The 141095-nt window shown below is 42.6% G+C and overlaps 8 protein-coding genes, 2 long non-coding RNA genes and 2 other non-coding genes across 21 annotated transcripts; 6 read left to right on the top strand and 6 right to left on the bottom strand.

Annotated features, from left to right (window-relative positions):
- Positions 1-43624: 43624 nt before the first annotated feature.
- Positions 43625-79023, bottom strand: LOC125014885 (BTG3 associated nuclear protein). 3 transcript variants are annotated; one of them, XM_047596414.1, is made up of 13 exons: positions 78851-79023; positions 75789-75867; positions 75341-75574; positions 75037-75236; positions 74839-74928; positions 74504-74676; positions 73135-73374; positions 69874-70029; positions 67117-67238; positions 65390-65461; positions 63318-63362; positions 50299-50439; positions 43625-44699 (listed from the first exon to the last, which is right to left on the bottom strand). In XM_047596414.1, the coding sequence occupies exons 3-13, from the start codon at positions 75446-75448 to the stop codon at positions 44583-44585; spliced, it is 1464 nt and encodes a 487-aa protein (XP_047452370.1). In that variant the 5' UTR covers positions 75449-75574; positions 75789-75867; positions 78851-79023; the 3' UTR covers positions 43625-44582. The 3 variants fall into 3 exon arrangements, with proteins under 3 accessions (XP_047452370.1, XP_047452368.1, XP_047452369.1); XM_047596412.1 differs by having other exon boundaries at positions 75341-75450; positions 78851-79020; XM_047596413.1 differs by having other exon boundaries at positions 69880-70029; positions 75341-75450; positions 78851-79015.
- Positions 79024-80554: 1531 nt separating this feature from the next.
- Positions 80555-80627, top strand: trnar-acg. The gene has a single exon. It is a non-coding gene; the product is annotated as a tRNA-Arg (tRNA).
- An 879-nt stretch (positions 80628-81506) lies between these two features.
- On the top strand, positions 81507-86949 carry fbxo31 (F-box protein 31). 2 transcript variants are annotated; one of them, XM_047595727.1, is made up of 10 exons: positions 81507-82032; positions 83544-83615; positions 83988-84074; positions 84457-84533; positions 84690-84857; positions 85002-85076; positions 85183-85292; positions 85396-85549; positions 85764-86173; positions 86379-86949. In XM_047595727.1, exons 1-10 carry the CDS (start codon positions 81606-81608, stop codon positions 86599-86601), a joined length of 1803 nt encoding a protein of 600 aa, XP_047451683.1. In that variant the 5' UTR covers positions 81507-81605; the 3' UTR covers positions 86602-86949. The 2 variants fall into 2 exon arrangements, with proteins under 2 accessions (XP_047451683.1, XP_047451684.1); XM_047595728.1 differs by lacking the exon at positions 83988-84074 and having other exon boundaries at positions 81508-82032.
- A 1280-nt stretch (positions 86950-88229) lies between these two features.
- LOC125014557 (cocaine esterase-like) lies at positions 88230-93397 on the bottom strand. Of its 2 annotated transcripts, none has more exons than XM_047595725.1 (13): positions 93346-93397; positions 91700-91892; positions 91473-91614; positions 91223-91356; positions 90956-91109; positions 90755-90859; positions 90537-90635; positions 90300-90443; positions 90142-90219; positions 89908-90055; positions 89664-89813; positions 89504-89576; positions 88230-89414 (listed from the first exon to the last, which is right to left on the bottom strand). In XM_047595725.1, the coding sequence occupies exons 1-13, from the start codon at positions 93380-93382 to the stop codon at positions 89228-89230; spliced, it is 1644 nt and encodes a 547-aa protein (XP_047451681.1). In that variant the 5' UTR covers positions 93383-93397; the 3' UTR covers positions 88230-89227. The 2 variants fall into 2 exon arrangements, with proteins under 2 accessions (XP_047451681.1, XP_047451680.1); XM_047595724.1 differs by lacking the exon at positions 93346-93397 and adding an exon at positions 92791-93325.
- A 659-nt stretch (positions 93398-94056) lies between these two features.
- On the bottom strand, positions 94057-98294 carry LOC125014561 (cocaine esterase-like). Its single transcript, XM_047595732.1, has 13 exons — positions 97867-98294; positions 96778-96970; positions 96551-96692; positions 96301-96434; positions 96034-96187; positions 95833-95937; positions 95616-95714; positions 95380-95523; positions 95222-95299; positions 94985-95132; positions 94740-94889; positions 94580-94652; positions 94057-94490 (listed from the first exon to the last, which is right to left on the bottom strand). The coding sequence occupies exons 1-13, from the start codon at positions 97946-97948 to the stop codon at positions 94304-94306; spliced, it is 1689 nt and encodes a 562-aa protein (XP_047451688.1). The 5' UTR covers positions 97949-98294; the 3' UTR covers positions 94057-94303.
- Positions 98295-98960: 666 nt separating this feature from the next.
- Positions 98961-103575, bottom strand: LOC125014559 (fatty acyl-CoA hydrolase precursor, medium chain-like). Of its 2 annotated transcripts, none has more exons than XM_047595730.1 (13): positions 103493-103575; positions 101847-102039; positions 101617-101758; positions 101367-101500; positions 101100-101253; positions 100899-101003; positions 100685-100783; positions 100448-100591; positions 100290-100367; positions 100053-100200; positions 99799-99948; positions 99639-99711; positions 98961-99549 (listed from the first exon to the last, which is right to left on the bottom strand). In XM_047595730.1, the coding sequence occupies exons 1-13, from the start codon at positions 103527-103529 to the stop codon at positions 99363-99365; spliced, it is 1644 nt and encodes a 547-aa protein (XP_047451686.1). In that variant the 5' UTR covers positions 103530-103575; the 3' UTR covers positions 98961-99362. The 2 variants fall into 2 exon arrangements, with proteins under 2 accessions (XP_047451686.1, XP_047451685.1); XM_047595729.1 differs by lacking the exon at positions 103493-103575 and adding an exon at positions 102937-103471.
- A 299-nt stretch (positions 103576-103874) lies between these two features.
- Positions 103875-107844, bottom strand: LOC125014560 (fatty acyl-CoA hydrolase precursor, medium chain-like). Its single transcript, XM_047595731.1, has 13 exons — positions 107686-107844; positions 106592-106784; positions 106303-106444; positions 106053-106186; positions 105786-105939; positions 105595-105699; positions 105393-105491; positions 105157-105300; positions 104999-105076; positions 104762-104909; positions 104517-104666; positions 104357-104429; positions 103875-104267 (listed from the first exon to the last, which is right to left on the bottom strand). Exons 1-13 carry the CDS (start codon positions 107765-107767, stop codon positions 104081-104083), a joined length of 1689 nt encoding a protein of 562 aa, XP_047451687.1. The 5' UTR covers positions 107768-107844; the 3' UTR covers positions 103875-104080.
- Positions 107845-108312: 468 nt separating this feature from the next.
- fanci (FA complementation group I) lies at positions 108313-119581 on the top strand. Of its 2 annotated transcripts, XM_047595722.1 has the most exons (37): positions 108313-108620; positions 108726-108798; positions 109242-109372; positions 109819-109972; positions 110483-110540; positions 110658-110699; positions 111129-111252; positions 111344-111429; positions 111524-111656; positions 111750-111827; positions 111920-112056; positions 112182-112362; positions 112439-112526; positions 112605-112735; positions 112820-112890; positions 113015-113129; positions 113226-113348; positions 113468-113536; positions 113617-113718; positions 113796-113993; positions 114763-114884; positions 115024-115185; positions 115427-115606; positions 116033-116199; positions 116279-116343; positions 116465-116581; positions 116656-116707; positions 116804-116931; positions 117084-117149; positions 117248-117344; positions 117451-117635; positions 117717-117776; positions 117856-117915; positions 118004-118078; positions 118669-118764; positions 118922-119023; positions 119113-119581. In XM_047595722.1, the coding sequence occupies exons 1-37, from the start codon at positions 108549-108551 to the stop codon at positions 119173-119175; spliced, it is 3963 nt and encodes a 1320-aa protein (XP_047451678.1). In that variant the 5' UTR covers positions 108313-108548; the 3' UTR covers positions 119176-119581. The 2 variants fall into 2 exon arrangements, with proteins under 2 accessions (XP_047451678.1, XP_047451677.1); XM_047595721.1 differs by having other exon boundaries at positions 108317-108620; positions 118922-119581.
- Positions 119154-126225, bottom strand: polg (polymerase (DNA directed), gamma). Its single transcript, XM_047595723.1, has 23 exons — positions 126157-126225; positions 125034-125619; positions 124704-124899; positions 124449-124616; positions 124189-124335; positions 123995-124074; positions 123697-123879; positions 123463-123602; positions 123227-123350; positions 122917-123141; positions 122690-122807; positions 122527-122598; positions 122066-122182; positions 121811-121971; positions 121666-121719; positions 121451-121568; positions 121232-121367; positions 120912-121158; positions 120713-120835; positions 120449-120617; positions 120160-120368; positions 119902-120062; positions 119154-119361 (listed from the first exon to the last, which is right to left on the bottom strand). Exons 2-23 carry the CDS (start codon positions 125597-125599, stop codon positions 119297-119299), a joined length of 3579 nt encoding a protein of 1192 aa, XP_047451679.1. The 5' UTR covers positions 125600-125619; positions 126157-126225; the 3' UTR covers positions 119154-119296.
- Positions 126226-126325: 100 nt separating this feature from the next.
- On the top strand, positions 126326-128879 carry LOC125014563. 3 transcript variants are annotated; one of them, XR_007113525.1, is made up of 5 exons: positions 126326-126698; positions 126809-126918; positions 127871-128001; positions 128094-128393; positions 128462-128879. It is a non-coding gene; the product is annotated as an uncharacterized LOC125014563 (long non-coding RNA). The 3 variants fall into 3 exon arrangements; XR_007113526.1 differs by having other exon boundaries at positions 126809-128001; positions 128109-128393; XR_007113524.1 differs by having other exon boundaries at positions 126809-128001.
- On the top strand, positions 126414-126486 carry trnar-ucg. Its single transcript has one exon. It is a non-coding gene; the product is annotated as a tRNA-Arg (tRNA).
- A 1098-nt stretch (positions 128880-129977) lies between the features above and the next one.
- LOC125014562 lies at positions 129978-140128 on the top strand. 2 transcript variants are annotated; one of them, XR_007113523.1, is made up of 4 exons: positions 129978-130254; positions 131654-131871; positions 133663-133979; positions 139666-140128. It is a non-coding gene; the product is annotated as an uncharacterized LOC125014562 (long non-coding RNA). The 2 variants fall into 2 exon arrangements; XR_007113522.1 differs by lacking the exon at positions 131654-131871 and having other exon boundaries at positions 130004-130254.
- Positions 140129-141095: the final 967 nt, after the last annotated feature.

The following is a 141095-nucleotide window of genomic DNA, read 5'->3' as shown; positions in this document are numbered from 1 at the left end:
CTCCTGGTTTCGGAGTTTTATCACAACCACCATACATCCACACGCTGCCAGTTTACTTTCTGCTTAGCTTCAAAACCCACAAACCTGACACTAATCTCGCACTTCACGCTAACGTAAACCGAAGGCGGCTCCGCGTGAGCGAGGGGGGCGCGCTGATAAGTATCGCGATAATAAGCGCAGCAGTTGCATGCGCACAAACAAAAATAAATGCTAATGTGTACACCAGACAAGGGCTGACGCAGTTGGTGATTTACAATCCATGGCCGCAGAGAAATAAACCATATGTGTGAACAAGCCCTTCGATTTAGTTGCTTTTCGCAAGCTGGCTGCCACAGTCAACAGAACATATCTCATTTTACTGACTCCCTGGGAAAGTTTTAATTATTTCTTAGAGGAACCAAAATAACAGCCCATTCTTTATTTGTATGGAACTGGGAGAAAACATTTTTTAAATTTCTGTGCGTCTTGAAGGTTAAAAGGTTTACCCATCATACGTGACTATTTCACGCTCTTGGTTCTGTAAAGTGTCTAGTAACAATTTGGATGGTTAATGACGTGAAAATGTGCGAAGAGGAAGGAATGCACGAGTTACTGACATTTAGTCTCTAATGTGTGACTAAGGCAAGGAGTCTATCAAACTATCATCAATTTGCACACAGAATATTGCTATAAACCTAAAATAAAGGAACATTTCACAGACTGAGATGTGTACTATATACAGTGCATAATTAGAAGCCTTAAATAACTGTGGTACGTTCACCATTCATTCTTTTTTTTAACGATTCTTTGCAGGGTTCTATGTTGATATGAACAGGCCCATCACAGTCCCTCTTCTATGTTTTGATATTCAGCTCCTCAACTGAAAATGATCTATACCATTCGCTCTCTTTGTTAACGATAATCTTTACCAGAAGGCAGTGATAGGGCTCGAGAAAAAAAACACACAAGAGTGAATTTTCTGTGATGCAATTTTTCATAGAAATGGAAACAATAAACATCAAAGCATTTTTGTTTTGGTTATTGGTGTACACACAGTTTTGGCACAGGAATCTCTCTTGGAGTGCTGACAAGAGACGGAAACTCACAAGTGTTGAGAAGGTGTCCGTTTTTTTTTTTTTTGTTTGTTTTGTTTTGTTTTTCTTTTTTGTCTTCTAAATTTGATTGCTTTCATAACCTTTTGCAAACTATCGCTAAATCACAGCCATGCTTTTGTCAGTAACGACTCCCAGGCTTTTCGTAGCTGAATCACTTCGCCGTTGACGGTCAGTTGTGTTGATTCACATGTGCTGTGTTGAACGGACGGATGTTTCAAGTCCGTTCTTTGACTTGAAACTTCTCTGGCATTTCTGCACGACTATTTTAAGACTCTCTGCAGATGGTCTCTGCACCGAGCACAGATGCAAGACAACGCAGATTGAATTTCTGAAAATATGTAATAATTTCATGTAGTAAACATCCATCAATTATCTGTAATGGCTTATCCCGTGGAGGGCTGCAGGGGGCTGGAGCCGAAAGGGCAGTGTAGCCTACACACCGGACAGGTCACCAGTCCATCACGCCACAGAGGTAATGCAGACAAACAAACAACCATTAACACTTAAATAGACAGCCAGAGAAAATACGCACACAGAAAGGCCCTGGGCCGGTTCTAACCTACAACCTTCTTGCTGTTGTGAGGTGCAGCACGGTGTTGCCAAGCAGGAACCAGCCACAGGAAAACTCTACGCTGCAGTTATGCATTTTCATTTAAAGTTAAGGTTTCTTTTAACAGCATATAAGTAACACACCAATAAATGTTGTTTGCCATCAGTACTAGAGGTGGGAATTCCAGCTCTTTTTGGAGAGCCGTTTTTTTTTTTTTTTGGTTCGGCTTACTAAAAAGATCCGACTCGTTCGGCTCACAACTGGCTCCTTGGTTTTTGTCTTTGTGGCTTAAATCAACTAATTACCAAATTATGTGTATAGTGTAAAAGGGATTAATAATCACATTATATCAATTGTTTATTATTTAAATGGCCTCAAAGAACAGCTACAAAAAAATATATTCTGTATTTGTGTCATTTGTGACTACTCGGTATGAAATTTTAACTGTACAAGCATCAAGCACATTAAAATGTGTCCAGAGTTTACTCCATTTTCTTTCACTAATTTTCTTTACCCTCTCTAATGCAGGTAGTTTCATGTTTTACTGTGCTCTGTGTAGTATGAGTAACTCCTGCCCTCCCCCCGCTCAGTGTGGACACACAGATGTCACCGTACATCTTAACCAATCACGTCTGGCTATAACAGTAAAAAAACTAAGACAAAAATGGAAAATAAAAAATAAAATAAAATAAAATAAATAATTGGCTCCTGTTGTTCACTACAAAGAGCCAGTCTGTTAGAGCTGGTTCCCATCCGAAACATCACTAATCAGCACACTGTTACGAAACCTCAACAAAGGACCACGTACCCCTCTTTTCTTAGTGACATATATGATGATCGGAAAGAATTGGATAATCTACGATTCCCTTACAAGAATCAAGTGACAAACTTTGTTGTGATCCATCAATTCTTTGTCGAGCGATACTCTGTCGACGTTCACTTTAATCCACCTGACAGTAAACACTGGAATAGTAAAATGTTTCTGAAAGTGCATCCAATAAACTAATTGAAATATTTAGTTCAGTCACACACATACACACACACACAAAAAAAAGTCAGATTTTATGGATGTCATCTGGAATTTCACGGTGCCGCAGGTGTTCCCAAATGTCAACAGTAAACCTTAATATGAGAAGTCTGCTGTGGCTTTAAAAACTATTTTTCCTATTATGACATTGCCGCACACGTAACAGGTTATCAATGCGTTATCCAACTCCAGACCACACACGAAGAGAATTATTATTAACTAGCATGAGTGGGATTTAATGGCTTGAAAGGAAAGAAGCAAATTGTTTTGGCATTGCATCTTAATTTAAATCCAAAGTGTGGCTGGTGTGTGCCATGAGCCCAGACTCTATTGTGATGGCTGGTCTTAGTCACAGGTTTATATAAAGACAGTGTGGTGATTAAAGAGAGGGCATTCGGAGGGGCAATGAAAAGCAGACTGCCGCTCACCGAGAGAGCGCTCTGATTAAATCCACATTTTTATTTTGGCGCATCCAAGCTGTCTTTTCCTCTGTTGCTATCCCTCTGTCTCTTTCACTTACACACAAACATTCAGTCTTTACACTCAGACAGAGCCCAGAGAGAGTGTCATCCCAGCAACAGGATTAGGAACTAATGTTAGAAATGTAACAACAAAAACACTGGTGGTGTCATCAGGGTAAACTTTATGAGCCAAGGTTTTACATAAGGGATTACAATGTGCACTCAGCCCGAAACAAACAAGCCATTCATCGGGTGGGTTTCAGCATTGTCCCTTATAAATCACTGTCACAAGTACATGTGAGGAGTGTCGACCTGAACCGGAGCCACGATAGAAAATTAAAATATGCTTCAAATGATTGGACTGAGATGTAACTGGATAATTCCAGTTCTTTGACTTGCTGAGGCCGTGACTAAATAAGCATGACTTATTGTGATCCCTGTTTCTAATTAGGTCAGCATCCAGCCTTTTTTTTTTTTTTTTTTTATTATTATTCATCTGAGAATCAGACCCTGGAGTCCCACCTGCATCATGAACAGCCGTGCCAAGATCAAGTAGAGACACAGACTGCTTGTGACATACTGTTTCGCTGCACCGCTTAAATTCAAGTCTTTCTTTAAAGCGTACAAATAATTATTTGATTGTGTAACTGGGAACACATTGAAAAAGGAGCTCTAAATTAATAGGCTTCTGATCAACAGGCCCCGAAACCCGCATTTAAATCAGGGCTTTTGGAAGACAAACAATATTCATAACTGTCCTGCCAAATAATCCATGTTATTTACGATTGGGAGACTTATACTCATCCTAAGGGTAAGAGTAGCTTTCACAAATTTGATTCAGTCTGTGCTGCATGGTTATCAAACTTGGTGATTTATCCCACGGGACAGGTGAGGTATTCCAGTCATTTGACACAGCCCATTAAACAATCCCTCTGCAGGCTACAATGCCAACTGAAAAACTGTGTGAATATCATCATCTTCCTTGAAATGACGGTCATGACTATTAATCTTAGCCATAGATGGAAAAAAAAAGAAAAAAAAAACTAGTCCATGCGAGGATAAAAGTAACATATTGTTTTAATGCGTATGTTTTTAAGTGTACAGCATTTTTCCCACACTGTGCACCCGGCACAATTTATCCGAGCGGCCTTCACTGAACTTCTTCAGTGCAGATGAAGTCAAAAGAAATATTGGGCGCTCCAGTTACACAGCACACTTTAGTGTTGTTCACACAAACAAAGCCAGTAATGCGATGTGCTGTTTATGTGTACGGTGAATCTGCAGGAAGCATCGACGTCTTAAATCAAGATCGTGCTGTAATCCAAACCGACGTCCCACTTGAAACCAGTAGCCTTGACGGCCTGAGGCCAAATCACACTTATTCAGGAACAAAAACACTGCAGCAGTCAGCACAGAAACACAAACACCACCAACAGCCACACCACAACCTATCCTATCATATATCCATCCACCGGCAGAGCTCGAGAGGCCAGGAACCTACACTTAACCACAGGTCCCAGAGGACTTAGGGGTAGATTGATTGAAAATCCAGACAACACCACTGTTTACCTGCCTAAAACTGGAGCTAACACATGTAAAATGAATACTACTAGTAGCGAGGAAGAGTTGTTGACACAGAAGTCCGTCATCTTAAAATCCAAACTATTAATGATGCGTACAAATAAATCATTTGGCTGTGAACCCACAAAATGAGTCCTACTGAATGAGTCCCAACCAGCTACACCATTGATTTATAGACAGCTGAGCAGTGGTATCATATTCTTGTTGAACCACGGCCCTCTCTGGCAGAGCGGATCACTATTCCACCCTAAAGCAGCAAACACCCGCTCACTCTAACCCCTTCTGGCCCCCTTCTGGCTACTGGACATAATGACTTACCCCCTCCAAGTCAGAACTGTTTGTCAGGCACTGAAACATAAAAAAACAACCATAAAAGTGGAGGTTCCTTTTTAGTTACCACCGCTGCTGCCAAGAAATTAAATTTATGAGAAGGTTTGTCTACAATAACACATTAAAGTCCTGTGAGATGGGAATGCCTGTTTTCATTCCGCCTACAGGAGCAGGATTCAGTGGAAAGTGGAGGAGAGGAGCCACTCTGGTCAGAGTCAAAGTGCGCTGCAAATGTACTCAAGTGGTTATTTGCTGTAGGAAGAGTGTGCGTTGGACAGGAGGCATGTGCTGTATCTCTGAGGGAGCTAAAGGCATTCGGTATCGTGGTCAGGTTGGACCAAGAGCCAGCGTTAAGAGTGTGCCTCGTGTCTGAAACAATGCTTCTGAGTCACAGCACATTGTTTGAGGTCAGGCCCTGTGGTCGAGCAGAAGCCTAGCGCACACTGTGAACTGCTGCAGTCTCAATTTAAAGCTTCAGAAATCCAATGGCTCTGAAGTCCATTAAGGTTAATCCTTTGTTTTTGGATGTTTCGGATGTATTGGCTTCAGTTTTGTTTTATCAACTTCCACCGCTGCTTTGAAAACTGACGGGAAAAAAATCTGCAAACACACCTCCTCCAAGATGTATATTCACTGAGGATCATGTGAGTCTGTTGATCCAGTGTCCATCTGTGTTACTATGTACATGTATACACATTTCTTTCCCCAAACGTGAGCGGTGACGGATCACTATACACATCTTGGTGAAAGCTGCATAAGTCTGGCGTTTGAAAGATGCCAAAGTTTATGCTACGCGTCGCTCTGCTGTTTACTTTTGTGAGTATTCAAACTGCATCATCCACGCTGATGAATGACGCAGTCGTTAGCAAGGTCGACAAGTGTCTGGGAAGTAGACATAGTCGGCATGTGAATGAGCCCTGTGATGGACAGGCTACATGTCTTGTATACACCTCACCTCTCACCATTTCGAACCAATTGTATAGTTTTTTTATTATTATTTGGGCTTATAAGATCCAACTTAATATGATCTTAATACTGAATAACACTGAATGCATACTGAATATCAACATTTCTTGCAAGCCTCGAGGAAGCATGTGCTGAGCCCAGTACAAATGAAAAATGTGCTTTGCATTTGTTACATTACATTGTGACGTGTTCCCGAATTCTACAGCCAGGATCAAAATTTAAATCTGACTTAATCCAAACCAGTGGTGATATTATCAAGACCCTACATCTACTTCTACTACTGTTTAATTCAATGACTTTGGTTGTAAATGTTAGCTTCTTACATTTTCTCTTCCCCATTTACCAGGCGACGGAGAAACACCAGGCCACAGCGCATCTGCTACCAGGTCATGGAGAGATAATGTGTTTAGCAAAACACCCCTGAATGATGAAAAAATAACATTGGAATCTATTTGTGCAGTAATTTGCACTTAATTTGGCCCTGCTTATCTGTGCTGCACCTTCCCAAACCGGGGAGGGCTCACTAACAAGGGTTTCTGAGCTGCTGCTTTCAGAGAAAGTAGCAGACATGTTAAATATAATCAATGAACACAGTTTGTCACTTCAGGGGAGAACAGAGAACGGTCTTTAAGAGGACAGGAGCAAATTTGTCACCAATTGCTCTTTTCCCTAGATGTCGTAGCGTGTCTGCTTTTCATTTATTTGGAGGTTAAATTGTTGAGTAAACACGAACTCAAATACTTGGTTTTCAAATACATAAAACTGTGCCTGCTAACACATACGCACAGAGACGCCACAGGACAATCGCCAAACTGCCGGGCTTAAAACTGGAAATGTGTTCAGCATAGCTGGCCAGGTCCATTAACTAACAAAGCATATCACCAGGCGGCTGACATCACTGCATTGTGAGCACGAGCGCCGCTAAGCCAAGGAACACTAGGAAAAGCCTCTGCAGAGGTACAGGCTGGAATTGTTGTCGAGCCATTCTGGTCATATTTGACTCTGACAGGATTGGTTACTTGCCACCTATTGTAGAATTTATATTTCTTCCATACTGTCTAGTAAATCCAGGAGTAACTGCAACACAAACTATCCATTTTCAGTGGTAATTTCAGTGACAGTTAGGAGCCAAATACGGGTCTCTCCCTGCCATTGGGAATGGGGGCTTAGTGAAAGAGGCTAGCCAAACAACATTTTCCAGCTATGCTAATTGGCATACTTTCACATGGGCTGGAATGCTATGATAACATCCACCTCTATTCCCAGGGGGAGCCTTGATCCTGCAGGCGTTCACTAGGTCAGGGGACCTTGATGCGGATAAAAGCAAGGTAGAGGTGATCCATTATGAATATACGGAGCGGGGGATGGTCTCTCACTCTTGGACACACATGTGGTATTTTGGTATGCTGGGGGATGCTGGTGCTGTGATGTTTTGATGCATTGGTTATAAAGAGAGAGAAGGGCTTTGGCTACCATTTCTGTCACTTAGGGGCCTCTGCTGTCAAATAGCTTTTCACGCCACATGCACAGCGGGGGGCTATGAGGTCGGGGGACCGGTGGGGAAGTAGGGTGGGTTTTGGGACAAAGTGGAGCCCTGTCTCTGCAGGGATGGTCACAGAGGCACGGGATTGATGGGGTGGTGATGAGAGACGAAGATGTCAAGGAACAGACACCCATTGAGAGTGGGACCAGTAAGAGAGGCCTACTGGGGAACCTAGGGCCCCATCATCACCTCCGCCCTCTGGTCTGGGCGAGAGAGGAGAAACTGGGGGAACGGAAGAAGAAAGAAAAAGGAGCAACTGTCCAGTAGGGTTCACACACATCAAAACACTGTGGGTTTATTATTCCAGAGCGTGACCTGAGCCAGCTGCCCCAGCGACTACACAACCTACAGTATGGGTGCACGCACGATGCTGTGAATCAATTACCCCCCTTGCCACCTAAGTGAAAAAAAAAACAGCCTCACAGACTGCATGTGTGTGTCAGGGCAGTGGTCAGTTGAAAAAGAAATAACAAGCCTGGACTGATAAGAATCAGCCCTGCTAAGGTCATGCCAGGTAGTCAGAGAGGGAATGTTTTCTCTCTTAATTCTAACACCTTAACTCACCACTAATCAGAAATTCAGTACCAGTGTTTTGTTTATGCGGCCATTTTTCTGCCTTCGCTGACAGTGAGCATAGAGATATGAACGATAATAAGACAGGTGATGAATTTAAAGTGATTTAAAAGCAAGAACACACTTTAGAGTTGGCCTCCGGGTCACCCAAGTTTTGGTATTTTATTTTTTTTTCTTCTTTCTTTTTTTCTTTTCTTCTTTCTTGGCCGCAGTACCAGTCTGGTGAATCAGATCAATGTGTTTCACATGACTAAAGAAATCAGTCATTAATCATTATGTTTGTTCTCCCCATTCTCTGCTGATTCCGCTTCTTGTAGTTCATGTTCATTCCTGCTAAGGGGAGAGGTGTTTTTTTTTTTTTTTTTTTTTTATTTCTTGCAGTGTCCATTTGCTTTTTCCACAGACAGACAGACAGAGAAATGGATGAATTGACTATTGTTTGGGGTGCATGTGACCAACACGTCAGGGGACAGGGTAACCAGAGACAGACCCTCTAAACATCCCCACCAGAGAGCTGAGCCAGAGAAATTCTAGTCACGTTCAAATAAATTCTTTCCTGTCCAAATTGACACCCTTCCGTTGCCATGGTGTGGCTTTGGTTTAGTTTACAGTAATTTGGAGTCTGGGTGGCACAGGAATGTGGTGAGGGACAGAGGCGTGTGGTGAATTTAAGATTACTAACATACTCAAATTAAGGGGTGGGATTCCAACACTTATCAGTTCTTGAAATGAGTTTACCTGCATGTGGAAGGAATTCTTTTAAAATGGTTAAATATAAATCATCAACAAAGCCATTGAAATGTAAATCTATCACAGTTCTTACTCTGTAATAAAGGCTCAATTATCCATCACAGTCACAAGATAATTATTGACTCATGTTCCGTATTTCTGTCGACAGTCTGTGTCGGTTAAGAGGCATAACCATGGATGGCTTTACCCTGCTTTTTTTTTATATGGTACAATTGGACTAAAAGGGCATAAAATAACCTATTTTAAGGTAGGGTTAAGCAAAGGTGCAAACCTCATGTGCAACGTGCTACTTTGTGCCCAAAATCAAGCAGATTCCAACTGAAGCTGCCTTGAAGTTCAGCCAAACCCAATCCCAGTCAATGCATCTGCTCTTAATAAAGAACTATAATCAACTCACCAAACCGAAAACATCCAGCGGTGTATCCATAGCTTGCATCAGGTATAGTATAGACTGGCCCGCAGCAGGAGTGAAATTTCACATGCTTGAGAACAGTGATGCGGGCAGACTCGGTTTTAGTCAATTTTCAAACAATGATAGACCTGCACGCGGTGCCGTCTTCACTTTCAACCAGGAAGATCTAATAAACTTTTCCCATGTACACAGGGAAGACAGACACATGGTGTTCATAAGCGACATAATGCTCTCCCTGATAAACGGTAATGGAATCCCCACAGCACCAAAAAAATTAAAAACACACACAGGAATATGTGCACACAGCCACAGCCGTGCAAAACCTCTCTTGCACTTTCCCCCTCTGTTTTTTTGACTCCTCCACACTCTTCTCCTTTCATATACTCATAATCTAAATTGTCAGCACTCTTTCGGAATTCCTGTCTTAATGTAAAAACCTGCATCGGAATGGGAGAGGAGGGAGGTCTGGAATAGAGGTTTTAACTCGGCATACGTCTTTTTATTTTGTGTGTAAAAACAGGACAAGGAAGGACTACCAGTAGTGAGCGCTGTGTACCAAGGCAGGAAGTCGGTGCGCGAGGGTGTGAATAAGCACAACATCAGCTTTAACAGCAACCAAGCCTTCCACCAACAACCCCATAATAATTCATTCCCTTACCTTGACCATGCACAACGGGAACTTTGCAGTAGACATCAAAGCAAACCCATTGTCTGAGCCCAGTCAAAAGCAGTTTAGACACGCAAAGCCCAGAAGATGCGGACCAGGCAACTGATTCCAGTATAGTGATTTACCGTTATACAATTCAAAGACATAAATAAATCCTGTTATACAGTATTATACAGTGGTTATGCTTTCCATTTACATATTACTGTGAAGATTAAAGCAGTCTGACTTGCGGTTCTTAAACTCAGTGTAGCGGAGGAACATGCGGAGGCCAGCTAGGCTCTAGACTGCCACTAAGCCCAAACTGTTTCCAGTGTCTGCAAGCAGACTCCCAATGGAACAGCGTTAACTCCAGACTCTATCCACACCATCTTCCATCTCCAACTGTGGAGCACTGATGATGTCTGCAACACGGACCGCTGGGGTTCCCACTCATTTTAATGAGACACCAGGCCGAATGTCAGCATTTATAAAGGAGGCCTATTATCATTATTACCATTGCGTATTTCAATATGAAGCTGCCCTAGCCATGACCGCTTCCAACCTGATTATTACAATAAATCTCTCCAGAAATGGGACGCAGAGCAGTTCGCTTCTTTATGGCCAGTGGTCGTCTTTCCAATGCCGATCACCGCACAGAACAAAAGATCAAATGTGGAGCGGGCGTAAGGCCGGGACAGTTAATCTCTGCATTTGAAAGCAAGAAAAACATATCAAGTCTATAAAAATCTAAAGTAATGAACTGCAGAGTTCACGTTGAGACGGTGGAACAATGTGGCTTTGCGGTGTGTGACAGCAATGCCAGGTTAGGTCCACAACCGTTAACGTTGACACTGGAGCGTGAAGTAACACTGGCTAGGTCTGACGTATCCTAGCAACAGAATATACACATTGCTGACAAGCAGCTGGAAGACGGAGAGTTGCAGGAACAAGGCTGTTGTGTATGTGACAACAGCCTTGGAGAGACGGAGGGATGAGATCCAAACGCTTGTGGAAACTTGTTGTTTTACTTAATTATTCTTCAGCGTCCTTTATACATAACCTCACAGCTTCATGTAAGCTTTGCTGAGGTCCAGGTGGAGAACACCCAATCCAGAAATTCAAAGTAGCATTAAATCCGCTGTCAAAGCACAAATGTGCACAGGGTGTGGAAAAATATAGCTTATGCTGGATAGCATGTCACAGAGTCCTGAAAAAAATACTGCATCTCACATCTCATTTTGTCTCGGATAGATACTTTTAGGTCAACATGTGTCGTCTTCACTCAGTTTACCATCGTGGGTCTAACTGTCACCCATTGACAAGAACCGAAAAGAATTCCTTTGACGTAAGGCAGATTGGGGAAAGCACCTGCTAGTGTACGGGTAAGTATAGACGGGCGGAGGGCAGCTCATATTTGCCAAAAACACCGGCCAGAAAAGCAGCAAACATTATTAAAACAATATGATGGAACACACAAAAAAAAAAACTTGACCCAGGGTTGGAGAAGATTTATAAATCCTCTGTTCTCGAATACTGCACTGGAGAACTTCACCGAAATGTCACAAGACTCAGAGTGTGCACGATGAGTTTTGAACACATTTGCATTTTTACACACGGTTTGAGTTAATGGCAATGTGTGTATCATTTTGTATCTTGAGCCACTGCCTGAGCCTTTTGTGCTGGTGGGTGGGAGCCAAGGCCTGGCTCTACTGCTCCATGTAGGATCTGGCCCTGTTTACCTAGTCCTGATGGAGTCCAGATGGGCTTCCTATGACTCTCCCCTACTTTACAGGCTCGCTGAGTCTGGACCAGTCATTCCAGCAGCCGAGCAGAGCTGAGCAGATCATCTGTGGATGGGCAAGGAAGAGCACAGACGTTTTTTAATTGGGAGGCAGGAGATGGTTGATGTTCTGTCAGGGCAGCTGGATGTCGATTTAACTGTCGTACTAAGGATGGAAACATGGTGTGCGCAGGATCTCAAAGAAAGCACTGGACTTCCCTACTCTGTGGGTTGAGGTCACCCTGGTGGTATTCATGCAACGGACCGAGTGTTGAATCATACAAAACATTTAAACATAATCCTATTCTACATCTTTTAACAGACCCTAAAGTGGCATTTTCTTTTAGGATCCCACATAATATTTTGTGGGCCAGATTTCACACTCTTCATGGTTAGCCTCAAAAGGAAACCAGCCTTCCCCTCCACCATGAAGGAGGCAGGGGGCTTCAGGGAAAAATAAGCCCTGGGCATAGATGTCTCCACCCCTCCCCCCTTTTTTTCTCAATGGAAAAGCACTCCTAAGCCCTCGGGGTAATAGATTCCATGTGCACAGCCCTGATATTCCAAACAAAACTGTAATAACAACAGGGGAAAAGACCAGTGTTATTGCATTGCATGTCATGATCCTCAAAGAATGACACTTTAGCGTGTATGTGAGATGCACTTCCGACGACTGCTGAGGCCCTAGAGTCGGGTCTGTTTAGATATGTCCCCCGAAAGCCCATCATCCGTCTCCCTCGCTGACACTCACGCATACATTCATACATGGGCACACTCGTCACAGACACATGAGCACAGCACCGAAAACTGAAGGCACGTCATTCGGACGGCAAAAACATCCACTTCCGTGATGCAGATGTTCGCATAGCTGCAGACGTTCTAAATCAATTCCGTTGTAAAACAAGTGCCACGGGTACTTGAGACACCGGACAGTAATAGCAGCATGTGGAGGCGCAGCTGAAGCACACTTAAACAGGCACGTGGAGCTGTATATAGCGTGGAGTTTAAGCGCATTTTAGTTCAGCTAACCTTCACCGACTTATGTGTTGTTAGCATGATGTTAGCAGGCTACTGTTTTAGTGTGGAAATGCATAAATTTAGACTGGTAGATAATGAATTTTCCATAAAGAATGTGCCAAAAAGAACAGTGGTATGAAGTTAGTACTCACATTTCAAGTCTATATACATTACAAAAGACTGCCTGTGATTAGAAGCTGGAATGGTTACAACGTCTCAGTAACAGATACAAGTGTTTCACTAGTGACAGCTATGATAGAATTTGGATAAACATCCAAATCAAACAAAAACACACCCCGACTTTGATGATACAAGTCTTGGTTTTGCCACAGGCTGTTACTGTAGCTGATGTCAACGTTACCAACTATTTGCACCTGAGATAAAACACACATTCATGAATATTTTCTTACAGCAATTGTGTACACAGAGCAGCAGATGAGCCAGTGGGCCTATGCACACACACGCGCACACCCCAAGAGTTCACCACAAGGACACGCTCATAAATTTTCAAATCAAGCTATCACTGCCTTTAAAGCTGAGATCGCTTATCAGGTTCAATACAGTCCACAGGGAGAAAAGTGCAACGAAACACACGTGCACGTGTGTTCTTTTAACAATCACAGATCGCTTTTACTGCTTCCTCAGTGACTGCGCTCCAAGGACACCTCTCACTTCATTATGATTCATCCGCACTTGAAATAAGAGCCCGAATTTCACCAAACCACGAAACCCAGGACAATGCTGACAGTAATCCAGATTACGGTGGATTGAGCCGGGCCAGTGAACTGAGCCGCCTCCAAATACACACCTAGGCTTGTCAGAAAGGTTCTTGACTGAAGAGCTGCACGGTTCCATGGCGTGCAGGCTTTTGTGACACGGCTATTGCACACAAATGATTTCTGAAGGCGAACGTCAAACCTCTGGGTTTACTGTCGGCCTCTGATCTTTTCCAGCAGAGCTGAGAATGAAAACAGCCCCGGTCCGGATGTGTATCCCCCTCGCTGTCGTCAAATATTGCATGTTAGTGCATGCAACCGTTCAAACCTGCTCAATGAGAACGTCGTTCATTTGTGACGGAAATTTCCGAGTGACATTTTCGCACAGCGCTGTTTGACTTTTTGACCCCACTGAAGATCCTACATGTGGCAGCGCTGTCTGCACATCCATACTTCAGTCCAAGTGTTGACACTGCTTTAAGAGCAAGGACTAGATTACGGGCGTGATGGTTTATTAATCTGATTGTTCCCATTATAATGAAAGACACTTGGTTGTTGTTGCTTTATTTTCCTGAACGGATGATGTCAGAGTGTAAGATTGGACCCCATTGTACTGCCAAACCCACATCTGTGACAGAATAGCGACTCAATGTAGTTGTCTCCCATCACTCCCTTTCCCTCAAAACACTCAGCACCGGCTGCCTCCCTCAAAGTCGAAGCGACTGACAGCCTCAGCCCAAGTCATGCCCCAGACGAAAGGAAAGAACAAAATGAATAACTGAAAGCGAAACGCCAGTTCATTTTAACTGCATACATGGACATTTATATGCATCAGCCTTTGAGCCAGCTGGATATTGGATGTAAGGGAAGCTGGGTTAAATGGTAATTTTTCCATTCCTTCATTATTTAACACCAATGTGTGGAGACTTTTACCCCACGCTCGCTAGAACGGGCTGCAGCAGAGATCCGCGTGGCTGCCCCGAGTGTTTATACGACTGATGAGGAAATGGATATCCACTTTTAATACTAAATGGTTACACAAGAAAACACATTAATGTCCCCATTGAATACTCTTTCATCTGTGCTGGTTTCTTTCTCTCCTCTTCCCATTTTCCTAACTCACACGAAAAAAAAAAAAAAAAAAAACATTCATCTGGCCTGTACGCGCTCCAAATATTTGCTTCCAAATTGAGTCCAACTTCTGACATATGACAAGCATACCTCACTCACTCACACACACACCCAAACTCAGCATCATGCCGCGGATATATTCCCACTGGCAGATATTCGTCCCTGTAGGCCACTTGTGCATCTTTTATGTAACTCTCTTGTCATTTCGCTCCAGGAATATTTGTTAAAAATGCAGCGGGACGTTGGACCAACTGTGCCTGTGGAATGAGGCGACTCTTGCCCAGGTGCAGCGAGTTTCTCCTCTGCCTTCAAGGACAACTACATCACCATCGTTGTCCTAGATAACAATGGAATGATCGGATCTTCCTGAGCCACCAACCTGACGCCAAATTCCATCGGTAGGAGAATAGAGAAGGTATTGTTTACCACTCCAAAACAAACGCAGTAGACAATCTGCTCTCTGCAGTCAAATATGTCCAGTATTTCGTCTGCAGATGGAATAAATCACCTGTGGTTCTCTCATTAATTTCGAGTGGAACCAAGAATTCTTGAGTTGGATTCTCTCTCCCAGGCACAGCCCATGTCTTTCTTTCTTTTCGTCCTTTAAACTCTACCCCACTTCCTCATCCCGCCCCCCACCCACCCCCACCCCCGCCTTTTTTTTTTTTTCTCAAATAACTATGAGTGGTTTAACACACCCCGGTCAAGGTCAACCAACACCCAGCCTCACAACTGCTGCAAATGTCAGAGCTTGAAGAAAAGGAATCGGGGTCAGAGATGCGCTGACAGTTTGACCCCGGCCATCACGGACAAAAATGAAAACATATACGTGGCCTTGTATGCAAATAGACACGGCGAGTTGTCGGTGTTGATCCAGCACTGACACGCAAACACAGAGGCACCGATCAGTGCGGGCCGACTGTCCATCTCTGAAAATAAACACTCCGCTGCACAACAGGTAGTGAGAGCGAAAGCGCGAATGTAAAAAAAAAAATTTAAAAAATGGTTGTTTTTGTACCTAACTCAACTCAAATGGGGACCATGAGCGGAAAAGCTGAGTGAATGAGGAGTGGCACTCTTCCAGGCTTTCTGATGTGTGAATCAGTGCAGCTTGAATCTGAAAATGGAGTCCAGCAAGTTCAAACATAAATGAAGACGGATTAGGCTTATTACAAACATACCAGCGTGTCTTCGGGGTAATAATGCAAACTCAGACAAGTATGATACACTGCTGTGTGTCTCTCATCAACTGTAATGGCATTTCGTTCATGGATATGAAATCGCCGAATGTAGTGGACTGGTAGCAGAAATTCCACAGTCTGTTTTTAAAAGCGAACACATGCCTCGAGTGATTCATATGAGGTGATGTCATGGGAGAAAGGTCAAAGCAGGTCAGCGGTTTATAGAGTGTTGCTGGATAGCGGAGAGGAAAATACATAGGAAATATCAATGTTTGATTGTATCAATGCAGAGCTCAGTCGGAGAATAAAAATATTTTTATTCATCTTGAGCTTGGTGAATAAAGAATAGGCTTTGTCTGCCTCCTTAGTCACAGATTTTAAGAGATGGAACAGTCGGCCCCAAAAGCGCTGCAAGAATCATCCCTGGTTTGAACTCGCAGCCCAATGTACTGCCAGGACAATCCTGCCAACGCAAGCTTTAATCATGCCAATACAAGCCAACATATTCCCCTTGAGACGCAAAGTTGGGCAAGTGTGACAAGAGTTTGGGGGAGGGGGGGGAGGACTGTGGCTCGGGAAAAACAATGGGACCGAAATGTTTTGGGATCGTACACAATGCGGAGACACGACTGTGGTGGTTTGGTGGGATTCTGGTGGAGGAATAACTCCTGGGAGAAAGAAGGGAAGAGAATATGAGTGAGTGAGGACGAAGTGCAGGGCCTCGTAAATCTGCAGCTACATCCAGAAAACACGAGAGAGAAAGCCCAGTTGTCTCCTCCGTCAACGCAGCTGACACAGGCGCTCGCTTGACCTACAGCAGATGATACAAGCACACGCTCACCTGCCAGTTCACAAGGTGCACTGGCGAAAATAAATGCATTCGGATGTAACAGACCTGCACTAAATCCTCCTTCTTTACGGTTATAATGTTCAGTTTATGTTGAGAAAGGTGGTGATTCAACTGTATCATCATTACAGAGGATGTAGTTTGTGGCGCTGTTACACTGCATTGAATCAAACAAAAAGCTGTTTCCGTTATTTATTTAGACTAAAACGGGGATGTCAAAATAATACAAACGTATGTCGGTACAACGCAGTCGCATTCAATACCGCCACGAACCACAGCCTCGCAAACGAAAACACAGTTGAATCAACAGCTCTATGACTTATTTTAAACAGATGCTGAATACCATAACCCGTCACGAAGATAAGATTTAGTGAAGGATTGTTACATTAGAATGCATTCATTTCCACTAGTGTACCCCATGAACCGGGAAGCGAGTGGATATGACACACGGAGGCCCATGAGCCACTGCAATTTCTTGGAAACCGTACCATCACACTAATGTGATAACAGTGAGATAATGCGTACGTGTATGCGTAAGATAATCCCAGTTTGTTTTTGTTTCATCATCCATTATGAGGCTTCGCCACGGTGTATACATAGGGTGCATTAAATCTGTTCTGCTGTATGCATGTGTGTGCCGCCGCGTTACCATGGCTTGCATTAAGGGAGGCGTTAAACACAAACTGGATGAGAAGTCTCGGGACGTTGGCAGCGTGCAGGCTTAAACACCACTTCAGAATTACGCAAAAAACATCCCCCACAATCGAGACCCATTCATCTACCAGAGTTGTTTACCATTACTTCAGAATTATACTGCAGCTTGTGTATATAATAGTGTATAACCAGTGGATGCAGAACAGAGTTTACGGGTGTTAAATCGACAAGAAACGCGTACCTACCCCCACCCCCCGGTTGATGAAAGACATGATGATTGATAAAGATTATGCCTCCATGAAATTAATTATAGAAGATTTGAGAAGTCATAACTGTTAGTCGTCTCAAGATGTGTAACAATGTGAAATTCCAACTTAAATCCTAACTTCCCTTTCGGCTGTCATGCAGCGTAAGTGCATTTGGCCTGAGGGAGCTGCAAGCTGTTACTAATTGATCTCCTTTTCACGGCGATGTATTTCCCAATCCGAGACATTTCTCACTCTCATCTTTTTTTTTTAATATATATATATATAATCAGAAGAACATCCTATCTGTCTGTAACTTGGGGGTATGGAGGAAATAACAAAGGACAACTTGCCGCTGACGGGATAATAACCGGGCATAATAACCAGGTCCTTACAGGTAATGACTGGATCCTCTTGAGTTTTTAAGGCCTCGCTGTCACACTGAGTTGAGCTGAAGAGCAGCTTGAGGAAGTGAGGGGTGTGATTCAAGGAGTTTTCTGTCAGTGCTTATGCAGGAGTGAAACCAAAACACCCCACGAAGATGCCTTCAGTGAGCACACAGCCAGATAGGATTCAGTGTGGCCTCTGGTCACTTGCTGAAATTGATCCAAGGCTATGTGACAGGGAGGGAAGCACCATGCGTGCTGAATGTTACCCCCTTGTGGACAAAAGAGATATTGCTCCATCTTCTACAACAGAAGAAGGTATTTGTGTGTCTGTTCTACAGGATATTCTAGAGAGAAAAAAAAAGAAGAAAGGGATTAAAGCTAAAGCATGTAACATTTTAAATAAACTCCTGGCATGCATTAAAAAGTGCTGTTAGTTTAACTAAGGTGTGTGACTCCTCTTATCTTTTCTTCTGCCCTCTTATGACTACTACTGCTGTCATGCTAATCTTCATTAACATGAGACAAATATGTGGTTCGACTATCTATGCCAAGAAACCATGGAAAGCTGTAGGAGCAGTACAGGGCCTACTGAAGGCGAAACAATGATTACCCTGCCAGCACTGAGCTAAGGAAAAATCAAACTAATATTACCTAAATGTGCAAACTTTAAGACTCCAAATACAGTGGAGCCGCCCCCATGCTCTCTCTGTCATGCACACTGTTTTCCTCATTCAACTCTCACTTCCTCTTCCCATCAGTCTAACCGAGAGTGAGGCTGGCACACAAAGCACCAGGGAAAAGGATACAGGAAAGGAGATTTTTCTGAAACTGATCCTGAACTCTGATAGGTATTTCCACACTGGGCTGGGAGAAATTTGGCTTCTTAGAAGCATGACTGGAGAGAGGCGCACCGAGAGTTTACATCCTAAGGCTATATATGGCCAGCACTGTATATAGGTGCAAAACAGTTTGGGGTGCCTTTGGCAATGTGTTTAAGCTCCGATACAGATCTGAAAGCCTTTTCATATACAGCGGCTCACTATGGCACGGCCTTGGCCATTAATCAAAGAATTCTCCCGGAATGTGTTTGATTTACTTTTAAATCTCTCCCCTTACGCATATGTATTTACGCACCAAATGGCTAAGTAAATATAAGTTGTTGTACTCATTCATTTTCCAACAGATGACACAGGGAGCAGTTTGAGTACTTAACAGATGTCATGGTGAACACAGATCACACAAAATAGATACCATATTGCAAAGAAGAACCATCTTGTGTTGCAGCATCTTGCTTTAATCAGACACAGACAGATTCCATTCAGTGGCAATTAAAAGCCACTCTCTCTTAGGACGGATACGTAAGTGGTGCCATTCATCACACAGTTAGGGCAAATCGCGCTGTCGTCCTCTCTCTGTCTCATCTTCGTAAAAATCATTTGGTGACTCATTCATTTAAAAGATTCTCTGCGATCAATAATAGGAGGGGGGAAAAGGGCACCGCAGTCTGGATACGTTGCATGACAGGCAAGCAACACAGAGAATCCTATGATAAGTATTATCAGCCACAACATTAAGACCACTGACAGGAGGGGTATATCACACTGACCATCTTGTGACAATCCACTGTTCTCCTGGGAAACTTTTGGACCTGGCATTTGTGTGGATGTTAGACATGTACCACCCACCTAGATGAGAACAGTTCCATAACCCCGCCTCATAGCAATAACACTCCTTCATTAAGTATCTGCGGGATACACTAAAAACAAGCGTAATCCACAGAGGCCTCTCCCCTCCACCCATAGGACCTAAAGACCCCCACCAACAGCGCTCTCAGAATGCCCGTGTCCATTCACTCATGAGTCACAACTGTTTTGGAGGCACAGGAAAGACCTACACAATATTAGGCAGGTGGTCATAATGTTGTGGCTGATTGGTTTACAACGCAATGCAGAGTAGAAACCGTTAAAAAAAACAAAAAAAAGCAAATGATGAGAAAATGAGCAGAATTGTTGAGAGGAAGCAGATGGTGGAAACAATGCCTGTGTAATAATGACAGTATGGATACCTGCGCCAGTGCCGTGAAAGGGTTTTTATGAGGTCCCGGGGGGGTTGTGGGAGGCGGTCCGGGCGGTCCCTGCCAGAGCTCACAGCAAATTCAAAAGCAAAACACACAAATAACAGGAATAATTACCATCACCATCCTCGTTTCGCTACAAAGTCATACAGCGACAGCGCCGCTACGCAAGCACAGCGAGGGAGACATGGGATCTGAGGATCTTGGAGTGAATTAAAACCAACACTCTCTCTTCCCGGGGAAGGTCCCAAGGCCTTTGTTATCTGCCTTGAAACCAGTATGATTCATCAGCTGCATTATGGATGTTATTGTTGGCTGTGGGGAAGGTACTTCTTATTACCCAGAAGTACAGCAGAGATAAACGCCTCACACTGTACATCACTCTATCAGCATTCCCTTGACATTCATGAGCAGTGTTTGTGTGGACCATTTCATAACAGTGTGTGCAGGTTAAGCCTTCTTATTCCCTTTACTGGAGGTGCTTTATGTCAGCCATAAAGCGGAGAAGCCACAGCTTCAGCTCGTACACACCAATCCCCCGCCAAACACACACAAAGAATGCCACTCGCTGTCAATCATTTTAACTGACCCGACCTATCATATCCCACAAAACCCCAATCATCAGTGATTGCCAGTCGGCAGGTCTTTAATGCCTGGTGTTTACTCCGTCTAGACAGACAGGGGGGCTGGCAGCCGTGGGCATCAGAGAAGTATACTGCACCCTGTTTAACCGCAGATGAGTTCTCCACTGTCATTTAACAGCATAAATCAGCCGCTCACATATAAACAGCCTGTAAGCGTCGGGGTGTTGAGGAACCAATTTGAAGTGTAATCTGAAAACAATGTTTCATACCATAAAAAGCTCAGCGGAGGAATTCCCTTTTGATTAAACTCATTAGCGCACTTGATTCTGGAGGCTAAACTGTGCGGCACGATAAATCACGGAGCCGAAGCTACCATCTAGCTCGGTTCCCATACAGTGTCAGTGTTGCACATCTTAGGTTGTTTGTCTTTTATTTTTTTTTTTTTTTCCAAGTTCCTGAATGAAGAGAGACGAGGCAGAACTGAATGGAACACTGACACACGGAGCAAACACTGCACCAAGGTGAGCAAATCTAAATATTCATCCAATTATCTGGGCTAATGAGAGTAGCGCCGGCTGTGGTTGAAGCGTTCCTCTCTCTCCGACAAAAAAAAATAAAACAAAACAAACACATCCCCCTCTTTAACTGGCCAAGGACCGACAGAGACACACTGTACTAGGCCTTTCCTCAGTGTTTCCAGCTGAAACCTCACTCAAACCTCAATTTAGCATGGCTTCTAGTGAAGCCTGGAAAAAATGATACCACCGCACATATTATCATGTTAATTACCACAGTGTATTTTTCACTCACCAGGAGGAGAAAGTCTCAGAAAATAAAAGAATCACAAAAATGAAAATGCCGCCTAACCAGAGGAATTTGTTTACGCAGAATTCGAAGGTCAAAAAAGTGGAGGAACAGCCAGAAGCTGTTTTTTTTGTTGTTTTTCTAGACAACACACACACAAACACGAAAAAATAAAAATGCTAACTGCAACATCAAACTTGTGCATCTGATAAAAGATGGATTAGGAAAATGAGTTATGTCACGATACACGATACTTCTCATGCACCACATACAGGATGTACATTTGAGATTCTGCAGGAATAAAGTCCTACACAGCTGTGACAAATCACCCAAACAGTGAGAGTGCTGTTGTTGTGATGTGGACTGATATCTCTTGTGCAGCCCCCCTGCCACAGCGCTGGAAGGAAGTGGACCTGTTATTGTTATGGCCTCAAAGCCTTTTGGGTGGTCTAAACACACACACACATAGACACACACAGAACCAGAGCGTGATAAGAGATGAAATGAATGCACACACACAAACATAACTATGGAAAAACACCTGCCATATGCGTCCCTGTGACGGTGCATGCATCTCTGCATGCTGAAAGGGCACGCAGTGAGTTCAGCCGCTCTGGAATGCCTCATCCGTCCAGTGATGACTCATGTTGCTACTTTACACAAACACATGCGCACGAAGGCGCGGGTCACGGGTTAATACGGTTTTGAAAAAAAAGTGACAGTGAATGAGACCCGATGCTGGCGGAGAGTTCGCCGTGGCTGGAGTAAAACGCAGCCCTGTCCAAACAACATGTTCAGCCTTGCCCTAGTCGAGCAGGATGGAGCTAATCTCCGCACAAAAGGCGTAATGCCAAACGCATTAGCACAACAAGGCTGGGAAAACACCAAGGTGCCTCTCCTAGCAGGTCGTCACCCGTTGGTTACTACACATCTAACGCCACCATTAGAAGCTTAAAGCAAGTTGAAGTCTGTGTGTGTCTGTGTGTGTGTGTCTGGCAGCATTCTAGTGATGCACTCAAAGCTATTTGGATTTAGAGGTCACATTGCTCCATTTAAAACACAACCCATCAGCACCCAGCAGAGTGAAACATTACTGTATCCTGTTACCAGGAGTGAAACTCTAAACCACAGCTCTCACACACGCAGACAGGAAAACAACCAGCCACCCATGGGCTGAAAGGGACATGCTCACATTCGCTTTAACAAACCTTTACAGCAGGCCCGCTCTCACATTGTCATACCTACCCCCCCTACACACACACATACGCAGGCGTAACACACACAAACACTCGTACACGCAGACAAATAGAGGCAATCAGTGGGTGGGTGACAGCCCTCAGACAGGAAGTGCTCCCAGCATTTGCGGCGCAGCTCATAAATCACTGCGCACATTGGGGTAATGATCCATTGAGAAAGTGAGGCGACGCTCACCTCTAAAGTACAGTGGCCCTTTCAGACGGCTCGCCGCAGCAGTCAAAGCCTCGGCCTCCCGTCTGACAGCGCCGTCATTAGCGTGATTATCTCTGCGCATAGCTTCGACAGAAACCTCAACAGACAAACGGAAGAATGTTAAGACGCTGATTTGAAGCGCGCTTTCGGCTCACGAGTGTCGCAAGATACATCTTAAAGAGTCCAAATCAAATCTTAATTGTAATGCATACCATTCCTATAGTGTGGTTTATTAAGACGCCTGGTGACTGAGTGATCTCCTTTGGCCTCTCTGGTTTTCAGAGGGGGTGGATATACATGTGTGGATATATATGTGTTGGTGATCTAAAAGTACGGTTTAATTATCCAAATAATGAGCACTTACAGCGTCTATAGGATGTTTTTCTTTGTCTTAAAACTTGACAGCATTCTGCCCTCCACATAGGTTGAGACGTCACATAAATGGTTATATTTATTTAAGGCATTTCTGCAGAAAGACACTGACACAGAGGGATTTCTTGAATGACAAGTGGGGGGAAAAACTTCCTAAGGACATGGCTTAGCACATTTCTTTTATTCTACAGAAATCTTGACAACTAGTGAGAGTAATGTTTTTTTAAGAAGCTTGATAACCCACTGGGCACTGTAATAATATATTCTGGATACTGTCTGAGGGAGACCTCGAGGCCTAGAGGAAGTAGATGCTGAAAATCATCTGAAACCAGGTGCTCCAGTTCCTTGGATTTCCTCCAAGTTAATTTCATCAATTATGTATTTACTTGCAGTCTGCAGCCTATCTGTTTTTCACAGGAGAAGAGGGGCACATCATACCTGGTAGCAATTTAGAGATTCAGATTGCTTAGGCTGATTGATTGGGCTTAATCATAAAATCTGATACAAAGTTCAACAAGGGATCAGTTACCTTCGACAAAACACCAACGATTCTTTCCAAATACTCGTCAAACAGAGCATTAAAGCAACACAATTTAATCAGTGCCTTTAAAACACATGTAGTGGCTAAGGCATTTAATAGATTCCTAGGAAATGACTGAGGAATCTTTACTGTGAAGCCCACATTATTTCATAACTCTAAACCACCACCTCCTAGTGGCTGGGCCTGGCGTCACAGGCCAGCACTTGTCAGAGCACTCAGGAGAGCAACATGTGTAGCTACCTTACGACTAAATATGAGAAGAGCATTCTGGGAAATGATTTACGACCGACAGTGGCAGAGTTTGCACACCTGACGCACAATTATGAGCATTCAAGTGTGTTAATAGCAAGAGCAAAGTCAAATTTCCTACGAACCCATTTCCATATTTTCTCCTTGACACCTACAGTTGAAGTCATTCACCCCCCATTCATTTATTTATTTTATTTTTTTCCAAAACACTAGTTAATGACTTAGCCAAGTCAGGAACTGTAGTGTCAAACAAGACAGTCACTGGAGGCTCAAACAGAAAAGGATGCAGGCCAAGAAAAACTCTACAGAAGAGACACAAAAAGAAGCGAAACTGGGTCTGAGTCATCGCTTTGTCTTTCAACATGACAACGACCCAAAACATACGTCGCTCCTGGTGAAGAGCTAGTTACTGACTGACCTGCACAAAGCCCTGAATTGAATCCAACTGATAATGTGAGGGGTGCACTGAAGACTAGGGTCCGTGCAAGAAAACCATTAAATCTGGTGGAGCTTGAAAGATTTGCCAAAGAAAAACGGGCTGGGACTCCTCAGGAGATGCGCCAGAGACTTGTTACAAACTTAAACAAACAAATGCTGTTATCCAAAGCAAAAAGGATATACAACTGACTATTAGCATCAGGGAGGCTAATGATTTTGAGTTGAGTGTTTGGTGAAGTAAAATAAAACTAGGAAGTGTGGAAAAGATGTGTTAAAAATTCATTGATCTGTTGATTGATTGATTGATTGACTGATTAAACTTTCTAAGGAGGGGACTAATAATTTTGACCTCAACTGTATATTATTTTTTTATTATACTATATCCACTTATTATATTAACCGCTTGTCCTGTGGCAGGTCACTATTACGCTGTTATTATACTATTTGTAACAGTTTAAGGTTAAAGGTTGGTTTCACAGAAGGTTTTTAACATTTTGTTGGTCAAATGGAGCCAGAGATGGACAAGTGGTTGGTACAGCACCAGCAGCAATGATGTTCCAAGACTGGTGGAGAGGTTGGGCTTTTGATTTACCAAGTTGTGAACTTTGGGTAGTGACTAAAAGTCAACAAGGACGGCGCCACTGCTCCTTTGCGCTGAAAAGGACCAGTTAATGTGGTCCAGGGATGCGGTGCGGAGGCCTCCTGGTCACCTACCCTTGGACATTTACCAGGAGGGGCCAGCTAAAGGGGACCCCATGTAGACCCACAGTTTACTACAAGGACAACAACTCTCATCTGGCCTCAGAAAGACTCAGGAGCCATCACGGGGGACTAGAAGCTATTTCTAGGGAGAGGAAAATGGTGGTGTACCTTGCTTAGCCTGTTGTCACCATGGTCTGACTTCATATAACTGAACGAAAATGGAGAGAATCACTGACACTATAACCAAACTGCAGATGACAGTATAAGTCGCTATGTGCTCATGTGTGTCGCTATTCCAAATGATCAGTGTTATGTATTGTTTCACCAGTGTTCGGAAGGATTGTACTACTTTGACGGCTTTAGACATCTTGTTACAATTTGGACTGTATGTAGGCAGCTTCCAAGCAAGTCCAAAGAGATTCAGGATACAGAGATAGCTGACTATTTTTCTTCAGGGGGATTTAAGATAGTGTCAAACTTTTAACAGTAATTAATAATAATGTCGATCATCGACATCAACATCATCACTGTCAGTAGCACCCAGAATTAGACAGCGTGTGACACAAACTAATTCACCACAGCATGTCAACTTCTTCTGTTCCCCTTCCTCTGCTCTCAAACATCTCCAATTTCAGCAGAATTAGGACATTTTGCAAGTTGTGGTGACGCAACGATCGCTTGGAAGAGAATGGAACATCTGGATAAAAAGTGAAGAAGCGGATCATGTTGCATAAGTGGGTTAAGAAGTTCCCGTGGATGTTTTAATATGGTTTGACATGATCTTGTTTTTTACCTCTGGCTGTTGGTCACTACAGGAATCCACTTGAATCATTGTGAATCCAAGTCGATTACAGCAGCCAGCTTCGACTCTCTCCAAGGAGTAAACGTCAAACCTTCAAGTCACCTTTCCCAGGATACGGTGGGTGGTGGATTGGGGGCGAGCATTTCATATACCAAAACAGGATTTCTTTAAAATAATATGTCTGATAGCTAATGGATTTTTCCTGCTCTCATCAAACAACTGAGAGGTAATGACCTTGTTTCTTGTGCCTGGCTACTTTTACCTAATAAAATGGATGAATTTCTCTAATTCAGCATTACATGAGACTTTATAACAAACTTTCAAAAAGGTGTGAAAGTAGGAATTAGTATTAAGACATTTGGTATTTACTAACATCGTCAACAGGTCTAAACATCTTTTGCCATGAGACATTGAAACACTCAAAATAGTTCGAGATCTGTTGAATTTGAATGATATTTGTGAACAAGATCTAAATTCTATCTAATATTTAAAATTTCATGTTTCACACTTTGTCACATTTTGCAAAGTCATTACGTTAGAACCCACAACACACATTTTCTATCATTTATGTGAGTTACATAGGCTCACACACTTTACAGGACCATGGATACAAGCAGTAGGTATACATCGATCAGGCAAAACATTATGTCTACCTGCCTCCCTTGTGCCTCCAAAACAGACTCCAAACAAGAGAATTGACATGGACCTTCTGAGGGTGTCCTGTGGTGTCCGGCGAGAGGATATTGTTAGTGGGAGGCTTTGGGTGCGATTGGTTAAGGGGAGGGGGCATTGTTGATCAGGTTTTGTTCCAGTGCATCCCACAGATACTTGGTGGTTATAACGTTATGCCTGATCACCTGTACATGCGAATCAAAATTCTTACATCACATATTACATCAAATACTACATGCTTAAATAACTGTGCACTTACTGTTTGTGTTGTATCTTCTTTTTCCCCCCGCAACTGTTCTCTGCTGCTTGGTCACAACCTCCTATTAGAGACAAGGGCAGACAAAAAAAAAGAAAAGAAAAAAAAAACGATTCATCACTACACATGTATAAATATCAGTAAAAGGTTTGATATGAAACAAAGATATTACTGCAAGAGCAACTTTCCAGACGCAAACCGCAGGGGGGTGTCACCTTAGAAATGATCAATAAAAAACAGCTGAGAAAATTGAAAGCGGCTCGTCCGTATCCTTAAATCCCTTTTTCCCACTGCATGACAAAGCTAACCATGAAACATTAGGATTGCTTCAGTGCAAGCGTCTCTTGGACACGCTTCAATAGTTGCATGAAGAATATCCCTGGCAAGATAAACAATGCGAAACAATACTAATCAATCAAGAAAATGACGGGGGAACAGCCCATCCCAACCATTGCAGCGGTAAGCAACAGCATGCCTAACACTTGGATCACATCTTTTTAGTTAAGACACACACACACACACAAAAAAGTTCATGTGCGCTACAAAGACGGCGACAGCTAAATGAAATAAATATGATTTCCATGTTCAACATCAATAGAAAAGCAAAAGATAGGAATGTTTATGGAGCGGCGCTTAAAGCAATGGCAGCCGTACGGTGTCAATCAAACTGACGAGCTCAACTAAAATGTGAAGGAGCCAATGAAAGCACAGTGGCTTGAACTGATGACTCCCGCTGTTTACTCTGAATCTGTGCCCACTCTCTAAATTGGGGGGAGGGGGGTGTTCTTAAAAGGACCCCGATCACACTGTTTTCATTTATTCACAGATTAACTCGAGGACAATAACTTCTACAGCACAGCAATAAACAGCCGTTTGAAAACCGATGTCAACATTTTACAGTTTGCTAAAAAACAGCAAAATATTTGGTCATATTCGACTCTGGCAAACACAACCCAGCAGGAAACACAGATTTTTGAGACTTGCACGGACAGCGTAGAAAGTTACTTGTGAGAGCATGCAAGGTCCTTTGAATTAGCTCAGGGTTGAGGAAGATAGAAAAAAAAAAAAAAAGTGCGCTCCTCTTTTAGCCCACAGCATTGAGTGATATATTAGTGGAAATGCTGACAATGAGTCATTTTAGAGAACAGCTAGACACCCAGTCTTAATTCCAGCTGAACTCCTCCCAGCTGGATAGTGACAATCGGTGATTTATATCGGGCTGAGTTCGACAGAAAGGAATATAAAATCAAACCCGGCAAACAAAGAAAACTTTCGCTTTCCGAATTCATGCTCAGCGGGAAATCTGGACCTCACTCGCCTGAGACGTCAGAGCAGCTTTAACAGAACGCGCATAATGAGCGCGGGCACTTTATTTTGGTCAGCACAATATGACGAAAGGTCGAACGGTCAAAGAGAAGCGGCTGTTACGTTTCCTAGAAGATGGAACATTTCGGCAAACAAACCAGGACACCGCACAGTCGTCATGATGCTGATTTTCTTCAGAGGGGTCCAGGACATTTCAGTTTCCCAACAGCCCCATATGGAAAACATTGTGGGCAATTACAGTACAGTAGTTGAGACACTTATACAAGCTATGCAATATGTACACAGGAAAAGCCACAGCGTGCATCTAAGTCTTATAGAGGAGGGGTGTGTACAAATGCTGGCAAACATGGGAAGGGGCCAAATGTGCCTCTTTGTGCCAAAACAACCAGGACTGATTATCCAGAGAGACACATAAGATACATAAAACAGATCACTAACAGGTGGAGAGGAGGAAACAATAAAGAAAGGCTAAATATATCAAGGTGGCTCTGGAGTTTTACAGACCTGCGTTTCTGGATGATAATGAACTTCCCTGACAGCGGAGTGTGGATGTAAGAGGCGAAGGGTTTATTAAGCATTTTGTACACAAAGCCACGTATGATCCTTAGCTGATTGGCCACAACATATTTATGCGGCGAAACAAACAGACGCTGTTTGCCCCCAACCGCTGCGGTCGCACCATCTAAATATTCAAAGAGGCAAATGGGTCCCCGCTCCGCTTAAAATGAGGGCTTTCAAGTCGGACCCTCGGGCCACGCTGATTGAATCTAAATTCATAATGACAAGACAACTGAGGAGCCACAGAACAAACTTTCCCCTCTTAGACCGCTCCGAAAAAAAAAGCATTATCTTGTTTTCGCTGCACATGGTTTGAATCAAGGTGGGCTGGCCGCGCTCGGTGCGTAGTAGTGGAAAGCTGCTATTTTCAAAGGCCCACGTGCCTCCTCTTTCAGGGACCATGTACTACATAATGTAACTCTCCCCGTCCAAACGCGAGGATGTACCACTGGAGCAGAGAGAGAAGGCTGGCGCAGACGCGGGACGCACATGAGGAGGCAATTTGTCCTTATCAAATCACTGGGAGCATCATCCTCAGGTCCCTGTGAACTGTAGAGGCAGATAAAAAAAAAAATGCAACCCTGGGATTTTATTTCTTCACGCCCAAGAAATCAAATATCAATATCTCCTTCAGTCAGTTTGGGTGACGGTGTTCACACGCTCATCTTGGCTGGCGGGGTGATTGCTCAGCTCTGTTATCTGAGAATAGAGCTGTCCTCTCCCAATACTTCAGGACTCTGCTCAAAAAATACACGATATTCCCAGGGCTAACTATGTAACCTAACAAAACAGTAACAGGCAAAACAAAAACAGCTGTGCCAACAAATGTTCTGAATTATGCGAGGAACAAATGATCATAACAAAGCAGAGCAGTGATTGTGGCTTGGATGTACAGGGCTTCTCTGCGCCTCCATGACACGTAGCATCACCCCATGTAGAATTATGTAGAGATGATAAACTAAAGCAGTTGGCTCAAGGGCCGGGGCTCAAAAACAACCGTCATTCCAACCACCACCAGGACAGCTAGCCAGAGAGACAAGCTGAATAAGTCGCCAAGTTGTTTGTCTGTCTTATGATTATCCTGCAAGCCAGTGGAAAATGCTGGTGAGACTGTTTTTGTCTGTTCGCGAAAAGGCCGCAGCTGTTTTCCCCATTTCTCCTGTGCTTTTCCTGACACAGATCATTTAGGCAGATGTACACTCCACCTGGGGTAAAACTGACAACCAAAGCTCCCCGGTGTTTATTATGGATATGAAACATATCCTGCCTGAGCTATCATGCGAAGGGCTCTTCTGAATTAACTAAAAACGTCACATCATCACGCAGACCCTCATCAGCGGGCAATTCGCTTTTCCTACACTATCATATGCAGTCATAACTGGAAACACGTTTACCTAAAATGCCTTTAGCGGCCGAGTACGAGGTAGAGGTTTACATGGACGTGTACTACCCTGGCTCATCTGTGAAGACATGATCCAAATTCCTTTCATCAGTACCAAACAAGCCCAAAACCCCTTCTTTCCCCAATCTGCCCAAAGTGCCCTTTTATCCTCACATTACAGTCTTCTCCCGCTGACCTCTTCATCAGCAGGCTTCTGTCTCCCCATCACTGCTGTATCCAGGGGAACCCTGAGAGTCTAAGCCCATTACAGGGGCTCCCAACCCCCCCCACACACACACACACGACCGCAGATGCTACAGCCCTGTGTGGGCCTGAGCGGCCCCGCGGCCTTACATGTGGAAGCAATCCCAGCTAAGAGAAATGAAATGATATATAGAACTAACACACAGATGGGTCAGTAATGACCAAGATCTCGTGTCTAATCAAAATACAATCACTCAGCACAAGCAGTGACTTCACAGGGGCCGGGTGTTTGTCTCGGAGTAGGGGGGATTGGATCGTAATACATAAGTGTAAATATGACACAACACAACTACTGTTCACACAGAAACTCAATGCTTCAATGATAAGTGATTTAAAAAAAAAAAAAACAACATCTAAATATGTGATGCTATTTTCTGTAGCCAATAAAGCGCACGTGGGCCAAAGCCAACCAACCCATCCTGGCATACTGAGCAGAATGACTCATGGCTGAAATGTTCAAATTACACATCGTAATACGGGGACACACGGGACTGGGTTATATGATGGCTGGCTCCATTTTTGACAATGAGCAGCCTAGTATCACTGTCAGTTACCGCAGTACCTCTCATTTGAAATTAACTTATTTTTTTTCCTCAACGCTGCCAATAAAATAAGTCAATAAAATGTTGAATCAAACGATGCATGCGTGTACTCCCAAAGCATGTCTCAACTAAGAATAACAAACCATGAAATCTCATCAATAAACCAGCGGGATTAGAAGCAGGTACAGTAATTAAATACATAAAATGAAAAAGCCCAGCATCAGCGAGGATGCAAATACGTTGCATCTCCGACATGTGCAATCTGAAAGTCCATCCCCCGTGTGTGTGTGCGTAATGCTGGACTCAGGTTTCCACATCACGCTGGTCATAGTTGCTCTTGTTGAGAAGTAGGAAGGGATATTTTCAGTATCCGTCGTTCCCACATTTTTTTTTCCTCCTTATATGAAAATGTGACTCACAGTTGGCATTTCTACCTCTTGGATCAGACTGAAACCCTCCCACTTAAAATCAAATTATTTACAACTATATTACACAATATCTGGTGCTTGGTAAAAATCCAAAGGTAGAAGCTGTAGAAGCTTATGTACATGATATATTAAGCGGAGAAACTTACTCCCAAGGTGCATTTTGGCAAGAACAATGAAGTCGCTGCATTAAATCATGCCATGTGAGCTGCAAAACAACAAATAACATGACACGTCCAGCTTAATAATCACATTTGAGTTCCGTGACAGCAGCTGCGGTGCCACGTTTTGTTCACCACTGCGGCGCCAAAGCAAACTGAATCCCCTTCCATTGACGTTAGTGTCCAACGCACAATGCAAAAGAGTCCTAGTTTTCTGCGTTTAGAAACATTAAGTGTATTACTTATCAAAATAAAAATCTAAATGATGATGCAGAATAGGGAAAAACATCCAACGGGTACATTGGACCTGCAGTTGAAGTTGCATTAAGGTACTTAATTTATATATATATCAATATTTCAAACGTTCCCTTTTGAAAATTCAACTAAAAGGAGCTTTCTAGTGTCAAACTGTCAAGTACAGTGACAAACCAGAGTCGAGCAAAACTTTACCATCTTTGTCCAGAAGGCATCTGCACATATCTGTTACTGTACAGGAATATACAACAGTGCACAAACATTTGGATCACTCCTGATTCTTGATATTTATATTCAGCTATCAACCGGTTCTACAGTTTGTTTAATGCAATTGTTTTATTGAATGTTGAGGAACGGTACCTTATGTTAAACATATTCCACGCATGCCTTTGTGTTTTATGGTTTAAGGAACCGCATGTTATGCACAATCAGAGTCTATAAATTGCTGTGTTATTGCTGGGCACGACAGACAGGAGAAACATGCTCTGATGAAGGCCACCAGGCCGCAATGTTAGCATGTGGTCTGACATGGTCGAATAAACTGGTGAAACTGAGATTTGTCCTCAAGACTGGTGCTACCTCCCTACGAAAGGAGAAACACTTTTAGACTGAAACAGACCTGTTGTTTTATTAGCATTCAGCAATTTTTTTTTTTCCTTCCCTATCTTGAAATTAAAAGCTTAAGTTATTTAGGCTTCGTTCCAATCTGAATTCATATGCACCACTTCAAGATGAGCACTTTGACACAACCTACAGCTATACAAATACAAAAAGATTTTATCTTTTTTTTTGCCTTTTAATCATTTGTAGCTTCAGCGGGAATGTCTTGACGTGATTTGCATTTGCAGTTACCCAGTCATCCCCACGACCAAGAAAAATAAACCATCACATCAGACAACAACAGGATGGGCCATCGGTTGCACCGTTAGTGGTATTTTATGTGTGTTTCTAGTCATGCCCAATTTCACCTTGGCAACAGCAGACCTGTCAAGCTTTGAATATTCCCACATGAGGTGGTTTAAGGGCACAGGGTTTTGCGGGGGAGTTCTGGCTGTAGTCTCACTGCAACTGAAAACAACACAAGAGCAAAATAAAAAGCAGGGATTACACAGTCTGTTGTGATGTGAGTATGTCTGATGGCTTATCTTTTAGCAGAAATCAACGACTATAACCACAATCAAGGAGAAAATTATAGTTATACGTTTAAATGTTATACAGTTAAATGTCTTTTCATGCCTTTAATACAGTAATTCACCAGCTTGTCTCCTTTTGAAACATGTTTGCTTGAAATGTTAAAAGCTGGGGGGCACGGATTTCAGATTAGTTTATTTAACAACATAGCTAAATTTGAGCTTAGCGTGTACTGTGCGTCACACGCTAACCTCAAATTTAGCTAAGTTGCTCAATTTTTAGTGAGATTTTGTCATTTAAGCCACTGCTATTTGATAAATACAACATCTCTGGCTATTTTTGAACTATTGCTTTGAAATTCATTAAGAATTTCTAGTGGGAAATTAACCGCCCGCTCTTCAATAAACACCGGCCCACGCTGAGGCCTCAGGCACATATGTAAATGTCCTATTTTTCTTTTCTGAAAAACCTAATACTTAAAAAAATAAAAGAATGTGTACACAGGCAACACAGGATACACACACACCCAGTGCTGTGCGCACTCACATGCATTCTCAGGAATCCAGTGTCATGTTTCTGTCAATATATCTTCAGGTAGCACCCCGTGCATTGTTAACTGGAATGCTCCTGAGCCAAGACAAAGAGAGGGCTCCAACTCTGTATTCTTCACCTCTTGTTCGTCTCCAGCAAACATCTTGCTATCATTTCTTCAACAGCAATACATCCATATACAACATTAATGGCAACACCGTTGTAAAAAGAGTTCGGCAATTACAACCTGAAAGAATAATTTACTGCCTTCTCATTTCACCTTAGGGATGCATCTGTCGTAACATTACTGGCAGGCAGGTAATCTCTGAGGTGTTTGTGCGTGTGTGTGGAGCGTTGCTGGGGAGTAGAGGCGAAAAAGACAGGATGACTGATTGGAGATAGACAAGGGTATGAGATACTGCAGCTGGACGTCCAGGTAAACACAGCACATACACTGGACTGATACATGAAATTCGATTGAGAGGACCTTAATGGATTTAATATGACTAGGACTTCTCCTCAGCGGGTTGAAATAAATATTGTTGAATAACTTTGAAATGATGAATCACCATGATTCACAGAACATCTGCATCGTGTTGTTGTGAAATGTGATTTAATTCTGCACATTCTAAACCAGTTGCAGTTTCATGACATCCCACAAATAAATGAAAACAAGAACGGCAGTGAAAATCGCACGCGGGGGAAATTTTTAGAAATTAGTCCAATTAAGAAAGGAGGAAGTGTTTTTAACCAATATTTCTAGAAAGAAAAAGTGAAGACATAAACAAGAAAATTGGGTTGACTTGGTCAGAAAATAACACAAAACAGAGAACCATAAATCTGTTCCAACAGTCATACTGTGGGGGCCAGCCTGGGAACAAAAAGTCTCCATAATCATTAAATTGTTGTAAGAATACTTGGTATAGAGTTAAAATATGGTTACGGTTAGGCTAAAGTTAAGGTTACGGTTAGGCAACTAGTGGTTATGGTTATGGTCAAGGTTAAGTTGCCAGGAAGTGAATACAAAGTCTGTGTAATATCCTGAGAAGAGATGGAAATTCTGCGTGTGTACTGTAACCAAAACCCTTTACCCACGGATCACGTGATCCAGAAGAACTGAACCAGATGGCTGAGAAATGCAAAAACGAACGCTTTCTCTGGACCCTCCCACGCATACGACAAAAAAAGCTAAAAAAAAAGAAGACTAAAACACAGTGAAGCCAATAAAGCCATGTACTGCTTTTGGCAATAGAGTAATGCGTTATCAAAGAAACTGCTGATGCTCAACCCTTTTATCATCTTCATACTTCACAAGTACCCCGAAAAGACACAACATTATGATCTAATATGGTGCAGGTCTCCAAAACTGACTCATCAGAGAATGGGCCTCCAGAGGGTGTCCTGTAGTGTTTGGCTGTAGAAGGTCATTAGTGGGGGCCTCTGTGGATCAGGCTTGTTCCAGTGCATCCCGCAGATGCTTGATCCGTTTGGGATCTAGTGGATTTGGAGACCAGGTCAACACCTTGTACTGTTTTTCTTTTCTTTTCTTTTCTCTTTTGTGGCGATGGTTGCTGGACTGTCATTGCTATGGGCGTGGAGGTGCTTGGTCTGGTCTAGGTGGGTGGCACATATCTAAACAACATCTATGCAAAAGCCAGGTTTCCCAGCATAACATCGTATTGTCACAAGACGGCCAAAGTTATTTACTTCTCCTGTCAGTGTCTTTAATGTTGTGGCCGATCGGCGTACACAATGTAATCAACTGCATTCTCTTCACAGATGTACAAAAACCTCCTGTGGCCATTGTGCACATCATTTTGGCTGGCCCTCATGTAACTATCTCATTTGTCGTTACAACACACAGGCTGACTGACATCGCGTTGAGGTCTGAGTTCACTCAGTGCAGGCTTTTGTTAATCCTTCAAGTTTACATCTGATTCCTCAATGGGACTTCTGAGGGCCACTGCCAGCCACACTCACTTCATCACGTTACTCAGCAGTGACAACATAGCCTTTGGGTGTTTCCTGATCTTGTCTCTCACTCTCTAATTGCACTAAACTATTGCCGAGCCAAGACGCAGCTGGGTACGACAACAATCACCTAATTTTCCTGGGGTGAGCATGGCAGAGCTGAGCCGTGTGGGCAGGGTGCATCCTCGAAATGAAAAGGTCCTTGTTCAGCAGCGATTGCAAACATAATTGCCAGAGCTGGAAGGCAATGGAGCGCCCTGCCTCCCCCCCTCCCCGTGTATCACAATCATGCACAACCCTGGGTCACTGTCTGTCTTGCAGCACTGGAGACCAAAAGACAGCCTGAGCTAAGAGGTTCACATCACATCCTCTTTCCTGTGTTTCCAGATAAAACAGTGTGCACGATTTATTCAACTGTGAGAGATTTAATGAGGATCTGCAACTAGTTTACTTGTTGTTGTTGTGTTTTCAGTTTTGCCACACAGTTTCTGGAGGTCATTACGGAAACCGACACGTGATGAACAGCAGAAGAGCATGAAGGTGGTGAGGAATTAGGCGAAGGAATCGACTCTTTAAGCTGACTGGCAGTTTGAGAGTGCCACATTTAAAAGTGGATGAACTCTTGAACCTTGACACTACCCACATGTTTTCCTGAATAGCGGTTTAAAGCTCAGTGTGGTTGTCATCTTGGCAGGCCAAACTCCCAAATAAAACACAACAGGCAAAGAGGTGGAGGTGAGGGGAACAGAGGCGGGCAGGTGATGCCAATGGCAGAAAGCTAGGGACCACAGACTCAACTGACTCTACTGACCACCAACCTAAACTAAAGTCGGAAAGCCCTGACTTCCTATGTTACTATTGCTAGGTATCTGAAATCATGCATGTTGTCTGTCAAACCTTTTTTACGGATGTCGATGCCATTGGTTAACAAGCCATTTCCTAGGCATAAGCTACTGTTGACTTCCTTGTAGACAGTAGGTCACATTTTATTAGGCCTGTCCAATATATTAAAAATCTAATCATTTTACCTGTTGTTTCTATTCCCACTCTTATTCCCATCTTGTTTCTAGTTTTCGGCTCTGTCCTGTGTCTTTTCAGTTAACCGACACTGGTCACGTTAACTTAGCAGAGAATCTAAATGGTTGATGGCTTGTTACAAAGTATGACTTTGCTAAACATCTGTCATCTGGGGACAAAACTTATTTAGATAGTCTGTCTGGTTAATTGTCTCTGTCCTTTGTCTAGTCCAGACCTCCTATGTTACTGTTGCTAGGTTAACGGATGCAGGGGAGTCTTGTTGTGCTCAGATGATCTAGAGTTTAGCCAGGTGGGTTTGAACCAAGAGTTGAACAGAGGGAGAGAGGAGTAGTTCGCACACTGAAAGAAATGACTTACAGTCTTTGCCAAGGAGTTTCTCATTTAATTTTGGGAGTAAGAGCAGACGTTTCAGCCGTCCAGCTATTCTTAATGCTCACAATGCTCTCAATTCTGCGAGCATTGAGAATAGACGGAAAAATAAAAAAATAAATAAAAATTAATTAAATTAAATTATTAAAACATTGTGGAAAAACAGACTGTCAACAAGTGTTGGCACAGTGGACAAAGTAACCATACACTGAAGAAACAACCAGCAATGTGTCTTCCAGTGTTAGCACGATTGCTAACATCACTAACGTCAGCTGTATTGCCTCCATGTTGCCTTTAGACTATTATTGTAAGTCTTCCACATTTTTCTAATGTAATGGACTCAGCATGGTTATTGTTTGCCTAACCTAGCAACAGTAACATAGGGGTCTGGACTAGACAAAGGACAGAGTCAATTAACCAAACCAAGACAGACTTTTTAAATAACTTTTGTCCTCTGCTACCATTCAAGTAACTAAATAACAACACCAAAAACACAAAAAGCAACTGCATTCCGTTTGAGTGAACTAGTTAGAAAGTCCTGGTTCAGGCTGGCTCACGTGCATGACTTACTGGGATGCCCAGTGGGTATTGTTAAGTAAATTTGTTTCACCTGTGATTGCCACGAAACAGGTCTACTGAGCAGGATTGAGCAGGATTGAGCAGGTTTGGTATTGGGGCTGCACTTTTAGGTTGTCTTATTTCTGCAAAAGTCCATGGAAAATCTGATGTGCAATGTTTTTTTTTTGTTTTGTTTTGTTTTGTTTTCTTGTGATCTCATGAGCTCTTCACTTTCCAACATAGGTACTTTATTTAAGACTCTCTTGGTGTCTTAAATGGGATTTATCTGCACATATGCTTGACATTTTAAGTGCATTCAGTGTGTGGTAATGTGCAATCAACCGTTGCTGCCTACAAAGCGGGTTATGTTTACGTAAGTAGCATAGGTGGATGGTAAGTGAACATTTTTTATCACATGCCTGAAGAAAATGTTAATATTCCCAATATTCCTTTCACCGCGCCTTGTGCCAACATTTGTGTACCCTTAGCTAACCTTTGCTTGGTAGATCCGCCAAATGTCAAACGTTGCGATTCAATTGTGCACGACTTGATGTGTCCACTTTAAAACAACACAAGTTAGCACACCAAATCATTCCTGCTGTCTGTCAAACCTTTTTTTTCTGTAGTAAGGACGCTGCCACTGTTTAACAAGCCATTTCCTAGGCATACGCCCCTGGTGACTTCCTTGTAGACAGAAGGTCACATTTTATTAGGCCTGTCCAATATATTAAAAATATAACCATTTTACCTGTTGCTTCTACTCCCACTCTTATTCCCATCTCGTTTTCCACTCTGTGCTGTGTCTTTTCAGTTAACCGACACTGACTGGTCACGTTAACTTAGCAGAGAATCTTAATGGTTGATCGCTTGTTAGAAAAGTATGTCTGCGCTAAACATCTGTCAGCTGTTAAGTAAACATCTGCCCTCACCAGTAAACATGCAGGTTTTCTGTTAGCTGGTAAGGCTTACATTACTCTTTTGCCCAGCCACCCTCCTCTTCCCTATCTTCTTGTGTAACTCTTTCTGTGGCCAATAATATCCATCTTCATCTCTTTTTCCATCCAAGATCCCTTTTGATTCCTCAACAACAATATCGTGGTTTTCTATGAAATGGTGGTTATATCTCCATGATCTGCCTGGGCTGAGACATGTCCACAGACTGAAAAAGGCTCTGCTGTCTGTGCCCACAGTACAAGGCACGAACACAAGGCCTTCAGGTCTGTGCAAGCGCACCGATAGGAGGCGGGTAGCTCAGTTTATGAAGCCTCATAAACACTCAGAAAACACTGTAAAACACATGCCTCTCTTTCCTGCACACACACAAACACGCTGTAAATTAATGTGAGCCAGTCAGCCCCACACAAACAGAGTGACACTCAGGAAAACTTGATAGGTTACTGTGTGAACATAACCAGAGATGGTGGGATGCGGTGTCAGACACTGGCGTTCAACAGCTCCAGAAACCTCTTGAGTCCCTGTTTTTTTTGGGCTAGCCTCCTGGTACGTTCGGGGAGGAGGAAAACATCGGAGATAGCAACCATTTATGGCTCCAGACAAAGCCTTGCACCGCATGCCACATCTGGCATAATCATATTTGCAACCATAACAAAGATAAGGGGAAGTAAATCAAACAGCCTCTCTCAAAGCACTTGCACTTCTGCTCAATAAAAGCATATGTTCTGAAGTTTTCTTTCATCACGTGAGAGATTTCTGGCGCTAACAAACAAGTGCTCGTTCTCCCATGGAACCAGAGACGGCCTCGTCCCGAACTAGACAACCCCTCTTAGTCCCTAATGTCTCTGAAAACAAAGGACCATTCTGGTATGTTAAAACTCACAAAGTGTGAACGAAAACACGCGGCGAGATGCAGTTCTTTTCATCGCCGAGCAGTACTGTAAAAACAACACATGCCACTAAAAAGTCAAATTACTGTTACCCTGATTGCATGCATTGCATGTATTTCTGCGCACTGACTGTAAAAACAGTAGCCTATACAATTCATCATCAAGCCACAAAAGCATTGCACGGCATGAAAGACTCCTCATGAATCCTGTTACACGGACAAAGGCGCTGTTGATCTTATTAAGTTTCCTGCAGCTTACAGTAAACACTGGGCCCTCAATAACTTGAAATGAAATTTTCCCATAATGGCATTTGGCACTAATAAAATGTATTACAGTCACTTGCTCAAAAAGACCACAGAGCTCATTGAGTAAATGCCTCTGGTTCAGACGCTTAATATCTGCAAGTTGGATTTGATGTTTCGGCACTTGGGCTCATAAAAACAGCAAAGGCCTTTAAGCCATCTGAAATTCCTCGCAACCCACTCCCGTCTCCGAACACTACAACACAAACAGACACCAAAAACTCCTAATGTCTGATTCAAATAAATCACACCGTGTCTGGTTTGTCAAATAAATCGACAACAAAAGGGGGGTTACCTGAAAGGCTGTGCACAGGTTCCCAAATGAGTTCACGGGTTGCACGTGAGCAGGTCAAACTACGGATATGTATGTTTCCTTCTTTAAGTTATAGGCTTAAATGCAAAGTGTAACAGGCTAACACGCGCTTTTGTGTTTTGGGGGTCCTTGGTATGATGCACCTGCTTCCTCCTGCACGCTCACATGTTAGGTGACAGTCACCGTGCACCACATCACTATGGAAAGCCACTAGTGGCTGCCTTTAAGTCAACACCACCGCCACACACAAGTACACACCGCGACGAAAACAAACCAAACACAAGAGGCTTATCAGAAATCTTCTCGCGAGTCTGCGAAATGAACTTACCCCCTCGGTCACGTCATCAGCACGTCTTAAGTTCACCTTCAGGGCATCGACGTAATGCGCAATTGAAAGTAGCTACGCAGGCGTACATATTTAACTGTTTAACTTACCCCCAGACGCCCAAATCAAGCGCATTCAGTGTGAAGGTCCGACCTGTCAATTTTTACAGTTTGTTTTGAAGGAACCTCGTTGACCAGGAAGCATTTTACGGCCGCTGTGTGGATGAGTTTGCACCCCTCCTCTCTCTCGCATCTGGTCCCCACTCTGAGAGAGTACCTCCCATCCAGGCTGCTTCAGCTGGACTCTGCGCACCCACTTCTCATAGGTTCACAGCTTTTCCAGTAGTCAAAAGCATTTCCTCCGGATTCAGACTGAATTATACTTATCTTATTATTATTGTCACATTTGAAGCTGCATGTGGAAACTAAATATAAACTGACTTGTTTGTTGTTGTAACTCAGATGATACTCCCAGGGGACATGTCATACTCATTCAGAACGCCACATTCACTAAACTCAGTTCATTGCAGGATGCAGATTATATTAGAAGTGACACTTACTGTACAGTGGTCAGCCACGGCATTAAAACCACTGACTTACTGACCGTCATGTGACAATGCAGTATGCTGCAAGCGGTTGCACATTTGGATCTGGTATTCATGCCAGATCCAAACAGCACACAGTGTTGACCTGACCTGGCCTCCAAATTTCACCCTAAACTCATCAGTCTGCTTCCATTCTAAGTGCAATATTATACAGTCCTGTTTGCATTCTAATTTGTATATAGTGTCCTTTTTAGTTAGTTTGTTGTACATGCCTTGTCTACTTTGGTTATTTATTGAATATTTATCTTTTGCACTGACGGGAGAGCTGTACTTAAATTTCGTTGTGCAATGTATATTGTTATATGCTACTGTGCAACAAAAATAAAGACTCTAATCTAATCTAATCTAGGAAATCTAGGAACAAGGCCCCTCCCCTCAACTCACAGGACCCAAAGTGCAGTGGGTCCTGTATTCTTCCTTGTACATGACAAATAAAACTCTAGACATTAAGTCTAATCAAGTGTAGATCTGGGGGAGGCCCAGGAAAAGGCCACTCCTGACAAACTCACAGGATTCTCAAATGGACAGTGGGTCCTGTATTCTTCCTTGTACATGACAAATAAAACATCTCTGAGACATTATGTTTAGGTCCGTTTGACACCAGCTTGCACCTCAGATGATCTGGTCCGGATCTGGAAGGAGAGACACCCCAGGAAATCGTCCATTGTCTCTGTTGAAAACAATAATGGAGTGGCATTTAGAGCTGATGCAAGAGCATTTCTTCAAAATGGACTAGCCCATTAACAACCGATGTGTTTTAAAAGTGTTCCTTTAAATATTCTTTTTTTAGCACTGCACATTCATTTTCCAGTTTAGTTTATCTGTTGTCATGTCAGAATATTTCTACATTACCGTATGTGTGTAATCAGGACCATTGTTTAGTGCGCCCCATAATGTCAACATACTTAAGTGTAACAAAAAAAAAAAAGTTTATGGAGAGAAATAAATCTCGGTCTGAATCGAAACTTCCACGTTCAAATGGTAACAGAGGCAAGTAGCTTTCCCCACCGTCTCTCGGTCTTCTTCCTCGCATTTCCAAATAAAAGAAAACATATAGTATCTATTATTTTTTACCAGAGCTGGGGGAGCGGAACTTAACGGAGCACTATATTACATTTACATGCAAAGCAAGACATCAGCGTGATCAAGACAGACCATTTTGCAACTTGTCATGTTTTATTAGGCAGCCAAAGGCGTGGATAAATTACAGACTACCGCTACAATTTTTGGACTTTCAACATCCCTGAAAAACGACATTGAGAAGCCACTGTCACTTTATTTTATACTTGTAACAACAGATATGGTGCTAAGCCCTAAATCTGGTTAGACCGCCGCAGCCTGACTTTAAGACATAGTGACACATACCCCGTGAATTCTCCTAACTTAACGTCAATACACTGCAGATAGATTGTCTGTGAATCATGGAAGAGGAAACACAATCAAAGAACAAAGTCTGCGTCCCACTGGAAAGCCAGGGAGAGGGAGACGTGTCATGGCTAACCTGGTGTAATTTGTCCAATGACCTGAAAGAGATAAACATATTTGCCGTGGGGGAGTTTTGTTTCCCCAAGATTAACAATCGCTGATTTACGATCCTAGAGACACATCTGTCTACACAGTTTTGTTCCAATAAATATGTAACTCCTTCTGCCTTGTTAAAAGTTTAATCGGGTAGGGAAGACGTGCAGTGAAGTCAGAGTTGGTGGAGGAGCAGGGGTTTTGACTTGCACGCCTTGCAGCGTGTGCCAGCAGACCTGCGGGGACTGCAGGAGAACACAGGGAAAGACACACCGCCTGGTATCTGTCCATCACTCCGCTCCTTGCTCTCCAAGCATGCATTCTGCTTCCAAAACATCCCCATCTCTGCGTCTATCATTCATTTCTGTTTTCAGCAGGTTATCTCTGAGCTAGCCTGTGAGAGGGCCGGTTGCCATGGCGACCGCTCCAGCTCCTGGATGGAGCCCAGGATTGTAAAAGCAAAGAAGAAGAAGAGGGGCTGTTCGCTTCCAAGTCCACGGTTTAATGGAGGGCTCACTGGGAAAGGGGGGGTGGGGGGGGCAACATTTGAACGCCTCTATGGCAAACACATTGACCCGCCAGACTATCCCACAAACTCAGCTTAGAGAATTATTTTTTTCGGAGGGGAGTAAATGCACTTTAACACGGCTTTCTACTGCGATAGTGGAAAACACAAGGCGAGTGGGAGGGATGGGAGGACTAAGCAGGCGAGGCAGCGAGGGGACTGGACAGAGCAGTGTAAAACGGGGTCAGAGACAGCAACAACAGACTGAAAGGAAACATGAGTAAGCAGCCAAGACCATGGATGTTGTTTTATCAAGTTCATTTTGTCGCCTGGTTCTTATCCCGACTCCAAAATACACTATTACATCACACCAAGCATGGGAAAACCAACCCAAATCAACACACAGTCTCACAGCGTTCCGCTTATCTCCTGTCTTCTTTACTGCCAGAATATTTATCATTAATGGAGCATCCCTCTAAGAAGGAGCAACCCGCAGTTTTTAGGAAAAACAGAACAATGAGTTCTAAAGAAATGCACTTTATAATGATGACAGCATATCAATTATAGTCTTTAGACAAATTTGAATGAGTTAAAGCCTCTTTTTGCTCTCATGTAAACATCGCTGACAGTACAGTAGCCTGCTACAACAGTTATCGAGGATGACATGATATATATTTACTTCAGAAATAGTGAAAAATTAGCCTGACATGAAACAAGACCTCAAACCCAAACTATCATTTCAGACTCTCTTCCATTTTCTGCTTGTGGTGGATGAAAGCAGAAGCATGTCTGGGAAGGCTTTGAAGCCGGTTCGGCTGATGGAAACAAAGACAATATACTGAGAGAGAAATATATATAAAAGCACACTTTTATGGCAACCACAAACATGTTTTATTGACATGACTGTATCTGTTACAGGAACAAAACTGGGGAAATAAACAAACTTCAGGGTTTCCTCGACAGTCTACGAGCGACATGTACCGTCTACGACTGGCACTGTTTCTTCTATTTCATGGTCTTTTAAGTTAAAGATCCCCCCACCCCGAAAAAAAATTCAGCATGTTACAATTAGAAAAATCAAACAAACAAACAAAGCTGTGCGGCTGAGGCAATATGAAAACAAGCTGAACACAGGAAAGGAAGGCCGGGCTCACAGCCGGGGGACATAGTATGGAGTGAATTATGGCAAGTGACAGGAAATCAAATTAATCACAACCAAAGAGTAGCCATCCTCAGCCAAATCTACTTTCTGCTGGAGTCCACTGTGACAAATGACGAGAAAAGGAGCACATTGCTGGTTGTTTGAGGTGGGAAGCGGGGAGTTTTGCAAACCCTCACGGGGGCTTCGGGGTTAGCCAAGCAGCTTAAGTCCAAATAACTCCACCATTTTCCAAAGTTGATGTAAATACAAATTTTGTGCTGATGAAGTGGCAGGACGATGGTCTGCATAAGCAGCAACCTCCCTGGATAGATAATAATCCAACTGTGTATTCTGCGGTGGGTCAACTCATTCTGGTGATGAAAACTCCAGAAGGACCACAGTGGATTTTTGAGTATCACGGCCTTTTTCAAGTCCTCTGTGAACATTTCCACATTTTCGACATCTGGTTGGCAAGGAGTTGAGCAGTATGCGAGGGAAAACGGAAAAACAGGAAAAACGGTTCTTTCCTCTGTTTCATCTGTGACCTTCAGTATTTGCTGAGAGACGTTCTAGCTGGTTTGCTTGTCAGACGATGCATTTGTTGACCTCTGATGTTCCGCCGATGCTCGTCGGGGCCGCGCTCTTGTGCAGATCGCAGGTCTTTTCGTCGAGCCAGACGGCCCCTCAGGTGGCCACAGAGGTGACAATCTGGACGACCTCGCCGTTGTCTCCGTGGATGGCACCCTGGATGGCCTCTTTCACCTCCATGTCGGCCTGCAGGGCTGGGGCCAGCTCAGCAGCCTGGGACGTGACAAAGGGGAGAGAGCGCAGTGAAACCTTACATGTTAAACATTTGCTTATTATGTAGCATGCGAGCTAACCAGCAGAGATGGGCGCCAAAGTTTTACATTTCTAAGTATGCCGCACAAAGATGAGAACTAGGAACATCATCACTGTTCTCTGAATAGCTGCTGCACCTGAGAAGTTAAAAAGGATACTGCTACATGAACAGTTGTGAGCAATAATGGAAGAAGGAGTGTCTCCCTTGTGCCTCCATAACAGTTCTGACTCATCAGAGAATGGATATGGGCCTTCTGTGGGTGTCCAAAATGTTCTTAGTGGGGGCTTTTGGTTCTTAGCTTAGTTGAGGGGAGGGTCCTTTTTGGATCGTTCCACAGATACGTGATCGGTTTGGGATCTAGGGAATTTGGAGGCCAGGTCAACACTTTATACTGTTTTTCATGTTTTCTGAGTTGTTCCTAAACGGTTTTTGCGTGTCTGTTGTCAAGAAGTGTCATTGCTGTGGGGTGGAGGTGCCTGGTCTGGTCGAGGTGGGTGGTACATGCCAGGTCCAAACATTTCCCAGCAGAACAATGTGTTATTGCAAGATGGTCAGTGTTTTACTTCTCCTGTCAGTGGTTTTAATGTTGCGGCTGACCGGTATGCGTCAAATGCTTCTGCCTCAAGTGTTACTGTTGTGCCTACATTCACGTAACTTGGAGGTTGTTTTTCCTGCATCAACCTTGTGTATGCTAGACAGCCAGAAATAGACTCCAACTACAGAATATCAACCTAAATCCTCCATTTAGCTCTCAATCCCATTGTTCTAGGGGTGGGTATTGGGAAGGGCTTCAAGATATACGATACGTAGTCACGATACGATACATTATTGCGATATTATGATATTGCGATATATTGCAATATTCTACATAGTTCACTGAGAAATTTAAATGCATCTTAAAATACACACGTATACACGTACATCAGATGATGATCATTCATTGGACAAACTGAGTCAAAAAACAATATTAATCCAAATGATCCACTTCCAATTTGTTGCATTTCTACAGAAAAAGTATTGGTGGAAGTTGTTCAAGATAGGCCCAAACCTTTGCTTTTAAAATCGATACCAAGACGTTCAAAATCAATATTGTGTCGGAAGAAAGAATATCATGATATATTGTCATATTGATATTTTTTCCCACCCCTACATTGCACACCATTTAATAAGAAGCAATGATCAGTTGGCAATGTTTACATATAAAAAAAAAGCTGTATAAAGGCCATACCTAGAAGTATTGTTACTGATGAGTGGTACAGACGTAGGGACAGAAGACAGATGGACGGACCAGAGGAATGACAAGAGAGATTAGAGATGAGATATATCAGAGAACAAAGAAGAAGACAGTTGGGGGAAAGTAATGAGAGAAGAAGCAGAGTGACAGGTGGAGACAGATTTGACAAGAGATGAGCCGTTCGTGTTTTTTAATGCTCTCCGACTGTCTCTGCAGCCGATGTCAGACAGACCAAGGTATTGTTCGGGTAAAACCCTCTTTAAAAGACGAGAGTTTCATGAGTCACTCCTGGATGATGACCACGAAGAGTGACTCACTGCTTCCTCAAACGCACGCCAAAGGTTCCCTGAACGCACCTGCACCATTTAATCCTCCCTTCAGCCCAGTGTGCTGTCACTAGACAACAGCGTTGACTGGAGCACAGCTGCACCGTTGCAGAACACACAATGCAAAAAAAAAAAATAATAAAATAAATAAATAAATAACATGAGGCTGACACGCTGTGAGCACTGGCGCTACAGAAGCCAAGTAAAACTCACATGAATCCATGTTTTCCATAAAGAAACAAAGGTACCGCACATGTTAAACTCTCGTAGCCAGATCAAATCAATTTGCAAATAGTGGTCAAACTGGTTCAAACGGGTTGAGTCTGTGTTTAAGCCGATCAGCAATGGTTCTGTTTCTGAACCAGTTTTTTTTCAAACCTTAAGAAACCTCCTTCACCCACGCTGTTGTTGTCCAGGCCTCGGAGCTGAGCTGCATACACCACATGTGCAAAATATGAGTGTATCACCCAACTTGTGGCAATGCCACTCGGAATGCAATATGATTTTTGCGTTGCGCCCCAATTCATCTGCATGATGGAAACTATTAAATTAAAAAAAAAAAAAAAAAGGGGGGGGGGGGCAGCAAGAGATAAATAAACACAAAAGGCCTAAGTCATTTTTCAGTAAGTTGTATAAATGCTTCCATATGTCTGGAAACAGATGAGAGCCAGTCTCTGATTTTTTTTTTTTTTTTTTTATAAAAGGAACAGCTCTAAACTTTCTCTGAACTTCGAACTCGGCATTGTTTACGCTCTTGGACATCAAAACCGAACTGTGAAAATAGCCCACCCTGTACCAGGCAGGCCAAGCCATGTGTCTGACTAAATAGTCAACGCTTTTCGGCGCCTTTTTGATTTCTCCCCATCCCATCCCCCGTAAGCGTCTTAGAGGTAAAATAATATACATTATGACACATTATTTTCAGGCCGATTTGAACAATGTGACAGAGAGTTTGATAAATAGACGCCGTATTGTTAACAAGTGGTTTCGTTCTGTCTTTGAGCATGTCTTTATGCATTTACCAAACCTTCACTTTAAAGAAGAGCACACTGATGACTGCTCAGACCCACGTCAACAGTGTTGATTTCTGTCAAACATACGGCGGAACAAATGGGCCTTTTTTGACCTGAAAATTGTTTCAAACAAACCAGTTGAGTAAATACACTGATTGCTCACTGCGCCAAGCAACATGGAGCGCAGATCTTGAAATACAATACAAGGAGTGGCAATCACTGTTCCAGTTTGAAACAAAGAAGCAGGGTCTTCTGATTGTGTATGATGCACGCCTAAATTTGTTTTAATTATTGCAAGATGGTCCCGACTACCTTCACACTTGCAATGGAACCAATTACCTAGACAACTGCGGACAACAAAAAAGACAACAAAGGATGCTCTCACTCGGAGGAAGTTTGTCAGAGTCTCGCCAGCACGTTCGCCCTCCTCGAGTCTCACGAAGAGGTGAATACAATCAGACGCAATAAGGAGATCCGCATCGAGACAGCCGCGACGTTTTACACAGCTATGAGTAATTTGAAGTTTCGCTCTGTTTACGCCATAACAATGCAACAAAGGCTGGACTCGCATCAGAACTACAGGGTAATCATTACAGCGTACACTTCAGAGAAAGAAGCACCGGAGAGAAAATGTGATATGCAACATTTCTGGGGAAAACAAAAGCAGAGGGCACAATGGAAAAGTGCTGTTGTTTTATGTTCCTCGCAGAGTTAAAGTGACCACTTCAAAGGCCAGCGCACCGTTTGCCTGAACGCCATCCTGATTCCACATGTGCCTGTGGCTCTACACGCTCATCAAGGGATTTCAGGCATATTTACTAAGTACCACTCTTCTCTGGATAACCCTCTGTTTACTCCACGACATTATGTTTAATTACTGTTTGCCCAAAGACCAACCATAATGACTAAGAGTTAAGAGTTTTGTATTTAAGCAACAGTATGACAAAAGTGGGAAAGCAGCCTCATTGTACTTGTAAGTAGTTTAGCAAAACTGATGAAATTACACTAGTATTTTTATTTCAACACCACGGTAAGTGATATAAACAGTGGCACACTTAGCACTCTGGGTGTGTGTATCACGCTCTACAACTGAATACCCGACTTTATCACAGACGGTTTGGTTTCGCAAGCACTCCTCCTCCTCCTCCTCCTCCTCCTCACTACACTACACTACACCCCCCCAGGGTTTTGTGTCTGTATTCCCAGACATGGAGAGAACTTCATTGTTTGGTTTACAGACATAAATGATGAAAATTATTGGAGGAAATCAACAGTCTTGAGCTGTGGAGCATTGAGAACAAGCTGCTGCTCAGTGGACACCAAACCAAGGAGCTGGTCGTCGACCGTCTACAACAGTACAGCTGGTTTATGAATCTGAGAATCAAAAGCAAAGACAATCTGCCATGGCCATCACATAGTTCCACACGGGTAATAAATAAATAAATAAATAAATAAATAGTCAGCAATATAATTTATTATATCAATCCTGAGTAGCAGAAATGGACTATTTCTATATTTAAACGTTACGGTTATTACAAAACAGTCTAATTTCTGATAAAAGAAAACACAAAAACAAACGTATAAATTCCTACAACTGACACATGTATAAAGCAGGGCAGAAATTACGAGTTCTCTTTTAATTCTTACGTGGCTGAAGCTGAATTCCTCAGAACGAAAAGATTTGTTCCTGGCCATCTCTTTTTAAAGAACGCGTATGTTCAACTTCTGAGACATATTTCAGATTTTTTTTAAAAAAAATAATATAAATAAATAATAAAAATGTCTTCTGAGGAGCCTGACTCAAGCACAGCGAATCTCTGTAGGGAGACAGATGCTGTGAGGTGACTAGCCGTCCCGGCATGTCCGTATTTTTGGATCAGCGTGTAATTCTGAGTCACCAGTATAGACAATAACAAAATGTGATGACAATAAATCCAAAGGTAGGACACTGTGTATGTCATTCCAGGCAAAAACTATGAGCTCCAAGCTGCATTGCAGGACGGTTAGGTAAGCTCAGTAAAATGTCATTTGCGTTCATTTTATTGTCTTTTTTTTTTTTTATGATCCACATAAAAACTAAACAGTGCATTGAGCTGACAAATAGACTTCAGTGCAATGTATATTTGGATTTTCTATTTATTATAAGGAATAGATGTGACAATCTCTTGTTTGTTTGGATATGCAAGGTGCTCCGTCTGAATGTAGCTTCACCTTCTCTGGCATTTGTGTGAATGTTACTTAGACATGTACCACCCACCTAGACCAGACCAGACCAGCCCCACCCCATAGCTATGAGCTTGATGACACCAGTCATCCCCAGCAGGGTGCAGTCTGACACAGGTACACGCATAAAAACACTTTAGAAACAACTAAGAAAAAAACATAAGAGCAGCACAAGGTGTTGACCTGGTTTCCAAACTCATGGGATCCCAAACCCTCGCCACAAACAACATTGTGTTACCAAACACCACAGGACGCCCTCAGAAGGCCCATGTCCATGATCTGATGAATCACAGCTGTTTTGGAGGCACAAGGGAAGCCTACATAATATTAAGAAGCTGGTCATAATGTTATGCCAGATCGCTGTATATGTAAAAGAAAACATAAAAGATGTAGTCAATGCAAGTGTTGCAATGCCTGATCAATGCCAAACTCTCACATCTGAGTTGGAGCGAAGCTGCAACTCGAATTTCCATAAGAAAAAAACGATGTAAATAAATACCCCATCCCACAAATTAATGCCATCACGGATCACTGATTTAACTGTTGCATTGTGTAGTTTAAATTAAAGGAAGAGAAGTGGGAAACACATCTGTTTATTGTGGACAGGCTAAAAAATAAACACATGTGAGATGGAACTGATCTGCATTACTACTGGGGGTCTGTTCCAGCTTAAACACTTGAAACGTTTCCCAGTCTGTGTACATATGTACGACTGCGTGGAAGCATTTCTTTTCTTTTTTTTCCCCAATGTGTGTTGTTTTACCTGCACGGCAGCCGTGTGATCTGCAACGGGGGCTAGCTGGACGTACTGCACTTGGATGTCGGGGGGCAGGGGGGAGCCCTCCACCGCCGTGGCTCCACCGTCGGCCGACGCGACGGCTATCAGCTGAGCTCCACGCAGGACCTGGGGCACAGAATTCAGGACAACAGATAAACACACGTGAAACTTTCTCAGCGTTCATCAGCCATGAGTTACTCTGTTCTCACAAGTGTGATAGCTCTGACACGCCCGGATAAGCTTGATGTGGCTCAGAAATCAACAGTCTGACGAACCGCTTTGATTCACAGCACACACAACTGAAAACAAGGGCCAAATAAAAACAACCATGAGAATACCTCGTTCCCAGTTAGATGTGTTTGTGTTCTTTTATTGATTACAATCATCACTGGATACAAGATAACAAAAGGACGCACCGCGAAACAATGTGGCGAGGATAGAGCCACGCGGTGGTATCCGAGTGGCGTAAATAAATACTTCATACCCGCCGTTCTCACTCCTCCGCCACCCTTTTGTTTATGCATTGAGTTGGAGAGGAACTTTATGGAGCATTCAATTCAATTAAGTTTTGTTTCCCTGGACTCCACAACACAATATGCTAGTTAGTTTTCATTTTTTATTGCTTTTGTCTCAATTTGGTCATATTTAAAGGAAACAGAGGCAAATTGGCAGAGAGCGGCTATTGAGACGTTGCAGGGGGATCCTAATCTCCCACAGCATTGAATGTCAGCAGGGCGACATTAGAGCTCCGTGGTTTTTGACGCACTAATTACAGAGCAGCAGAGCAGCTGGAGTGTTGGTGAGTGTTCCTATAGTCTGTTAAGGCTTTCCCTATAGATAGACCATAACCACAAACACTGGAAATGGCATCTGCACGTTTGCACTTGCACGAGGTTTCACACGCGCACTTGTGTTTGTATCTTTGTGGAGACCTTCCACTGACACAACGCATTCCCTAGCCACTTACCTTGAACCTAACCATCTCACCCAAGAGCCCAAACCCAACACTTAGCCCAACCATAACCCAACTGTACCCTGAAACCAAGTGTTAACAGGTTTTAAGCCTCAAAGTGATGAGGCCCAGTCCAAAGGGTCCCGCAGCATTAGTATTCCATGAAAGATTGGCACCCGCAACTTAGTGAAAAAACAAAGAGCCCCCCACCACATACACTTACGCGCAGATGGTCCGAGATTAGCAGAGCGCTGCAGTTAATTTGGCTAGCATAACTCCAATGCGACAACAGGCAATACAAACTGACGTACAATCATCCTGTCAACAGAAACACACAAAGACGTATGGAGGGAAACATTCACTCGGCTTTGTACGTGTTCGTTTCAGACAGAGGTCAGAGACCACGCTACTGCACCCCCCCTCGGTGTGGTCCTGAGCCTTCCAGCAATAAGTTTCTCAGAGGGGGCATTACTGCTTTGAAGTAAGGCATTCGCACTTCAGTTGACATCATGCTCTCATTTATGTTTTTTTTAAATAGTTTCACGGCATCGGATTGAACACAGTTCTTTTCTGTTGTCTCCCCTTTGGCGGATCTCACATCTACGTTGTTGTCATGTGGGGTCTCTGTCTCCAGCTGCACTTTGTACTAGGACCGACTGGGATATGCTTAACACACAGTAAAACATTTAAGGGCGAACATGCAAGGCTGTAGAAAAACCCAAACCTCACAAACCTCAGTTGCAGATGATGTTTGGTGCCCCCTTACCCTTCCAGCCCTTAAGTGCCAAACAAAGTCCCAGCTGCGAGTCAGGCTGTTGCTTTGAAGTTACTCTGAGATGGTGCCGGGCCCCCAAAGCTTCAGTCACCGCGCCACCCCCCCCCTTGCCAGTACCCACCAGGGAGACACTTTGCCAATTTCACCACAAAGTCTGCTGCCTCATCACCACAGTGTGCCAGAGCCAGCCAGCCTGCTGGAAGTTATTAGCCTAAGAAGTCTGTCTGACTCACCCGATCAGACAACCGAGACACTTCAAGGAACAGACATGGATTGAGGGCTGAGTGAGTTAGGGTCCTAATTTAGCAGCAGACTATTACAGCCGGATCAAATGAATCACACCGTTTGGTGACCCATAAAGCATTCTTGATCATTTAGAACATCGGCCTCGAGGATGTGTAAACAACAATTAGACAGTTAAAAGAAATAGTTTGACATGTTGAGAAATACCAAGGATATACTGTAGATGAGACTGTACGCTGTTAATATGAAGCCAGACGACGTGGAGTTAGCTCAGCATTAAGTTGGAGACAGCCGGACAAAGCCGACATTGCCAGGCTTCCACTCTCGATGCTTAGTCTGAAGTTAAGCTAACTGTCTCTTGGCTCCTGCGGTAGCATATGCATATTCAAGCATATGAAAATATCGTATTGGTCTATTAGTTCAATGGTAGTTCAATGAGAAACCAAACATACAAACAGCTGCTTGATTGTTTCCTCAAGGCTAACATTCATAGAGGTGAATCCTTGCGTACATTAGGGCCACAGGGAATAAAACAAGGCTAAGGGTTGACCCATTTGCCAAGAGATTTGCCCCGAGTGTCGGATCTCTCTCAGCCAGCGGAGTATTCGCTTCATATCATTCCCCTAATCTTCCTCCCACATTTCCTGTCTTTCAATATAGGCAACGAGCCCAAAAAAGGCTTCTGCCAGGTGCTGCCATCTATGTTTTTCAGTGTCAACGTGTATGTGATGTGTATGATGGTGCCTGCCGGACCGCTGCATTAAGCGCACGATCGCAGAGGTCGCCGGGATGCTATAGTTGACATTTGAGATCGTAAACACTTGTCTCACTCAATTAACGTCTCGACCTCCATTTGAGAGCAGTTTGCATTCTCAGCTGTGAGGAGCAGCACACAGAGGCTCACAAAAGCATTTACAGAGTTGGAACGGTGTGTGAGATCTCTGCAGCGATTACACAGGAACTTCTCGGCTCCACATCCTGTCCCACGACTTTCCTCGTCAGGACAACTCGCCTCCACTGCTCAAAGTATGAGTCAGTTGAAGACCATCAAAAAATGAAGACCCTAATGATGTGTGCACGGATGTGTACTAGGATACGCGTCAGTCTCATGGCACTTTTCCCTATTAGCAAAAACAACTAATTTCTTGCCTATAATTACCTCGATGTTGGAAGTTTTTTAAAAAACACTGTGTACTGATGATAATTACCTCTCATTCAGATAATAGGACACAATCATCATTAGGCTCGTTGGCAATGATGCAAACCAATTATAATACTTTATCAAGGAAATGTTTTATGAGGTAAACATGATTCTGCTTGCAGATTAGGCTGAATGAACAATGTTCGTAGTATAATAAAACAAGGTGAGAAATGTTTCCAAATAATTTCTTGGAGCACACGGGTCTCCAGACACCGAGGAACGGTATCGGTTTTCAACTAAACGGAGGAATGACTCACTTAAAACGTAGCCCATTATATTAAATTTAATGCAGCAGGGTCAGTTTGTGAGAAACATGGGGAAAACAACGGACCATGAGTGCATTTGTCACGTTGACCTCAAGGTTTTAGTGACTGGGGCCTTTAAATAATAAGCAGCACAACAGCGGAGAAGAGCACTAACAAACAAGAGCATCTTAAATTCTCTGCGGGCTTTTGTCAATTGCCTTCATTGAGAAAAAAAATAAATAAATCTTTCGCTGATGCAGTAATGAATCCAGGACACTAAATAGCTACAGCGATGGGAGAGCACGGACACAAAAAAAAACAACAGCAGCAGCTTAATGCTAAACGCATTAACAATTCTAAGACTGTATGAAACTAACCACTGGATAAACAAGGCTTCAAACCCAGTGTTCGTCTGTTTGCCTGAGAATTCTACTCCCCCATCTTCACATGAAACTAGTTAAACTTGAGTAATGAGGGCTTTAAGAAATAATGGGTCGTCCAGAAATAAAACAATGCCTCTGAGCTCTCATCTCTGTCCCAGCTCACAGTAACGCAAGATCAGCTTCCACGGAGCACAAACTTGGCACAAGCTGGCATCGATTCCCGGGCTTACAGGAGGTCTCAGTTAAGCTCAGCTGTGCATCGGTTTAACGCTATGAGTCACTCACTTAGTGCGCTCGAGTGTGTTTGTGTCTGAGTGTGTTTTAAAAGATTTCGCTTCCCTTGCTATAAGTGCTTTGGAAACTCACAACACCCGATACCCATTTCTAAAAAACCAAAAAATTGTTCACACTCTTTCTGCGCTTTACGAAAAGAGACCCACACAAATCTGGATTCTATCATTCCCAAAGGGGTACCGCCTCTTCTTTCAAATCCGGAAAAAAAAAAAAAAGATGCAAAAAAAAAAACAAAAAAAAAAACATAAATAATAAAAATTAAAAAAAAATCTAACCAAAACACGGAAACGAGAAAAGAAACATTTGGACTTTGGAGTGCCTGGAACTTCCTCTCACTTTAACAGTCCTCAACAACATCTGCAACTGCCAACTCTGGACAGATGTCTAAACAGAAACACTAGCTCCGGGTGGGTAGGTGGGGTTAAAGTGGAGGAGTGGTGAGACTAATGCCTCGGTTCGACTTGGCCGTAAAGATGCCCATGGACACAGCGGTGCTCTGAGTGCTTGTTTTGTGTCGACGGGGAAAATGAACACACTGGCCTAGATGTGTCTCGCTGCAGTCATTAACTCTTAGTTACACAGGCCTTTTATATTAGCTCCGAGTCTGAAGGCTATTCCGATTTCAGCTGGGCCACAGCTCATAACATGACTGAACAGAAAACATCGAGCTTGTGACACAAATAAAGTTTGTTTTTGAAAAACATGCGTGAATTCTTTCATTCATCACCAGACACATGGTCAAACCTATTAGTACACACTGAGGATAGAGCAAATACCTAACTCAACATCACTCTTTCAAATACGTGCTTGTTATGAAGGCTATAAATGACCTTGTGACCCAGAGCTTCCTATCTCCACCCACACGCCATCACACTGTTTCCACACCAGAGCTTAACACCTGCATCAAATCAAACCCTCCCCTGCATCCTTCGCTCCTTCGCAACTCCCACCAACGGACTCGGAGTCAAACTCGGGCAGATTTCGGGGACGTTTTACGACAAAACCAGCTTGACTCGAGTTCTGATCCGCTGCAGGAAATCAAAAGGGGGACTCGTGACAAAAATAACAGCTGTAATTAAGAACTGGGGCCCCTTAAAAAACAAAGAGGATGAAAAGTTCCACTGGAGGTTCTCTCTGTTCTTTCGCAGAAATCTAAACTTGGCCCGGATAATTGAGGAAGGCATTTTTACAATGTCAGTAAATTTAATGATTTAAGATGATGACTTTATCATGTTTTCAATTAGCCTGTTTAATTCAACAGCGCCAGACGAGATGATATACACAGGTTGTAAAAGTCAACTAGCAAAATATCACAATGCACAAAAAAGCCGTTCACAACAACTCATTTCATTTAGTAGTGAGTCGGAATTTGCAAACACACCGTGATGGAGGCCAAGGCATTCCTTAAATCAAAATTTTCATGACAACTGAAGAAATACATCATATTTTGTTTTCTGTTCTGACATTTCCTTTCAAATATCATAAACAATAGAAATCGGACTGGAAACTAAATCTTGGGCCTTAAACCATGTCCAGATGACCCGTGAATGACCTTTTAAATTGCACAATGAAAGTTCCCAGCAACTGCTCTCACATCTCAGATCTGCTGTGAAAGATATCTGTCATCTTCAATTAGCACGTAGCGCATTTGAGTCTTTAACTCACTGAGGCAACATATCTATGACATAAAAAAATCTGTTTTACTGCTGGATGAGTTTCTTTACTGACAAAACTGGCGCTGTAAAGAGAAAGAACCCGAGACATCTTTCCAACAGCTGTATTTTGTAAGTATTTTGTATTTGGACCGCTTTTCCCGTGTTGCGCACAACCTTAACGTAATCTATACCATCCTAACTTTTGCTTGAGAACTTACTCTTAATCAACCTGGCTGGAACCATGTTAAACCACTTTAACATATGTTTGAATATGTGCCACGGTCTTTGAACGTCGCTGCCATTAAATCGTTATCTAAAAGCTTTTTTTCCCTTAAAATTCTTAGATGTTCTTTTCCACAACAAAAAAACAGAAAAAAATGTTTACTAGAAAGTGGTATCAAATGGCACTTGGCTTGAGAATGGTTTTGCACTCAATGGCTCACATTGCCGCAGCAGCCTGAGCAGCAAATCAAGTATCCAAACGACAGTTCAACTTAGTTTTAGTTTCTTGCTTTGACATTGCCAATTGTAATTCCAAATAGCTAATAGGTTGTAAAGATAGCTTCCAAAAGTAGTTCAGATCAGGTGGCATGGTTACAGTCCAGTACAGCTGAACGGCAGTAGCTCAGCTGGTAGGTTCGATCCCATTGTATCCCCAGTCTGCCCGTTGCGTCCTTGGGCAATACACTTTACTCCCAGTGTGATCTCCACTGATGTACGATTGTGAGTGAGTGATATGGATGGCAGTGGGAGAGGCCGTCGGCGTGGATTGGCGGCCATGTTTCCGTCAGCCTGCCCCAGGAGAGTTGTGACGGCCGTGGTAGGAGTAGTTACCTCGAATAGCAGCGTAAGGGGAAGAGGGTTGCGGTCGCTGAGGTTGGTACATTTTGAGACATTCCAGAGGAGTGAAGCACGAATGGCAGCTCATGGAGGCCTCCATCCGATTGTCTGCCAGTCCGTCATGGGCATGTTTAACTGTTGTGAAACTGTGACACAACGTTTAGGTAAACTATGACGGCTGCTTGTCTGAAAAGCTTCAGACTCAACACCGCACGTCCTTGGATCTCCGGCAAGACGCTGGGGGACTGGCAAGGCAGGGCTGCACTAGGCCTGTGCTGATGGTGACTCACACAGAAATGTATCTAAAACATCTGGTTTCCTTTACTCACATGCAGCAGCCCTGACTTTGCCCACAAAGACAAAAGAAAAAACTACTGGGGGTACCCTCCTTTGCACCGCTCTGAAATGCCATTACAAACAGACTCCCACACTCTTCATTAAGGATTCCCCAATAAGTGGGCTTTCATCACGAGACCATGCCACAAGGACACGAAGCAGACCACTACTCCTTTGAAACGTGATCCGCCACTAGGCCTCTAAATCCTTGAATGCTTACGTAGATCCCACTTACACTAAACACTGGTCGTAAAACATCTTGTTTGTATCTTTTTGTCTCATTTGTATCCTCCCCGAACACTGAATCATAGAAATCTCAACAAACCCTTATGCTGTAGAAACAACATTCTTAAGCAGCGAGAGGGAAAGAGGACAACTAAGGCCACAAGTGAGCAGTTTGATTCCAGCACATATCACACCCTGATTCTGTGAGGTTAAGCCCACATATTGTTCCAGGGTCTGCTTTGTGTTTGTGACCAGACGATACTGCACTTGTACGCGCCACACCTATGCATGTACTGGTTCGGCGTCAAAAGAGCTGAGGTCTCTTGCGCACACGAGAACACCACACGTACAACAGCAGTCCAGAAAAGCTGAGAACAAACACTACTTGTAATCTACTTTCTCTATGTATCACTTCTCCCTCTTAAGGACTCTGTTTACATGTCTGGCTCCACTTCTCGTGTCCTCTCCATTTACCAATCCTCGCAAGCTCCCTGCACCATTCCCCCAAAATCATTTGTATTGTTACTGATTGTGTGTTTACAGGTCCTGGCGGCAGAGCTGAGGGGCCGAGCTGGACTCAGTTCTGTGACCCAGTTCCCACACTGACCATGAAACGGTGTCACTCGGGATGATCCGACAGATGCACCAAAACATGTGCTGACAGGATGGCTGAGGTTCAGCTGGGGGGGGGGGGGTATGGGAGACGGTTTCCAGACAAACACATCTAAAGCCCCTTATGGGCGTCGATCGGGTCCATCATGGTCAAATGATGCAGACAGATGACAGGATGAGTAACTTTGGTAAATCTTTCCTCCTGAGATGTGTCACGCTGTTGTGTTCAGATAGTCACGACATTGGTTTGAAGCTATTCAACAGGGAGAGTCCTCTGGAAACAGCAAGCTCGCTCAATCGCAGATTTGATTCTTTTCTGTAGGTTTTATCATTCAATTAATTCCTATTACTTACCTATCAGCTTACACTAGCATTAACCAGGGACAGTGTAATGCAAGGCTCGTTTTTAAGGTGGAAACAATTTGGGCATACAGTCTGTGCTTCATTCGTCTACTCTCTCTTGCACACTAATCCCTGATTCTCTTCACCGTTCTTATCAAATAAGGCCAAAAACTCGATAAATCAGGAGGAGATATACAGCCAAGACAGCACTGAAGCCTCTTAAGTTAGCGGATACCTTCCACTTGAAATAAAATCTACATCATAAAGCCTGCTGAAACAAATGGGAAAGAAAAACAAAAATAGGTCATCTGAGGCCACTGTGAGCACAATGCATTTGGCTGAGCCAGGAAACGCTCCAGCAGGGGGCACAATCCCCATATGTGGCCCCCGGTGCCATGCATTTGTGCTACAGCGTGTTTTTGTCAGATTCACAGCTCAGCTGGTGTCAGTTTCTAATCAACGGCACAAAAAAAATGTCTTCCAGACGGTTGCTCCTTTTTGCTTTCCTTTTTCCCTATTTTTTTTTTCCTCTCACTCCCCTCCTCCTCATCAGTCGCTCCTTTCATCTTCCAATCCCCCATTTGGTCTGCATCAGTGCAGGGTAAGATCACAGCGCGGAGAGAAGAGCACAAGATAAGAGGCCATGACAGACAGGGAGCGCAGTAAAAGACTAGTTATTTTATAGTTTCATGGGTCTGCCTTCTCTTCCGTCTGCATGAGAGGGTTTTTATAGACCAGCGGGAACATTGTATGCCTTTGGACCGGCTCCGCTCCGATTTTCAGCTGGCACTGCTGCGCAAAGTTCAGGGCTCAATTGGCACAAACTTACATGGGAACCGACACACAAACATCTGCAGCCGCATTACACAAATTTGACGTGTACATGAAAAGTTAGACCAACACACAGTAAACAGTCAGATGCGTGTTGCACGCTCCTCTGCTCGTTGCATGCAGACAGTCTCCAGCGGCAAAACACAGGATGACAGATGGATTAAGGGTAGACGCTGCGCAGCCTTCTCAACCTTTTAACGCAGCCTGTTTCCTCAACTGCCAAGGCACCTCGATTTCAAATACAGTAAAGCCAGAACAAGGGTTTGAGTTCCTTATCATCTAGCAATGATGATAATAGCAAAGCATCTAGAATTGAATTGAATTGAATTGAATTGAATTGAATCTAGCAATGCCCCAGTTCGACGCGTTTGTTTGTTTGCTTTGGAACGTTACAGGAAAAGAAAGGCCAAGTGTGCTCAGTGATAATTTACCTACCGTGAAGCATAATTTACTAAAACAACACATGCCAAACTGAGCAAAGGAATTAAAAGTAATTGCAAAAGTATTATTTTAATGACCGAAATAATAATTATGTAATTACTGATTTGCTCATTAGTTAAGAAGCCTGCATCAGAAATGCAACCTTTGAGGAGGTCAAGATTGCAGCAACACTTGCAGTATTGGGAAGTGCAACCTATTCCAGGTACTACGTACTGTAAATTCCCTTTGCAACATGTGTACCACAAACCCAGTGTGGATTTGGCCCCAGCAGCTGCATAAACAGAGGCAAACTAAAATGACAAGCCAATAAGAGCGGCATACCAATGTTGACAAGTATGCATAATGATCAAGTAAAAAGATCAAAATTTGGCCCCAACACAAGTAATTAAACGATCCATTATCTACACCCATCCCTGGAGGATAAAAAGGAATCAGCAGAGTGAAATGTTGAACCGCTTTCATGGATGATGAAGTTTCCCAAGTCAGATTTAGTCTAATCTTCTCAATGAAACCTGACACGTCAGTTTGACATTTTTTGAGTAACGCTGCGGTATTCAGATTGTAGCCAGATGCGAAATTCACACGACGCCTGTGCACATCGCCGAGATCTGAATTAAAAGTGGAAGACGAATGCAACAAATGCTGCAGAAAGAAATAAAAACAACAAGGTGGAGACAACCGAGGAGAATGCGGACAAATTAAGAAACCCATTAGGAGCAACGCGGTACAAAAACCATCTGTGTCAAGTCGCTAATTGTCGACCGATTGCATTGGATGTGGCAGGTGGCCTTTAAAAAAAAAAACAGGTGTAACCACGGCTACAAAACACGGCGTAAAAGGAAATGAAGAGGAGGACACTGCCCCAGAGGAAAAAAAGGGAGAAGAGATAGCTTGTTGTGTGTTGAAATGCGTAGGTTACACTAACATAGCCTCAGCACTATTCTGCCAGATTACAAAAACACTGACATCATACGTAGCCTGTTTGATGTAAGCCTCAGTGTATACAGACAAATTAGATATTTAAGGAAGAACACATCGGAATCATGTCTGACATTTATTACTTGTTTCAGGCTCTAAACTCGCAGTAAGTAATCATGATAAAGGAAAAAAGAAAATGTAATTTGCGTCCACCCAAATCCAATGGAAGTCAGTTATTTTGTTGAGTAAGAGCTATAACTACTATCATACTTGCTTTGGCCCCATTTCCTTTGAGGGTCTCTATGAACTTTATAGGTTGCGTCAGCGTCGAAGCTGACCTAAGATTTGCTCACCCTCCGGTCCATGAGAATAGGAGAGCATGCAAGTGAAGAGACACTGTCATTGTTTTGCACCACTGCATGTGTGTGAACAACTCGACCTGCAACATGAGGTTGAAAGAATAAGTCACCCTCTGTTGCTTTTGGCACTACACTCGTATCATTTTACAGACCAAATCAAAGTATGAGCTAAATAGAGAGGGAAAATAAAGAAGCTTTTTATTGGACTAGGCTCCCAGACACTGCCAAGGGAATAGAGGCCTTTGTGCAGTTTTTAGTTCCTTTATCTTGGGAGTCTTTGGAGTCCGTTTACAAAGGAACTAAGTGCTGCGCGCATTAAAAAACTAAAGTTTCGACTTTTAATGTGTGCGTTGGTGCATGTTACGGCGCATGAAGAGCCGATGGAAAACTCCAAAAAAATGTTCTGTGCTCTGTGAAGTGGCATGGATAACTGCTGGAAACGTGTGTTGTGGCGCAAAATCTAAACCAAATCGTAGCCAAAACTTGTTCCAAGACCCCAGAGAGGAACGGAGGGGAATATTGCTGTCGGCCTCGGCGAGGCGGGTCGCCCGAGGACACGAGCATGCATGTGTGTGTTTACGAGCGTGTGAGAGAGAGGGAGCACGAATTTGCGGTGACTATCTCGAGCTATTGAAAACACACAACGGAGCCAAACACTCAATAAAACAATGCAAACAATGAAATCTCATCTCTCTCATATAAAGCAGATGCATTCGCACATTGCGAATGTGTGTGCATGCAGATAGCCAATGGCATCTTGAGCCTATGAGGGAGCCGAATAATTGAGGTCTTAATCAGACTATAAAATGAAGAAGCAGCTGAAAGCACATGGTTCCAGTCAGTGGGTGGCTTGTAACTCATTCTTTACCCCAGAGTTTGACATAATATACGGAAGAGATGATTGACTTTGTTTTCAAGCGCAGTGTTGGAGGTCCACTACTTTAGTATTTTAAAAACAAATGTTATTGTAATCACATTACTATCAACTGTACTGCAATATGAATATGTTTTTGCTTGCATTACATTCTTAAGTCTCTTTATTGGCATAACAGCGAGGGAAAAAGCTCCTTTTCCGAATTCTGCCTTCAATTTAAGCCAAAAAAACTCTGAATTATGAGCAGATAGCACACGGCCGAGCCAAAAAAATGGCAAATGCAAATCAGACAGTCGGAATTTAAGGCTACAGACTCTATTTTTTACTATTTTTACTACAAGCCATGGAAGTAAGTAGCAATGTGGTCTTACTGGGCCTTCAAACAAAGAGGCTCTGTTGGTGGAGGCGTTTAGCATACAATGCACTGCTGAGACGCTGAAATGTGATCCGATACGGCTAGTGTGAGAAATAATTTTACAATACTGGATGTTACCACTTTATGGTTGCCTTGCAACGTCCGGTGTTTGCGTCGGCGGCAACACTCAACCCACTGGTCATGTGGCGCCTGATGAAGCACAGCATGATTCAGAAAAAAAAGGGGGGGAGGGGGGGTCGGTGACCCACCTACTTTCCTTAAGGGGTCATGTGGAATTTACTGCCTTTGAAAATAAATAAGAACATATAATTTTCTAGTAATTATCCTAACAGAAAATATGCGCAGCCCCTCGCTTAAGAAAAAAAAAAAAAAAAAACTCAATGACAGTTACAGAAAAACACCTGTTGGGACAAAGTAAAACAGTTTGACCACCAGACGGGCAACGTGAGAAAGAACTTCCTTCCCTCAAGTCCCGCTCGTAGACGAACATGATGAAATCATAAATGTGAAATTATGGTTGTCGTCAGGCTTCCACATGTGGCCTGCAATGGTCATACATGAGCCGGCGCTGCTTTGATCGAGGCTCGCTTGGATCTCAGAGGGAAGAACGGAGAAACAGGAAGGGCCCTCAGTCCAGAGACAGAAATGTGTGGGGCGGGGACGAACAAAGACTCAGACACTGGGAGGACACCAAAAACACATCTGCCCATGTGTTGCATGTTTCTAATTAGTACGGTGTGTGTATACAAGTGAACGGTTCCACAAAAACGTCACTCATCCACCCATGAGCCATTTGGCAACGTTGAAGAAGCGTTAGTATCTTATGTTGCCTCATCTACTGGTGACATGTACATAAGGTGATCGACCAAAGTGAAATGCATTTTTTTTAATGCATAACTCTCTACTGCTCTCTACTGCTCTGTTGTCTATTTTGAAAAGAAATAAAAACAAACTGCAGCTTCATTACTTAGAAGCAGTGGAAGAAATGGAAGAGATGTGCACTCAACTCTCAAAGCAGTAACTCACGCTAATATCATTTTTATCTAGAGAAGCACAGATTGATTTGCGTCTTTCAACTTAAGGTTAGTGTACTTGTCCTTACCTGCCCGTCCTGGCCAACGTGCACCTGGTGAATCTGCAGGTTTCCCTGAAATGTAGCAATGACATGTCAGTCGCACCATCACGGTCATTATGCACATTCATCCACAAAAACAAAGGTATTAAAAAGATACATCCAGGCCACTTTGGTTGTCACCTCTAACTTACAAAGGCCACGTGGTGATGTAATAACTGAAGAGTGCTAAAATATATGCAGTCAATATCTGAGAAGTGTCACCAGTGAAGGATCCCAACTGCTCCTGCACGCATAAACTAGAGATAACGAATGAAATGTTCTTGAATTTATTTCCAGTAAACAAAAATAGAACCCCCTTGGCACAGTCATTGCTTATCACGCCGATATCAGCGAGGCCATTCGAGAGGGGATTTGATAGAAGCCGCATTTAGCCGACCCCGGCTCTCAGCTGTTTTTTTTTCTCATGCTAATTGTATTTCATGTATACATGCAACGCTGTCTGAGCTGCCATATGGTCAGAGAGCAATGTCATCTCTCAAACAGCTCATTTCCTTTTCAAGCACGCTAAAACCGATGTCTTTCATGAAAGGGGCCCGTTCCTAATGAAAACATATTCTGTGAGTGGCAGTTGGGAGAAGTGGGATTTTGTTGCTAAGCTTTGAACTTCAAAAAACAAACAATATTGTGGAATAGGAAGGAGAGAGGGGGAAAAAAAAAAAAAAAATCTGGGCTCTGCCACAAAGAGCAGGAAAGGCTTTAGAGCCTCTCTGCCTCCAATTTACTCTGTCTCTCTCACTCTCAAACGTGCATTTCTTCTTCCGAGTTTCCTTTAGCACCAGAACTGAATAGGAAATGAGAAAACGCTCGGTTAAGGTGTCAATTGCCCCTGCGCCAGCGTCGAGCTGTCGTGCAGGTACGGCGCGCGTCGCGTGCAGCGCGTGATCTCGTGTGCATGCGTGTACACGGACCGGCGCCTTGAAATGAATCTCTCTCCCACATCCTTGAAAAATCATTAGCAACGATGCTGATGCAGAAATTCCTCTTGAGCAGTCGGTGTGGTTTGGAGTTAGATTTTGATTTGAACTGGCAGGATTTACGCGCATACCAGGATGTCTAGGGGGAACACGAGACACCTGGGCATTATGTGGAAACAAAAGTCAGAATCTCGCGTTTAAGTCGGGTGATAAATGCTCTCTGTAGAGGCTCGGTTTTGGAGAGAATTCGCTACGTCTCGAGCGCGTCGAGGTGTTACTTCGGTGGGACGCCGCTTTCATGGGCAAGCAGGAACACACAGGGCTCAGAGGCACATTAATATTAATGATTCATATCAGGCTTATTTGACAGATAGGAGGCAATAAATGAAGTGTAACAGAACAGCGTTTGCGTCTAGTGCGGCGTGTCTCGCAGTGCCAGCCCTTCCTTCCACACAGTTGATTTAGCTTGGAAAATGCGTCCACTGCCAGCGTGAAGAAGCAGAAACTGCATGTTTCACCCTACTTACCTTTCACACAGAGCAGCTCAAGCCCAACAAAAGTGAAAGTCTTGCCTCGTACAGGTGATCGTCCTGAATGTAACATCTGCTAAATGTAAATTAACTACGGTCTGGTTCAGCTTCCCCGCCGAGTGGTCCTGCTACATTTTATTTCTTGTTTCTTTTTCTACGTCCCGTCATTAACATAGAGGTTATGGAATTATTTGCCAATTATTTTAGAGAGTGGAACTTGGACTTTAGCTATGCCAGTCATGCTCAATAAAGTTTTGTTCCTTTCTGTTATGTCAGTCGCTTAGTCACTTGCCTTATTTTGTAATGGTGTCACTTCGGTGCAGGAGCATTTTTCCCCACTTAGCCGTAATAGCCGGATCCCCTCAGGGTCACCGCCTTATTAGTTTTGGGTGCATAATTAATTTAACTGCCGGACAACTATGGGTGAACGAGCTAGTAAGATTCTGCTGAAGTTAGCAGAGGCTCGGGGTGAGTCTCTTGTTTGCCAGGAGAAATTACTCAATAACAGGAGTGGTTGATTTTATTTTCTGTTGCACTCACACACACGCACTGAGACACACACACGCACAGAGAAACACACACTTCCTCCTCCTACCTCACTGTCCTGTGTGATCTGCACCTCCTCTCCTTGGGGCACTTGGGCAATATGCAACTGTCCCTGTGGGATCTAGGACAGGCAGGAGACGAATGAGAGACAATGGCGCGAATACAATAAATAAGAAATAATAAGAAATTGTGAAATCTTGACATAATTTTCATAAAATGAAGACATTGTGGTTAAAAAGTAACTTCATCCTAGAGGATATTTCCCCATCAAAGTGCCGTAGAAAGATAGCATTAATAATAATAATGTGTTTACAGAAAAAGGAACATGGGCTTAGTCCAACTCACTTGCAGTGAATCTCATTTTCTCGTCTCAACGGGAGGAATTATTACAGCAAACCAACAAGCCTCAGTATTAATTAAAGCATGAAAATACCATTTAAAGTCAGAACTGAACAATTAGACTTTAAGCTTAGCTTTAAGGTGCAATGTATAGAATGCGCTTAAAATAATTAACTACGAAAGAAATCTGCAATCTGGAAATGACACATTTTGCTTAATAGTAGACTAGAGAGCTGCTGTGTTGAATAACTTTAAGGAACACTTGATTTCTTTCAATATTAGCAGCACACGCATACGTTTTAGACTTAGCTGCGCCTCCTAATACTCGTGTGTGCGCGTGTCCAGAGGCTAGTAACCGCACTTTTAGCCCCCGACAATCATCCTCTCCCACTTTGTTCCAAAGTTTCCTTCCTGCCTGTCCTCCCTCTATCTTTTATGCTTATTCATTCCTTTCTCAGGCAAGTCACCAATCATCACTACTGCCAAACCCATGTATCGTGTAGCAACGCACCAAAAGCAGAAATACTCAGCAGCGTCTATTATGATACAGCTTTGTAGCACTGTCATTACTCGCAGGGGGTGAACCAGTGACAAAGGAAATTACTTTCAGATAACGTAATTAAACCATGTGTCACAATTATAATTGCTTTTTTTAGTTGGTAACACTGACTTTGCAATTTAGACACAGGCAGCTCCAGTAAAAGACAATATAATGGCTTCCTCATGTATAACCCCTTAAAACAAACGTCGTCTCACAGCTTTGTGTATCTGTCAGTCTGACTATAAAATAAAGAACAATAAGGAAACAATTACTCTATTCTCAAATACGAATCCTGGCCTAAAACGGAGTAATTTCAAAAGCTTGATGTCTTTATATCAGCTGATCAGTTATATATAAATATCAATATCGAATCGCCTATTCTGGGTGATTTGGAAATAAGACGTCCTGTCACTTACTCCATCAACCCAACCCTGACGCTGTAGTGGGCCTGAATGCGACCTCTGACCCATGGCCAGCTGAGCATGACTCACTCCTTCACCCACATATGTTACACTATATTTATCCAGATTGCAGTATGTGTTATTATAGTGGGTGGCGCGTAACATGTCCCGCTAGAAAACAAAGCTTGCTCTATGGGGTTTTTTAGATAACTGGAGGAAGTTGATAATAAAAACAAAACAAAACAAAACAAAAAAAGAACACACAATCAGAGAAATCTCATGTCATCCTCCACTACCGCTTATCCTCACTAGGGTTGCGGGGGTTGCCGGAGCTTATCCCAGCTGTCGTCGGGCGAGAGACGGCTCAATCGGAAAAATGTTAAGGTTTATTATGTAATTCTGATAAATGAGAAAGAACGATAAATATTTGATTTTGAGTCTGTCAAAAAAAATTAAATTAAATGTGTGGATTCTCTGAGAGATGCAGACACTCACCACCTGAACTTGTCCATCTTCACCAATACGATGGAACTGAACCTGCTGATTGGCCAGCGTGTAGTGCAAGGTCTGCTGGGTAGCAGTCTCAATGTGGGCTGTTTCTCCTGCCAGGCCATCCTCTGGATGGGAAGGGGGTGGGGGGAAAGCAGTATGGTGAGTGGGGCGCTCGGTAGTAGAGTGGAGGTTGGTCGCAAATACGGCAAACTGACTTCGGCGCACAAAATAAATAAGCATGAGGTCTTTGTGAAAAACGGACAGACACACAAACACAACCAATCGATGGGCTTTAGCAAACCGCTATAAAAACCTGGCTAATGCCACGGCCATCTGCTGCACGATGCTGTGTTTATACTTTATCAGATGCCTAAATACACAACAAGGACTCTCCAAGATAGTCCAAACACACTCACTGTCTAGCAGCCAAGCACAAACTCCGGGCTTCAGTCTAAACACCCGCAATCACAACAGCAGTCTGAGACCCCGTGGTGTACCTTCCATCACCCCAAACAGATCCACGCCAGCCCCAAAAATGCCCAGACAATAGTCAACAACTAACCTCGGTGAAAGTGAAGTTAGGCCGCATAATAAACACAGTTACATCTTCTCTTGTTAGATGCCAGAGTGTGTAGCAATAAAAAGGCTGTTTCGGAGAAACAACGCTAAGACTGATGAGGAAAAAAAACACAATTTAAATGTCAAACTCATTTCAGTTTGGGGCCAAACCAGTAAGCTAGTAGCGTAATGACCTATGAGCAACGACAACTCCATATTTTCCATTCGTTACAGCACGAAGAAGAACAAGTAAATTAGGAGAACGTCTACATTCATCAAACTACCCTTCAAAAGGAAAAGGAAAGAAATTTCTTAAGAAAAATAAGCGCTGTTTAGTCCCTGGTCTTACTGTTGTGTTCTGTCCACTTCTCTTACTAAAATAGTGGACAAATTAGAGATACCTGCACTTTTCATTGAAAATTTGGAGTCTTCTGAGTAAATTTCGCACTTTGCAAATTCACCCTGCGGCCCAGATTAGACGCCTCCGGGTGGGTACTTTCGTTTTCCACTAGTACGTCAGTAAGTGCCAGGTGGCTCGGGGATGTTTGAGCTCCGTGGTAGTTCTGAAAGCCGAATCATTGCCTATTTCCTGTCCATTAACGCCATTAAGGAATTTGTGTGTGTGTGTGTTGTGTGTCTATAGCATGGGCTGAATTAGTATTTGTGCTGAAGACTCTGGGGTGTGTGTGTGTGTGTGTGTGTGGGGGGGGGGGGTGGGGGGACCTGAACGGACAGGGGCCTGAATATCCACCCCTGGTGTGTGCTCACAGGATATTTGGGTTTCCCCTGCAGTCTTACTTTCCCTCGTCAGAGGTGAGAGGTGATGGCTCGCAGGGAGGGAAGGACAGCAGGCATTGTGTGCAGATTGCAAACATCTGCCGCAATACACCCTGTATCTGCATTCGGGTTCACGTCTTGAACTGCCTTTCATACGGCTGATTAAAGGAGACCTGTCTGAGTTCGCTTGTGTGCACGTGCGGTAGAGTACAGTTCCTGTTTAAAAAATAACAAGCGTTTAAAGAGAAAAGCGGGACTAGACTCATTTGCTAGTTCAGGTACACCAGTGGAAACACTAATCCTAGCTTCATGGGGGTTGCGGTATTCAGCAGTTGTGTAGAATAACCAAGACAGCTGTTGATTCAACTGTGTTTTCACTTTGGAGGCTGCGGTTTGTAGTACGACTGAACTGTGCCTGCTATTTTGACAACCCCGTTTTATTCAGTGGGCTGAGCTAACAGCACCACAAAGTACATCTTCCAAAAATGATCATACGGTGCAATTACCATCTTTCGTCTTCGGTTTCAAAACAAACTGAGCATTATAAGAGTCATGAAGGAGGATTAAGAGCAGGACAAGTGGGTGTATATTTGATGGTGCAAAGCAGCCAGTGTATAAACTGTGCTTGTGCTTGTTTGGTCATGCAACAAGTTGCATCTTCCCCCCCAGTCTGATACAAATGAAGATAGATAGATTCACCAGTACGCTTTTTGCGTATATATATGTAAAACTCATCGCTGGGAGCCGTTCCATGAAAGTGAACTGATTTTCTCCAGGTCTCAGGAAGGGAAAACATATCTCACACCACTTTCGCATTGGTTCAACTCAACTTCATAACACTTGGGTTTCTGACAGCGCAAGATTAATGAATTTCCTAAACACGAGTTAACAAATGCTGCTTCAATTCAATTCTGCTCCGAAGAAACCAACAAAAACAAACTGCGGTGGTGTAACTGGTCTGCAAGTAAAGGAAAGAGCAACATATGATTTAATTACAACAACGAGAGGAATGTAGCAATGTTTATCAGCTGATTAAGACATATGAGAGTGGAGGACGGTATTAATTTTCGCAGACGATAGAGATAAAAAGCTCATGTGCTCACACACGGAGAATTTGTTACAGCATTTCAACACAAACTGACACTGCAGGACTGGCATATTAGAATGGATTTCTGGAGCTAAGTTCTAGCCTATAGGTCCGCCCAGCTAATCAAATATTTTTTTGGGGGGTGGCTTTACTATCATTTATTAATAGTGACGTGGCAATTTGAACATTTGCGCGTGATAAACAGTAAATATCCTGGATAAAATGCAAAGTTATCATCATATGGAGTGTATATATGGGGCTGATATTAAGATATTCTGTGTTCCTGAGACACATACGGTCATGCTGCCCCCTGATCCTGATAATACACCGTATGTTACCTGCACCTTTGCGTGGTGTGCGTTTGGAGAAGCTCTTGACAGCCAGACTCTGGCCGCGCTGCTTGCGTCTCCAGGCGGTCCGGCACTTTGAGTCGATGCTTTGTTTGATGCGGTACCAGTCTGATTCGCTGATGCCAAATTTGTGGAACAAGTGGCCTGTAAAGACACAGGGAGGACAAAAGGCCATTACACAGGGAGATTATTCAGAGACCAAATACAGTTTGTTTGGTCGTAGTTTATCTATAAACTGACCCAATTGACTTTTTTTTTTGTATTCTTTTGTCTGTTTCCTCCTTTAAATCGAGTCTTTTGTGTCTCGCTACTGCGAATAATATGCTTTCAGCACTTTCAGCATTTTCACATGACCCAATTTTTAATTCCTCGCAACGTTATTCCACTTCATGCAACCACAACCAAATCATTTACAAGCCGTTAAAAGGCTGAAAATGTAACTGCAATTGCAAGTATATAGTTCCATAGATAATAATAATAATATTTAGCAGATGCAGGAACTAGAAGAGGCTTTGCCCTGGAAAAGTTAAGACATGTATTGGACCTGCTGTATGCTATAGGGCCTTCATATCACCATACCACTGTATACTTTTATGGAAACTGAAGGAAACAACTGTTTTGTTTACTTGTCCACCACTCCTTTTGACAAGTTAATGCATGTCTCCGGCTGTCCCTCAGTGGAGATATGCGCGGGAAAGACTAGATGCAGCTGTACCCCGTCCACCCCGGGAGTTATAAACTGTTTAAAGGGAGCGAGCCTCCTGACAGCTCATTTCTATATAAGTTAACAACACGGTCACAACCTGAGGACAGAAAATGAGACAGAGGGGGAGCTGAGGGATATCTTGAGGTAGCGGGATGACAGCAGCACCCAAAACCCTTTTGCACCTGATGGTACCTGTACAGGCAGGCAAGGCAGGTGCTCCCTCATTCCTTTTTGCTTTTTTTAGTCAGGCAGAATGAGTCACCCAGAAGTCACCTGGCCCTGCTCCAGCCTTCGCATACCTCTGTGTCAGACCAAATCTGCATGAAATTACACAACCATATTGCAGAGAGGAAATATAGGTACCCAGGTATACAAGCGCTTGTGTGTATATATCCATATTGCAAACTGGAACGTAGGGAAGAGACTTGTATTGCAGGGATACTGTTAAAAAAAAGAGCGTGTGTATAAACACAAATCGTTCTTGAATTAATAGCATTGCACTAAGAATCATAGAAACTGCAAGAGACAACCAAAAGACAGTTCACACGGTACTGGTTTCATCCAGGGACCTCTAATAATTTGTAATAATCGCGGCGGTCCTCTGTGTTCTTAATCCCACGCAAATCAGTTATGACCATAATTTGTAAAGTAAATATTATTTGGGGAGTTTTGTTTTATTTCCTGTCTTTTTTTACTGCACTTCACCGAAGAATTATGAAGGCTGTGTTTTAAATCAAAGTTTGGACAGCTGTTAGGGTGTCGGGATGTCCCTGACCCATTCACAGGGAAAAACCAAGCTGAAAACCAACAGATGAACGGACAACTTAATAACTTAGTTAAATAGTAACACGTTACTTTAATCCGACCCTTTTCTTTCCAGTAACGAGTAATCTAACGTGTTATTATTTCCAAACCAGTAATCAGATTAAAGTTACTTATCCAAGTCAAGGTGATTCACATTTTTTGTTATTTTCCTCTTAAAAAGATATTTTTGAGGAAGTGAACCACGTATGCAATAGGCCACGTTTTCGGCATGGGAACAACTCACGTGTAATACCACGCAACGACACAAATGTGAACAACAGTGGAGGGAGGAGAGAGATTTCGAGGAGTTGGAAATACTGCCACTGTTTGGACTATTTTGAGTTTGTAAAATAATGATATTAAGGTTTGTTGTCCTCTGTAGCTTCAAAAACACAACATCGCATGTAAAGTCGCATGGCACAGTCAAACTTGCAGAACAAGACTAGTTCATTGTTTTACTGGTTTTGTTAAGTTATTGACAGTTCTTGTTGTTAACTTACTGATGACATTACGGTTAAAAATGCAGATAAAGTGAGTATGGGCAAAACTATTGGTAATTTGGTTGAGTTGGGTGTTGTTCCTGGCAGCTGCTGAATGTAACTAATAAAGTAACTTGTAATCTAACCTTTTAAAGGAGTAATCAGTAATCAGATTACTTTTTCAATGTAACTGTGGCACAGTGTTGATGACATGCCTGGCAGCATGTTTTGATCTGGGATTTTATTAAGTAAAACCCATTTATGTGTTCATCACATCCACAAAGGATGAGGAAGAGTTGATTTAAATAGTGTCCAGTAGCTTGTAAATTCATCCCTGGGATCAACAGTGTCATCGGATCATGTTTTAAATTTTTAAAGTGTATTTCTTACGACTAATCTGAATTTGTAAAGCTGTCAAAGAGCGGAGATATAAAATGTCCCCTAACGATCTGTGGAATGAGGCAGAAAGGAGCAGAGACATCATAACCACAGATAGACAGACAGATGTCCATGTACTGTCTGATATGGAGGATATTTAACAATAATAAAAAAACACTCTTGCAAGTGGTACAAACAGCAGACCTCTTAACAAAGGCTCTTAACACGGCAACACAAACCTTAAAAATACATTATGTAAAACTTTAGTAATATATCACCCTAAGCCTGACTTTGCTTAATCCAGAATCAAAGGGTTCACTGAATTGAGAGTGACTCCATTAAGATCTTTCTACCAGACATGTGCTTGTCATTTACAGTCTGGTATGTTATAAAATGTGTTGCACATTAATGCTTGTGTGCAGTGATGAATGCATGTTGTTGTAACCCGCCTTGGGAATACAGCCTGCAGTCTATTTCTGTGTTCTATTCAGTGGTGCTTTGTAATGGAACGGGATGAAATGTGGGAAGGTCTCAGAGAGTTCATTTATTGCTATAAGGGGGCAATGCTTTAAAACCTTTCCGCGAGTCAAATTTATAAGTATAATTTCAGCGATGCAGAATTCATGTAATAATCACCACAAGCAATTAGCAGGGGAAGCTTTAGAAGTTACTAAAAGGTCATTTGGTCAAACAAGTTGTCACAAGCCAACTCAAGACAAGACGTGTGTGGCAGCTCTTGCGCATACTTATAAGGAAATATTTCCTCTGCACCTCTGTGGTTTGAAGTCAGCTCCAGCATCTGTTTTAGTGAGAACCGCTTTTGCACGTAATAATATTTACCACCAAGCCCATCTAGTAGACAGTTATGATTTTGGGACTCACAGCGAATGCCATAGATCATGAGCGGGTCGAGCTGCTTCTTTCCGTGTTTGCCCTGCCCGGAGAGGTTTGACATGGCCTGGACTTCCCGGTGGAACAGGTAATCCAACAGCGTCAGCGCCATTTTCTCTGCTGTGCGGCAGTTCGTGGCGATATGGAGCATGTCGGCCGCAGACACTGGACAACGAACTCGCATCTCTGGGTTGTTCTCATCTCCCAACCAGGTGCCATCTGGATAATCATCTAGAGAACAGAGGGACACTTGGGACTTGTAGGCTTAATAATACCGAGGCTGTGTATAAAGATTAGGTGTGAGGCAAAGAAAAATATGTCCATTTTATAATTCACAGACTGACAGATACTACACCAGCAGAGCGGACGTTGAAATTATTCATGTGACACAATAGCACACCCATGTGGCAGCAAAAAGGAAGTGACTGAAGTGTGTGCTAAACTGTCATTAAATTCATATAAATCAGAATATGTGGTTTGGCTGTTTGCTCACCGCGTTTGTCGACTGTTAAGTGTACCATCTACAACAAGGCATGAGCCACAAATGCTGACAAACACAGTTTTATCGTTGCTAACCCAGAGCTGTAAATAAATCAATAATAGATCGTCTTTGATGATAACCAATCCACTTCCCATCTACTAAAAATTACCTAACCAACAATCACAGTGACTTTTAACAGCAATGTGGACTTCATTTAGGTTTGCGCAGTTAAAAATAAAAGTATTCCCTTTTGGGCTTGGCCAGAACCGCTCCAATAAAGATTTTTGAAAACATAAATGAGTTCACAGCATGTACCAAATACACACGAACATTGTCATGACACGGTTTGCTTTCCATCCACTGTGGAATTCACGACACATGAGTTGACACAGATGGGCCTGCCGCACGCTCTATTTTACGTGCATTGCTGTTTCGCTATTAGTTCGGTGGCTGAGAGCTCTCTAATGCATGCTGCTTTGATAAAACTAAGGAAGGCTTTTTGATGTTAAACACTGTGATTAAGTTAAATGTAGTGTTTGTTTTTTGTCGCTGGACAAATTCAGCACAAAGAAATGCAAATCATTGTCTTTACCAGAAAGACACAGGGATCTGAAACGAGAAAACCTGAAGCTTTTCTTTCAGCCACTCAATCAGTGATGGGACTTCTGACAGTTTGCAGATGTTGCTTGACTTTCAAAGCGTTTTTTTTATTTTTATATTATAATTATATACAGTATGTATATGTACGTGTGTTGTTTTATATATATATATATATATATATAGCCAATAAAGTTAAACTACACTAAACAAACCCAGCTAATATATCATCCATATCCACTAACAGACTGTAAAAAAGAACAGGAGGATTAAGATGCATACCTTCTGCATTAAGTGTGATGAGTGTGACATTTTGTCCATTTTGTGCGTTGCTCGACTGGCCGCCATTGGAAACCGTGTCACTGGCCTCTGAGCCGCTCTCCTGTTCCTCCTGACTCTCGTCGGGACCCGGCACCTTTACCAGGATTGTGTTCTGTCGCCTTCTGGCCACCGTGCTGCAAACAAACATAAATACTGCATGGAAGATATTGTTTGGCACACTCATACCATCGCCTGGATGCGAAGTCAAGTAAGACAATAATTGTGATATATTTTTATCAACATTATTTATTAAGAGCTGTAATATGAACACCACATAATGGAAGTAAGGCACTCACTTGTTGAGTAGGTTCTCTAGTGGAGTGTCTTCCTGGGCTGGGGGCTTTGGGTGTTCACCACTCACTATCACGTTTGTTTGTGGTACAACACTGAGAGAGAGAAGGTGCAAACACACTGGTGACTAGCAGATCTAAAAAAAAATACGTTCCTATTTATGCATGCTTTGTTCAAAACAGCGGCAAACATTTGGAGCTTACCATCGCACTTTGTTCCACGTTTGAGTCGCCCCCTGAGGTGAACCTGCAACCATGGGAATCTGGATCGGACTCTTCGAACAGGAGACCATACTGTCTAGTTTGCGCCCGAGAGCTTTGCATGTAGCATCCAGAGACTGTAGCTTCAACTCAATTCCCTCCAGCCGCTGGCTGATTGAGCCAGTGAATGAAATCAGCAGGTTCTGGAAAGACAAGCGGCGACACTTACTCATTTATTAATAATTTATTACGAAATGTCTGAGCAACATGCATGATTTGGACCCTGCCCGTTATAAAGATCTGGTACCTTAATAAAAGATATGTCTTGATTGCTGTTGCTATTCTCCTGGCTGCTGCTTAATTTCCTCTTTTTCTTCTGAGGCCTTTCTTCATCGTCTTCATGATTGTCCAGCATGTCTGATGTGAATCAAATACAAAGACACCCTCAAAACACACGACAGCCTTCGGGTTAGATTTCACTTTGGGATGTCCAGGTTGAAGGTGTGTTCCTGGTCCAATCCGTGGCACGAATACTGAACATCTGCTGAGTCCCAAGTCCATACACAGTGTTTAATAGAAAGACTTGAAATGATACAGTTGTACAACACCCACATAAAATTAAAACTATCACTGATTAAATGTGAATCACTTTCAGAGAACCTAACCTTATCTGATCAAGAAGAGTGCTGGTATTCAGCAATTGAAAAACTATAAACTGGTTAGAATACATAGTAAAATAGTTTTTTGAATCTTACCTGTATGGTCTTCCTGGTTGAAGTCCTCCACTGTTATTTGAACAATTTCATCCAAGTCTTGTTCAGACATTGTTCACAGCTGAAATGAGACAGTGGAAAAATGTTAATCTACTGGCATGTTTCTCTGTGCAAGAGCTGTAGATGGAGATGACGTCAGGTTTGTGTCCATTTCACTTATTTAAAGTTTCAGGGAAGTTCAAGAAGTTGATTTTTATTTGATGATATTGATCTTACTTGATTTGTGTCATGTAAAATTGAAGAAAGAAAGAGTGTGTATGCTTAACTTTATGTCTAAATAAATAATATCTAAAGAAGATGGAAAGCTTCATAATGGAAAATAATGTATGAAATATAAAAGTGGGAGGTATAGAATATTTTTAAACTATTTATGATCATCCTTTTTTTAAAAAAAAACAAAAACAAAAAACAAGTAAATCTTTGGCTACAGGATTTAAAAAAAAAAAAAACTATCTAGGCCTATATAGAATATATTTCAATGCATTTTTAAACTTCTATTTCAATCAGTGCAGCTGCCTGTGGGATTTTACTCACATTTTTCACACACAACCACAGCCGTGGGCAACTTTTTAGACTTCAAATCTATTTTCTTCATTTTTACATGCATAACAACAGGAACTGTGTGTGCTGGACTAAACATGGCTGAAATACGGCGACCACAAAGCAGTACTGCGGCTGAAGACAATGACAGAGGACTGAAGCAGCAGCTGCTCGTGGACCATACGGCCTGTGCTGCCGAGTGTGAGAAACAGTTTAACTACAGAAGCAATAAAACTGGGTTACATGTGAAACCATCCTGCGACCTACTGAGATGGCAATGGGTGGTGCAAACAAGTTCCACTGCCGTACTATGCACTGGTAATCAGGAAATAGGTGTCCAACTCAGTAACAGAGACCTTATCCATTCATTCATTCCCCAGACTCCTGCAATGGTGCCCTGTCTGGGCCACCCAGTGCAGATGGCCCAGACAGGGCATACTGCAACCTGTCTGTCTTGACAGGTTGCAGTATGGCGCTAACACACACTAAGCGATGGCAGCGCATCACCCCATCCTCAAGCAACTTCAACGGCTCCCTGTCAAAGCATGCATCACTTACAAAATCCTCCTCCTGACCTACAAATCTCTCCACACACTTGCACCCAAGTAGATCACTGGTCTCCGCCACCTCTACTCCCAGTCACGGTCCCTGCGTTTCACAAACAAGCACCTACTTTCCATACCAGACTGAAAACCTATGGGGATATGGCCTTCCGTGCAATCTACCACTTCACAACCGGTCTGGCCCTCTATTGTACTCATATTAGGTTGTATTGGTATGGAGCCATCGACCTAGTGTAGAGCAAAAAGAAAATATCTTCAGCAGCTGGCGATCCAGCTACATATACTCTAAAGTTTCATTATAGGAGTAGTTTATAACCAGTGCAGGGATGCACCTCCAGAGCCCCTGTCCCTATTGTGTAAGTTGAATGAATTAATACTAATACACATGCAACCACTGTTCATGTATTTTATTACTGAACACGTCATATTTGAAAACCATGTGCTTTTTCTCTAACCTCCAGTGTCGGTCATTACTCTATATAACTTGGAGCTGTATAAGCAATAAACTGTGAAGGGGGTGCTTTTAATGTCTTTATTATTCAGCTTGTTCATTGGCAGTTTATGTATGCATACAGCAAAACTGCTGCAGTAAAACGTGTTTTATGTGACTCTCCATCTTTCATGAGAGGGACGTGACTGCATCCATTATAATTCAATGGTTTACGTACTCAATATATAGAGTCACCACCAGAATCCAAGTATTAACAATAATGTGTGATTGGTAAATGTCAGCATTCTCCTGACTTACTTTCTGACACTCATGGGCATGGACGTTAGAGTTTGACCTGTATAAATGCACGACGGCAATTTCATTCTCACAATGTCGTTATCACTCGTAACAACTGAAGACAAAAGCTGCTGGCATTTTCTAATCTGTTCGATAATGTTAGCACCTGCTAGCTTTCGCAGCAGCTAGCAGCTAAGGCGAAACTGAATATTGGGGATGTGCGATACCTAGATTTGGTATCGATCCGATATCAAGTAAATACAGGGACATGGTGCTTTTGTGATTTGTCTTTTTCTCTAATTATTAATCAGTTATAATCCAGTACAGAAATTGGGCAACGTTTATGAGTAAATAGGAAATAAGATGTCACAATTAAAGTTTTTGTTCAAAAATAACACAAAATTATCACTTGAGAAGAAATAAAAAATTATATTTCAGACAGTAACGTTATTGAGAAACTACAATTATGAAGCTAAATCTCGCGAGTGAGATTACTCTGTAACAGCAGCATTTAGACACTGTCAAGTTGCCTCTTTAATAAAACTACTACAGTAGTACAAGACAGAAACTGAAACTTAAGTATTGATTTTAATACGTTGGTATCGATCAGTGTCGATACCGTCGTTCTTATCGATGTTTGGATCGATCCGCCCACCACTATTGAATAGTACAGCAATATTTGGGTAAAAAAAAAAACTTATACACATTGCTACATAATTTTTGTATAATGACCACACATAACACGGTACTGATGAGCCTTTTATTAACTTAAGCACGTTGATACTGGTAATCGCTACTTAGATTGGGCGGGGGTCCCTTAAGGAGGTTAAGCATAGGAAAATAAGCGGAGGAAACGGTCAAATTTCATGCATTTAGATAGTCATCGAGCAGTAGGCCCTAAATAACGTTTCTCCTACGACATCTTGGCAAAAGAAAAGCATTCTGCATTAGCCAACTAGCCTTAACCTGCGTCGCCCAGCTAGTAGCTAATGCTAGCTTGAGCTACAAAATCCGATTTGTAAGCTCGCGTGCTAACGTTAAAGCTGGAGCTGTGGGCTACCGTGGTAGTTAGCATGCTAGTCGGGCCTGAAGGCCGCCAAAAAACATAATGCAAGAATACTGAAGAAGCGGCAATTAAAGGTAAATTGAATTCAGCTTCTTCCCCATGTCGCTCGCACACATCGCATGTACCGTGTAAGATCGGGTTATATTACCGTGTGAATGATGAATTCTCGTGTTGTTTGTAGCGATTCCGATAACGGCGTTGTTCCTCGCGAGAGATGAGCCCCCCTCGCCTTCGCGTGGCGTTGCTCGCATAGAGGGATCCTCCTGACACATCGAGGGGAGCTCAGGCACCGTTTGCTGCTGCCAGTCACCACCTCTTCAGTAACAGCTGTAATGTTAACCAACGAACAGGAGATAATTATTAATTAGATTTAGTTTTTAATTTAACTTGTATGTAGTTGTGCTAGAAATGGAGTAGATGAATTGTCAACTCAAAATTTTTTTTTGTTTAATATTGAGTCTTGCTATTTTTATTTCAGTTTAGTTTTAAGAGTACATACGTAGTTTTACTAAGGGTTTTGCTTGAGTTTTAATGAGGAATTATGAACTTTTTTTTTAATATTGGCTATTGTATACACCGATCAGCCACAACATTAAAACCACTGACAGGAAAATTATATAACACTGAGCGTTTTGTAGATAGATACTCTGTTAATCCCTGTAAATATTTACAGAAAAATAAAATGATTGAATTTTTAAAATTAAAAATGAAATGATGATGGCTTGTGGCAGGAAAGACTTCCAGCTGCACATCATGAGGAAAGCATGTACTTAGATAAAAGCTGAAAAAGTAGGACATTAAATATGATCCACATAATCATCGTTTAGCCCATCTGACAATTAACAAGCAGTATAAACAACAATGTAAAGTAAGTTATTGTTTGTAAATGGACAGATTGTAAACTGTGTATTGCTTGAGTACTGATCAGAGTGAGTACATAGACACTAACAATATTTTATTTTAAAACACAAATTTTCAATGTGGATAATGTGGATAATGTGGATAGCGGGCAACTAAACCAAAATCACTGCCGTGAAGCACCATTTGAAGTCGTACAACTGACTAATGAGAATATATGTGTTTCCACCATTGATATATGCTCTAATTTTGAATGATAACCCCGAAGTTATATAGATACTATAGATAAAGCTCTTTTATGTCTGACTACTCCTCAATGTTGTTATATAAATTATAAAAGTAAAGAGAATGTTTTTTTTGTTGTTGTTGTTGAGTCTTTAAATCAGATTTATGAGGAATGTGCAGCACACATCAAATTAAAGTTTATGTGTCATTTGCACACTGCTATTAAACAACCACTGTAACAGTTTACACGCCTTTAGGAGGTGCCACTTCGGCGTGTCGAGAGAAACATAATTTATCTGGCACACTTTGAATGACAAACTGTTCAGAGGAGGAAATGTGGGTCAGTACAACATTGGCTTCCATATGGAGCGAGTTAAGTAACTTGGCGTTGAAATCCTCCATGTGGTGTTTTTAACAAAGTTATCCGCGTTAGACTTCAGTTCGTTCGTTTTGCGCGTTGCCATTGTGCAAACAAGTTACCACTTAATCTTTCATATCTGCTACTGTAATTCCTCCCTTTTCTGTGTGATGAAGCTACTGGAGAGCGAATTAAACACGGGATAAATAAAGTATCTAACTGTAAGTGTAAATGCATGAGTGCAGAGTTTTCATTATATTGAAAGCATTAAAAAAATAATGTAATAAACGTCTCCATTGCAAGCAATTTCACAGAAACAGCTATAACTCTAAATATCTAATAATTAAGTCACACATCTGACACACGCTTTTGGAATCTTTCTATATCCCTCTGCGTGTTGTAAATGTCTATGGGCCAGTGGCGCAATGGATAACGCGTCTGACTACGGATCAGAAGATTCTAGGTTCGACTCCTGGCTGGCTCGATCTTTTCTTCCTTTTATTTCTGACTTGGAGTTATTCCATGTAAAATTCTTAATCTCTGAATCAGGACCGTTCATCAGTGGGCTAAATCTGGCACGCGAAATTAATTTGTACAGATGTACCAAAGAGATAGATGAACAGACAGACATCCCACTGCGTCTACGATCCTACAAAATCAATGCAAGTGAACCTACAAGGATTGATCCTGTTTTGAAGGCAAAGGGTAGTAAGTAACTTGGCTTAGATTTGTTTTTGATCGCTCACTTTGCATTTTGTAAATTGATAAAAAAAAAAGACCAAAAAAAGATCAATCATTATTTTTTATTTTTGAAAGCATTCTTAGTTTTCAGCACCCACGTACAACGTTTGCACGTTTGTACTGTATAAGTAATTAAACATACAATAGTGTATCACAAATATATGGTAGCATCAAGCAGCAGCTGAGCAACTTCTTTAAAGTAACTTTTTATTCAGAATTGTGGACATGAAAACAAAACATCAGACCCATGACTAAACAGCAGATGGCAGCAATGTGCTAAAATGTGCCAGTTGTTTTGCAAATTTTCTTAAGAAAAAATATGTGCAATGGGTGGAATTTTTTAGGTACAAAACCTTATAAGGTTTAAAATAATTTTTCATTATTTTTTAGGTTAGAATGATAGTAGTTTTCACTATGTGCTTATTTGCATTAAACGAATAGGAAAATTTTGTCGTTGATTATATTCTCTTTTACACCAGGTCCACGATTATTTTATGAGATCAAATTGGGTTGCATGAGTTGGACACCCCTCCGCGTACAAACAATAACATCCATGAACGTGACGAGCAAGGAAAGTCGTCGCTGCGTCCTTTACGTGCGCGCTATGACGTCACAAGAAGCGCTTCTGCCCATGCTCGCGAGGAGAACGGGAGAAGGCGACCCAGACTGCAGCTGATCGGTGAGTTGTAGTGATGTAATGTTGCCCGCTTGGTGACTACGGATGGCTGTTTGCGCCAGGCTCTGCGGAGTGGGTCAGTCTCGGAGGTGCCGCAGGCGACAGCGGAACAACCAGCAGGATCAGGGCAGCGACTCGGACATGGACGAGGAGGAAGGGGAGCGGATCGTGGGCCAGCGGCAAGGCGTCGCAGGTGGCGGCGCAGGAGGCCCCGAGCTCGGCGTCGCGGCCACTGCAGGGCCGAGTGACGCGAGTGAATATGGCAGCGGTCATGTCAACAGAGGAGGCTCTCTGGATCGCACAAGCACGGGACCTCCACACCCGCAGTCGCTGGTGGAGCTGCCACCGGAGCTTTTAGTAGAAATACTCTCCTTGCTTCCCGGAACAGCTCTGCCTAATGTTGCCCTCGTCTGCAAAAAATTCAGACAAATCCTCAACACAGAAACGATCTGGAGAAGGAGGTGCATGGAAGGTAATGTAGACGTATTACTGGATACGTAGACTACTTGGGCTTCAACCGATGCATTTTTCCTTTTAAATAAGGCGTCGAGTCGCATGTTAATGCCAAACGAGATTCCTTGTTGATGTCAGGTTATGTCAGCATCGGTTTCGCGGAAATGTGTTCCCTTAAAAGCATTTCTATTGATCTGCAGTGGGAACGTGAACGCAATTAGCCATAATCCAGTCTCCGCATCTTCAGTCAGTGCTTTAAAATAAAAATTAATAAATAAAGACCAAGGCCTCTCTGCGTTATTAGGCCCATTTCAGCCATTCTGTGCGGACTGTTGATGTAGGTCCGGACCTTAAGGGCTTGTGGGGGCCTCGGGTATTCTTCTTCTTGTTATTGCTATTATTATTATCGGGTAAGTGTGATCACTTTCCTCAAAATCTTTTAGGTAAGACGGAAATATGACAGGGTTAACCAAATAATCCTCATCGTGTACGCATTAAGACACAAATGACATGCAGAGAAAAAAAACAGACATACTTCCTGGTTTAGTTTCGGTTTACTGTGCACTTATCACTCACAATTCGATAAAGTGTAGACTTTAAATATATGTCATGGAAATGAACGTGTATAGGCATTGTGAAATAGTAACTTTGCATTATAAGTGGAGACAATAAGCAATTGCGCTCATAGATATAAATCCTGGGTACGAACTGTATACAAAACAAAGCTATATTGCCATTAAATTAAACAGTTTATCAAGTGAAAGTATTCTCTGATTTAATAATTGCCAATTTTTCTTTACTAAAATAAGAAACTTAAAAATATCTGTGCAGTGCATATTTGTTGTTCACTTTCTATCATATAGATAGGTGATGATTTATTCATCAGAACACTCGTTTGCAGATTAATTGATGATGAGAATAAACCTGAGCTGTGGCGTGAGTGTTGAATTTCAAAACATTAGCGGTTAGTGAGGGATCTTGAAACTGCATGTGATGCAGTAAACCAGGCTCCTATAGCAAGGGGGACAACAAAGAGAGAAAAAAAAATCTTTCAAAGAAACTAATTTTCTATTCTCTTATTATTTAGACTAATTACGCCCATGTCATTTTACAACAATAAGATGTAATTTTAGTTTTAGCTGACTACTGGCCCCCAAACAGCTACTTAGTTTGCTTAGTCCTCAGGCTGTCCATGTGATCCTAAAGTCCCATAGGCAGGACATAATCAACTGTGTCTGCTGATTGGAATTTAACTTTGGACTGTCCATCTCCCCTGGCCTTTCTCCAAATTCTTCATATTGGCTTAACGGATTTAAAGTGACGTCGTCTCTCAGATTTGGATTTTGTAACAACGGAGCTTTCGTAATGAATTTCCCTAAAATCAGATGTGACTGATTTAAGTGTGTAAACATTTTACGTGTTTTGAGCGCATGACAACTTTCCGCCGCCACTAATATTGATCCACTTATCATTTTAGTCAAAATTTAATTCTCCTCCTTTCCCCTTGTGTCTTTTTTATTTTCTTTGCAGAGTTTGGCATGAAGGAGGATCTGAGGAAGATGGAAGCAGGGGGCGTATCCAGTCAGGACCTCTATGTTAAACGTCAGTTTGAGAGCTCTCATGTCATCCATTCATTCCCACTCATTTTGGTCATTCTGTGTTTGCACTCACGCTTATTATTTTCTTGTCCATCTGTCTCCATACAGAACATTTTGAAGCATTCTGTTTTTGTAAACGACTGAAGTGAATGTGTCGCACTTATTTAATTGTGCAACACTTGAGAGCACGTTCCCCTTTCTGAAACACATACAGGCACACGAAACATGTCAGGCATATTCGCGGAAGGTGTCGCTGGCTTTTTTTTGGTTTAATTATTTTGACACGTACGTTGCTGCATTTACCAGAGTGCCGCGTTGGACTGAGCCCGCCTTGGTCCGTGGCTGCTCTACACATGCCTATGTTGTGCCTGTGCAGGTGTCAACCCGCGGGTGAAGTCTGGGCGCTTTATGAAGCTCCTCCCGGACTACGAGCACATGGACTATAAAGACGTGTACACGCACTGTATGTACATGAGCCTCAGAGTGGATGGCTGCAGCATGAGGGGTTGTGTATGGGACGCAGTATTAGTTGAATTTGCAATCAAACTATCTAAACGTGATAACTCTTTCCGTCTTAATTATTCATGTGTTGATAATGCTCCTCAACACCGCTTCCTTGCATATTTGCTGTGAAATTGGAGGCCAGAGAGTTTGGTGTGCTGTGTGGTTTTTAGAACATTGTCTGAACAGATGCAGATTACACTTTCTTCCCTTTGGGTTTGCATTTCATTACCATGAAAGACATTAACCAAAAATGTGTTCACAATGCACCTCTTTAGAAACCCTGAATGGTAGCAGTGCATAAACTGAGTAGTACACTTTGCTTTTGTGTTCATGTTTTGCAGTGCTTCACCCATACAGGCACATCTTGGGCCTGTGGCAACCTGACATAGGGCCTTATGGCGGGTTGCTCAATGTTGTGGTAAGCAGTGTTTCTCACTCAATAATTTGCATGAAGATGAGGAACAGTAATCGCAAGTTATCGTTTGCGTCAAACACTGCAGCTGCTGACGTTTTTGCATGAAGCTAAATAAGTAACGGCAGTTCAGGAAAAACGCTAAAGTGGCTTTTTATCCAGGTGGACGGGCTTTTCATCATTGGCTGGATGTACTTGCCGCCTCACGACCCCCGTGTGGAGGATCCCATGAGAAGACGTCCACTCTTCCGTATCCACCTGTGGGAGAGCAAGAAGGCCACTGTGGAGTGCATGTATGGACACAAAGGTCCCCACAGAGGAGACATACAGGTGAGAGGCTTACACAGTAGAAACCTTATGGCGTTCAGAGGATGTTTTTTTTTGGCACAGATAACTGATCCTACTTTAATTTGAGGTTACAAGCTTGTAAAAATAGGCCGGCCCCTAACATGTGTCATCGTCTTTTATTTTTAGACCGTAAAGAAGGATGAATTTTCAACAAAGTGTAACCAGACAGATCATCACCGCATGCCTGGAGGCAGACAGGAGGTGGGGGAAAACTGCTGCCACCTAAAACTTGTCGGTGGACTGTGTAAATTAAACGTAGCTGAAAAAATCAGTGACAACTTTTTCTTTTATTTTTGCGATTGCGCAGGAGTTCAGGACGTGGCTGGAGGAAGAATGGGGCCGGACGCTGGAAGAAATCTTTCATGAACACATGCAGGAGCTCATTCTGATGAAGTTCATCTATACTAGTCAATATGAGTATGCCTCTCATCCTCGCGTGCAGAGTGTCAGGCAGTTTGTTAAAACACCAAATGACAGATTTCACTCAAACTTATGGCTTTCTCATTCTTTTCTGGGGCAGTAATTGCTTGACGTACCGGAGGATCTACCTGCCTCCAGTGAAGCCCTCAGACCTGCTGCAGCCAGGCCTGTTCAAAGGTACCTACGGAAGTCATGGATTGGAGATCGTCATGCTCAGTTTCCATGGGAATTCTGCGAGAGCCACCAAACTCACTGTAAGTCAGGGAAAGATCCCTCTCAGAGGTTGTACGTGTCTTAACCGACTTAACTTTGATGTACAGTAATCATGGGAAGTATAAAATCGTATTAACGTGACTTTCCAAAGACAGACTGCTTTCAGGTTGTCCTACCTGGATAGATTTTCACATATTTGACCGATCGCATATAAGATTGTCTTTTCACCTACTGTAACTGTACCTCTCTCTTCAGGGAGACCCGAATGTTCCTGCAGGGCAGCTCACGCTGGATGTTGACCTGAGTCGGCCAGTGGTCCTCCCAGACCTGGAGCAGCAGCGCAACATCGAGGAGCTCTCCCGGCTGGTAATGGGGGTACACGAGCAGGTACAGAGGGAGGTGGAACAGCAGGCCAGTGGCACTTCCGCCACAGTGAGACATGCAGCAGAAGATGCCTGCGGAGCTGCCAGCGGGGAGGAAGAGCTGGCAGCAGACCTGGAGGCCTTTTCACACAGCTGCCAGTGTGACCCCAGCGCCACCAGCAGCAGCAGCAGCAGCAGCACCACCACCTCCACCTCCACCAATCCTCCTGAAGCCCAGCCCTTCGTCCTGCCTCTGGGGGTGATGGCTCGCAACGAGGTGTACCCTCGCACCTGCAGGAAATGGTGAGGATGCATAAAGAATAAATAGCACGTTGATTAACTGTGACTGCTTCGCTGAAATATGCACGTGAAATCTCAGCCGAAACGTTGTCTCCAGTCTTCAAAAGTGTGTTTTATAGCCATTTGTAAACAGCGTTGGAGAATTTGGTTTACACGATATTTTAAAATTTTGATACTGGACTGACGAACTCATGTGTCTCTGTTTCAGTTTCTATGGGACTGGCCTGATTGCCGGGCATGGCTTTACCAGTCCGGAGCGCACCCCGGGGCTCTTTGTGCTGTTTGATGAGGACCGTTTTGGTTTCATCTGGCTGGAGTTGAAGTCTTTCAGCCTTTACAGTCGCCTGACGGACCACCTGCCCCACGCTCACGCGCCTAACATGGAGCGGTTTGAGGCCATGCTGCGCAACATGCAGTCCTGGACATCCTGATACACCGAGCTTTAATCCCCCTCCACAAAATACAAGGCATAATAACAACCATTACACACAAATCACCTCTGTCCGTCGCCGGCACCACTACCGTGACGGCTCATGACCTAAACTCTCCCGTTTACTGCCTGACTTCAGCTAATTAAACGCGTCACCCTGACCTTGCACACTTCTGCGCCTGCTCCAATGCAAGCACTTCGAAAAGGCCTCCGCAGTTACCATCTATCACCTCTCTTCAGTCTGACCTTAATCCTCCAGTGCAGCATGATAACAGGTCACATAAAGGTTTATTTATTTATTTATTCCCTGCAGTAAAAAAAAAAAAAAAAAAGAAAAAAAAAAGAAATGGTACCACTTATTACGGATCAAACTGTATGTGCCTCTGATTCTAAAACCATGTCTGTACTCGGTAGTGCTTGAAGAAGATAAAGGTATCCAATGTATTCTGCTATACGATAGTATTATACTGATTTCAGTGCCCAACATATTGAACTGCATGCTGCATTTTATTTTAAGCTAATTGCATTACACTCATAACCACTTTGTGAACATAATGTTTTTGCGTAAAGCAGCATGTCTTGCTTTATTTTATTTTGTTTCTTTAGAAGAATTTTTATTTAAAGAAAAAAAAAAGATAGCATCTCAGGTTTTCTTTTCTTTTCTTTTCACCACAAGTCAGTGAAGACAGGACTAAGTATTTATGTGTATAACAAAGATGCATCAAGTTACATTCATTGTATTAATTAAAAAAAAATGGAAATACAACTGGGCGGTTTTATTACAACATCTTGATACACCTAGAACATCTGGTGTATCTAGAGCTTTGCCCTTTTGAACTCGTATCTTTTTTTTTTTTTTTTTTTCCAGATATGTTTTGGCCCATATTCCTACCGCCACCACGGCCAACATATTATTGTGTAAGCTGGAATGATGTATTGCAATAGAGTAACGTAACCTGCACATAAGCTGGATTTAATCAAAGTATCAAAATTATACCGTTCATGTGCTTCTGAAACAGAAAAGTCTCTCACCTTTTTGAATTGTAGTTGTTTGTTCAAATGGCTGACAGAGTGTTTGCCTGGCTTTATACCTGCAAAGCTGTCCCTCCCCATTTATTTTGAACTTGAGACAAAGCTAGCTGAACATTGTGCAAACAGACAGCCCCGAAGTGCATCTCAAAGTAAGTGTCTGTATGTCTCATCAAGGCCTGATGGCTTGCCCAGTAGCTTTCCTACTCCAAGTGCACTTTTCTGGGCGATATACTGAATCATTCAAAAAACCACTGGCCAGCACTTTTATATGAGACTGCAGCTTTACTAACTTTTGCAAAAAAAAAAAAAAAAATAGTCTCCTAAAGCGTCATTGATTTATTTTGTGCCACATTGAATTCATTTTGATTCAGCTTTAGTGTATTTGTTTCATACATTCTCCTATCTGCACACCCAGCTATTTGAACGATTTATCTTCGGAAAGTGTTGCTTTGTACTATTTTCAATTGCTTGAGTTTTCGGGAAACTACGTTTGACCTATTGAACCGCTCACATCAGACTTCAGGGAGCTTTTCATCTTAAGCACTCTTCTCAGTAATAATAATAATAAAAAAAAAGGGAAAAAAAGGAAAAGAAACGTCTTTGTCACATCTTTATTTTTTCTTTCCAGTGGGTTGTTTGTGAATCACATCATTACACAGGACTTCAGTGTCACAGTGGAATTTTAATTATAATGAAATAAAATTTGTAACTTCACACAACAAAAACTACTTTCATCTTAAGTTCAGCATCTGGACCTGTCGAAAGGTGGACCCAGAATCTGCATACACACAGGACTGTAGACATAGATATTTCTTATCTTATGATAGCACTACAGAACTGAACATTTTGACTTATCGATAGCTTTAGTTACTCATGTTATAGTCTACTATACTGTTATGCTGTTCGCTGCAGGTATGTTCAGCCTACATCGACACAGTCAATAGCGTCTAAATCAGGTGAATTGGTGAATATTCGTTCCATCGTGCGTGTTGTTATTGTCACGTGATCGGCGACACGCATTACGTCATCCTCGCATGACGTAAAGTTGACAAGTAAAGTTGACTAATCTGCCACAAAATTCCTACAACATGTCTCTCTATAAGTCTACAAGTCTTGTGCTAATTTTACTAGATTTTGTCTATGGGAAATATCTGTAAACTACAACTTAATTAGATGATACCTAATTTGCATATGTGAACATTTATAAAACTCATAGTACAAGAAAATTGTGTTTCCACATAGAAATTTAGGAATTTTCTTTCATATATTTTCAAAGAGCTTTTTGCACATTTAATAATTTTCATTCGTAAACATAAACTTTCAGAAAACCTGTGATGAAATGAAAATCATCGAATCATTTTTTTTTAGTTTATTTTTTACCATTTTCCTCCTGAAGTATGCAAAAAAACACTCTAATTGGTGCAGATTTAACCATTCTCCATTTCAGAAAACCTGTGATTAATAAAGAATTAGTGTCATGAAAATCATCAGCTCTCATAGTGATCATTGTTTTTTTAAAACATTTTATATCTAATGTGTTTAAAAAACACTGGTTGTAGACTTTCTGTAAATCAATTGTGATGGGTGTGCCTGGTCTACAGCTCGGAGTGATCCACATCCTCCTTTAACTGTTTTGTTTTCTCTGGGACTGTCTGAGTCAGAAAGACAAACTTCTCCTTCCTCAGGTGCTGACCAACAACTTGCGCCTTTAAATCGATTGCCAGGTACTTCTCTTCTGCCCCATACTTTGGCCAATGGACTAGTCCGTTCCCATTAGGAGATCTAAACACAAACATACGCAAGTCACTGTATGAATATGTTTCTGGTATCTTCATGTACACTATAACTTATGATAAGGTGGTAATTCCTACCCTTTGCGTGCAAAATTTCCCCAGTAGCTCATCAGGGCTCTGCTAAACTGTTCCTCTTCTTCAAGGCATGGCTCTGAAATGATAATGATCTCTTAAAATGTTTTGTACTCCACAAAACACAAAGACAATCCAATAAGTGATAGGTCTATATTGCACTTACCAGGCAATTTGACATGGGTAGTTGTGAAGCACAATCCCAACACCGCCAAGATTTCGTCTCCATGGTCACTCCCAACAAAGTTGGGCCTTTTCTTCTGCAGTACATTGAGAGTATACTGATACTGGTACAGGTATACAGCCGCACCTGCATCTGGTATATGAAACATTTGTTTATAAAAGTGTGTGACAGTAAATGTTATGTACTGATTTTTAGATAAATTAGCATAAACATGCGTAAAAGGTACCTCTGTGTGCATTAGCCGCTTTAACGGCTGGAATGTTAAAGAATAAATCTCCAATTAACTCAGTGAACCCCTCTCTATTTTTCACACGATCGTCACCATTTCCAACATACTCGTCTGCTATCATGTCCCTCATGATGGCATCTTTAGGCTTGAGAAAGTAAGTGACACATCAGTCACAGACGTTTAAGCATGTTAAGGAACAGTAATAGTACAACATGATATGTCTTATCTTACATCCGGGTAGATTATTGACAACATGTTTGTAATGTGTTCCCGATCTACTCCTTCTGTCCAGTTTGAACCACCAAAGGCCTAAGGGCAGAGGCAGCTGCAATTAACATCTCACATATGCACAAAAAGGAAAACAATACAAAACTTCGATGTGCACTTACATTAGCAAGTAGCCACCCTCCTTCATCACTATTGACGCCAGTCATGAACGGTACAGTGAGGAGTTCGTGTTTACTGAACAACTCGGCCACAGATTTTTTCAGGAAGTGTCCATCAACAGTTAAGGGAAATCTCGCTCTTTCATCCTTGAGAAGAATAGAATATGTGAAAGATGAGACAGCACGGGTAAAAGGATCTCAGAGCAATGGTATAAATCTGTTTTTCAATCATCATCTCACCTGCCCAACTGCAACTATAGTTTCAATATCAAGGTTTTTCATGCAACCAGCAATGCTCTTTGTGCTCTCGAGGCTACAGTCAGATGAATTTGCGACCATCTGAAGACAGATGTGAGGGGTGGGTTTCAGCCATTTGGAAAAACAAATATTCTTTGATAAAGATGTACATCAAAAATGAAATGAAAAAAAAAAAAAAGATGAGCAAATTGAAAATTAACCTGCGTTGCCGGAAGAGGATTTTCATCTATAAGTATGTCCATTGAAGCTGTGCCACTCTCTGCAATGGCATGGTGGAACAGGCCATTGGACAATGGAGAAAGAAGCTGTTGATCAGAAAGAAACACAACATATAACATATTAGTAAAAATAAATAAATAAATAATAAGTTTGAGGTACTTTCCCTGTAGAACAATCCTTACCAAGAGGGATACGCTCACTCCACCAGCAGACTCTCCAAATATGGTAACTAAATCTGGGTCTCCTCCAAAGTTGTGAATGTGCTGCTGGACCCACCTCAGAGCTTCTACCTGGTCCAACAGGCCAAAGTTCCCTGGCACATGTTCATCTGCAGTGCTGGACAGGACATGGAGTTATAGTCTGACAGGGTCCATTCCACCACAGGAAACAGAGTAGAAAAGAAGTACAACAGAAAATGATCACAGTCATGTTAACCTGCATCTGTTTACCTGAGAAAACCCAGAAGTCCCAAGCGATACTGGACCAGAACCACAACCACATCCTGGTAAGCAGCCAGGGCAGAGCCATCATACACAGAAGCTGAGCCCAAAATGAAGCCCCCACCATGGATCCACACCATGACCTGGTAAAATAACAACAAAGGACATTTTTATTTTCCAACTGAGTTCACCACGTAATCGCAACTAAACAACTAAATCACTGCAGCATTACTCCAAATCCGAAGCAAAGGGTTCTTACTGGGAGTTTGGCATCATGCGCTCTATTTGCAGGCGTGTAGATGTTGAGGTAGAGACAGTCTTCTGAAACGTCTGGCAGGTCATCCACCAAGAATTCCACGTTATCAACCAGATCCACCATAACTTTTCTATTCTGAATGCACCTGGGAAATATATTTAATTGGTCAATATGTACTGGACATAAAACCTTCAAGTGTAGAATCTAAAAACTAGAATAAAAAAACCTACATGGGCGGTTGTCGGGTAGCTTTTCTTACTCCCTCCCATGCTTCTACAGGCTGAGGTGCGGCCAGTCGCAGGGAAGCGCCAAGGGGTGGCTTTGCAAATGGCACTCCCAGGAAAGCATGGACTCCAGTCTCCTTCCCCTTTACACTCACATACTCACCTCTCAGGCTCCCGAGCTTTGTGTGGACCTCAGGTGCTATCAGGATATTATAACTCAGTCAGAATCACAATATATCACATCACTGATTAGTGATTCAATTTCTCACTTAAAATCAGGTACAAACACAAATTCTTCCAACTATGCAACACGTGGTTGTAGCTTCACGTTGACACAGATAGAGGTGTGTGTAGCTGTGTTAGCGTTAGCAAGTGTAACTTTCCATTTAACAATAGTTATGCAAAGCAGGTTTGATATTCTTAATTGTGAAATTTGATATCTTCAAGGTTTGTGAACACTGGTTGAACAAAGCAAGCAGCACAAACAAGGAGTCATTATAATGTCTAGAATTACAGATTCTAACTCTGAGACAAACTGTTCTTAAATTGAATATATTGATGATGCAGAGCAGGTTTGTGGTGGAAAACCATGGCAACACAAGTTATCGACTAAGAGCTTACTGAGATACAACCTGTTGAAGTTAGTGAACTAATGCACTGAATGACTATAGCACACATTTTGATTTGTGTTATTATTTTAACATGAAACAAATGATTTCAATAATATGTCTATTTAAAAAGAGCTACATTGTTTTGTATAAGGCTATTAATTCTATTTTTGTTCTTACTATTTCCTACAATTAAAAGATGAAAAGAAGCGCTAATCTTATCATACACACACAGTCATTACGCTGCAGTAATTTACCAGAATGAGTCATTATAAATGTCCTCATTTGACCCGTGATATGTAGGTGAAAGGTAGCGTAGATTAATGCCAGAATGAGAACGCAATTTAAAACATATTCATTGTAAGCAAAGAGGATGTTTGTGTTATTCAGATTACCAGTGCAGTACACGATCACATGTCTCGTTGTGTCTAATATGATTGTCGTTGCCGACGTAAATGTGCAAAGAAATGTTTTAACCCTCCTACTTACCTTGTGGGTCTGCACCGAGACCCAGAAATAAAACACAAAAAGTCACTAAAAAGAAAAAAGTTTGCTTTTCATTTGACTTCATGGTCGCCTCGGAGTGGACTGCGATACTACCGGTAATAGTGACGCTGGACAAAAGGACTCCCTCTTTTAAAGCCTTCCTCTTGTAACTTTGACCGAGATACAGCGGGGCTGAACACAATATAGTAATACAGGAAGAAATGACGTTACTCCGACAACGCAACAGCTGATAAGAAACAAGTAGATTGTCTGTACTGTAACCACAGCCTGGTTCACTCATCGGTCAGGTCATGGGCTATATTTATTCCGAAGTCTGTTCATAGTCTTTGCTTGTAAAGCTGTTGAAAGCTGTTGTTGTCTCCATTTCTCTCTTGCAGTTGTCCATTGCCAATGAGAGGATGTGGGCATTTGTTGTATTTCAGGACCGACATGTCACGGTAGAATGGGCTTCATCTTTAATGAAGCATTTCCACGTATCTGATGAACCGCTTCAAGTTTGCTGCAAGGACCCACTGGGCCGTAATAAGCATACCTCACCTGTCTTTTCCCGATGGTCTTCTCCGATTCGTTCCATCCTGCGTGTTGTTATTGCCACGTGATCGCATGACGTAAAGTCGACAAGTAAAATTGACTAATCTGCCACTAAATTCCTACAACATGTCACTCTACAAGTGTACATGAAGCCACGCTGCCCGGAGTTGTGCTAATTTTACTAGATTGTGTCTATGGGAAATATCTGTAAACTACAACTTAATTAGATGATACCTATTTTGCACGTGTAAATAAAACTCAGTGCAAGAAAGTTGTGGTTCCAATGGAAATTTAGGAATTTTCTTGCATATATTTTCAGAGCTTTTTTTCCCTTATATACTAAGCCAGAAATCTCCACTTCTGTAGCTCTTACATGAACATTTCTGGGTTCATAACCATCTATAGCTGGAAATTTTTTTACACAGGGGGTTATTCATACAGTACTCATCTTTCATGGCCTGATTTAAATAACACTTTAATCCTAAATAACATGCTGAAAGTGTGTTGATGTCTGTGTTTTCTGATTTATGGAGTGAAAGAACAAGATATCCCAAATCTTTTATGTCAAAAACACAAAACAAAGCAGAACTGGAATTTTGAACTTTATCCAATGTTTTCTTCACCAGAAAGATAATGTGCCAACTGATGCATATTCAACCATTTTCATTCTTAAACATTAACTTTCAGAAAACCTGTGATGAAATGAAAATCATCAACTCATTTTTTTTGTCAGTTTATTTTCTTTTTACCATTTTCCCCCTGAAGTATGCAAAATACTGTAATTGGTGCATATTTAACCATTGTCCATTTCAGAAAACCTGTGATTAATAAAGAATTAGTGTCATGAAAATCATTAGCACTCATGGTGATCATCGTTTTTTTAAAACATTTTACATCTAATGTGTCTAAAAAACACAGGTTTTTTTAGACCTTCTGTAAATGAATTGTGATGGGTGTGACTGGTCTACAGCTCGAAGTGATCCACATCCTCCTTTAACTGTTTTGTCTTCTCTGGGACTGTCTGAGTCAGAAAGACAAACTTCTCCTTCCTCAGGTCCTGACCAACAACTTGGGTCTTTAAATCGATTTCCAGGTACTTCTCTTCTGCCCCATACTTTGGCCAATGGACCAGTCCGTTCCCATTAGGAGATCTAAACACACACATACGCAAGTCACTGTATGAATACGTTTCTGGTATCTTCATGTACACTATAACCTATGATAAGGTGGTAATTCCTACCCTTTGCGAGCAAAATTTCCCCAGTAGCTCATCAGGGCTCTGCTAAACTGTTCCTCTTCTTCAATGCATGGCTCTGAAATGTTGATGATCTCGTAAAATGTTTTGCACTCCACAAAACACAAAGACAGTCCAGTATGTGATAAGTCTATATGGCACTTACCAGGCAATTTGACATGGGTAGTCGTGAAGCAAAATCCCAACACCGCCAAGACTTCGTCTCCGTGGTCACTCCCAACAAAGCTGGGCCTTTTTTTCTGCAGTATTTTGGGAGGATACTGATACTGGTACAGGTATACAGCCGCACCTGCATCTGGTATATGAAACATTGGCTTATAAACGTGTGTGACAGTAAATGTTATGTACTGATTTTGAGCATAAATTTGCATAATCATGCATAAAAGGTACCTCTGTGTGCATTAGCCGCTTTAACGGCTGGAATGTTAAATAACAGATCTCCAAGTAACTCCGTAAACCCCTCTCTATTTTTCACACGATCGTCACCATTTCCAACATACTCGTCTACTACAATGTTCCTCATGATGGCATCTTTAGGCTTGAGAAAGTGAGCGACACATCAGTCACAGACCTTTAAGCATGTTAAGGAACAGTAATAGTGCAACATCATGATGTGTCTTATCTTACATCAGGGTAGAATATTGACAACATGTTTGTAACATGTTCCCGATCTACTCCTTCTGTCCAGTTTGAACCACCAAAGGCCTAAGGGCAGAGGCAGCTGCAATTAACATCTCACATATGCACAAAAAGGAAAACAATACAAAACTTTGATGTGCACTTACATTAGCAAGTAGCCACCCTCCTTCATCGCTATTGACGCCAGTCATGAATGGTACAGTGAGGAATTCGTGTTTACTGAACAACTCGGCCACAGGTTTTTTCAGGAAGTGTCCATCAACAGTTAAGGGAAATCTAACTCTTTCATTCTTGAGAGAATAGAATGTGTGAAAGATGAGACAGCACGGGTAAAAGGATCTCAGAGCAATGGTATAAATCTGTTTTTCAATCATTATCTCACCTGCCCAATTGCAACTATAGTTTCAATATCAAGGCTTTTCATGCAACCAGCAATGCTCTTTGTGCTCTCGAGGCTACAGCCAGATGAATTTGCTACCACCTGAAGACAGATGTGAGGGGTGGGTTTCAGCCATTTGGAAAAACAAATATTCTTTGATAAAGATGTACACCAAAAATGAAATGAAAAAAAAAAAAAGATGAGCAGATTGAAAATTAACCTGCGTTGCCGGAAGAGGATTATCATCTATAAGTATGTCCATTGAAGCTGTGCCACTCTCTGCAATGGCATGGTGGAACAGGCCATTGGACAATGGAGAAAGAAGCTGTTGATCAGAAAGAAAAACAACATATAACATATTGGTAAAAATAAATAAATAAATAATAAGTCTGAGGTACTTTCCCTGTAGAACAATCCTTACCAAGAGGGATACGCTCACTCCACCAGCAGACTCTCCAAATATGGTAACTAAATCTGGGTCTCCTCCAAAGTTATGAATGTGCTGCTGGACCCACCTCAGAGCTTCTACCTGGTCCAACAGGCCAAAGTTCCCTGGCATGTGTTCATCTGCAGTGCTGGACAGGACATGGAGTTATAGTCTGACAGGGTCCATTCCACCACAGGAAACAGAGTAGAAAAGAAGTACAACAGAAAATGATCACAGTCATGTTAACCTGCATCTGTTTACCTGAGAAAACCCAGAAGCCCCAAGCGATACTGGACCAGAACCACAACCACATCCTGGTAAGAAGCCAGGGCAGAGCCATCATACACAGAAGCTGAGCCCAAAACAAAGCCCCCACCATGGATCCACACCATGACCTTGTAAAATAACAACAAAGGACATTTTTATTTTCCAACTGAGTTCACCACATAATCGCAACTAAACAACTAAATCACTGCAGCATTACTCCAAATCCGAAGCAAAGGGTTCTTACTGGGAGTTTGGCATCATGCGCTCTATTTGCAGGCGTGTAGATGTTGAGGTAGAGACAGTCTTCTGAAATGTCTGGTAGGTCATCCACCAACAACTCCAGTTCTCCAAGCAGATCCACCATACGTTTTCTATACTGAACACACCTGGGAAATATATTCAATTGGTCAATATGTACTGGACATAAAACCTTTAAGTGTAGAATCTAAAAACTAGAATAAAAATACCTACATGGGCGGTTGTTGGGTGGCTTTTCTTACTCCCTCCCATGCTTCTACAGGCTGAGGTGCAGCCAGTCGCAGGGAAGCGCCAAGGGGTGGCTTTGCAAATGGCACTCCCAGGAAAGCATGGACTCCAGTCTCCTTCCCCTTTACACTCACATACTCACCTCTCAGGCTCCCGAGCTTTGTGTGGACCTCAGGTGCTATCAGGATATTATAACTCAGTCAGAATCACAATATATCACATCACTGATTAGTGATTCAATTTCTCACTTAAAATCAGGTGCAAACACAAATTCTTCCAACTATGCAACACGTGGTTGTAGCTTCACGTTGACACAGATAGAGGTGTGTGTAGCTGTGTTAGCATTAGCAAGTGTAACTTTCCATTTAACAATAGTTATGCAAAGCAGGTTTGATATTCTTAATTGTGAAATTTGATATCTTCAAGGTTTGTGAACACTGGTTGAACAAAGCAAGCAGCACAAACAAGGAGTCATTATAATGTCTAGAATTACAGATTCTAACTCTGAGACAAACTGTTCTTAAATTGAATACATTGATGATGCAGAGCAGGTTTGTGGTGGAAAACCATGGCAACACAAGTTATCTACTGAGAGCTTACTGAGATACAACCTGTTGAAGTTAGTGAACTAATGCACTGAACCACTATAGCACACATTTTGATTTGTGTTATTATTTTAACATGAAACAAATGATTTCAGCAAGATGTCTATTTAAAAAGAGCTACCTTGTTTTGTATAAGGCTATTAATTCTATTTTTTTCTTACTATTTTCTACAATTAAAAGATGAAAAGAAGGGCTGATCTTATCATATACACAGTCATTACACTGCAGTAATTTACCAGAATGAGTCATTATAAATGTTCACATTTGAACCAATGACATGTGGGTAAAATGCAGCGTAGATTAATGCCACAATGAGAACGCAACTTAAAACACATTCATTGCAGGCAAAGGGGATGTTTGTGTTATTCAGATTACCGGTGCAGTACATGATCACATGTCTCGTCGTAACTTATACGATTGTTGTTGCCGACGTAAATGTGCAAATAAATGCTTTAACCCTCCTACTTACCTTGCGGGTCTGCACCGAGACCCAGAAATAAAACACAAAAAGTCACTAAAAAGAAAAGAGTTTGCTTTTCATTTGACTTCATGGTCGCCTCGGAGTGGACTTCGATACTACTGGTAAAAGTGACGCTGGACAAAATGACTCCCCTCTTTTAAAGCCTTCCCCTTGTAACTTTGACCGAGATACAGCGGGGCTGAACACAATATAGTAATACAGGAAGAAGTGACGTTACACCGTCAACGCAACAGCTGATGAGAAACAAGCAGATTGTCTGTACTGTAACCACAGCCTGGTTCACTCATCGGTCAGGTCCTGGGCTATATTTATTCCAAAGTCTGTTCATAGTCTTTGCTTGTAAAGCTGTTGTTGTCTCCATTTCTCTATTGAAGTTGTTAATTGTCGCTGAGAGAATGTGGGCATTTGTTGTATTTCAGGACCGACATGTCACGGTAGAATGGGCTTCATCTTTAATGAAGCATTTCCACGTATTTGATGAGCAGCTTTAAGTTTGCTGCAAGGACCCACTGGGCCGTAATAAGCATACCTCATCTGTCTTCTCCCGATGGTCTTCTCCGATTCGTTCCATCCTGCGTGTTGTTATTGTCACGTGATCGGTGACGGGTCGCCATGGCGCATGACGTAAAGTCGACAAGTAAAGTTGACTAATCTGCCACTAAATTCTTACATGTCACTCTACGCGTCTACATAAAGCCACGCTGCCTGGAGTTGTGCTGATTTTACTAGATTGTGTCTATCTGTAAACTACAACTTAATTAGATGATACCTATTTTGCACGTGTAAATAAAACTCAGTGCAAGAAAGTTGTGGTTCCAATGGAAATTTAGGAATTTTCTTGCATATATTTTCAAAGAGCTTTTTTCCCTTATACACTAAGCCAGAAATCTCCACTTCTGTAGCTCTTACATAAACATTTCTGGGTTCATAACCATTTATAACTGGAAGATTTTTTACACAGGGGGTTATTCATACAGTACTCATCTTTCATGGCCTGATTTAAATAACACTTTATTCCTAAATAACATGCTGAAAGTGTGTTGATGTCTGTGTTTCCTGATTTATGGAGTGAAAGAACAAGATATCCCAAATCTTTTATGTCAAAAACACAAAACAAAGCAGAACTGGAATTTTGAACTTTATCCAATGTTTTCTTCACCAGAAAGATAATGTGCCAACTGGTGCATATTCAACCATTTTCATTCTTAAACATTAACTTTCAGAAAACCTGTGATGAAATGAAAATCATCAACTCATTTTTTTTGTCAGTTTATTTTCTTTTTACCATTTTCCCCCTGAAGTATGCAAAATACTGTAATTGGTGCATTTTTAACCATTGTCCATTTCAGAAAACCTGTGATTAATAAAGACTTAGTGTCATGCAAATCATCATTGTTTTTTTGTTTAACATCTTATATCTAATGTGTCTAAAAAACACATTTTTTTAGACTTTCTGTAAATGAATTGTGATGGGTGTGACTGGTCTACAGCTCGGAGTGATCCACATCCTCCTTTAACTGTTTTGTCTTCTCTGGGACTGTCTGAGTCAGAAAGACAAACTTCTCCTTCCTCAGGTCCTGACCAACAACTTGCGCCTTTAAATCGATTTCCAGGTACTTCTCTTCTGCCCCATACTTTGGCCAATGGACTAGTCCGTTCCCATTAGGAGATCTAAACACACACATACGCAAGTCACTGTATGAATACATTTCTGGTATCTTCATGTACACTATAACCTATGATAAGGTGGTAATTCCTACCCTTTGCGAGCAAAATTTCCCCAGTAGCTCATCAGGGCTCTGCTAAACTGTTCCTCTTCTTCAAGGCATGGCTCTGAAATGTTGATGATCTCGTAAAATGTTTTGCACTCCACAAAACACAAAGACAGTCCAGTATGTGATAAGTCTATATGGCACTTACCAGGCAATTTGACATGGGTAGTCGTGAAGCAAAATCCCAACACCGCCAAGATTTCGTCTGCATGGTCACTCCCAACAAAGCTGGGCCTTTTCTTCTGCAGTATTTTGGGAGGATACTTATAGTGGTACAGGTATACAGCCGCACCTGCATCTGGTATATGAAATGGGGCGGGGTTACATTTGCTTATAAATGTGTGTGATAGTAAATGTTATGTACTTTGAGCATAAATTTGCATAATCATGCATAAAAGGTACCTCTGTGTGCATTAGCCGCTTTAACGGCTGGAATGTTAAATAACAGATCTCCAAGTAACTCCGTAAGCCCCTCTCTATTTTTCACACGATCGTCACCATTTCCAACATACTCGTCTACTACAATGTTCCTCATGATGGCATCTTTAGGCTTGAGAAAGTGAGCGACACATCAGTCACAGACCTTTAAGCATGTTAAGGAACAGTAATAGTGCAACATCATGATGTGTCTTATCTTACATCAGGGTAGAATATTGACAACATGTTTGTAACATGTTCCCGATCTACTCCTTCTGTCCAGTTTGGAGGACCAAAGGCCTAAGGGCAGAGGCAGCTGCAATTAACATCTCACATATGCACAAAAAGGAAAACAATACAAAACTTTGATGTGCACTTACATTAGCAAGTAGCCACCCTCCTTCATCACTATTGACGCCAGTCATGAATGGTACAGTGAGGAGTTCGTGTTTACTGAACAACTCGGCCACAGGTTTTTTCAGGAAGTGTCCATCAACAGTTATGGGAAATCTCGCTCTTTCATCCTTGAGAAGAATAGAATATGTGAAAGATGAGACAGCACGTGTAAAAGGATCTCAGAGCAATGGTATGAATCTGTTTTTCAATCATCATCTCACCTGCCCAACTGCAACTATAGTTTCAATATCAAGGTTTTTCATGCAATCAGCAATGCTCTTTGTGCTCTCGAGGCTACAGTCAGATGAATTTGCGACCATCTGAAGACAGATGTGAGGGGTGGGTTTCAGCCATTTGGAAAAACAAATATTCTTTGATAAAGATGTACATCAAAAATGAAATGAAAAAAAAAAAAAGAGCAAATTGAAAATTAACCTGCGTTGCCGGAAGAGGATTTCCATCTATAAGTATGTCCATTGAAGCTGTGCCACTCTCTGCAATGGCATGGTGGAACAGGCCATTGGACAATGGAGAGAGAAGCTGTTGATCAGAAAGAAAAACAACATATAACATATTAGTAAAAATAAATAAATAAATAATAAGTTTGAGGTACTTTCCCTGTAGAACAATCCTTACCAAGAGGGACACGCTCACTCCACCAGCAGACTCTCCAAATATGGTAACTAAATCTGGGTCTCCTCCAAAGTTGTGAATGTGCTGCTGGACCCACCTCAGAGCTTCTACCTGGTCCAACAGGCCAAAGTTCCCTGGCATGTGTTCATCTGCAGTGCTGGACAGGACATGGAGTTATAGTCTGACAGGGTCCATTCCACCACAGGAAACAGAGTAGAAAAGAAGTACAACAGAAAATGATCACAGTCATGTTAACCTGCATCTGTTTACCTGAGAAAACCCAGAAGTCCCAAGCGATACTGGACCAGAACCACAACCACATCCTGGTAAGCAGCCAGGGCAGAGCCATCATACACAGAAGCTGAGCCCAAAATGAAGCCCCCACCATGGATCCACACCATGACCTAGTAAAATAACAACAAAGGACATTTTTATTTTCCAACTGAGTTCACCACATAATCGCAACTAAACAACTAAATCACTGCAGCATTACTCCAAATCCGAAGCAAAGGGTTCTTACTGGGAGTTTGGCATCATGCGCTCTATTTGCAGGCGTGTAGATGTTGAGGTAGAGACAGTCTTCTGAAATGTCTGGTAGGTCATCCACCAACAACTCCAGTTTACCAAGCAGATCCACCATAAGTTTTCTATACTGAACGCACCTGGGAAATATATTTAATATATAATTAATAGGTACTGGACATAAAACCTTCAAGTGTAGAATCTAAAAACTAGAATAAAAAAACCTACATGGGCGGTTGTTGGGTGGCTTTTCTTACTCCCTCCCATGCTTCTACAGGCTGAGGTGCGGCCAGTCGCAGGGAAGCGCCAACGGGTGGCTTTGCAAATGGCACTCCCAGGAAAGCATGGACTCCAGTCTCCTTCCCCTTTACACTCACATACTCACCTCTTAGGCTCCCGAGCTTTGTGTGGACCTCAGGTGCTATCAGGATATTATAACTCAGTCAGAATCACAATATATCACATCACTGATTAGTGATTCAATTTCTCACTTAAAATCAGGTGCAAACACAAATTCTTCCAACTATGCAACACGTGGTTGTAGCTTCACGTTGACACAGATAGAGGTGTGTGTAGCTGTGTTAGCATTAGCAAGTGTAACTTTCCATTTAACAATAGTTATGCAAAGCAGGTTTGATATTCTTAATTGTGAAATTTGATATCTTCAAGGTTTGTGAACACTGATTGAACAAAGCAAGCAGCACAAACAAGGAGTCATTATAATGTCTAGAATTACAGATTCTAACTCTGAGACAAACTGTTCTTAAATTGAATACATTGATGATGCAGAGCAGGTTTATGGTGGAAAACCATGGCAACACAAGTTATCTACTGAGAGCTTACTGAGATACAACCTGTTGAAGTTAGTGAACTACTGCACTGAATGACTATAGCACACATTTTGATTTGTGTTATTATTTTAACATGAAACAAATGATTTCAGCAAGATGTCTATTTAAAAAGAGCTACCTTGTTTTGTATAAGGCTATTAATTCTATTTTTGTTCTTACTATTTTCTACAATTAAAAGATGAAAAGAAGGGCTGATCTTATCATATACACAGTCATTACACTGCAGTAATTTACCAGAATGAGTCATTATAAATGTTCACATTTGAACCAATGACACGTGGGTAAAATGCAGCGTAGATTAATGCCAGAATGAGAACGCAACTTAAAACATATTCATTGCAGGCAAAGGGGATGTTTGTGTTATTCAGATTACCGGTGCAGTACATGATCACATGTCTCGTCGTAACTTATACGATTGTTGTTGCCGACGTAAATGTGCAAAGAAATGTTTTAACCCTCCTACTTACCTTGTGGGTCTGCACCGAGACCCAGAAATAAAACACAAAAAGTCACTAAAAAGAAAAGAGTTTGCTTTTCATTTGACTTCATGGTCGCCTCGGAGTGGACTTCGATACTACTGGTAATAGTGACGCTGGACAAAATGACCCCCCTCTTTTAAAGCCTTCCCCTTGTAACTTTGACCGAGATACAGCGGGGCTGAACACAATATAGTAATACAGGAAGAAGTGACGTTACACCGTCAACGCAACAGCTGATGAGAAACAAGCAGATTGTCTGTACTGTAACCACAGCCTGGTTCACTCATGGTTCAGGTCATGGGCTATATTTATTCCGAAGTCTGTTCATACTCTTTGCTTGTAAAGCTGTTGAAAGCTGTTGTTGTCTCCATTTCTCTCTTGAAGTTGTCCATTGCCACTGAGAGGATGTGGGCATTTGTTGTATTTCAGGACCGACATGTCACGGTAGAATGGGCTTCATCTTTAATGAAGCATTTCCACGTAGCTGATGAACCGCTTCAAGTTTGCTGCAAGGACCCACCGGGCCGTAATAAGCATACCTCACCTGTCTTTTCCCGATGGTCTTCTCCGATTCGTTCCATCCTGCGTGTTGTTATTGTCACGTGATCGCATGACGTAAAGTCGACAAGTAAAATTAACTAATCTGCCACTAAATTCCTACAACATGTCACTTTACAAGTGTACATGAAGCCACGCTGCCCGGAGTTGTGCTAATTTTACTAGATTGTGTCTATGGGAAATATCTGTAAAAATACGAAACAAAGTGAAACTAGAATTTTGAACTTTATCCAATGTTTTCTTCACCAGAAAGATAATGTGCCAACTGGTGCATATTCAACCATTTTCATTCTTAAACATTAACTTTCAGAAAACCTGTGATGAAATGAAAATCATCAACTCATTTTTTTTTTTGTTAGTTTATTTTGTTTACCATTTTCCTCCTGAAGTATGCAAAATACTGTAATTGGTGCATATTTAACCATTGTCCATTTCAGAAAACCTGTGATTAATAAAGACTTAGTGTCATGCAAATCATCATTGTTTTTTTGTTTAACATCTTATATCTAATGTGTCTAAAAAAACAAATTTTTTTTAGACTTTGTGTAAATGAATTGTGATGGGTGTGACTGGTCTACAGCTCGGAGTGATCCACATCCTCCTTAAACTGTTTTGTCTTCTCTGGGACTGTCTGAGTCAGAAAGACAAACTTCTCCTTCCTCAGGTGCTGACCAACAACTTGTGTCTTTAAATCGATTTCCAGGTACTTCTCTTCTGCCCCATACTTTGGCCAATGGACTAGTCCGTTCCCATTAGGAGATCTAAACACACACATACGCAAGTCACTGTATGAATACGTTTCTGGTATCTTCATGTACACTATAACTTATGATAAGGTGGTAATTCCTACCCTTTGCGAGCAAAATTTCCCCAGTAGCTCATCAGGGCTCTGCTTAGTTGTTCCTCTTCTTCAAGGCATGGCTCTGAAATGATGATGATCTCGTAAAATGTTTTGCACTCCACAAAACACAAAGACAATCCAATAAGTGATAGGTCTATATTGCACTTACCAGGCAATTTAACATGGGTAGTCGTGAAGCAAAATCCCAACACCGCCAAGATTTCGTCTGCATGGTCACTCCCAACAAAGCTGGGCCTTTTCTTCTGCAGTATTTTGGGAGGATACTGATAGTGGTACAGGTATACAGCCGCACCTGCATCTGGTATATGAAACATTTGTTTATAAAAGTGTGTGACAGTAAATGTTATGTACTGATTTTTGGCATAAATTTGCATAATCATGCATAAAAGGTACCTCTGTGCGCATTAGCAGTTTTAACGACTGGAATGTTAAATAACAGATCTCCAAGTAACTCCGTAAACCCCTCTCTATTTTTCACACGATCGTCACCATTTCCAACATACTCGTCTGCTATCATGTCCCTCGTGATGGCATCGTTAGGCTTGAGAAAGTGGGCGACACGTCGGTCACAGACATTTAAGCATGTTAAGGAACAGTAATAGTGCAACATCATGATGTGTCTTATCTTACATCAGGGTAGAATATTGACAACATGTTTGTAACATGTTCCCGATCTACTCCTTCTGTCCAGTTTGGAGGACCAAAGTTCTAAGGGCAGAGGCAGCTGCAATTAACATCTCACATATGCACAAAAAGGAAAACAATACAAAACTTCGATGTGCACTTACATTAGCAAGTAGCCACCCTCCTTCATCGCTATTGACGCCAGTCATGAATGGTACAGTGAGGAGTTCGTGTTTACTGAAAAGCTCAGCCACAGGTTTTTTCAGAAAGTGTCCATCAACAGTTAAGGGAAATCTAGCTCTTTCATCCTTGAGAGAATAGAATGTGTGAAAGATGAGACAGCACGGGTAAAAGGATCTCAGAGCAATGGTATGAATCTGTTTTTCAATCATTATCTCACCTGCCCAACTGCAACTATAGTTTCAATATCAAGGCTTTTCATGCAACCAGCAATGCTCTTTGTGCTCTCAAGGCTACAGCCAGATAAATTTGCGACCACCTGAAGACAGATGTGAGGAGTGGGTTTCAGCCATTTAGAAAAACAAATATTGTTTGATAAGGGTGTACACCAACAAAAAAAAATGAGCAAATTGAAAATTAACCTGCGTTGGCGGAAGAGGATTATCAACAAAAACTATGTCCATTGAGGCTGTGCCACTCTCTGCAATGGCACGGTGGAACAGGCCATTGGACAATGGAGAAAGAGGCTGTTGATCAGAACGAAACACAACATGAAACATATTAGTAAAACAAAAATAAATCTGAAGTACTTTCCCTGTAGAACAATCCTTACCAAGAGGGATACACTCACTCCACCAGCAGACTCTCCAAATATGGTAACTAAATCTGGGTCTCCTCCAAAGTTGTGAATGTGCTGCTGGACCCACCTCAGAGCTTCTACCTGGTCCAACAGGCCAAAGTTCCCTGGCATGTGTTCATCTGCAGTGCTGGACAGGACATGGAGTTATAGTCTGACAGGGTCCATTCCACCACAGGAAACAGAGTAGAAAAGAAGTACAACAGAAAATGATCACAGTCATGTTAACCTGCATCTGTTTACCTGAGAAAACCCAGAAGTCCCAAGCGATACTGGACCAGAACCACAACCACATCCTGGTAAGAAGCCAGGGCAGAGCCATCATAGACAGAAGCTGAGCCCATAACAAAGCCCCCACCATGGATCCACACCATGACCTTGTAAAATAACAACAAAGGACATTTTTATTTTCCAACTGAGTTCACCACGTAATCGCAACTAAACAACTAAATCACTGCAACATTACTCCAAATCCGAAGCAAAGGGTTCTTACTGGGAGCTTGGCATCATGCGCTCTATTTGCAGGCGTGTAGATGTTGAGGTAGAGACAGTCTTCTGAAATGTCTGGTAGGTCATCCACCAACAACTCCAGTTTATCAAGCACATCCACTATAAGTTTTCTATACTGAACGCACCTGGGAAATATATTTAATATAATAATATATAATATATAGGTACTGGATATATATAATTATATATTATTAATAATAATATATAATTAATAGGTACTGGACATAAAACCTTCAAGTGTAGAATCTAAAAACTAGAATAAAAAAACCTACATGGGCGGTTGTTGGGTGGCTTTTCTTACTCCCTCCCATGCTTCTACAGGCTGAGGTGCGGCCAGTCGCAGGGAAGCGCCAACGGGTGGCTTTGCATATGGCACTCCCAGGAAAGCATGGACTCCAGTCTCCTTCCCCTTTACACTCACATACTCACCTCTCAGGCTCCCGAGCTTTGTGTGGACCTCAGGTGCTATCAGGATATTATAACTCAGTCAGAATCACAATATATCACATCACTGATTAGTGATTCAATTTCTCACTTAAAATCAGGTGCAAACACAAATTCTTCAAACTATGCAACACGTGGTTGTAGCTTCACGTTGACACAGATAGAGGTGTGTATAGCTGTGTTAGCGTTAGCAAGTGTAACTCTCCATTTAACAATAGTTATGCAAAGCAGGTTTGATATTCTTAATTGTGAAATTTGATATCGTCAAGGTTTGTGAACACTGGTTGAACAAAGCAAGCGGCACAAACAAGGGGTCATTATAATGTCTAGAATTACAGATTCTAACTCTGAGACAAACTGTTCTTAAATTGAATACATTGATGATGCAGAGCAGGTTTGTGGTGGAAAACCATGGCAACACAAGTTATCTACTGAGAGCTTACTGAGATACAACCTGTTGAAGTAAGTGAACTAATACACATAATGACTATAGCACACATTTTGATTTGTGTTATTATTTTAACAGGAAACAAATTATTTCAATAAGATGTCTATTTAAAGAGAACTGCCTTGTTTTGTGTAATTCTATTTTTTAACTATTCTCTACAATTAAAAGATGAAAAGTAGGGCTGATCTTATCATATACACAGTCATCATTATATTGCAGTAATTTACCAGAATGAGTCAATATAAATGTCCACCCTTGAACCAGTGATATGTAGGTAAAATGTAGCGTAGATTGATGCCAGAATGAGAAGGCAAATTCTTGACAGTAACTTAAAACATATTCATCGCAGGCAAAGAGGATGTTTGTGGTATTCAGATTAACAGTGCAGTACATGATCACATGTCTCGTCGTGTCTAATATGATTGTTGGTGCCGATGTACATGTGCAAAGAAATTATTTTCCCCTCCTACTTACCTTGCGGGTCTGCACCGGCACCTAGAAATAAAACACAAAAAGTCACTAAAAAGAAAAAAGTTTGCTTTTCACCGGACTTCATGGTCGCCTCGGAGTGGACTGCGATACTACTGGTAATAGTGACGCTGGACAAAAGGACTCCCTCTTTTAAAGCCTTCCCCTTGTAACTTTGACCAAGATACAGTGGGGCTGCACGCAATATAGTAATACAGGAAGAAATGGCTTTACTTTAAGCTGCAACAGCTGATAAGAAACAAGCTGATTTTCCGTACTAGTTGCCATACTACTACTACTACTACTACTACTACTAACAGTAATAATAATAATGATACATACATAAAAACACGAATTACAAAAAGCATGTACAAGAATCGAGCGTATAACCAGCAGACCTGGCAACCCAGCACTAATCCTATTCTAAATTCCAAATTTTCCCCCCACTAAATATCATATATTGGCTGAATTATACAGTTACACCGTAGTACTCCTGAATACTTACACGCTGCATTACAACATACGCCCTTACATTTTAAGCGTCGTGGTGTGCAACGATACCATAACCTCGTAACATGGTGCCGCAATCGTGGGACGCGGTGAGTCGAACGTGGCAACCAAGAAGCAAAAACAGGAAACGTCCGCTGGCGGGAAATTCGCAAAATATTACGAAAGCGTTACCAGGGACACCGAAAGGTCAACTGTTCCTCGTCCCTAACAGAAGTAATTTCACCGATTTAAACTGGATACTCGGCATTAAATGTAGCACTGAAACCGAGATAAATAAGTAAAACGCAGCGCTTAGTATCCAGCAGCTCGCTGAGGCTTTGAAGACTTCTTATTCTACGTCCATCATCAACTTGTGGACCATGAAGGCTGACTTGGAGAAAAACGTCTCACTGTCAGATGGACACAGCACAGCTAAACTGACGGAAGAGCAGGTCAGTTACTTTACCTACGCATTTTGAAGAGCTGCACGTCCCGAAAAGGACCTACTGTCACGACTGTTTACATCTGTATTTTCTCCTCTATTGTCTACATCCTAGCTGGTCACCAAGATTACCAGCAGCGCTCTAAAGGGCAAGAAGGCTGGTGCCACGATTAAAAAGATATTAGAAGGTACGTAACGGTACTGTCACTTGTGTCAAAGATCACAACTCACCTCCATCAATGCCCTGTTCTGCTCCCTTCTGGTCCCAATCCGAACCGCAGCCCACAGACTGCTCTGTGGACATTACATGCCTTTACACTGCATCACTGACATTTATATTTATTGTGCATTATATTTATTGACTTGCACTACCCAACTCATGGGTTGCACCAGCCACTTCATGTCTATTTGCCATGTGCCTTAGTTTTCATTCTATTTTGTTTATATACATACGCGTTTGCTCTTAACACTGGTACACTTTGAGTAGGAGCTGCTGTAAGGAAAAGTAATTTCCCCCATGGGATCAATGAAGTAATTCTGATGATTCTGGTTCGGTGTTGCATGTATCAGAATTGACGATAAAGCTGACTTTGACTTGATTTTGAGTGAAACGTGTCTCTTTCTTGTTTAGACTCTCCAACCAGCTCAGCTGAAGGGTCGAATCGTAGACTTGTCGTGTACCAACACTGCATCAATCTGTGCGAGTCCGGGGACCTTCAGACCGAGGTGGTGGCCGATATCATTGGACTGCTGATGCTGGAGGTACGAAGCATAAATGCCAGATTGCAGTGTTTTTAATTTAATTGCGTCTTTTTGCACAAGCAACCTGCACGATTGTCATCTATAAATAATAATTGTCATTTGTTGCTCTTTTAAAGGCTGATCCTCAAGAAGAAATTTAGGTGTTTACAAGAGCAGGGCAAGACTGTGCAAAAATACAAGTTAGATGAATTAATAGACATCAGTCCGCATATATTAAATATAGAGGAACTATGCAGTATTTCCTGTACATTACCAGTCTTAAAGTCTCTGAACCCTGTAAATATTGGATCCAAAACACTATTTTAGTATATGCAATATATATTATATTAGTTCAGAATTAAAACGTAGATGCCTCATTATCCTGTCTTCATTTGTCTATTCCAGCGTGGCTACAAATGATTTCAGTGTAATTCAGATTTTTTTTTCTTTTGAAATGTCACACACAGACTCACACGCTGCCCGGACCCTCTCTTGCACAACTGGCGTCTTTTTTTGTTGAAGCCATCAAGATGGGGAAAATGGTCAGTGGGAAATCCCTGGAGCTGTTTCCGACGGTTCTCACTGCCCTGGCGTCCTGTGAAGCCTTGGCCTATGGCAAAGGTGAATAACACTGATGATCTGGGTAACGTGGGTCCTGGCGTTTGTGCCAACGTTACTTTGATACATAGCGCCAGCTGGAAAATAGTTACAGACTTAGCACATCCCCGTGTAAACGAGAAGGAGGGGCTTCTTTTCATCGTGGTCCTAAATGTTCAGATGAGCAACTTGCACACACCCAGCCATTCACATGATGTAAATGAATGCATCAAATTCATCAGCCCTATCCACCACATTTTCCCACTGTATAAGCTTTCTGCAGTGGACAGGGATCAGCATGGCAATACATTTTTCCATAAATTTAAGCTAAATCAGCTTGGACCACTTTTGATAGGTATTCACTACTGACTCACTACTGACCAAGTCATTTAGTCATCACAATTCTCAAAGGCCCATATTTCCTTGCGTTCGCTTGCCGTCCGATATATCCCACCCACTGACAAGTGCCACGAAAACAAGATAATGGTGATGAAAGATGCAAGGTCCAAATTTAAAAACATCTTGACTCTTTAGGTGAACTCAGTGGGGAAGAATACAAGAAGCAGCTGATAAACAGCCTTTGCTCAAGCAGGTGAGAACATGTCTAGTATCAAGATATTATACGTGGATGTGCATTTTATGGACTTTTTTGACAGTGTTGTTTAGTTGCTTGTTTAAGGTTAAACTTTATTTTATTTTTTTCATGCAGATGGGATCCACAATGTGTTATCCACTTGACAACCATGTTCAGGTAACACTTTTCACTACATGGCCTCATTATTCTGTCAAAACAACAGATTGTTGTTTATTTGGAAAGGGTAGAAAGAGACTAATAATGATATTAGCACAATTACGACAAGAGGTGACTGGGAAGCAGAGAAAATAAATAGTTCCCTTTAACGGAGAGAAGCTCAAATAAAACACACAATACCACAAAATGACTGCGGACAGAAGTATTATGTTAGTCTTTTATGCTAAATTATTTTGTTTTATTGTAGTGCCTGGCAGTCAAAGCACTTTACAGTCACACATCTACCCATTCCTACACACAAGTGCATTCACATTCACACACCAGTACACTTCAGCATGGGGTCCATGTACCGGGGATGAAACCGTTAACCTTCTGGTTTGCGACCGAACTGCTCTACCTACTGAGCCACAGCTGCCCCTGTCATTTCAGGGATGTGCCCTTATCATCAGAGGAGCTGCAGTTTCTGGTGGATAAAATATTGAGGATGTTCACCAAGCTTGATTTGCAGGAGATCCCGCCACTGATTTACCAGCTGCTGCTTTTATGTGCAAAGGTACGTGTGTGGCAGCAAGTTGACTTTCAGAACAAAGTAAACATGCTTCCAGTTGTTTATATGTATGTGTCTTGCGCATTCCGTCTGCCAGGGTTGCAAGAAGCAGGTTCTGGAGGGAATCATCGGCTATTTTAAGGAGCAGGACGTTCACCAGGAGGAGGAGCAGAAACGCGGAGAGTGAGTGGCGCATACGCTGCATGTGACAAACTGTATTCAACCTAAATGTTACTGCGTAATTTCCACTTGCTGACTATTACTGACTCTTCCTCAGGAGTCTGGATCTAGAGGTCGAGTCTATTCCACAGGACCAGCTGAGGCACGTGGAGGGCACAGCTATCCTCCACATTGTCTTTGCAATGCGGTTGGACCATGAGCTTGGGAGAGAACTGTTCAAAAGCTTTAAGGTCATTTACTGTACATGTCATTTATCAATATCAGAAGTTCAATATTTATGTCACAAGCTACATCACAAATCTTATCCAACTTCTTTTCTGCAGACGTCGTATGGAGACCTGTCTCCTTTCAGCATTGCTCTGTTTCTCTCAGTAGCACGCATCCAGCGTTATGAAGAGCAGGTCAGAAAGCTACGCTGTCCTCCTTCCTGTATTTCTCTCATTTTTATCTTTCCTTCTCACTCACTTGTTCTTAACTTCTCTGCTCTGGCTAGGTGTTTGAACTTTTAAAAGGGGCAATCATCAAGAACTTCAAGGATGAGCAGCTGCAGCAGGGGTCGAAGTTCCTTCAAGTCCTCCTGCCTGGGCACTGCAGTGTGGCCAGGATGATACTGGACACAGTCAAGAACAGGTAGGAGCAACCACATCCTCACTGATCTGTGGGAACAAAGTAGAAAATCAGGTTGTGCCTTAAAATATTTAATGGGGCTTTTTAATGTCTTGCTTACTAAACTCTTCATATGTTGTTCTGTTCAGTGTGTTCGGATGGGATCATGTCACCCAGGGACTGGTGCAACTGGGATTCTTCCTCATGGATGCGTTCGGACCCAAACCCGGACCATTTGGAAAGACCACAGAGGGCTCAGTCACTGTGGCCCGGACCCCCACTCAACAGGCGTGCAAGCTGGGAGGACAGGTGCTTCTCCACAGCTTTAAGGTAAAATTTGGTTTTCATTTGATATTTTACTAATTTGTGCTGCACACTGACCGGAGGATGTGTTTGCGTACAACAGATCCATGAGCCTATCAGAGGCGAAATATTGGAGCAGGTCTTGAATCGACTGGTCACAAAGACTGCTTCACCTGTCAGTCATTACTTAGGTAACTAAACCTTTAGATAGTGACATCGGTTTAATAAGTATACGGGTTAGAATTTGACTTTTGTTTCCGTATCTCCAGACCTTTACTCTGATATTGTGGTCTCTGCTCCCATGATCCTCCTGGAGTCGTCCTCCAAGCTGACGGAGACATTTGATCACTTGTCGTACCTGCCCTTGGCCACTGTGCAGGGTCTACTAAAAGCTGTCCAGGTACCTAAACAGACGCACAGATAACGTACATGTGCACAGCTTTCTTTTGGTTAATTGTGTTTCTGTTCTCTGTTTAATCTCCAGCCTCTGCTTAAGGTCAGCATGTCCTTAAAAGATGCTTTAATTCTAGTTCTACGTAAGGCCATGTTTTCCAGGTATGTTTTCATCTGCGTTTAATCAGATAAGGTCTATCAGCAGAGTGGACGAATCATGCTTTGGTCACTGCACTGAAAGCTTAATGAAGGTCAGTTTCTAACCCCAGAATGACTTTATTTTCAGCCAACTGGATGGCAGGAAGTCTGCAGTGACCGGCTTCTTATTGCTGCTGAAGAACTTCAAAGTGTTGGGCAGCTTGGCCTCGAGTCAGTGCAGCCAGGCGATATCCTCCAGCCAGGTACAGTTCCACCTAAACTCTTGCACATCTAAACATCTACACCTACAAAGCTGTGTTCCATTTAAACCTGCTCCGTCTCTCTGAACTCACGCACAGATCCAAGTGGATGTTCATTCTCGGTATAACTCTGCTGCTAACGAAGCGTTCTGCCTGGAGATCCTCAGCAGCCTGCGTCGCTGCCTGGGACAACAGGCTGATGTGCGCCTCATGCTCTACGAGGTCAGAACGGTTGATGTTAAGCTGGCTTGTGACGTTGCTGGTATAACTTTCCACAATGGTTAGTGTTGATAAACATATTTAACTCCCCTCAAGCTTCAGATTTTTTTTGCATATTTCAGGGTTTCTATGATGTCCTCCGTCGCAACTCTCAACTGGCAAGCTCCGTCATGCAGACCCTCCTCTCGCAGGTATGTGTGGATACCGAGTTAGGGGTTAAAAACTTTTTTAAAAAATTAGAGCTATACATCAAGTCTTTGTGTTTTTGCAGCTGAAGCGCTACTACGAGCCAGAACAAGACCTCCTACCCCCACTGAAACTGGAACCATGCATCACTGCTCATGGAGACCAAGTCTTCCTCCAGGAGCCACTGGTACTCAGTCTGCACCGTAGCATTTTATTGCATCTGTGTTCGTGTGTGCTGTATAATTAGTATTTGTTCCTCATCAGGGCCACCTGCTGAGTTGTACCGTTTATTGCCTGCTGTGGCTGCAAAACACACGCAAATCAGCTAACCCAAATGCTGACGACAGCGGTGATGATGAGGAGGAGGAGGAGGAGGAGGAGGGATACCAGTCTGACCTACAGACAATCTTGGAGAGCGCAACAAGACGCATGATCAAGTGTGAGCTGGAGGACTTTGAACTGGTAATGGAGCCAACATCATACTCTATAAAACATTAACACATGCTACAACTGGGCTCGATCTTAAAGTCCAAAAGAAGGAGCTCTCTTCTTCTGAGCAGTGTCAAAACAATTCAGTTATTTTGATGTTTCTGTTGGAATTAGAGAGCAGTAACTATTTTATGTTATTTGGTTGAAATATGTAATCTGGGTTAGAAAATATTTGAAAGCATGAAGCATTAGTGCATGAGGACAACGACAGTAATCACTGTATTTTAGAGGTGTATTTAAAGCCTCATTCCTCACTTTTATTCTCCTTCCTAAACTCTGGATGCATGATCTTTGTGCTTACACCGATCAGCCACAACATTAAAACCCTCTTGGACCAACTGCTGTACCTGGCATTCGTTTGGATGTTGCTTTAACATGTACCACCCACCTAGACCAGACCAGGCGCCCCCACCCCGTAGCAATGACGCTCCTTGATGTGCAGCAGCCAGCAGACACGCACACACAAAAACAGTTTAGGAACAACTCAGAAAAACATGATAAACAGAACAAGGCGTTGACCTGGCCTCTAAATTCACTTCAAGTATCTGCGGGATCCACAGAGGCCCCACCCCTCAACCCATAGGACCCCCCCCCCCCCACACACACACACTAACAACATCCTGTTGCCATACACCACAGACAGGACACCCTCAGAAACTGTTCTGGAGGCACAAGGGAGACCTGCGCAATATTGGGAAGGCGGTCATAATGTATCGGTATATATTGTCTATTTGTTGATCAGGACAAGTCGGCAGAGTTTTCAATGGGATCCAGTGTGGGGGTGAAAAACAACATCTATGCTGTGCTGGTGATGGGCGTGTATGAGGTCCTAATGGAGTACAACTTTATCAAAGCCAACTACAAGTAAGAACCAACTCTCTTCATAAGTTGCATTTCACAGTAATGGTGATGGTCTGCGCTGCAATACAGAGAAAGGTCTAAAGCTGCAAATTGTAAAAGCTGCGCACTAGACTTGTTAATTTTGCAATTCTGTGTGTTACAGTAAAAACTGCTTTGAGGATCTCCTTGAGCTGTTCAGTCGCTACCACAAGCTCGCTGAGATCTTGAAGGAGAAATCTGGAAAGGGTCGAGTGCCCTCGCACAAGACGCCCCGCAGTTTACTTTCTATGGGCTTCACAGCAACTCTCATCACCGTGCTCTTCAGGTAAATGCTCTCCGCTGCTGTGTTGACATTCAGTTGCACCCAGTGTTTGTGTTCGCTTGATAAAGTCGACTTATCTTCACTTGACTTTGTTTTAGAGAATGCGATTGTTGCATACCATTTATTTTAAAAAATAGAACATAAGCTTGCTGAGAAGACACTACAAATACTCAAATATGTAACTATTGAGGCTGATTAAAAAAATAAATAAATCATAATAATAATTGTTGTCATTTTTATCCAGAGACAACACTCAGAGCAGAGAGGAGGCTCTGTCAGTGCTTCGCTCAAGTGGAGAATTTGTACGTTATGCGGTAAGTGTGGCCGTACAGAAGATCCAGCAGCTGGAGGAAACTGGACACACCGACGGTCCAGATGGACAGAACGCAGACAGGACTTTCCGTTTCCTCTGTGACATGACAAGGTAGAAATCCATTGGTTTAAATGTTCTGTTTGATGCTGGTGGAACAATAATCAGTCATATTTTTATTATCATGGGATTAAGCAAATAAATACTATAAAAAGTATATAAAAAACATAAAAAAGAGCAATATATTCAACTGCATATACAATAAATAAGTGTGCAGGGGGTATGTAAGTCAACTAAAACCAAGAATCAGAACAGTTCAATAAAGCAATCGACTAAAGAGCGTATCTGTGACCCAGAGGAAGCAATAAAAACTCTTTGAACAAGGAGTGGGTGGTGTTTTCTTGGCCTTTGCTAGGACTCTTGACTTGTACAGGTTCAATATACAAATCAAGAGAAATCCCTATAATCTTTGTGCACACCTTTGTGTACCAAACCAGCACATTGAAATATGTTACAACGTTTGTCTATATTTCTTTCCAGTGTGCTGATGTGGCGTTACACAAACATCCCCAGTGTGGTGGAGGAGGCAGGGAAGAAGGAGAAGCGCTTCAACTTGTCCCAGCTGTGTCTGGAGGGTCTGCTCAGGATCTTCACCGCCTGCCAGCAGCGCTACCCGGACAAGATGGCCCAGCTCCTCTCTACCATGGGTTAGGCGAGCACTTTTTAAGCGGCACAGTTAAAGAGGACTGCGACGGAGATCGTTAAAACTGTTTGTGTTTCTAACAGACGCGGCAGAAGATGACACAGACGACGTGGCTGAGATGAACTACTTTTACATCCGACAGTTTCAGGTGCATCTCTAGAGCGTTTGCTCAGACCTGTAATTGCGTTTTACGCAACAGCGGGAGCCATTAACGTGACAAATTATTTACAGACGCACTAAAAGCGTTTTTTTTCTTTGATCGTCAATAGAGGGCGCTGTTGACACAGTTAAGTGGAGGTGAGGATGAATTCAACAGCAAAGAGGCTCAGCTGCTGGTCAGCATCTTGAGCGTGCTCTCGCGCCAGTTAAAGCCCTCCTCCCAACAGGTAGGTGTACTCCTACATGATTCATTGGACAAAGGGAAGAGCATTTTCTTCTGCTAACATGTCTAAATTATCAGTTTGTTCAGATGATCACATGGACTGTGAAAATCTGTAAGGAGACCAGTTTTGGTGAGTTTTCAGTTTACCTGATATTTGAGCGTATGTTATCGCAGTAAAGTCTACAGTGTCGTAAAGTGTGTCTCTTTTTTTTTTATTTATATTAAGAGGATTCAGCATTTTGTAAAGGGCTGCTGTCGCTCCTCTTCAATCTGCAAGTCCTTCATGAGAGTCCTGTAAACCTGCTGCGGGAGCTCTGCCAAGACATCCACAGCCAACTGGGAGATATCGATGAGGTGTGCACTATTCATAGCATCGTTAACACGAGCAAATTAAAAAGTTACCATTTGAACTTCATTTTTAACATTACACACCTTATTGATAAGTGACAGTGTGCAGTTTTTGCAGTCACTTCTTTCCTATTTTTTTTTTCTTTCTCTAAAATCAGGATGTGGAGGTGGAAAAACAGTCGCACTTCGCCACTGTCAACATGAAAACTGCCGCAACAACAACAGTACGTGTTCAAACTCTATTTTCTTTTTAATTTACTGCGTTACTCAAATCCCACAATCTCTTTGCTCCCGTGCGCTCACCTCTCATCTCGTGTCCCAGCTGCTGGTCCTGTCTCAAGTGGACAGAGTGCTCGATGAAGTGGACTGGCTTATTGCCAGAAAGAAAAGTCAGACGGCCTCGGAAAAACAGAGCTTAGGTAGGCAAACTTTTACGCGGATGCTCGGTTGGATTAATGGTGAGAGGTGAGAGGAATGAGATACTAAAACTTCTCCGATGTCATATATTCCTGACGTTTACATTAGCGGACGCCACCCAAACCGGAGGCAAGCAGGATCCAGTGGAGAAAGCGGTGACGCTGCAGCTTGGGACTCTCCTGACGGCGTTGAATGAGCTGGTCCAGACCGCCCTCCTGCCGGGCACCTGCACCATCACGCTGCTGAGAGAGCTGACTCGCACATACACCATCCTCACCACGCTGGTCAAATACGTGCGTATTGTTCCGCTCAATAAAGCCTGCGTGCGAATCTTAGTGCCTAGAGTGTCATTTTCCTTCTCTTCTATCTGACAGTACATCCAGGTGTGCACCACCAGTCAGCACGCGGCGCTGCCACCTCGGTTTGAGAAGCTGGTGAGTCTGAGCTTTGTTCGAATCTTACAGTGTTTATAATGTCATTTCTAATGTGACGTTTCCTGCGCCATCGCTGTAGGTCAAGCTGTCTGGCTCCCACCTGACTCCCCAGTGCTACTCTTTCATCACATACGCACAGGTACAGCTCGGTTCACTTAAGTTTACCATCGACTTCACCCGCCAGGGGGCACGTTGGGGTTTGACAAATTCATTTTTTCCTCTGTCAGAATGGAGAGATGAGTGATGGAGGTGCAGATGACAAGAAGAAAAAGAGAAGGGCCGAAGCGAACACCGCTGCCTCAGTAAGAACACGCGCCTCCTTTAATTGTAATGGTTAAAGTCATTGAGCCTCGTGCAAGAACATTTTCATATTGTTCTTTCTCTTACCTTTTTTCTTTTGTTGGGTTTGTGCAAACATGCCCCGTCAGATTTAACAAACACGTCTAACTTCAGAAAAGTGTGTAAGTGACCCGTAGAAACATGATGAATGCACAAGGATATTTGCATAATAAACACCCCAAGAATGCCATATAAGGATAAGTTTCACACGCCACACGACACGAGTGTTCATTCATAAAAAATTGCATCAAAGAGTAAAAAGAACTTTACTAATTCAGAGATTAGTAAGGAGTAATGCTGTCAGGGACACAGAAAAGACAATATGTCATTTTTGGCAGCATCAGTGTAATTAAGGGACATGTTGTAGTAGACCTGGTCTTTTTTAAAAAAAAAAACACTTCAAACTAAGTGACGGTTCTTGATTGATCATAAAATTGCAGTTGAACAGCAGGTTTATCATTTTATTCCAATAAACTGTTTAGATACAACTAATAACCGTAAACAAAGTTTTGTGAATACATTCCCAAACAAATTTTTGTTTTTCTCACAACAGGCAAAACTTCTGCGTGAGACAAAAGCCATCCCTAACTTGATCTTCAGCATCGAACAGTATGAAAAGTATCTCATCACACTCTCAAAGAAATCAAAGGTCTGTATGAACTGGATTACATGAAATGCTTGACAAAAAACAAATATATATGTATATATATATGACATTTACAATCATCACAGCTCCCTGAATACTTTCAGAACAGCTAAATAACCCATACAGTGTTTCACTGACATCTGTAAATCTGTTTGTCCAGGTAAATCTGATGCAGTACATGAAGCTCAGCACCTCGAGAGATTTCCGCATCAATGCTGCCACTCTGGACGCAGCCCTGCAGGAGCAGGATTGCAGTCAGGAGGTGAGTGTCAGCTCCTCAGGATCAATAATACTGAAAATAAACCATAAACCATCATACATCCTGTCTGTCTGTTCTTCTACTTTTCTCAGCCCACAGAGTCCCAGGACACAGAGGAGACACAAGAACCCAAACAGAAGAAGAGAAAACAGTGAGCTGACATGGGGCACCTCCGCTGCTTCTTCAAATTCCTCATGTCTTAAACTCTGACAGGGTGTTAGATGGACGAGAAGTGTCCTGGCAGTGGTGTGTTTAAGCAGCCTGGCCTACAAAGCGCTATTTTCCTTTGTTCAGAGAGCCTTTGGTGATGTTGATGATTTGGTAGATGTCCAGGGCCTCACCTGTGAAAGGTATGCACACACCGTTTAACCATGTGTTACTATAGCTCGCACGATTTTTATGAAATGTAAACACAGGACATACAGTTTGTTTGTCCGACATTAAAAGTATTATTTCTATTTAAGATTATTTGAACTTTAAGGATGGTAACTGATTACAATTGTACCTGCGATGGCTCTGCTTTATAACTAATTAAAAAATGGATCTATGGTTCCGAACACACACATAAATGTATCTTGAAATTATTCACAGCCTAGCTAAAATGTCCTTTTTCCAAACTTGGTAGATTAAAATATTAGTGTCTTTACACAACGTTATATGTAAATAATTCTATACTATTCATAACTAGATTGCATTATATTTCAGTGGAAATAAACAGGCAGCAGCGTTGATGTTTTAACAGTCGCAGGGCTTCGATGATGTAATTTCCCCCTCTTTTTTTTTTTAAATGTGCACTTTGTGTATATTAAACATTTATGCAATACATATACTGCTCTTGACCTCAAAAATAAAGAGGACCGATGATGGTGTACAGAACTCACCGTGTGCTAGTCCGTATCTTCGTTCGAGCCCCGTGGGGTTGGAGGGAGTCACGCAGTCCATGTTGACCTCCTTCCTCAGACACAGGTCGATGTCAACTGCGCTGAAGAAAGCTACCGACTGGGGAAGGTCCTCCATTCCCAACGCATGGGCGAACACGCTCCTGCGAGAAATAAAAAGCAGCGCAGTCACTAACGTAGCCGCCCATCCTGAAGAAGGCATTCTGACTGGGAGAGCACGAGGTGAAGCGGTGAGCAGACCTTGTGAGCAGGTTTGTGATTTGAAGCGCCAGTGCCGCTCTGTAACGGTCTTCGCTTCGGACGAGGTACCGCACCTCATCGTGGATGCTGATGCAGAAACGGCCGTCGATGTTGTGCTCCTCGAAGAGCCACTTCATGGCCACCAGCATCAGATGTAGGTAGTCTACTGCTGAGCTCTGGACCACCCAGTTCACTCTGCTGGTGATGAACTGAAATAAAGAAAAACATCTCACCTTGAAGACCAAGAAACCTTTCTGTGCCTCAGAGTCTAGTAGTTGTCCTGTCTCACCTCATCTTTAACCGCCTTAGGCTCCAGAGCTCTACTAATCCTGCAGCCTAGAACAGGGGTGGCAGGCTGGGCTGAATGAGCAATTTTCTCCAGCTTGTTGAACATGTCCGACTCTGTGCCTCCAGCCCACAGACGGTCGCCGACGATTTCCCACCTCTTCCGCCGAGCGCTGACGGAGGCGTAAAGAACACAAACGGAGGGCAGTTAAGAAACCAGATATCTGACGAGTAGTCGGTGCACGTTTTCTTTTTCTCGCTCCTTCACCATTGCGAGGCCAATCTAGAGATCCTTCGCAGTTCTTGCAGGCAGATGCTTCCATCTTCTCCCCTCTCCACATCAATACCGAGTTCACCGACCAGCCACTCACCTTCCTCTGTCAGAAGATATCTGACAAAAAAAAAAAAAAAACAACCATGTCACCTGAAAATAAACTTAAATGACTTAATGCTTGCGTTAAACTTACCTGCGTATACCCTTTGTTAAAGCGTACATCTGCTTGGCCTTACTGGCAGCTTCCGTCTGGCCAAGGCGGTGGTTGAACTGCATCAGCAACCTCTCTGCAAACGGTTGTCCTGCCCCATATATGCGTCCGTAATTGAACACCTTAGCATGTTCTCGACTGATCCCCACCGCATCAGCAGTGCGGCTGTGCAGGTCGGTGCCCTGGCTCTTCTTTCCCTGAAGGGTCATCCAGCCGAACGCCGTACAACCTGAGGCACAAAGACCGTAACCACCAGTTGCTCTTGAGCCTCTAGGTTGTGATTTAAAAGGGATAATTCTCACCATGCATGCCAGCAAAGTGAGCCTCTCCCAGCACGGCGGCAATCCATAACTCTTGTGAGTCCACGTCTGCTCCAACCAGGTGATATCCGGGCGGTACCTGCACCATGGCCTTTAGCTCGCTGCCTATCCGATCCCTCTGTGGACACAAAATACAGCTCATACAAAGAACATTCTCATATTGAACATGCAACGTCGTCCAAACTCGCAGTTAAGTCTTACCCGTGCGTTACTGGCAGTCAGCCATGTCGGCTCCACAGCCCTACGCGTTACTGTTCCAGCAGTGACGACCTGAGGTAAGATGGCGCCGTACTGGCCCTCTTCGTCAAATTCTTTGTGTCTTTAGAAGACGGAAAGATTGTTACATGCAGCACTGACATTTCTCTACTATGTGAGTGTAAATAAATACGAGATTTCTGTTGTTATGGCAAACAAACCTGCTGACGTTACGAGGAAGCTCTCCCTTTCTGAGCAACACCACCATCTGAGAGCTATTAATCATATATAAATATTTTTAAAAAAAGGCATGAAGTCGACTCTGATCGCCTAAAAGTTTTCATTTTAACTTTGTATTGGAAATACCTTATACGTTTATGGGCGTTCCTCCAGAAGGACATCATTTTATTGATCTCCAGAGCTCGTGTTGCGTTGGTTCCGCCCCTTCCTGCTCTTAGAGTGCCGTCCTCCATCTTGGACAGGAAGTCCTTTGAGAAAGGGCTGCCTACATTGTTGTGATTACCATCCTGGAAGCACAAATATTCAGTCAGATGATTACAGCGGCTCCGTGTACCAGTTATTAGTTATTCAAAGCACTTGAGTAAAACAGCGATGTTTCACCTTATGAGGTAATTTGAAAAACCAGCAGCCTGGGATGTCTACGTCGTTGTAGGGGCCGTTACCATGGTGATACTGGCAGTGGCCCTCCTCTGGGGCTGGATGTGGACTTTGGGACTGCTGTTGGTAAAAATACACAGTAATCACAGTGAAACAAAACAGACCAGATGGTGCCAAAACCTAAGGCACACTAGTGATGGTGGTACACTCTGGAGGATGTAGTTTTGTGGTGTTGTTAAACTATATTGAAATAAACACACCGTGGTTTCTATTATTTAGCTTAGGCCACTGATTAAATGGGGTCAGTGCAACATGTTACAATTCAATCGTACTACAAAATGATAACACATCTCAATCAACAGTTCTCAGTTATCTTAAACAATGCTGAAAACCATAACCTTCATGAATCCATTTTATTTTATCTGCAAAATTGAAAAAAATAAATAAATAAAACACTTCTTCACCTTCCCCTTCTTTTTCATCACTCTGAATCCGTTCTCCTCAGTCAGACTTTCCAGGGAACTTAACTCCTCTACCTGGAAGCAGCATGAGAAACACATTGTTTTATTTTCGGTTTGGGTTGAATGGCTTATGAAGAAACTGCTCGGAACATGACAACGTACGTACCTTCGCCCACACTGTGCTGTCCGTCCACTCGAGGTCGTCTGATGGGTTGGGGTCCAGATATTCAGGCTGCTTCTTGCGGTTCTGCTCACAATATTCTTTGTAAATTCTCTCAATAGCTCTGTGGAACATGACAAGGCTTTATTTGATGTATTTGTCAAGAGAATTCTCCATCCATATGTGATTATCTGGCTAAGCTCACAAGTCTTAACTTGAAGAGTTTCTACTACCTGTGTGGACAGAAGGGTCCTGTGTCTTCCTCCTGAGAATTTAGATTATCCCTGCGCCCAGGTACCAGATAGCCCCACCCATGTTTCTCCGTGTAATGCAGAGGGAATCCATCCCACGTCAGGCCCATCAGCTTAGGTGTCAGTCTCATCTGTAGACTGATGAGGTTGGCCCCAGGAGACCAGCTGTCCTCCTCAGACATCTTCTCACACAGCTTACGATACCACCTGTAAGGAGGGAGAACGCCACAAATGGAGGGGTGGAGATCTAATAAACACAGGATGGCTCTGTGGTGCTTGAGAGCGGTCTTACCCTGGATGTCCGGGCAGATGTTGCCTTCTCTTAGGAAGTCTGGACACAGTTTCTTTCAGATTCTCGACAACCACCCGGCTGGGACAAGGGCCTGACATCTCCTCTTCAGACGGTGGACCAGGATCTACAATCACAACAACTCCACTGAATCAAGTTAGCCTTTTTCTTCCCCCACTCCCGCCATTTCAATAAATTAAATTTGCCTCATAGTTATGTTTCGTAGTACAAGTTTATACCTTCTTCCCATTCTGGAAGAGGAGTAGCAACTTTTGTTTCAGCTGCATTTTTAGAGCCCTTCTTACTGGCTGCCACTTTCTTCTGCTTGAACTCCTGCACATCCCACTCAAGATCCCAGAGCCAGGGGTCTTCCTTGTATCTTAAATAAAAAAAAATATATACATTCATCATTCTTTTGATGCGAATGAAATAATATAATAGCCAACGTTGTGATAAATCAAAGCTCTTCTCACCTGTCGTCCTGCAGGAGCTGGCAAGCATCGTCCGCTAGAGTCATGAGAGACTTCTTCATCTCTCTCTGGAGCTCCTCGTAAACATCCTGAGAATCTTCCAGGTATCTCCCCCAGTTCTGATTGACAGGAAGGTAGCTCACGCCCATCTCCAGCATCCCTGCAAGCGTCACCGGATGAGGGCACCTTATAAAAACAAATTGCAGATGTGTGAACAATGCAACACCAAATTCTCGACAGGAACATTTGTACATTTACAGTAAGAGTAGTTGAGAACGCTTGCGGGACTGGGTTTACCAACCTCTCCATGAAAAGGGGTAGCTGTTCTATGAAGACCTCATGTGTGGCGAGAACGTCCAGGGCGCAGTACTGCATCAACTCCTGTAGGTGGCAGCAGGGGAGCATTCATTTTGATGATGCTACATGATAAATGCAAGGCATCTAGATCATAAAATCGATTTGGTTTACATTTAGACTGTGTCATGAACCTCTGACCTGGAAGTTGTTCCTGATGTCCACCATGCTCCCTTTCACAAAGGTCTCCCTGGCTTCCTTCTGCAGCGGTGGTCCTCCCACATACAGAGCGTGGACATCGGCCAGATTGTTAATGCTGCTAATGTTCACCCAGTCCCAGGAGCTGATCTATACGCAAAACATCACAGTGATGCTAAAAACGTGAGAACTTATAAAATGATTTTCCACAAGACAAAATGCAAATTGTAGGTAAATTGTGGTAGGTAAAAAAGTACACAAACCATCAGGCCCTCTTTTTTCTGTCCAGTTTTCTTAATATGTTCCTTGACCTCCTGAAGACCCCTCTTTTTACCATGCTTATTGGCCATCCACAGTGTACGCTGGAACCCTGTCAACCCTGAGATGGCCATATGGAGGCTCATGGTGTCCATAAAGCGTACCTTTGAACCCTTACAGGAAAGAGAACATTCAAGCACTTCATACACATCCAGACTTTTGCTATCGGAACATAGTTGGTCAAAACAAACCATGCTAACCTTTAGTAGATACTGCTCCTTGATGTAAGATCGATCAAAACTGACATTATGGCCGACTATGAGCCTCTCCTTCCACTGACCACCTGAAGGACGGGCAGAGTTGAACGGCGTCTCTAGTGGGATGAGGTCAGCAAGGGTGAGCTGGCTTGACCAGGAGTATCTCTCTTCAATCAGACGCTTGCTGCACCAGGAGTACCTAGCAAGAGAGAATACTGAAATGTAACCGCTGCTCATTCACATCCATATCACACGTGTGCACAATAATTTGGCAGCTTTAGCTTCAGCTTTAAGTTTGAGTGCATTTCTCCCCTGCGCGTGATCTCTTCTCACCAATTAGTGGGAGACACAGCAACCGCCATTGTGGGACACTGTCCCTCTGTCATGCAAACCTCCACATCAAAGACCAGTGCCGACTCCTCTGGGAAATCAACTTTCTGAGTCTCTCCGTCAGGCCCATAGCGTGTCCAGCCAACTTCCCAGCTCCATTCCTGAGGCATGCGCGGCAGCTCGGCACGTTGCAGCTTGGTGGCAGCCTCGAGGTAAGGAAGGCTCTGCTTCTGGGCCAAGATGCGAAAGTGTTCGTCAATGTTTTTTCCATACATCTTGGGAAGTTTTAGCTCAACATCGGGCAAAAGTGAGGTCTCCTTCCCCCACAGCTCGTGTTTCTGAAGGTGCCTCATGCTGCGCTCCACGTCTTCCTCTCTGTACTCTGGCTCCTGGCCTCGAAAGATCTGCTCGTGGAGATTTCGCGACAGCATCTGGATGTTAAGGGGGTTCAGGCGGGTCTCTGTGGAGTCCTCGCCCTGGAGTGAGTGAGGCTTGGCTGAGCAGAAGGAGCGGATCCATTGTGGAGAGATGAGAGTCCTCTGCAGAGGACAGCGTAACACATGCAGCATCACCTCATGAGGAGATCTCACTAGAAAAGAAGAAAGGCCAACAAGTTGTCATGATACAGTACAGTCACTTTCTAGACAAGGCCGACTCGTCTTTGTGTATAATATACTGTAGTATTATCGTCTAAACGACCCAAGAGGTGGTTCTGAGCACTGGAATATTTCATTAAGACGATGCTGAAAGTTATCAAGCAATTTTAGCATTACAGTATAACTGAAATCACATGGTGCACTAAAAGTTAGCAAGCTTGGTCAGCGTAGTGTAGCCATTATAATACACATTCGCACACACGGCAGGATCGTAAAAACTTTTGTTTTTCACATTATCGTAAATGCCACATGCCGCATGTTTACTAACACCTGGCTGACACAAGGAGGCTATGACAACTAGTGAGTAGCTTAACAAATGCTAACGAGTTTGTCCTGTATTGTCTAGTTACGTTCCCTAGACACCCAGTAAAGGCGGCGAAGCGCCCCAATTACACTATCGGGGAGGTACAACGTTAACATGTCCAAACAAAACATTTTTAAAATCTAAAAAGAGTGATAGCTAACGTTACCTTAGCATCCGCAGAACAGCAGCAGGAGCCAGGCAAGACGGCACGTTAGCGCCGCCGCACGGTCCGGAGGATTACATCCGTCCTTAAAAACGGGAACAAATTATGGGAGGGACAGTGCCGGGGACAGTATATATTCATGTCGTTATTTAACAGTAATGCATTTTGTTTTCAAAGAAATACCTAAAATGTTTAATCAATACAGGTTTCATGGGTAGTTTGTTAAAAACATCGTACGAGGGTTGGTCGCTTACGTGCTTGGCCGCGTGGCCTAATGGATAAGGCGTCTGACTTCGGATCAGAAGATTGCAGGTTCGAGTCCTGCCGCGGTCGCAGTTTTTGTTCTTTGTTTTCATTGATAGCATGTGATTCTCTTCTCGGTATTTCACCGACCACGTCTGCTTTGACATAACAAAGGTAGTGTACCTCAACCTTTAAACACACTGAGCCAAGCTTACTGATGTGGCCGTGACGGAGGATGTTTTATTTCACTGCAACACCTGGGTCATTCCAACCCTGTGATGCAGCTACAGTTTCCATAAATGGTACTTCGCGTCTTTCCTTGACACATATACGACCATGGAGCTAATAGAGACATTTCTAGCTTATATATTTATGTATTGTGCTTGGCTGTTTTGTGTTCTTGTATTTTCAGGTGCTGAGGATGTTGAGGTGGACTTTGCCGCTAACGAGCAGTAGAGGGCGTGGTGGAGTATCGCAGCCATAAGATGCACTGAAGCAGATATCATCTACTTTCTGTTGCACGTAATGTTTCGTTTGAAACAATTGAATTAATATTAAATATGCGAAGATTGTTTCCGAATTTGTGTAATTAGCTACATCTAAATCACGTGGGCAAATCTCACTTTATTTGGAAAACTTATTTGCAATAAAACTGGGCCTTGCAGGATATGCAAGGCCCAATATAATAATTGTTTTCTGAGCATCTATAATTGGAATAAAACTGAATTTGAATGATCTGAGTTACATGAAAACTAATTGTATAATCATTAGGAGGGTTATACCATCAACACTGACTTACATTACTGAAACCACATTGTTTCAACATTTACTTTTGCTTTTTGGGAGATCTGTTATTGACACAGAACTTGTCAAATATAGATGAAGAAAATATTGAAATACATGTAAAGGGAATTGTTTAACATGTCTTGTAGAACAGCAAACGTTCTGGGTTGTGGACTAAAGGGGACTGGAATCAAGAACAGTAGAAAACCGTGTTTAAAGACTTTAAGGAAAACACTGAACAAGCAAGAACGTGCCTGCAAATCTTGACCAAAAACCACATGTGGGATTAAAAACTGTCTTCTGTTTGTGACTCATTGAACTTAAAAGAAAATCTTTAATGGGACTCAGACACAAGAGTGTGGGCGCAGATGTTTGAACTGGAAAGTTTTGCACATGAGGAACAATTAAAAAAAAAAAAAAGGCTGTGTCTCTGAACGCAAAACTACCAGAAACATTTACTGGTGCTCATGAAGGTCAAACGATATTAATATTAGTTGAGAGTAACTGTTAATCTCTGTTATAAAAATATGATTTTATGTTTATGTACAGAAGAAGTCTCCTCATCTCTCTCTGCACTGAAACGTGTAGACCTGCTATAAAGCATACTTTTCCCTGTCTTCTCCCACTCACCGCTTCACTGAGGTTTTATGCTTCTCATTCGTCATATCTAATCCTGTGCTTTGGATTTCAGCTACACCCTGGCCTTTTTTCACCCCTTCTTCCGAGAGGTTGACTGTTTTCTTTGTGACTGGATCAAAAGGAACTTTGCATCTTGATCTATCCTGATTATTGCTCTGCTCTCTTTCGACTCTTGGACTTTAGGTAAGAGGTCAGATACTCATTCTCCTTGTTTTCCTGTCTTTGTCCTATTCTGCACCTTGTTGCTAAGATTTTCAATCAATTCACTGTTTCAGAATGTGTCTGGCCAGCTGTTGATGAAGATGGACGCAGCATCTGAGTGCTTGAAAAAAAAGTATGGGGCTATTACTGAAGAGCTGCTGAGTGGCATGTTACTCATGTGCATTGCATTTGCAGCGAACAGGCGTGCTGTCTCTTAAATGCATCCGTCTGCCCGTGCGCCTCAGCCACTGCTGGTAGCTAGTAATTCCTCCCAAGTGGAAAATCTCTACCATTACCTGCACTGCGAGGCAGGAGGGCAGGATGGCCAGCCTCCAGACAGCCGCTCCTTCGTGGGACAGCGCCTCCTCCAGCGCGTGAGTGACTCGTTTCATTGTGCCGTTGCCCTGTTAACACGTCAAAGTGCATCATTTTTCTTTTTCAGCCAGACATCATTTTTTGGAATAAAATGAAGGTTGCCTCCTGCACCGCTCAGCTGCACCTCTGTGCCTCTGTGTGCAAGAAAGAGTGCAGAGCTGCCTCATCTCCTCAATTTACTCAAACGGGCCTCGTGCATGCGTTGGTTTCACGCTGTGGACAATTCACATGTTGCCTATGGATTGTGTTGCGGGCTGTACACACAAATGATGGTGTTTTTTTAAAAAAAAAAGTTGCAGCCTGCAGTGCTTCATGAGAATAAATGTTGTCTTCCATGAAAACCAAATAAATAAATAAACATATAAGTATATTGTGCTTTGTTTTATAGCTATCTAATTAGTTACTTTAACAACTTATTTGAGCATGAGTCATTTGGTTTGAAATAGTATCATATTTGACTGGAAATAGTATTATAATTGACTGGTTTACCCTGGCCAGAAATATGTCTACTGTTTACTCTGTGCAAAGTGGAGATGAATTTTCAGAGCTTATACTTTGCCATGTGTCTTAAAATTACTTTTTCTCTTTTTTTTTTTAGCTCTAAACCTGGCGCCAGAGCGTTGGTAACGAATTTAATGTCTTATCATTGGTGTAATTTACCACATTAAAATATTTTTTCCTCTTACTGAACAGATTTGGAGGGAACAGTAGGTGCTCCTCTTGGCCGTGGCCCCTGATGTTAATTTGCAGCACTTGCCACAGACGCCTCAGACCTCAGAGATCTTGTATTTTGTGAAGAAAGCTCACACCCTCTTGCAGCCGTTGAAGCCACTGGAACGTCGTTAAGCGCGAAATATATTTTCTTTTTGTCCGGTTTTCTTTTCTAAATTCACAATTGTCCGATTGTGCGTAACGCCATGTGGGTTACACTTTCCAATAATAAAATTCACAATAAAACAATCTGGCTCACATGTTCACTGTAATGCTTTAGGCGGGTTTTAAAGAGGCAGTGCTGCAGTGGAAGTTGCAAATCTTTTAATTTACCATTTTTAAACTATGCGGCCTTGCACCATTTTTTATATACTTTTCTAGGAAGATAACCAGTAGAAGAAATTTGTTAGCTGAAATTACATTTTTTTTCTCTTGATTTAAAATAGCTACATACAAGAATTACAAAAAAAAAAAAAAAAAAAATGTATTTACAGTTGTTTTGTTGTTTTTAAGCTATCTTCTGAAAACAACAGATCTGACCTCTACAACTCAACTCTAAACGAGTGATGTTTAAGTCTTAATTTTAGAAACAGATTAAAGTCCTGGAAGACTTTGAACAAGAGCATTTTTCCCCTCGATTGTGTGACATTCTTAGAAAGTTCTTAAAAAGTTATTAAAGGGGAGAAAACATATTTTCTCCACTGGTGAAAAGAGGGTTTTCTCATGTGTATGGCTACACTTACTATTTCAGTATTAGTGGATTTAGTATTACTAGTGGTAGTGGTGATGGTGCTAATGAAGGAATTTAAAAACGATATCGAAAACGAAAAATCTAGGGAAAACGGGGAGGAGTGAGATGTCTTGCCGCGCTCGGACGTTCTTTGGTGGCAGCGGGCTCTGTGATTGGTCAGTGCGGCTGGGATGACGTCAGTGCGGGAGAGAGTTGTCAGACTGTAGAGGAAGCGCGCAGGCTGGAGGAGAGGCAGAAGCTGGAGCACCGAGGACCGACCTGGACTCATCACTCCCCGAGAGGGCCCGATGCAAACCCGAGAAAAGAAGGGGAAACAAACAAACCAAAGAAAACCTCTGGGAAATTCAACACGACTTCAAGTTCAGGACATAAGCCTCCAGAATTTGCTCCAGACACAGGTAAGAGACGCCTCAGAGGAAGAAAAAAAAAAAAAAACATCCGCACACGTACAGCATCACATTTCCAGGTCTGAATCTAATGCCATGTTGATGTGTGTTATGCAGTGATTTTAGACACGCTGCTGTTGCATTTTAGTTTGTTTTTTCACGCAGGGAAACATATTATTTAACTATAAAACAGCCCGTGTTTTAGCATGTAGATATGTATGTATAAATATATTTAAACATTTGTTCCGTATTAAGTACCAGCGTATTATAGGTTACCACTCTCCCTCGCCTATTATAATGATCAGGAACAAATTGGTTTTTATAATAGCAGACGCTGATAATCCCTGTGATGTGAAATTGTCTAGTTTCACAAGAAGTAGGCCAATCACAACTCTCATTAAAAGTGAGGATTCGCTGCCCCCAGGAGCTCTGAAGGAGCTAAATTAGGGCATCTGACAGACATCCCCGTTTAATTTAGATTAAGAAGGCCTAAAATATTTAAATATATATATATTACTATTTTAAAGAAGAGTCAAATGTTGGTCTTGGAGCATCGTTTAGCCTGCTGCATCACTGGGCCATTTCCTCACCTATTGTAACGCGGTGTCAGGTTCATGGTCCCGGTTTAGGGCCGGAGTAGTTTTGCCTTTAAGGGAGACAAAATGTGCTTCTTAATATTACAAGTTTATGCCCATCTTAATGGTACTTTACCAACACGCCATGTTTGGGTCCTTAAATACCAGCAGCCATTTGTTAGAAGTGTTAAAATGTCTGTATGTGGAACTTAACGATTGGTCAAGTGTGGCGCCCTGTAACCAAAAATACTTTGTTTGGTTTGGAAGTTATTAGAGGAGCTACAAACTAACTTAATATTATTTGCAGTGGCAAATAAAAAAAAAAATGTAAATTATCGTAAATCCCGTGTCAGTTAAAAGTACATTCTCAAAGCGGGACAAAAATCTTATTTTAAATTTTTATTTTGTGCACAAAATGCTCCAATAATAATGTGAAACGTTGCACCTTATTATACCTGGCATTTAAAAAAAAAAAAAATGTTTTTCTTTTTTATTTGTAGCTACAGCGGTTCATAGTAATCATTTAACATTTTGAAATGTTGTGGAAAAATACATGCATTTAAAATATAACCAGGTTTATTAGCAGGCCTTCAGACCACACACACCTTATATAACGACAGCAATGTGACGTTGTGATGTGATGTTTGCGGCTTGTTGTTGTATCCGAAAAATACTGCATGTGTCACCTGATCAATTACATTTCCTGTTATCGTGCGTATTTTTGGTGTTACGCAATTCTTATTCTGCGTAACAACAACAAAAAAAAAAAAAAAGAGCTGGACATGTTTCTCTGTTTAATATTACAGGCCTACTAACGGAGCTTCACCTCCTTCTAGATCACACCAGCATCACCAGCATCATGTCGAGCTGCACACACACACACACACACACACACAGAAAGGGGGGTGCGTTTTTGTCTTTGGTTATCTAGCTGTATGAGTGTTAAATGCCTGTCATAAAGCTAGATAACCGAAAGTAGAAATGACTTCCGTAACGCTGTGTTAAACGACTTTGAGGTTTAAACTTCCCCAAGGAGGATTTTCGCTTCCAAAAGGTAAGAAAAACTTTTATAGTCCCACATTTCATTCATAAAACGTAGGTTTGCTAAAGTGGTGTAAAAGATAATACATATTTTTAATGTGGCATAAGAGTTTTTATTTTTTATTTTTCATCTTACATGCATTTTAATGTGTGCACAGGCTTTTCTTTGGATAATACGTTCGGTTTATAACTCCCTGGTGTCAGATATGTGATGAGGGGGTCGTTTTAAGGGGAACTAAATGTTTTTCTAAAGGCACCACTAAATTTTTGTTCACATTGCGTATAAAAACACCTCCAAGTGCAAATAAAAGTAACCTATGGCACCTCGTTAAGTTCCCCAGACACCTTCATCTCACTTCAGTGTGTTTTAAGGATTCATATGATCTTTATGACTGAACTGAGGAGTTGAACATTGGCCCCATTTTTTTTAGTGCGTTTGGAGTTCATTCAGGTCCCCTGCAACGTGGTGCCGAATATTAAACAGGTCGCCTTGTGGCTGCAGGGGAACACTCCAAACTTCCTCCATTTCAAGGGGCCTCCGAACTTTACAGGCGCCAAATGCAGCTACATTATAAGAGATGAATTTTGTTTCTGTTGTGAGAATAAAAATATAACACTGTAGCCAGGGACTGTATGTACACACATACATATATGTAAAAAAAAAAAAAAAAGGCTGAACAATCACTGCTGTAAATGCTCCTGGTAAGCCACGACAACGAGCCAGCACCCACAAAACCAAGACCCTGAAACTGGAGCAGCTGAATGGAATTCAGCCACTATTAATTCATTATTTACACCTATGCCTCTCCCACTGTGACACGTCAATATGTCTCCTCGGCCCCATCACAGCTACCGATGGTACCTGCTTTGGGGGCACGCCAGCATGTTGCCTTACCAGCTTAGCCAGTGCTGACATTCTCCTATTTATCTCTTTTGTGATTTATTTGCTTTGGATTTTTAGGAGAAGCCTATTAATTTAAAAAGTTGCCCCATTACGGCTTTGTTTAAATTGCAGAAAGGGGGGAAGCCAAACGCTTTGTCAGGGTGCTGATTTCCCCGGGACTGCTAATAATGCAGTCGAGTGGTGTAGCACCCTATGCACGCAGGGTTAAAAAAAAAAAAAAAAAACTCTTGGTGCCTGTGTTTAAAGCTGTAGTGAATCTCTGAGCCTTTGGGATACATTGTGTGCCGCCTCAATGAGAAGGCCAGGGCCGTCCTGTAGGCAGGGGCTGAACTTTTCAACTTGGTACTTCAGCGCTGTGCTGTGCATACGCTCAGCCCGGAGAATGCCACTAAAGCCTAAAGAGCACCAAAGTGAGATGAGTTTTCATTCATTCTGTTAACTACCTATTGCGGCGGAGCTCGCTGTCAAACCGGGCTAATTGCTTCGTTTCACAGTGAGATATTGGATATGTGAAAAGGCCGCGGTCCAAGTCTTTTCCCTGTGCTTTTTTCCTGTTATAGGTGAACACGGTGTGCCTCCTTAATGAATCGGAATAAAAACACTCGAGGTTTTATGTATTGGATGGTCCAAGGCATCCTTGATTTATCTTTTGTGCTTCTATAATGTGAAGGATTCCTTTATTGTAGAAAAATACACACTCATGCCCTGAAAAACACACAAGAGGGAACCGCTCTTTGAGCGAAGCTGGTGAGAGCAGTCAAAGTTTTGATAACTGTCTCAAACGTGCATTTAGTGCAGATTTAAAGACAAAAAAAAAAAGGAATCAATAGTTTTTTTTAAACAGCCTGTACCTTTTATGTTTTATTCCTCTTTTTTTTGTCTCTTTGGTTCTTGTTGCAGGCTTTTGCTTAACGCAGAAAGATCTGGGATTCCTGAAAAGAGCCATCGTTAAAAAAAAAAAAGAAAAAAGAAAGAAAAACGAGGATGGAGGGGGGAAAAAACGGTCGGTCCGGAATTGCCACCTCCTCCTCCTCCCCCCTCCCACCCTCACCCTTTATGCCTCTGATGCCATCTGTACTGCCAATGGAGACACTTTGCCTGTGCCAGGAGTCGAACAAAGACCTTGCCGGATCCCTGGAGTATGGGCGCGCTCAGAAGAGGAGCCATCTTGGGAGATGTTTTCCGCGACGCCTAAAATGGCTGGGCTGGCATAGGAGGTGAGCTGCATCATGGCTTTCTGTTGGGTACCACTGGTAATGGTGGTGGCCAGGAGGTGGTGGTGGTGGTGGTGGGGGTGGGGGTGCGACTACGTGTGATGGGGGAAGGGAACAGGAGGAAGGATGAGGGGAAAGAAGAAGAGTTTTCCATTTCCTCCCCAGTCACACATGGCCTCTCGCTTTTCTCTTCTATCTTCTGCTCCTGCTAATTAGCAGTTAAGGGGTGATGTGGGGGGGGGGGGGGTGAAGAAGGGTGGTGTGTAGTTGGTAGTGGTGCAAGGAGGGGAGGCGGGGGCGTGGGGGGCTGGGGGTGGGGGGACTGGGTAGCAAACAAAATTAATGAGCTGGCACCGGTTGAAGGAAACCTGCCATCCTCTCTTGTCATGGTGCTTCTTTAGTCCCTGATGCACACCAGGCAGCGGTGTTTGTCGTGTTTCCACCTGACAAACCTCACAGATTAATTCATGCAAAGCTGCTTTTGTCGAGAAATGTGCATTGTGGTTATTTAGTACAGTATCTTCCTGCATCCTAATGCGCTGAAATTCTCGTGTGAATTTTCTTGAGGGGCGACCGCTGCCGTCTCCACGTTTGCTTTTTAAAAACCATCGTGGATATAATGCGCTGCATAAACGAGGCGCATGCTGGCGTATGCAACGCTGGCGTTTTGTCATCTGTGCACGTGCGCAGACGTGCGCGTCTTTGCCGTGCATCGAATTTTTAGCGTTTCTTGGAGCCGCTCGGTCGGCGACCCGCGCTGACTCGATCTCGGCCGTTTAAAACGTTGATTACAGCTCTCTGTGGCGTAATTGTGCCACTTCAACGCTGCGCACACGATTAGAAACTTTATTTAACAGGGCAAGATGTCAGGCCCCGACGCATGACGTCGCGTTCCTCCTCGTTCGGATAAAGTGATGCTGCTGAATATCGCAATCCAAATTTTTTTGGTTTTACCAGCTCTGTGCCTGTAACCTTAAACACACACACACACACACATATCCTGGGAACCCTCCTGGTCGTGGCGTGGAGCTGCCCTGGTGACTTCGGCAGAAAACCTGAAGCAGAAAGGACACGTGAGCGCGTGCGTTCCGGGGCCAACATGTGCAGCTGCGGTGCTTGTGTGTTAATGAACAGCGCCGCGCATTTTCACATTATCATTCAGCCCTGTTCCCTCTCGCTCTCTCTCCCCCCTCAATAGCCGCCCCCCCACACTCCCCCCCGGCAACCCCCCCCCCCACTCCACCCATTCCCTTCGAAAAGCCTGCTTTCCCACTATTGTGGGAACTGGTGGTGCGGCGGGCCGGGGCTGGGGGGCAGGGTGGGAAAGGCCCTCCAGACTAGACATGAGCAGATGCCTGAGACATTAGACTGTCGAGCAGATCACCGGGGTCGGGAGAGCCTCTGAGTTTTAATGTGTGCGCAAGTGTATGTGTGTTTGATATGTGTGAGATGGAGAGGGGTGGCGGGTGGGGTGGGGATGGAGGGGGGGTAGCGGTCCAGGCCCTGGAGTGCCACCTGACTGTTCATTAGTCTATTCAGCCTCCTCTGCATGTCTGAAAGACATGGAGATGCTGTGTTTTCTGCTAAATGAGAGGGATTTCCCAGGCATTAGCGTTGCCTTCGCAGATGATACACACATCGAAGCGTAGGCCTGAGTGCATGCGTGTCACGCCATGCGTAGGACAGCGGCGCGCGGCAAGTCATGGTTTGCCACGGGTTGTGTCAGAGGTGGTGTTTCGCAATCGAGAAGGTTTAAATATTTGCAGAGGGCCGCTCATCCGCCGCATGCTCCTTTGCTTCCCTTTTGCCACCTGAATGCAACTCCTCTGAGCTTAATCCCGACGGAATCGCGGCTTGTTAAGAAAAAAAAAGAGACAGACATCACGAGAATCTCGCAAGACAATCGGTGGCATGTCACCGCCAGTGACTCAGCTGAGTCGACGGGGCGTGTGCCTCAAGAAGCCGAATGATGTAACCTGCGGATAATGATTATTAATGAGCCTCGCACTGTACGTGTGCCTCCGCGAGATGTGTAAGGCGCGCGCAGGCCCACATGTCAAAAGATTATTCCCACTCTTTATTCATATAAAAGACTTGGAGCTGTCTCCGTAATTGCATTTGCGCTGCTCACGTGTGATATACAGCGCGTTGCTTCGGGCGGATTTTTTCGCACGAGAAGGGGAAGGCGAGGTGAAGTCGAGAAATTAATCCCGGGGATACTATAGCTCGCTCGGCGCCCTCCGTGGCACGGGGAGAGCGGAGGAGGGAGGCGAGTGGTGGAAAGTAGAACCGAAGAGTGGCTTTTCAAGAAGGGGTTAAAAGACTGTGGAGCCAAATAAAGGAGGCGGCAGGTGTAGCACATGGGCAGCCATGTTTGATCCACCAGCGTCACCTCTGCGCGCTCGCTGGGGAAGTTAGCCTGGGCTAGCTCGTGCCGTGCTAAAAGCAATTTGCTGCTGCGGGGGGGGGGCTGAGCACGGAGGGCTGGTGCGCACGTTTGAAAAGAGTGCGGAGGGAGGTTGGCACGCAACCGCGGAGCCGCTGCAGTCGACGCAGGCGGCGTGGTCAGAGAGGGAGGCGACGACCGGAGCAGATTTGTCAGGGAAATGTATTCATCCTCCTTACCACGTCTGCTAGGAGAGCACAACGCGTCCCAGAGTAGTCGAAGGGTGTAAAAACGAGCGGCATGCACAAACGCACGCGGAATATTTTCTTGTTTGATGATTACTGATAGCTGTAATTCTGCGGCGTGGTGGGCGGGATAACACCGGGGGGGTTGCAAATGAGCAAAAATAAATAAATAAATCAATAAATAAAGTGCAACCTCATCTTGATTTTTTTTTTCTTTTCTTTTTTTTTGATGTTATGATTGTGGCGTCTTAATCTGCTTAAGGAGTCTGGTTTTAATCGGCTCTGAGACAAAGAGTTTTCAATCAAGTGTGCCTGAGAGCGGAGCGGCTGCAGACGGAGGTCAGCGGCTCTGACACCGCGTCGGGAGGATTGAGGATCTGAGTCTTCCTCCGCGCGCCGCGGACGGCGTTACTTAAATATTCATCCTTCATTCCTCCATCCCTCACACTCGGTACATAACTTTGAAATTGACAGAAAAATGTATTTCCCCTCGAGAAAATGGCAGAATGGAGATGACTGCCGTCCTACTCGGTTATTCATTATTAACTATGTATTGCCTTTGCTATGTGGGATTTTCAGCGCAGGGAAATTATAATGTATGACATGATGAAGTGACAGTAGCCGCCGCTCGCTTCCCATTCTGTGTGGGTGCAGCAGCGTAGCCATAGTAGCGATAAAATGTTAATACCATATAGCTCCTGGGTTACCTCCTCACTATGTGTGGACACTATTAATGTTTTAACAGTTCTTCTGTGGTGTATAAAGCCTAGCTCATGGGCCGCCCGTAGTCTTGGACGAGGTCCAATGTGGGTCAAGCGAGGCTCATTGGGCCTCTTTAATGCAACTTTGGCCGAGACTAATCTTGCACAAAGCCCGGCGTTAAGTATCTTAGAGGAAGATGGAGAGAAGTTTCCACATCCCGGGCTTTTCAGATTACGTCTGTTGGCTGTGGCATCCCTGAGTCGGGGTCCTGTGTGCTCCAATGAAAGTATGGGAGAATTAGGTGACTGAGCCTTTAATACAGCGGCCCTTCTGTAACCATATCAGGAGACGGGGGTCTAGTGGTGAGGAGAATTAGGGGGAATCCTTGGTGTGACCCCTTTATTTTTTTTGTTTTTGTTTTTTTTTTTTCTGCACGAGTTTGAGGAGGAGGTTTATTTAGGGCGTGGAACAGGAAGTTTACGTGTGAGTGCTTACGACAGGAATCGAGTCAAGTTCAAGTTCATGGGTGCGGTCGCTCTGTCTGCGGCCGGTCAGGGAGTTGAGGGTGTCTGCGGCCACCACGGAGCAAAAGAGGAGGAGGAGGAGGAGGTGGTGGTGGTGGGTGGACGGACGGGGAGGTACATAGCCTTTGACCTCTGTTAGGGTTGCTATGGGAAAGAGGCCGGTCGTCTCAGTAATGTAAGACTGAAAAGGCCGAACTGTCAGAGCTGTCCAGTAGACGTCAACCCCCCACGACACACACACACACACACACACAAAACTCTAACCCATTCACACATACTCACAGATGGCACGGGCCAGCTTGGGAATGTTCGCCGCTCTTTATGTTCATCAGACACTGTTATAATTCATCCAACCTTTAGCGTTAACACAATCTGCACCTCTTCCTCTGTGCGTTGTGACTGGACCACTTCTGTCTCCTCATCCAGCCTCGCCCTACACGTCTGAACTCCCACCGTGTGTGTGTGTGTGTGTGTGTGTGTGTGTGTGATCAGACTCTTGAGAAAGGAAAATAACTTGGTCTTTTATCTGCCATTCTGTCTTTCTTTCTTTCCCTCCTTAAAACACAACTCAAGTCTTATAACGTCAGAGAAAGTAGCTCATATTTTGTCGTAAACTACACAGTGAGCCTGCCTCACGTAAGCTTTTATACTGTTGTTTTTATAGACAATGCGTGCAATTTAATTCATCATCTGTGGAACAAATTGCACATATTATGCTGTAATTTATTTTGGAAACTATAGAGTAAATTATTCACGGCAAGCCTCCATTCCTCTGTTATCGAGCTCTTTGGGTAAACGTCGCGACGGAGTAATCTGTTGCATCGGTTTAACCGCGTACTTCTGCGTCGGGCTCATTTCGAAGCGGTCAGCGTCTGATGTTTGAGTGACTGCGTGTCAGGGCGGACATGCAAATCGGCTGATTGTAATGTGCGCGCGTTCCACGCCTCCCCCTGCAAACGTGCGCAAGTGTGGCCTCATTTAAGGTTGCATTCATTCAGGGGAGGGGTCTGGCGAATAAAAGAGCGCGTATTTGCATACGCTGCATGCTGTCTGCGGAGAGGGAGCAGTCAAAAAAAAAAAAAAAAAGATATCAGAGGTGGACAAAGAGAACGAGGACAAATCCTTCATTGTGGGGTTGGTGGGAGAAAGGCCTCATCTGAATTGGGGAGTGGGTGAAAATTGACAGAGAAAGAGTTCGGGCTGGTTCCCTGTGGGGATAAAAGCCTTAAGATCCCCCCATGCATACAGCCTGAAAATGGAAGAGAAGAACAACATGCAGAGCACAGGGGCCTTTTTTCTTTTTTTTTCTTCTTCTTTTTTTTTTTTTTACAGTGAATGAAAAGGAAGTTTGTTTTTCTGAAGCACTGCTTACAGTTTCTAATGTACAAAATTACAAAAACAAACACGCGCGACGTGAGCAGAGTTACTTTTTTCACAAACATCATTGGCTTTTCTTGAAACATATCATCATAGCCTCACTTTTGTACGGGAAGTTATTTACCATTTTATGTGTTGTTTCACCCAGAGGACCTTTGTTTCCTGCTTTAATTTCTTTTATTGCAAAGGTTTGCTTTTTTTTTAATGACTTCTCAGCTCCTTGCAGCTCTGAAAAGGCTTTACTTAGAAAGCTTTTCATTATTGTTGTGAATTTATGCACCGGTTTACATTTGGTGACATGCTCTTCACAACCTTTCTTGCTTTTTTTTTTCTTGCTACTTTTTTTCTTTCTGCCCTAAAAATGTGAAACATTATCAGTTTTGTGCAAAGTTTACTTGCGGAGCCAAGTTTGATTCTCATGCTAATGATTCCCTCCGCGCTTTTTCTTTCCTCAGGACAGGACATGAACTGTGATCATCTCTGCACTCTGTAGGAGCTTCCTTGGCACAAAGGCGTCGCCGACCAAACTCGACAAAAATGCCGCCACCGGGCTGTGAGGACTTCAGAATGAACTCCAGCGATTATCAGTCAGCTAAACGCTGCAACATGAGTGTTGCACTGTGAAAGACTGAAGACACGTTATGTTAACTCAAGATGTATCTGTTGTTGTTATCAGGAAGTATCTCATTTTAATATGCTGTAATGATGACGTGTGTGGGATCAGACCTTTGAAGCTGCACATTTAAATCTGCAAATAGAAAAAGTAGCCAGAATTTTTAAAACTTATTTTGCACTTAATAATCTTTACATTTCCCACTGTGTATGTCTGTTGTTTTATATGAGTTAAATGGTATAAATGTGATTGCTGACAATGAGACTTCTTCAAAAAACAAATAAAAAAAATATATAAAAATATTATCACTGTGTTAAATTCTTGCTTTTGAATGAGAGGGGACTTTATTTTGGTGAGGAATTAGAAAAGGAAATGACTGTGGTTAAAAAAAAGAGGATTTTAATGAATTTAAACCAATAGACCAGTGTGTTTAGCAGTCAGGACCTTCTTCTCCCCTCTCTCTCTCTCTCTTTTTTTTTTTTTTTTTTTTTTAGATTCACATGGTAATACGGGTGGAGATCGTGCGAGAAAGTGACCCCACATTAAGTTTTAATTAGGAGGAGCAGACATACTCTGCAGAGTAACGTGTGTTGAATCAGTGAAGGAAAGAAAAGTTCATCAGTGGATAAAATGACCCAATTAAATATATATAATAAGTTTTTTTTTCTTTGTCGCGGTAGATGTTATATTTTATTTATCAGGAAAATGCAAACGACGTTTATCTTTTTTTTTTTTTACCGGATGGTTTGCACGTGATCAGTTTAAAACTATGAAACAAAAATCCTAATCATTTAAAAAAAAATACGGATATAAAAACAAGAGTTGTTTTTTACCTCAAATATGTGTCATCGTCTGTAAACCACTGCCTCGGGTTTTGACGATTAATCGTTTTTTGGCGGAGGGGAGGAGGGAGAGTGGTGGGATTACAGGATCGTCCTGGTGTCAGCAATCGGACCTCAATCAGTGTCCGACTGATTTGTGTCCGGAGTCAAACAACAGATGGACACGCGTAGGGTCAACAGGGGATTATTTCCGTGTCTTTGTGTCCAGACAACAAGCAACACGCTTGGAAGTGGAGAAAAAAAAATAGACTTTCGTTATTTCTTCGTCTTTTCGAAAAGTGCCTAAAAATGTTGTTCCACTCTGGATTTATTATCTTTTATATATTTTAAAATAACAACATAATAATTTTACAATCCCATAGGGCAGCATTTTATCCAGTGATATAACCATCATTAAACAAAATAAAAAACAAAAAAACACAGTGCATTA

The sequence above is a fragment of the Mugil cephalus genome, chromosome 10, assembly GCF_022458985.1.
Source record: "Mugil cephalus isolate CIBA_MC_2020 chromosome 10, CIBA_Mcephalus_1.1, whole genome shotgun sequence".
NCBI classification, from domain to species: Eukaryota; Metazoa; Chordata; class Actinopteri; order Mugiliformes; family Mugilidae; genus Mugil; species Mugil cephalus.
The sequence above is the reverse complement of the archived record's forward strand: the minus strand, read 5'-3'. Positions and strand labels throughout refer to the sequence as shown.

Bases quoted from the DNA above. Each gene is read 5' to 3' on its own strand.
- fbxo31 (XM_047595727.1), top strand. From the start codon at position 81,606: ATGGCTGTTTGCGCCAGGCTCTGCGGAGTGGGTCAGTCTCGGAGGTGC. The intron at 84,534-84,689 runs GTAAGCAGTGTT...CTTTTTATCCAG, and splicing joins GCGGGTTGCTCAATGTTGTG to GTGGACGGGCTTTTCATCAT. The intron at 86,174-86,378 runs GTGAGGATGCAT...TCTCTGTTTCAG, and splicing joins CCTCGCACCTGCAGGAAATG to TTTCTATGGGACTGGCCTGA.
- LOC125014885 (XM_047596412.1), bottom strand. From the start codon at position 75,858: ATGTCTGAACAAGACTTGGATGAAATTGTTCAAATAACAGTGGAGGAC. The intron at 67,239-69,873 runs GTAACATACGGT...CTTCCCATCCAG, and splicing joins CACACCACGCAAAGGTGCAG to AGGATGGCCTGGCAGGAGAA. The intron at 50,440-63,317 runs GTAAGGACAAGT...TCTGTGCCCCAG, and splicing joins ACGTTGGCCAGGACGGGCAG to GTCCTGCGTGGAGCTCAGCT.
- LOC125014557 (XM_047595724.1), bottom strand. From the start codon at position 93,088: ATGAGTGAACCAGGCTGTGGTTACAGTACAGACAATCTACTTGTTTCT. The intron at 91,615-91,699 runs GTAGGTTTTTTT...TATATTTCCCAG, and splicing joins GCTACCCGACAACCGCCCAT to GTGCATTCAGAATAGAAAAG. The intron at 90,636-90,754 runs GTTAATTTTCAA...ATCTGTCTTCAG, and splicing joins ATCCTCTTCCGGCAACGCAG to ATGGTCGCAAATTCATCTGA.
- LOC125014560 (XM_047595731.1), bottom strand. From the start codon at position 107,767: ATGAAGTCCGGTGAAAAGCAAACTTTTTTCTTTTTAGTGACTTTTTGT. The intron at 106,187-106,302 runs GTAAGAACCCTT...TTATTTTACAAG, and splicing joins CGCATGATGCCAAGCTCCCA to GTCATGGTGTGGATCCATGG. The intron at 105,301-105,392 runs GTGAGATAATGA...TATTCTCTCAAG, and splicing joins CTATAGTTGCAGTTGGGCAG to GATGAAAGAGCTAGATTTCC.
- LOC125014559 (XM_047595729.1), bottom strand. From the start codon at position 103,018: ATGAAGTCAAATGAAAAGCAAACTCTTTTCTTTTTAGTGACTTTTTGT. The intron at 99,949-100,052 runs GTACCTTTTATG...TTCATATACCAG, and splicing joins AGCGGCTAATGCACACAGAG to ATGCAGGTGCGGCTGTATAC. The intron at 99,712-99,798 runs GTAAGTGCCATA...TCAACATTTCAG, and splicing joins TACCCATGTCAAATTGCCTG to AGCCATGCCTTGAAGAAGAG.
- LOC125014561 (XM_047595732.1), bottom strand. From the start codon at position 97,948: ATGAAGTCAAATGAAAAGCAAACTCTTTTCTTTTTAGTGACTTTTTGT. The intron at 95,133-95,221 runs GTAAGATAAGAC...CACTTTCTCAAG, and splicing joins TGTCAATATTCTACCCTGAT to CCTAAAGATGCCATCATGAG. The intron at 94,491-94,579 runs GTAGGAATTACC...GTGTGTGTTTAG, and splicing joins GGAAATTTTGCTCGCAAAGG to ATCTCCTAATGGGAACGGAC.
- fanci (XM_047595721.1), top strand. From the start codon at position 108,549: ATGAAGGCTGACTTGGAGAAAAACGTCTCACTGTCAGATGGACACAGC. The intron at 111,828-111,919 runs GTCAGAAAGCTA...TGCTCTGGCTAG, and splicing joins TCCAGCGTTATGAAGAGCAG to GTGTTTGAACTTTTAAAAGG. The intron at 116,582-116,655 runs GTAGGTGTACTC...CTAAATTATCAG, and splicing joins TAAAGCCCTCCTCCCAACAG to TTTGTTCAGATGATCACATG.
- polg (XM_047595723.1), bottom strand. From the start codon at position 125,599: ATGCTGCATGTGTTACGCTGTCCTCTGCAGAGGACTCTCATCTCTCCA. The intron at 122,183-122,526 runs GTGAAGAAGTGT...TTTTACCAACAG, and splicing joins TGATGAAAAAGAAGGGGAAG to CAGTCCCAAAGTCCACATCC. The intron at 121,972-122,065 runs GTGAAACATCGC...TTGTGCTTCCAG, and splicing joins TTTTCAAATTACCTCATAAG to GATGGTAATCACAACAATGT.